Source organism: Cupressus sempervirens, chromosome 11, assembly GCF_028749045.1.
Source record: "Cupressus sempervirens isolate cs-2001-9-10 chromosome 11, ASM2874904v1, whole genome shotgun sequence".
Taxonomy (NCBI): Eukaryota; Viridiplantae; Streptophyta; class Pinopsida; order Cupressales; family Cupressaceae; genus Cupressus; species Cupressus sempervirens.
The window spans coordinates 730,993,031-731,114,452 of record NC_143128.1 but is presented as its reverse complement, the minus strand read 5'-3'; the positions used below and the strand labels follow the sequence as shown (position 1 = coordinate 731,114,452).

The following is a 121,422-nucleotide window of genomic DNA, read 5'->3' as shown; positions in this document are numbered from 1 at the left end:
GTTACAAGATGTCCGCCATACATCACCTACAACCGAATTTTTTTTCCAAAGAATTGTGAAGTATGTACAGTACTTCCCTGACTAGTCACCACAAACTAACAGGGTGGACATGATAGACTGGGATGGGTGACCTACCATGAAGTCCCAGTGCTTCACCTTTGTGAGCATCACCTAGATCCAATGAGTACTAAGTCTTCCATTTATTCTCAGGAGAGATGGATTTATATTGAATCACTACTCATGAAATATGGGTCAATGAGTTTGACTAAAAAACTACACAGTTAAATCCTGGTAGCAATATCACAATTTGACTTGCTATGAAAATTATCTCCTACTTGTCAATTTAGGTTCGAGCATTCTAGTTTGACCATCCACCTTACTAATTGTCCTCATACATATTTTCTTTCATTACACCATCTTTTTCTAACCTTTTACCCAGATCTTAGATAATCATAATCAAAACCATATCATAAAAAAGAAAGAAAAAGAAAGAAGAGAACACTTAAACAAAGTATTTAGCTCTCCTTTAGAACTAACATGTAGAAATGGTGGATGGACAATATCCTAGTTTGCATTGATAAGCTAAAACCCATTTGCACAACATTACAAGTAGTATGTGGCAAGGCATTTGATGTAGTAGTGAGCTTATCGACACTTAGAAAGTGCTAAGTTTAAATCTTTATGATACATAAAAAAATATATTACAAGAAATATTATAAAATAAATGCTACAACACATCACTCACTTATATAATCAACTCCAAAAGGCATACATAGGGGCCAACATTCGTTGGAGACCTAAAAGTATCATTGCACAACTTAGAACCAATTCTCATCAACTACAATGTGAGACTAATCAATGGAAGAGGCCAAAAGAGTCTTGGGAAGAGAGAATTTGAACGTTTTGCAACGTTGGGAAGGTGGAAATGTAACAACACTTTATGTTAGAATGTGATGCGTACAAGGAAATCAAGTTCAAATTTGCAGACATTATATCTAGAAGCTCTTGGCACAATTTATTTAACGAGGAGTAGATTGAGAAGTTAGGGGGGCTCATCATTAGCTTTCACAAAAAAAATCAGAATTACTAAAGCTGGTTTAGTTGGAAGGCTGTCCCATAGGCAAACAAATATCTAGATTACTAAAGCTGGTTTAGTTAGAAGGCTCTCCCATAGACTATTCTTAACCTCGTGGATGTCAAAAATCAATCTTATCTTTATCTTATGTAATTAAATACTTTCTTTATTTTTGTTGACATTCAAAATTAAATTTATTTTAATTAACTGTATATTTCGTATATCCCTTTACTTCTAGACTGTTTTAAACCAGTTCCGTTCCTTTCCACTCATGATATCCATTGATTTTCTTAAATTTGTTGGACACGCATCTGACCCCAATATTATTATTATTTTTGGATTGAAAACATTTGGCTCTTGGCCATGCTCTATCCGACAATTATAAATCGCTAAGACTGTATCTTCGAAGAATCTACCCACGTAAAATGACCTCTTAATAAAAACTCCTCGTCTTATCCATTCTATTCTACAGCATAGACATCATCACCCCAGCTAGTGTGGTTTTCATCAAGCTGTTGTTCAGGGAGATGGCGGCGTCGCATTTGGTTGTACCAACAACCCATTTCAATTTTAAACAAAATGCTCTTACCTCTGCAAGCAGGGTTCCGTCCCTTTCATCACCCATATCCATATCAACAACAACATCGCGGCCAACATACAACTCTCTTCAGCTCTCCCACGTTAGCTCTGCAATTGTTACCTGCAAAAAGGTTTTTAGAGTTTCTTCATTAGCTCAAGATACAGAGCAAAGTACAGAGAAAGTCATCTCAGAAGAGGACAGTCAAGCAGAAGAACGTCCAGAGGAAGGAGAGGCAGAGCAAAACACGGAAGGAAAAATAGCTGCGACCGTCCCCAAAGGAGTGAAACTTTACGTGGGTAATCTTCCCAGGTCCTGTGATAGTGCACAGCTAACTCACATGTTTGGAGAATTTGGGACTGTGGATTCTGTGGAGGTATTTCTTTAATTTCTCTGTTGACATCCCTATTAACAGGATCACCGCACACACATTGTTTTCTATTGGCACAATTACATGGCTTTTTTAATTATCTAGGAGGAAGGATTCATGGAAAGCCATTTCCTCATCATATTGTGAAGGGGTAAGGGTGCAACAAAAAATGAGCATATACTAGCAATTAACTATTGACAAACAATTATTACTTCATTGAAAGCCAAATACTCTACAACATACACCTTGGACTCTCTTAGAAAGATTTGAAAGTAAACTCTTATCAATGCTTTCTTGGAAACAAGGGTTTGGCCAACTCCATTTTCCCTAAGTAACCAATTCGGATGCGGAATCTGGAAGTGGATACGGGATGCAGGAGGGAAAAAAGAAAAGAATATATATATATATATATATATATATATATATATATATATATATATATACAAAGAAATGCAAAAAATATACAAAAACAAATCATTTGATAGTATGACTATGATACTTCACCCTTTATCAAAATTCAAGATATTTCAAAATTCATATGATATATCAATATGTGCTTGTCCAACATTAGAGTTTAGTCTTAAACAATATGTTCAAATAGGTCATGTTCAAGATTTCAACAAAATAAAAACTTAGTTAATGATTGAAGATTCAATAAACTAATATGCATCATAGTCTAAATCATAAAAATTCGCAAGAAAATCCAGAATCTCATCATTATCTCCAATTGCTGAAAGATCATTTGAACCAAACATGGTTCCAAATGTGCTAGAGGCACCACATGCCATGCTATCATCATCACCATCTCTGACTATAGTAAGCTCATGAAGTGTTGCATCCAAATCCACACACTTAGGGGCTACATCCCAAAGCCTTGTTGCACCTTCCTTGTAATGATCATTCTTACGTGACAAAATATGCAAGTTGGTGTGGACAAAGACCAAGTCCTCAGCTTTCTCGGAGCCCAACCGGTTGCGCTTCACTGAATGGATAAATGAGTATGTACTCCAATTCCTTTCAGCAACAGAAGAAGTAGCAACCTAGATAGTTGTCAGAAAACATACAAATCAAAAGAAAATTCATTTTAAAGAATGTGTGAAACACTAAACTCTAGAATGCAAGTGTAAACATAGAAGTTTAAAACAAAACAAAATTAAAATCTTACTTGTGATAGGACCTTGATTGCAAGAGGTTGAAGATGCTTGAAAGGTTGACCATACATGTACCACCATGTGATAGCTCCCATTCTCTTTTGGTCCTTTAGTGCAAATGGAGAATGCTTTAACCCTGAAGCAAATAGTCCAAATTCTTCCCTCACTTCTTCATGCATTTCTTCCAATGGGAAGAATCTTGTAAGATCTTTGTGGCACCCCTTAGCAACCTCCTCATCCGCAAATGGTGCAACTCTACCCGACATACTAAGTACCTCCTCACTATAGTACCTAGGACATTAGGCATATGCAAGGAGGTGCAATGGGGTAGTCATCTTATTCCAACGATGGTGGATGATTGCTTCCACTTGATTGCATAAAGTTTTGCTTTGTGTAGGGTCATTCTCATGTGCTTGTATAGAATGTTTTAACTTCTCAACCATGGTGTCCATGCCATCATACACATCCTCCAAACAAAGTGTATCTATATCAGAAAAGTAGAGCATAGTCATGATGGACTTGGTGAAATCTAATACATATGCCACACGAGCCCACCAACTCTCACTCAAGACCAAATCCCTGACCCTTTGACCTCTTTTTGAATTTGAGGCCTTTCATACACTCCATTGATTACCAATGACCATTTGGCTCAATGCATCTTTTACTTTGAGGAGTCGTCTCATAACAATTGTATGAGATGCAAAACGGGTCTCAACAAGCTATGCAAGTTAACAATATGTCAATTGACAATAAAATTACAAATTTTAATTTTTAACTAAATTACAAATCCATGAAACTTAGTATTTAAAAAAATAATTTACCTTCAGCAACTCCAATTTGGAGTATGTTCTAAAAATGGATTGTAACATGTGGTGGCTTGTCACAAACATTTGTATCTCCTCCCCCTCTTGGTATGTTTTTTTCACCCAATCTATTTCAATGCCAATCTTTTGCATGATCAAGTTAAGGGAGTGAATGGGGCACGGGGTCCAAAAAATATGGTTATACCGACTCTCATCCAAAGCACCCGCACCCTTGTAATTTTTGGCAGTCTGTGACCACTTGTACCACATTCTCACTACCCACTATCTCAATGACCTTGATAAGAATTCTAGAAATAAATTTGGAATCCTTCACTTGCAACTCGCAATCAACAACCTTCAAAAACATTACCCCTTTGGGGGAAACTATAATCACATTAATTAGTGGCCGGTTTCTTGTATCCTTCCAACCATCAGACACAATAGTTAGACTTGAAGCTTTCCAAGATTTTTTGATTGGTTGAAGGTTTTTCTCTATACGTGTCTTCTCTTGTTGCAATAGAGTTGTACACACCTTTTCAACCACGGTCTTGTGTAGTCAGCTGGTGATTCTTTCATTGCTATCACCATTTCCTTCCAATATGGTAATTTCACCAAGTTGAAAGGAAGCCCATTTGCATAGAGGCAACATGCAATAGCTTCATTAGCACAGTCTCTTGCCTCCATTTTAAATGCGGTGTGCAATGGGCCTCTTTTGTGGGTTGAAATTCCCACTTCGTCTCCATCCTCTCCTGGCACATGTACTTGCAAGAATGGGTGTTGGGAGGATACAATTGGTTTAGTGGGTGCATGCATCTTGCTGTTTGAATCTTGATAGTAGCTTTCTTTTGATCTATTGACCAATGCATCATCAACTTCTTGTTCTCTTACAAATGAAAGTATTTCTTACTGTTACCTTGGCGTGGGGGTGCGATGGTGCGGGGGGACATTGGGATGAGTTTTGGGTGCGGGAAAAAAATAGCCTCAATTTGGGGACGACGGGGGGCGAAGGGGGGGTTGGGGGGGGGAGAGGAGTGGGAGTTGGGGGAGGGGGTTGCATAGTATATATATAATATATATGATTGAAAATGCTAATTATGAAATCATACTTTAATATATTATATAACATTAACATACCAAATATAGTTGAATACAATGAATAGAGAAAATTGAAATGCGATTCACAAACCATAAGTTCGAACTTGAAACTTGAAACTTCATAACCATTACTAATGACCATTTAACAAATTAACTTAGTTCAAGATGCAAAATTCAAAATTCATTGTTCAAATATGATTCTATGAATAACATATATCATAAAAATGCTCATGATCACAATGAGCCGAATAGCATGAAATAGTGAAATAATAATAATGTATCATAGCCATATCAAAGTGAGTACAATCAACAAAATGACAAAATGTCAATAATGAGAATGGAATCATCTCAAGTGCTCTCTAATCATCCCCTATGCCGAAATCCTCATCACTGGAACTACTAGACTCTTCATGGGTAAGATCCTGATTCTTTAAAGGAACACCAACTAGTCTTACATTGACTTCTGCATCGGCATCCTCATCAAGCTGAGCTGGATCCTTTGGCTCCACATCCCATTGTGCTGTAGGGCTCTCTTTGTACTTGCGTGTCTTGCGATCTTTGAGCCGCAAGTAACCATGTATAGCGACCAACTTGTCCACTCTCTTAGAGGTAAGTCTGTTCCTCTTAACAGAGTGAATGAAGCTATAGGTGGACCAATTCCTCTTTGCAGCTAAAGAGCTAGACACCTAAGATAACAAAGTTGAAAGTTACAACTTACAAGTTACAAACAAATGTTCATACAATTTGTAACAAATGATAAATGGTAAATCAATGATTAATAATTATTGAATCAATGAATCATAAATTAAAATCAGCAAAGTAAAACTCTTCAAGTTAAGATTATAAAGGGTTGGAATTAGTTATTAGTATTACAAACTTGAGAAAGCAGTCGGATGGCTAGTGAGGTGATCTTTAACTTCTGTGACCCATGACATTTCCACCACAAAATGGGATTCTTTTGTGCCATGGTTTTGAGATCCACCTTTGCAATATCCGAGTATCCTACAAGTTACAAGTTTTAAAGTTTACAACATAATATTAAAATTATAAATAACTTAAATAAAGTTATAACTTATAAGTAAAGTAACAATTAATTATTAAAAGAACTTATAATTATAAAAAGTTTAGAGCATTGAATCAAGATTCAAGGATTACCTGAAAGACTAGCAAATTCGGACCACTCGGTCCAAATCTCACTAGCAGTCTCAATATCATACATTTTGGCAATGCATCGAAAGAACCCATTCGTCACCTCATCATCTCGAAGTGGTGTGACTTTACCAAGCCTAGGTATGTACCACTTCAGGTTCAATGCATAGGCAACCATGTGCAAAGGAGTGTTCAACTTCTCCCACTTACGGTGAATGATAGGCTCAATGTGCTCCATATAGAATGCTAGAGTGGGGTCTCTCTCACGCACAATAGGCCTCATCTGCCCAAGCATGGAATCAATGCACTCATAAACCTCTCCAAGGCTAGGTTAATCTGCATCTCCATATCTGATCACCTAAAACACTAGAGTAATGATGGAGACTATGTATTGTGTCACTCCAAAACTGATCATTCTTCACTGTCTCCTTTACCCTCTTCCCTTGCTCTTTTCTGGACTCAGGCCATCGATTCCATTCTTGTGTCATAACCATGAGTTGCAATGACTCTTGCAACTCAATCATTCTCTTCAAGAGAATATAATATGATGCGTACCTGGTCTCAACTAGTTTTAGGAATTGCTTCTTTGCGAAGCTCCTGAAAAGTGTATGTGATGTATGGTGATTGCAGATAAACATCTGCGCCTCTCTCCCATCATTAACCACCTTTGTAGTCCACTTTATTTTCCCCATGTTTTTGAGTGCATTGTTCATGGCATGCACACAACATGGAGTCCACCAAATATGCCTATAGGTTGCCTCAACAAGCCTCCCAGCAGCTTTGCACACATGTGTTGCATCTGTCACAACTTGGACCACATTTTGTGGCCCAACCTCCTAAATGGCTTCCCTAAGCACATGAAACTGAAAATCAACATCTTTATGATGCCTTGAACAATCAACTGCCTTCAAAAAGTATGGGCCTTTGGTGCATGTAACCATAATGTTGATGAGTGGACGATGACTAATGTCTATCCACCCATCCATGATAATGCTGCAGCCTGACTCCATCCAACATGCTTTTATTTGCTCCATCAAAATCCCAACCTTGTCATAGACTCTATCCAACAGTGTGCTCCTTAGCTTGTGGTGACCTGGTGGCACATATGATGACTCTCCCTCGTTCACTGCCATGGACATCATCCTCACAAAATAGGGAGATCGAGCCACGTGTATAGATGCCATTGGCAAAGAAGAAATCAGCAACAACATCATCCAACCGGTCCCTTGCATGCATGTTAAATAAATGAGCAATGCGGTTACTACCACTACTACTTGTAGTTGCTTTCCGTTTCCCCCTACCGCTGTCCCCTACTGAACTATGTGTAGGTGAGGAAAATGATGGTGTAGGTGACATAGTCCCTGCTCTCTGATGCACGATACGAGTAGATGTATCTCACTGCCCCTGTAACTGCGGTATATTCTATACCTGTTGCCTAGTAGACAAAGATCTAGGCACTGGAACATCACTATCATCAAGAATACCCCATAGTTTGTTCACTTCAATTCTGTATTTGACATTCTTAGGATTTGACAAGAATATGCATGGGTTCACACCATAGCCACTCCAAAAAAGGTGTGAATTAATTCTTGTAATGCTGCCAAATCATTTTGCGCCTCATATGTTGCACTTCCATTTACATGTGCCACCACCTGAAGGTGTAGGGTGTGTAATTTTCGTAGCAAATTGTTTTAGAGGGGACTTTGGATCATAAGGACCCCTAGCATACTTTGTCAAAATCTCTGAAGGGCAATCAATAGAAGACACCCCTGGTGCAACATAAGGATGCTCTTCCTTAGGCTCAGATTGACCACTTACATCAACCTGTGATCACTTCCTTCAGGCTCAGTTTTAGGCTCATAATCAGATGCACTTGCCTCATTAATTTCCATGTCTTCTGCACTTTGGCCAGATCTAGATGCCATTTATAACACTGCATTTCACAAAATAAAAATAAAATTATAAAAATGATCATGATACATTTCAGCCCAAATAAAAATAAGTTAAAACTTAAGACTTTACTATCTAATTTTAGCATTTACTATTTAAAAGTTTAAAATATTAAAAAAGGAAGCCAAATAGTAAATACTAAAAGTAAATACTAAATACGTTTCAACATATGCCATATTGCCATATTTTTATTTTAAGAACAATGAAAAAATTAAAAATAAATATAGATAATAAAAATCATAGAACTAAGAACTATCAACTATCAACAAGATTCAAGAATGAAACATTCAAAATTTTAAGTTGAAATTTGAAAGTAAAACTAAATACTAAATTTAAAAATTATAAATTGATTTTTGTTGTGAGGTTTTCACACCATCGCCCCAAAAATTTTGGAGACCCCCTTTTTTTTGATCGCTTTGGCAATAATTTTTTAAGTTGTCCAAAAATTTCTGGTCTTAGAAAATTTTACTTCTTGGACGCCTTTGAGTCAAGAGGGAGGAGGTTAAATTTATTTTTCAGCCGGTTTTAAGCTTGATTTTCTAGAACGACAAATTTTATCCTTAGGTCGAACAAGTTTCAAAGAACAACACTTGGCAAGATACAATTGTAAATTTTGTACTTAGACAATTTTTTGTTTTTTGAAAATTTGGATATAATTGTATAAACTTGAGTAATTTTCAAAAAATGAAATTTTTGTTAGATTTGGGTTTTTTGGAAAATCTTGAATTTTTTCGGTAAAAAAATTTAATTTTGTGATTGTGAAATCAAATTGCAAAATTGATTTTGGACTTTAGAGAAATGATTTATTTATATTAAAAAATTAAAATTGCATAGCAAAATCGATTTAGGTTAAATTGCAAAAATTGGCATTAAATGGATTAAATTTGCCTTGAAGATTTTAAAATATTTAAGGAAATTAGTAATTTAAAATTGAAAAAATCAATTTTGGCTTGCCAATTTGATTTTTAATGATATATTAATTACTAAATTGTCATTAAATGAAAATGTTTAGCATCTCTAAGGTTTTATTTATTTTATTTTTGCAATTTTAATCTAACCGACAATTTAAAAATACAAATTTCATTTTGGCAAAATTAATTTTTGACTAAACATTTAATTGGGACCAAGTTTGTGCTCTAATTAATATTTTCTTTCTCCTAGGGTCCTAGTTGGCCATCTAAGGAGGGCAAACAAATGGGGTATAAGAGGAAGCCCTTTTCCCTTATCTCCTCATTTCTCATTCCTCCTCTTCATGGTGCTTGGCAATTTAGACTAAAGAGCAGATTTCTTCTTTCTTGGATGATTTTTGCAAGGGCAGATTGGTATTTTCGTTGAATGATTTTTTTGCAAGAGAAAATATGCACTCTTCTTGCATGGCCAATTTTGAGGAGCCGAATTTTGTGGAAGACAAAATTATGATTTTCTAGAGAGGTTGCGATTTTTCTCCTAGAGATTGGATGATTTTGTTGGTGAAGAAAACAAGTGATAAAGTCTGATTTTTTTGGCACATGCATCAGCAATTTCAAGTGGACAAAATTCTGATTTCTTCAGCTAGAGCATCAATATTTGCAAAGGGCTTGAAATTCTTAGGTCTGATCCGAACTTCAAAGAAGACCTAGCCATTGGTAAAGGTAAATTCAATTCATTTAGAGTTGAAAGTGGTCCCTAAGCGGATTTTGCTCTTTTGTTCTTGTTTAGTTTTGTTTCCTTTGGTTCTTCTTGCATTCATCATCCACCACTTCATCATCCCATCCTAAGTTGAAGATTGGAGATTGATAAGGGTATAATCCATGATAGGACATTTGAAGAAGCAGAAATAAGATAGACAATCCTAGATATGAAGTTGGGAGATATAAGTGTAGTACATCCTAAGGCAATGGCGAGGCAGAAATAAGTGATAGTCCCACCCCTAGGTTGAAGATTAGAGATTGATAACTGTAATGATAGGACTTGGGCGAGGCAAAAATAAGTGTAGAATTCATTGATAGAAAGAAGGTTGGAGATCGATAAGTGTAGTCCATATCACTTAGAACGAAGGGGCAGAAATAAGTGTTTAGGATGGTAGATGTTAATGCAAGCAAGAACCTTAAGGGAACAAATACTAAGAAAGACAAAGAGGATATGATGTCCAAAACAACTTTCTTTTAAAAAATGAGGTAAATAACCGATACCAATGTCGGTATAGTAAATATGCTATAAGTAAAGGATAGACTAAAAGAAGGACAATCCCCCTTGGCAAAGAAGATATACAGGAGCGGAATTGTACATGCAATAGCTTTTCCTCCCACATTGCCTTGTCCAGAGTTGGTTATGGAGTGCACATCCAGGTTTGATCTGATCAGTAAATCCATCATTTTTGATGAAGGGAAGAGGGTGTTGGCCAACATTGGCGGACACGCGATCGAAGAAGCATTCAACATTCCCCAGTACAAGAGCATGACAGTGGTGATGATGAATCAGGTAGCCAAATCATTTCAGGATAACCAGGAAGCTTATTTCACACATCTAAAATAGGATTGGCTACACGAGGGAAAGAAAGGCGTAACTAGATCATCAAGGCTTACAGTGGCAGACTTCAAATCAGAATATGGAGATCTCATTGTGCTTCTCAGCCGGATCATGGGTCTAGCTTAAGGTATGCAATTCGAAAATTGGATGTACTTCTTTATTGATGAAATTGAAAAAGGGAAAAGAAGATTTAATTGGGCTAGGATCATAAGCGAGAATCTAGAGTTGCAACTTAGAACTGTACAAAATCATAAACAATTCTACATGGGATCTAATCTGTTTTACCCATAGTAACGAGAATCGCCCAAAAATCGCCTGAATCGGCGATTTCGCGACCCGATTCATCCTGTGCGATTTTTTTTGAATCGTGAATCGGTATCGCCGATTTTTGGGCCATGAATCACCTGAATCGCCGATTCAGGCGATTCATGTAAAAATCGCCAAAATCGCCTTAAAAAATTGGCTATGAATCGCCCACGGCATGTAAAAAGGGAAGTTGAAATTTTTTAAAAAATCACTTGTTTTTTTCACTTTGTTTTTGACCTATTCTCTTTGTTATAACCCTAAAGGGCCTTCTATTTGTGAAGCATGAGTAGAAGAGAGGAAAAGTGAGAGAGAAGAAGAGAAAAGAAAAGCCATAGGTTTCCAACCGGCAAGAAGGAGGAGCACCAAAGAGATCAGCAGGCCATTTGGGGAGCCCATCAATTGCTTTGGGAGCATTAAGGAGCCAATATCAACACTCCTCAACTCATTTGTAAGAGGTAAGTGCTTATTTTTTTCTTGCATATTAGTGTATTATGCATTTTTTGTTAAATTTTTAGTGTATTATGTGTTTTTTGTTAAATTTCTATAATTTTCAAAAATTTTAGTGTAAATCTTGAATGTTCTTTATTTTTACTAAGTTGCAAGCTAGGGTTTGTTGTTTTCTAATTTTTATTAGCTTCAAACTTTGATATTTTACATAAATTTTTTTATTGCAGCAGCCTTTGCTCTCATTTTTCGCAAATTCCAATGTGTAAAAAAGATGAATGTTGGAAATATAATGAAGAGTTTCCTGGAAGAACCAAATATCAAACAAAATGCATGTTTTGTATAAAAAAAATAACTTCCGGGGGTATTTATAGATTGAAATTCCACATTGCTGCTATACCTGGACATGATGTTACAGTTTGCACTCACCAAACTCCTGAGGCAAAACGCACTTGCTTAATGGCATTAGAAAAAGTTGAAAAAGACAAAGCAAATAGGAAAATGCAAGTTGAAGGGTTAAGGGGTATTGGCTCCCATGTTTTCGCATCCGCAGCCGCATCCACATCTGCATCTGCATCAGCTGCCGCATCCGTAGGTTGTGTTGGAGAGGGTTCTTCTAAGCCTCCTTTTTATCCTAGTTCTTCTGCTCGTGCTAGTGCTAGTGCTAGTGCTAGTCGGTCACATACTGAGACAGAGTCCCACACCAACCTATTGCAGCTTAGAGTGCGGAAAAACAGAATGGATAGTTACTTTGTGCCCCGCACTACTCCTGGTTCCCAACCCACGCTTGAGGGCATGGGTTTGAACAAGGAGATTCATGATGCTACCAGAAAGGAGATATGCAAATTTTGGTACTTTTGCAACATTCCATTTATTGCAGCCATGTAATTGATTCTTTTTTTTTTGTTTTCTTTAAAGCTAAAATTAAAAGTAAAAGTAAAACTTTAATTATATCTACTTGTTTTATAATTTGAGTCTTTGACATCTAAACTTTTATTTGTGACAGGGCTCCTTATTGGCAGAATATGATAGATGCGGTTGCTATTTGTGGTCTGAGGTTTAAAGCCCCAACTGAGGTTGAGTTGAGCGGATACCTCCTAGATGAGATGGTAGAGGACATGAGGGTTGACCTTGAGGAGAACTTAAAGGAATGGATTGCAAAGGGTTGCACCATCATGACTGATGGTTGGACCGATAGGAGGAATAAAACACTCCTCAATTTTCTTGTATCCTGTGGAGGTGATTGATCATTCTACTTTCCTACATACATTGTAAATTTTGATTTGTTGAATGCTAATTCGTTAATGATCCATTTAATATTATAATTCGTTGTTTTGTTACTTGTAGGATATACCATGTTCATAAAATCCATCGATGCTTCCGCACATGTGAAAAATGCCACATATTTATGTGAGGCCATTGAGGAAGTTATAGCAGAGGTGGGAGAACAAAATGTGATCCAGGTGGTGACGGATAATGCAACAAATTATGTTGTAGCAAGTAAACTTTTAACTTTGTAAATTTTGAAATTTGAGTTTCTAATTGACTTAAAATTGTTGTAGGTAAACTTTTGATGGAGAGGCACCCCACCATATTTTGGTCCCTTTATGCGGCACACTACATTGACCTCATGTTGGAGGAAATTGACAAACTTGAGTTTGTCAAGTCATGTGTGGAAAGGGCAAAAAACATATGCAAATTCATTTATAATCATGCATTTGTCCTTAGCACAATGAGGAAGTACACAAAAGGCAAGGAGTTAGCTCGCCCAGGTATCACGAGGTTTGCCTTGAATTTCATCACCTTGCAGTCCTTGTTGACATCAAGGGATGGATTGAGGAGCATGTTTGTTGGGCAGGAGTGGATTTGCTCTTCCTATGCTATGACCACTGTAGGGTTAGATGTGGCGGATTGCATATTTGATGAGGATGGTTTTTGGAAACCCGCTAGAGAAATCCTTAAGGTAAATTTATTGCAATTTAACATTTAGTATTTTGCTTTTACTTTAAGTTATATTATTTTATATTTAAGTTTTGACTCAAATTTTTTGTTATACTTTATATGTAGGTCACTGAGCCCCTTGTAGCTTTGCTACGAACTGCTGATGGGGAGAAGCCCTCTATGGGCTACATTTATGAGGGCATGGATAGGGCCAAGGAGGCCATCAGAGCCCAATATGCAGGAGTGCAGGAGAGGTATGGCCCTATTTGGGACATCATCGATAGGAGATGGCAGAATCAACTCCATCGACCTATCCACGCAGCAACTTACTATCTGAATCCGGCATTTCGTTTCCGTCCTGAGTTCAAGGCGGATGCGGAGGTTCTCATTGGCTTATACACAGTGATTAAGAGATTGAGTAGCGATGAAAATAGCATTGCTGCGATTGTTGAGCTAGACCAGTTCAACAATAAGGAGGGGCCACTTTTCTCTGACAGGATGGCCATAAATGCTCAGCCAACACTATAGCCAGGTAAAAATTAAATAATATATTCAATGTTCATGAATCTAGATTCTAAACTTAAAGTTGATTATATAATGCATTGATTTTAGAGTTGTAATCTGTAAATGAGACTAATTGTTTTTGTTTTTTCCTTATTTCAGATAGATGGTGGCAAATGTTTGGGGCCACAACCCCAAACCTTCAAAAAATTGCCATCCGCATTCTGAGTCAGCCAAGCAGCGCTTCTGGATGTGAGAGCACTTGGTCCATGTTCGAGCACATCCACTCGAAGAGGAAAAATAGGTTGACAGTGCAGAGGTTGAATGATCTTGTCTTTGTTCATTATAACCTTCGTCTTAGGATCAGACAGATTTTGGGCGCTGACTCCTCTCCGATCATTTTAGAGGAGATTGATCCAGAATCAGAGTGGATCACAGAGACCGTGGACCCAGTCTTCACTGAGGAAGACCGCGCGTGGGTTGACCAGGTGGATGTAGAGGCTGAGGCTGTGGCCAGGGCGGAGGAGGCAGCTAGAGCACGTTCAGGCATTGGTAGACGCACACGCGCACGCACAGACGCAGGCCCTAGCGACGTTATTCATGAGCCCATTGCCCATGCAGGGGACATGGCTCGGCAGTCCTCTAGGACCTACCTTACATGCCTTTCTCATAGGCAAACTGGATACTTAGAGGCTGAGGTTGAGGCTGCAGCAAAGCTAGAGGATGATGATGAGGATGATGAAGCTTGAGCTGGAGCCTTGTTTTTATATTTTGTTTACACTGTATAGATATTGATAGTGATACTGAATCACTGATAGACATATGTTTCAAACTTTCATGGATCTTCATCTTAGATTTATACATACATGTATGATTTGATGTCTTATAGATCTTCATGATTTCATCTTACTGATTCTATGATTTGAATCATTATGATCATTTGATTTTTATTTACTTCAGCTAGCATACAATTTACATTTTAGTACATAATGATAACATAGTTACGTATGTGATGGATTTTATGTTTCATGTTTATGTATGTTAGATTCTATTTGATGATGTTATAGTGTTTTTAAGTTATATTCAATAAAGGGTGCATGAAATAAGTCTTAAATTGTTAAAATCTTTACATTTAAAGGGTTTTTTCAAATTTGCCGATTCACCGGCGATTCACCCCCGATTCACGATTCGATTCGGCTGTGCTGATTCCGATACGATTCCGATTCACGTTACTTTGGTTTTACCTAATTGCTAGATTGTATAAGAGTCCGGGACTTAAGGCCTTAGGAGAAGTTGGCAATGGGCTGGGGCAATATTTAGTGCATGAATGCTATCTACAGCTTCATTTGCACAACAACAAAGACTATAAGATGTTTTGTGATGCCTTTGCCATGAAGATAGTAAGGGTATTACAAAGGACACCTGCTAAGAGACTCTCACCGGAAGCAGAAGCAAAGATAAAGAAATATAGGAGTTGATTCATTCAATTTTCGCAATTCTCCTACATTAGAATAGTAGGAAGCATGGTTTGTCCCAAGAGGCTTCCAAGATACCCACCCGACAAGGTAGTTTTGATGGAATTGGCTAGGCAACTTGAGCATTATGATGGAATAATGAGAAACGAAGGTAAGACAGGGATTACCTTCTCATTCGGAATTGGCAATGATAGTTGCCCCAATCGGGTCGCCTTTGTAGCTGTGGAGAAGGAATTGGAATGGTATCATCTAGGATGGTACAGAGCAAGGCAAGGATTCGATCCTACTGGTCTTATGAAGGTATCTCATGGAAATGCATTTAAACATGTTCACACTATTGAAGACTTTTGGGCCAATGCCAAGGATGACTTTCATGTGAGAAAGAAAGCTAGCTTTCTCAAGGTTGTTGGTGAACATGATGAGAGATATCAAATGGAGAGGCCTTGATATTCCCGATTAGCTGGAAGACGATGGAAATGTGCTGAGAGGAGATTATGATATAGTAGAAGGAATAGAGTTGAATCCAGTAGATTGGGATGATCATCAGGATCCTTCCTTGAAGGCAGTCACAAGGACAGTTTTTGCATACTGGTGTAAGATAAAACTCCAAGGCTTGTTTTCACACCCTCCAAGAGACTTCACTTGCCTCCTAGTATCCTATTTCTCTATAGGATCTTCCAATAGGCTTAGATCATTAACTAAGACCTATTCAAACTCTTCTATAAGAGTCAATCTCTGAAAACTTCACCTTGAATGATCAACACCCTAGTTTTGATTCACTTCTCCACACTCCCTTAGAAGGCTCTAAGTGCCAAATCTCTATAGACATGCTCCAACATTGCAGGGGTCTTCTCCATCATGTAAAAAATAATAATATTTCCCATTTGAACTATTTTGGAAGGATCTTGAATCATCTTCCAATCAGCTTCAGCAATTCATCATGTAGAGACCTTAAAATAGGTTTATTTCCTTGTAGTCTTCACCAGTCCGTTTTTCCCCTTTTTAGTAAATTTTTTCCAAACAACTCAAAAAACTAAAACTTGATTTGGATACCCTTTTAGAAGTTTTAAAACTTTCATTAAGGGTTTTGGGTCTGAAAGTGATCGTACAGGGGGTTCCTATAAATAAGGACAAGATGCCTAATAGGCCTGATTTCTAGGACTGAACTGTGGTTTTGATAGCAAACTTGCTCAAAGTAAATCCTAAATGACTGGTATGACTCCTATATGCATAGAATGGATAGATATGATTTTTATCTTCATGAAAAATTCCTGGAGCAGTACGGATACGTACAACCATACAATGTTTCTTCACTCTTTTCACCTCTAAACCTCTAACCGGGTTGCACAAACTCGCCTAGGGCCTAGCATAATATATAGTTCTTCATGCTTTCACAACTCCTAACTCCTAAAAATATATACAAAAATGACTCCTCTTCCATTTCCATCTATCATGAATGATTATCCATGGTTAGATTTCATGGAGGAGTCATGACTCTCTAAACTACTCAAAATAAGCTGAAAATAGACTGCCTGAACTAAAACGCCCAAAACCAGTACTTAGATGAACTCAAAATGACCTGATATCCAAATGAAAAAGTTCATAAACAACCTATAGAACACTAATCAAGAATTATATTTAGTCGTTCAGTCCATTAAATATGACTGTCAACACAAACACCAGTAAAAATCTGTTAAAAATGCTTGCAGAGCTCTCTAAACTTTCTCGAAACTATTACAATACTTCCATCATACTTTGTGTTCGAATATTAGGTCTCATTAGATGCCATTTCCTTCATTTTAGGGCCTATTGGATGCAGCATAACCATCCTATAACTTAGGGAATCCAAAGATACCTGAATGGCATGCACTCTTTTGCAATAATTGCAAAATTGAAGACAACTTCTTCTCAACACTTGGCAACTTTGTCATGTGCCTCAATCCTATATTCTAGGACTCATAACCACCTATTTTTCATGGATCCAAACCCAAACCCATTTATGACCTTATGGAATCTTTACAACAACCATTATGTATTTAGAACACATTTAAGACTCCAACTTAAGCTAAGCTCCTAACACTAGGAAATTGAAATAACAACAAACAAAGGTTAATTAGTGACCTTAGTCCTAGTGACTAATTCACCTAACCAACATAAAACAAGACCTTCTAAGGTCCTCAACCAAATTACACTAACTTCTTGACTTGGCTAGAGTCAAGTACAAGCCAAAATTGACTAACTAGTAGAGGTTAGCCTAGGTGCTCCTGCACCACATACTGAGTCGTGGTATAGTGAAAAGTTAAGGAAGCTGCAAAGTCAAAGGATTCCCCTTACTTATGAGAAGTTGGAGCCGAAAGAGGGTCCAACAGAATTAGTTGGACAGAAAGGTGAAGGAAGTAGCCGGCAATAGGAAACACTTAGAAGCAAGAAAAGAAGTTTGAAGGTTGAAAAAAGAAAAGAACATTCGGAACCTCCAGCAAAGAGACAACATACAACACCATCAAGAGAAAGCATAATTGAGGTTAGAAGCCAAGAGGTAAATTCGAGTGATAAAGGGGTTGCAGTAGAGGTAAACTCTGATTCAGAATCAAGTGGTTATAGGAGATGATATGGCAGTAACTAGTGGAGAAGAAGATGGACCGATTGACATTGAGGCAATAAGTCAGGCACTCGAGGCTATTGGTGATGCTTTGTTAGTCAAACCGAATCCAGATTTGGGGAGATGCACCGCACCACTATGGTTAAGGCAAATACTCATGCCAAGAGGCGAGGTGGTAACTACTCGAATAGTGGAAGACATCCAAGGATTAATGGAAAAGGGTGATAGCGAGAACCAAAAACAAATGGCGAAGTCGGTGGCAAAGGTAATTAGGAGCGACAATGATGGACACCGAAAGGTTCAGATTGCTATACCAACAATGAATAAGGCAGTGGATGAGATTGCGGCCCAGGAATATGAGATAGTGGAACACAACATGGGAAGAAACACAGATGATATGGAATGTGAAGAGATCCAGGAGGGTATAGCTTCAATCAAAGAAAAAGGCAAATGAAAGGTTGGAGGTCGAGAAAAAATATTGGAGAGATTGTCAGCCTATCCAACAGTTGCACTAGGTAGCCCTTCCTCAAGACAACAGGAGCAACCTAGAAGAGATATCGACTCAGCTACACGAAGTCAGGGATTGGATCCATGATACAATCCAAGAAGGGCGAAATTTCTTGCCTTCCTTTATCTCGACATTTCGGTCATTAGTGACTGTTAGAAACAAATTTAGAATATTTGAAGAGTGGAAGGATTTCCTTCCAGTCAAGGATTTAGCTATTCCCAGGCTACTGGCATTCATTGGGCTACTAGAGGCATATTTGGAAAGGGCTAGGTTGGTTGATAAAAGAGGATTGAGTATGGTTGAGTCTTGGTTTGTCACCTTGACTACCCGATTGAGAACACTCGAGGAGATACAGAATGCAGTTGCAAAACACAGCCCAAGTGTCGACACTTCCATTTCAACCATGATGAGGGATGTTGGGGTGGCGCTTGATTTTGAAGACATTAGAGAAAAAGACATTGATGAGACAAGACTGGATGAGTTAGGAAAGGTTGCTATCAAGAAGAAACATTTGGGCAGCCTTTCCTCCCTCAATGCCTTTATCAGATATGCAAAAGAGTATGAGGAGGACCATGAGAAGACACTACAGGCAACAAGCAACATGATGAAATCGACTGAGCTCAAGATAAAGCATACACCTTGCTCTCCCATGGAAGAAGTCAACAAAAGGCTAGCTAGGTTCATTGCCTTAGCTAAAAGAATGAAAGAAAAAGGGAGACTTATATTAGAAGATCATTTGATGTAAGCCAAAGTGGCAATTTCTCTTTCTTCTAGGGTAGGACAAGTGCCTAATTCTGATTGGACACCGTTTTGGTGCCTTCTCATTGGTTGCCACTTTTCCACTTTTTTCATTGGTCCATTGAGGAGGTGGCATCTTCTCATTGGCTGATGTGGTGGCAACCCTAATTAGGGTTTCTAGGATTCAATCTGGATTGTTGGTTTAGCCTCTTTATCTCTACCATCAGTTGTACATTTTGGCCTCTATATAAGGCCATTTGCTCTCATTTGTAATGGTCAGAGAAAATTGTTGCAAAGATAATGCCAAAATTCGCTATTTCTTTCTCATTGTTGTGACTTGCATGGTAATTAAGAGCCTTTGGTATTATTGCATAGTTTCTACTTCCAAATAGTTAGAATAAAATTTCTTTTCAAGTTTTTAAAGTTGATTGTATTTCAAGTTGCTAAGTAAGAGTAAAGTAGATGAATAGTTGCATGGTAGCATTGGTAGATGTTTGATAGGGATCAATACTATGCCACTAGCATCCTAGCGGCTTGTTGGGAAGCCTTGTGTGGTAAACTAGTTTACTTTCCTTTGAATCATTGCATCTATGGAGGTGGAGCCGCTGGTTAACTTTCATTAGATTCGATCCCAATCCATTTGCTAATCTTTATTCATTGGAGTAGGAGTAGAACAGCAAGTAGTTTAGGAGTTGGAGTTTTGAAGAAGAAAGTTAGGAAGGCGTAAGTCACAAGAACATTCACCCTCCATCACTATCACCATCACCATCAACACCATTTGGAACTCATACTATCACCACCATCATCCCACCAAAGTTCCAAGTTATCTTCGAATGAATAATGTAAGCTGGCCTACGCGATTACCAACAAATCACATCGATATACTGATTTAGTATCCACAAGTGTAAGGAACATTGGAGTTATTATCATGTCCCATGAGTATTAACTTTTCAAGAGAAAAATTATGTCTTTGATACGCCGTATCAGATATTCAATTGCTAATATGTTATGTGGTATAAAAACTGACATCAACAATTTTTAAAACCAAAAAAAGTAAAATAAAAAAACCCTGCCTTGAACTTGAGGAGACACTTGCCAAATCAAACCTTCTTGCTCGTCTTGCTCCTCTTGATCTTGCAATCCCTTGCAAAACCACCCATTAATCTCTCACAAGCTCCTTCAAACTCTCTTTCTCACTTAGCTCCTTGCTGCTTCAAAAGAATGAAATGAAATGGTGAAATGAAAATGAGGTCTATTGGTTTTATTAAACCTTCAAATAGACCACATGGGACCCACACCCAATTATGGTTAGCATGCCTAAAAAACAAAAACAAAAATAAATACAAAAACACCATTTTTTTTGACTTTTTTCGGCCTCTTTTCAAAGCACCTCGTGAGCACCCGGGAAGCACCTGCGCACCCGAGCAATTGGAAAGCACCTGAGCACCACGTCCCACCCGGGTGCTCGACCTGTGCGATGGCGGAAAAACTCTCAACGGGGGTACTCGGGTGCATGACACACCCGCACTAAGTGCGCTTGGGTTTTGACCCGGGTGTGCGCACCCGAGTTACACTGGTATTTCTGCACTAGTCATCCCATTACCATTTTTGCCTTTACACATTTCAAATCCTTTGCCAGCAGGGCCCATAAAATGAAGCTTCACCTGGGAATATGAGCTATTGAAAGGTTTTCCTTAGTTGTTTTGACAATAATTGCACTTCCAATAGTATGAGTCACTACCTGTAACCTGTGATATCCGTGTTGTTTGTCTCCACAAAGGAGAACCTAAATCAGTTTTGAAATTAACAGTCCCTTGCCCTCCTTGGTGCCCCATTGAACTTTGACTAGCATTACCACTGGCCTCCATTCTTACCTAGTTTTTTGCAATGTATTCTATAAGAAAATAAATAAATTTTAATTAGGTTCTAACAACTATGGACATCATGCATACAAGTGGAAAGAAGTGAAAAAAAACTACTAAAATAGATACCCAAACTTGCTTTTTTATATCTTTTAAAAAAAATTGAGAAAAAACTTGAAAAAATTCATCAAAAACTCAAAAAAATTCATCAAAATACTCAAGAATGGGATTGATCACTTATCTTGAATGATTTAAAGTCCTTTGAGAAAGCTATCTCCCGCCCTTAGATTGATCCTCTTCGAAAATGCTGAACTTGGCTTCACAATGGCAATGCAAACTAGAGACCAAATGAGAAGTGGTTGTAGGTGCAATCAAAGTTCCAAAATAAGTTGTAAATGCTTCAAAATTCACCTTTAGGGTTGTTTTGGGGTTTCCTAGGAAACAATAACCTAAAAAAATCAATTTAGGCACATGCATATTGGGGAACTTAAGTTGTTTTTGGATTTTTTTTTAATGTTATGGGTTGTTGGGCCCGCAAGTGCTGCGTGATACTTCCAGAAGCCCTGTGGAGGCTGGCCAAAAGCCAACTACAGGCTTTTGGATGCTTAGAATCGTGTGGCTGGCTTTTGGAAGTTGGAAACTAGGCCAGTCTGATATGAATGGGTAACCTAGCTTTTTTCCATTGTCATGTGAAAAGGTTTATTGAAATCAAGCTCTTGGTCATGCTCATTCAGAGTAATATAAAAATGATTTGGAGAGTGGTAGTCTAAATGAGTTATTTGATGAATCGAGATTTCACAAAATTGTTTCTTAATCAAGATTCACAATGGAAGAGTTGACATAGAAAAAGAACTTGAAATTTGTTAGGCGTTATGGCTCTTGATCCCTTAAACTGTTGGTGTTATGGATGTTATTAAAATTCCTTCAATTCGATATAATTCACCTTACTGATGTGGAGCATGAATCCATTAAAACCAAGGAAAGTTGGAAATGAGTTACCTTAAGAATGCCAGTGTCTTAGAAATGAAAACCATGTTGGGGATGAAGGGATTGCTGTAAATGTTTTCAATGCATATGCCATTTTGCAAAAATTGGAGGAGATATTTCAAAAAATTGGGGACAACTCTGAGTGTAGGTGGAGAAGGTCGGCTGTCCCTTTCAAGCACAATTTTCAAAATTTGTGAGGGGTTTCGATTCTTGATCCCTTAGACTGCTGGTCTCAAGGATGTTATTAAAGTTCTTTCAATTCAAATTAATTCACCATACTGATATAGAGCATGGATCCATTAAAACTAGGGAACCTGGAAACAAGTTTCCACCAAAATGCCAGCATTCCAAAAATGGTAACCACACTGGGAACGAGGGGATGGTAGGAAATGCTTCCAATGCATTTCCAATTTTGCAAAAAATGTGGTAGACATTTAAGAAACTTGGGGACAACTCTGAGTTTTGGTGTAGAAGGCCATCTATCCCCACCAAAAGTTTGCGATTCTTTTTCAAAAATACTTGCAAGATTGATTCTGCTTCAAAATTAAAAGTATAGACAGCCATACAAATAGATAGGCAGATGTACAACAATTAGGCAGATAGATAGACGCACTCTAAGTGTTTTGCAATGAAATTTGTACCTTACGTATTTGTTATCACTTGTCACCTCTCTATTGTATTTCACTCTATTGCCTATTTGCCAAGCCTAACGCCAACATACGTAAAGTAGTGCACGTGTATGGAATTCATGCTATTGTTGGCTTTAGATTCTTCTTGACATAATCTTGCCGTCCATTGTGGCAGTCTCCATGTAGATCAACTGGGACATCCAGTTGGGTTTGAAGTTATGCTCTCTGGAGTTTTGGGGATAGCAAAGGTAAGGGACACCAAATGTTTTTCCGGTGTGGGTACTCTTTAGGGCCAATTTTTAGGGGATAGTACAAAACCGCTAGTCAAAAAAATAGGGGAATGTTTATAGATATAGAGAGATTCCAAACATGCATATCATAACATTGATAAACCATTTATCATAGTCATTTTAGAAGCTTAATACATAGGAAAGTAATAAAATTCAAATGCTATCATTGTCAATATATGACATAAATATAGCGAATATGCCCAAAGGCTGCAAGTTTGAGGCATGAAATGACATAATATATTAAAATGTGAATAGGAAACATTACTATAAGTCTAATTAAATTACTAAATAGTAAACATAGAAGTTCAACTCCACAATCAACTGTCCATAATAATCTTAATGTCAAGATATAAGCAAATATATGGCTATCCATAAACATCACATGGTAGGTCTAGGAATCTAAATCAAACTAGAACTCAAATTTGAGTCATTGCCAGGATGCCTCAACCAATGGAACCCCTAGCAATTTTAGAGGTGTGTCATCCTCCTTAATCTTCAAAGCATCTTCAGGATTGACATACCGACATAACTTTGTAGTCTAAGAATACTCAATAGTTTGTCAATTCTGTAGCCGCAATGAATAGTGAACAACCACTAACTTCTCTAATTGCCTAGAGCTAAGGCTATTCCTCTTGACTGATTAGATAAAGCTATATATGGACCAATTCCTTTGGGTAGCTGAGGAACTTACAACTTGTGAAAGAAGGCAAATGACAAGTAATTTCAACTCTGTTGCATCCCTACCATGCCACATTTACCATCCAATAGGGTTAGTTTGAGCTAATGTAGCTCTATCCGTCCTCGCCTCTGGTCTACCAAAGGTTGGACCATGCAGATTTGTGAATGCAAGCCATTGATTGCAAAGTTTATTAGCATCATCTTCATTGTACATTCTTGCAAGGGCCTTAAAGAAGTCATCCTTCACATAAGTTGAACAAAAAAAACAATCTTATAAAACAATGAAGAGATAAGAGATCTACTTTGCTATTTGAAATTTAAATTGAAAACTTGAGAATCACCTCTTCATTGCTAGATGGACCCACTCTCCTAGGTCTTGATGCAAACCATTTGGAATTGAGATAATAGGCTGCCATATGAAGCAGGGTGTTTCTAATGTTTCACTCTCATATCATAATGGGCCTAAGATGCTCTTCATAAAATCCCAAATTATGGTCCTTACTATGAATAGCTTGCTTGATCAGCCCAAGAATGCTATCAAAGGTCTCATAAATCTCTCCAAGCTTAAGAGAGTTAGTATCAACATATCTAATGTCCTGCACAATGGGCTCAATTACGGAGCAAGTGTATTTGCAAGTGAAAACTAGCTACTAGTTAGAAACATCTTAAACTTTAAAATTCTTAAATAATAAAATCAACAAATTTCAAAATCATAAATAATTTTATAAAATCAGCTATAACAATTTTCTTACCTCATTTTGGACCACCAATTGTCATCAAGGATTCTTTGCTTCAGACTTCTTCCCTTCTCAGTGTTTGACTCGTGCCATCTACCCCACTCTGCATTGACCACAGTGGATTGCAAATCCTCTTGGATCTCAAGCATCCTCTCCAACAAAATAAAATGGCTAGCTCATCTAGTCTCAACAAGCTTGAGGAATTCCTTTTTGGAAAGTGTCCTAATAAATGCAAGAAAATTGTGATGGTTGCAAATAAACATTTGCACATCTCTAGCCTGTGACACCATTAACTTATCTAATCATTTCTCTCAGTTTCCTTGAAGGGATTGTTCAAGGCATGCATGCAACATGGGGTCCAAAAAATCTGCTTATAAGCACCCTCCACCATCAATCCAACTAGCTTAAACACGTGGGATGAATTAGTGGCTGCTTGCATAACATTACTAGGTCCAATCTCTTCTATACCATCTTTCAAAAACTGAAATTGGAAGGATGCATCCTTCCTTTTTACTAAAGAATCTATAGCTCCAAGAGACTAAGAGTTTGCTGTGCTAGTGACGATAAGATTGATGAGTGATTGATGTTTGATATCAGTCCACCCATCCATGCTTTTATAATACAATATACCCAGATTTTAGTCTTTCTTACCACCTTTTATTCTCAGATTTTGAAAGAAATATGCCCTAATAATCCAAGAATTATTTCCTTTCAAATTTTTTTAATTCTTCCCTTATGTTGAATTGCTGCTCCTCATGTCAATCCACCACCCCTTATGAATCACTTTGCTGCCTTAATAGAGGTGAGTTTGTATTTTGTTTGGTGGTGAAAATGATCTCCCACTTCTCTCTTTATATAGGCAAAGATCCATTTGAAAGAGTATGTCTCTCAAAAGGCTGACTTGACTTGGGGAAAAGAAACAATTTTAATGTACTTCCTTTAAAAACAAAATCATCAATTTTCTTGCTATAAATTCTGAGATTAAAAAGAGGCAATTCTTGAACGCCTGGGTCACAAAAATTTCCAAAGTAGAGTTTTTCAATTTAGAGGAAAATCTTGGGCGGAATTCCTCTAATCAGAGGAACCCCACCAAGATACCTCTTGGCTTCCCATAGTTCCTTTTAACTTAAAATTCCCTTCATCAAATGATAATTGATCAAATTCTGCAAGAGACTTTATGTTGGAAGGAGACAAAGATTTTGGCAATTGAGGAATTCTTGAGGGCAAAATTCCTAGAATCAGAGGAATTCCGCCATTTTCTTTCCATGTTGGTGTCATGTCCCCTCTTTAGTTTGTCTAATAGAGACATGTGAGCCAACCTTTTATGGGGGTCTCATAGGCTAGCAGTGGTGGATAGAGACTCACACTAGATATTCAGTGACCGGATTTGGTGTTTCAGGCAGTTTCTGGGCCAGTTGGGTGCAGTTCCTTGATCTTAGGGGGATTTCCTAATTTTTAGGAGGTTGTGATGGTTTCCAGATTTGAGGCTCCATGAGACCATTCCTTGTTTTCAGTTTCAGGAGGGTAGGGCGTGTTCCCCAGTTTCTAGGATCACCCCTAGTTTGTAGGGATGGGATTGCCAGTTGACCCATCTTGCCTGGTTTTAGTCACAGAAAGGTGACAGGGTTAGTTTCATGCTTGGTTAGTTGTTTTGGGCAATCACAGGCTATATGAGAAATATTTTAATATATTTACATATTTCCTAAGTTAGCTATTAAATATATTATAATAAGGCTATTTATATAGCCATTTCAGAGTAATAAGGGGATAATTGCCTCATTTGGTCAGGTATGTCTATGTGTTATAGCTTGTTGGAAAGGTTTCGAATTATTATAATCCATTTTCACTATCTGGAGACCTTTTGGCACCTTGAGTTATGATATTTGAATAAAGTAATGTTTTTCCTATAGCTGGACGCCTTTATTTGGGAAAATATTATTTTATTATAAAGTGCAAAGTATATTTCTCCTCTAGGGTTCGATTTGCATCTGGGAGGAGATGAGAGCTTAATTGTGGAGGATCTTTTGACATTTCAAGCTTATGATATTTGGAATTGCTCTAGGAGAGCAATTTTGTGGCTCGGGACAAAACCTTCAAGTCTGGATTGTTGGGATGCAAACCTCAACAAGTCCTTGGGTGATTGAATTATGAGATATTGAGAATAGTGAGATAAGAGGAGCAATTGATTTCTTCCTAGACAGCTTTGCATTTGTGGGAGACCCATTTTCAGCTGGGTGACCATTATTTACAGCTGAGGCGTCTGTATTTGAGGCAGGTCGGGTTGTGTTTGGGCATCATTCTACATTATTAGGGCATGTCATTGATTGGAAAGTGCATACAAGGGTTTGAGAACTGCAAAGTATGATCATTTGCAATTGTAAAATCCTTTCTCAATTGGCGTCAACTCCATTTGTGGACAGCAGCAATCAACATTGGCAATCTTTCTATTCGAATGCAGAAATCTGATTATTATGCTTGGTATAGTTTGAGGCATTTCTAGATTGTCAAGTATTTTCAATAATGAATGTTGTTTATTATATATAGTTCAGATTTGTTTGTTAGTTATCTTTTATTTTTGCATATATCTTAAAAAATCCAAAAACAATTGAAAAACCAGCAAGAAAACAAAAAAATTCTGAATTGAGCAAAGTCTTCCAGAGATGCCAAAAGCTAGCCAAAGACTCAAATAGTGAAATGAAAAACAATTTCCAAGACCTGCAGTAATAGGGATCTTTTAGTTGGAGCCACTCAACCTCAAGGTCTTTGCTTAAAACTTACTCTATTGTCATCATTTAGTCTCTTCGTCAATTGTTTCTTTCTCAACACTTCATCATTGAATTTGCATCTAAATTTGTTCTCCTTATAGGGGCAGGATTTTCAAGATTAGAGGAATAGTGATGGGTGAAATTCCTAGGATTAGAGGAATTCTGCCATCCTCTCATGCTCCCTTTTGTCTCAATTCCTTCACATCTTACTTTCATTTTTTGCCACTTATCAACTTAGGTTCGTATCTACATAGAGAAGGCTGATTTTCATAGAGGAGCATTTTGATTTTGAAGATTTATTATGGGTAGAATTCCTCTGATTAGAGGAATTCTAGCCAAATCTCATGTTCTTAGTTTTGCCTCCAAATAATTGCCTTTCTTACAACTTTATTGATTTTGGCATCAATTCTTGTTTCTCAACCCTAGTCATGTTGACTCCGTCAACATTGGGTTCATTTTGTTGGTGGAGTTTCAAGATGAGAGGAATTTTATGCGGTGAAATTCCTAAGATCAAAGGAATTCCGACATGATTTCACCATGCTCAAAATTCTCATTTCGCCCACAAAATCTCATCATTTCCCTTCCTTTGATGATCAATTTTACATCCTCACAACTTGACCACTTAACTTCTTGGAGAAAACTATATTTTTCTTTGGCAGAGATTCTTATAATAGAGGAGTGTTTATGGGTGGAATTCTTGGGCCGAGAGGAATTCCTCCATCTCCTACATGCCTTCAGAATTTCACCATTTTGATCCCTTGATCATCACTTTACTATCCTCATGGCTTAGGTGCTCAATTTACCTCATAGGTTGGGTTTTTACTTGGGCGGAGGTTTTGAAACACGAGGAAAAACATTGGGTGGAATTCATGTGTGAGAGGAATTCTTCCACCTTTAGCTCTCTTCATCCAGACTTAGTCAAATTTTTGGCTCAGAGGGTGAGAGGATTTATATAAATATAATTATAAGAAGTTTCCTTCTTGTACTTTATGTTATGTTTATATAAATGCTGTCAAGATGTTTGAGATAGATTTAAGCTCCCTTCAGCAGTGTTACCTCCCATAGCCTTTCTTGACTTTTTGGGGTCAAATTAAAGCTGGCATGAGGATTTTCTAATGATTATGATTCATTTCCTCCCAAATCACTTGGTTTGAACTCCACCTCCTTGACTAGCTTAGCCCAGCTTTTGCATATATCCCTAATAGTCTTGGCTTGACTTCCTAAATTGCTTAAGCTCACTCTTGAACTTGGAGACTTGAAAATGCTACCAACTAGAAGCACTTAAGACCACTATTCCTGCTGCTAAAGCAGAAAAAGTGGGATCCCCCTTTGCAATGGGATGCTGGTGTGAAAACCTCACTACACTACTCTCCTTGCTCTCACTCCTACTTATGATTTTCAAATCTCAAATAGAGCTGCAAGCTCTAAAATAATAATAATATTCTCACAATACCCTCCATATGTGCTGCAAAACTTGAAAAAGTCTAAAAGAAATATAGACAAAACAAATGAAAAACAGAAAACATACCTCTAATGAAGAAAATTTGTTCCCAAAACCTCCTCTTTTAACTGCCGTCCACTCCTCAAAAGCTGCTGCTGCTTCACCACTTCTTCTAAGCAAATGACAAAATGAACTCTTTTAGTCTCCTTTTAGCATTTTATCATATAAACAATGGTTTGGAATTTTTAATACATTTTCTTAGTCATGTGGGGCTGACCACATGTCTAGAAATTTTGTAAAAAAAATGTATCTTAAGTTTGCGCGCCACTTTTTGTGGCTGGTCTGTTGGGGATGGGAATTCGTCTTGGTGACAATAGAGAGATAGTGTGGCCATTCTTGGTATCGATTTTTGTACATGAGTTCCCTACGATTTTGACTTGCAGTTTCCAATACCATCCCCTTTTCCTAGCAATTCTGAAACTTCATGTGGGGTGAAAAAATGATGTCCCCCGTCCCTATACCATACCGGGGGATAGGAGTGGGTAAAAAAGGCTAAGGGATGCGTCCTCGTGGAGCATAGGTTTGAAGTGAACCTGGATTCAGGGCTCCAAGCAAATGAACCTGTAACATTAGAAGTGGGTATTGAAGCTCGAAGTTCCCTCTCATCAAAAAAAAGGATATAGATCTTCATTCACCATTGCTTATACTTTTCATTTTGTTGGAAGTTGCAGCCTTTGGACATATTAATATTCATACATATTGAGAGTGATTCCAAATTCAGTGAATTACATTTATGAATGCGTGGAAGTGAAATTTGAAATCTCACTTCAACTTAATTGCCATGTATAATGTATACGACTAAGTTGTCGGTACAGGTATGAGAGCCTAGTGTGTAGGCATGGCCAATTGTTTTTTGGGTTTGGATATGTGGGTTTGTGTATGTGTGTCTTTACACCCAAATTTTTTAAAGAAATATAGAGAATCATAAAACTAAATCGTTTGACAATATGATACTTTATCACTGATCAATGCCAAATGCCAAAGATAAATATTAAATACCAATTAACAGTTCAGAATTCAATAATAAGTCATATGCCTTATCGTTTTAGGAAGATTCAAATGAAAATTGTTGCAATTCCAAAATTAGCATTATCGGATTTCCACAATCCATTTGTAAAGTAAGTTGTTTTCTATATTCAATTGTGTGTTTTTTAGTTATTGTCTTCTATTTTCGATGCATATCATAAACAGGATTTTAAAAATTCATCATCAATTGCATTTGCAGCTGCTGCAAGTTCAACATCATTTGAAACCAAAACAGTGCCACTTGCAATTTTTATACAATTTTTATATGTTGTATTGTGATTGATTGAAGATTTAATAGGTGTGCACAACTTATCACACTCTAAAACAAATGGCTGATAATTGTCAAGGAATGTGGCATGGAATTCACAATTAAGATTTCTAGAATGATTGTCTTGAAATCTGTATGGCATAATTGAAAAATGTTCATTTATTATCATACACCACTCATTCCTAGAAGGCCACCCTTGAAGCTGATATATGGTTGAATTTGTAAAAGAAGCAAAGCATTAGTCTACACTTATCACAATTAATACCTAATAGAGTGACAATATATGAATTTACAAAGTTCTTAGAGCTGATAAGACATAATGAAGCATCAATTTTGATGTAAGAAATGAAAGAAAAGTATCAATTGAATTATATAGGCTTACACCATCCTATAGCCCTACAAGTAACCTTAAAAAGATAAAGTTTGGAATCTGGCCAATGATTTATTGCTACAATTAGAGCCAGGAACAAGTAAGAAAGTCTCATAATAAATCATATCTCACCATTGGAATAATCCTATAGTGCATCCATGCACACTGTTTGAAAAATGGTTTGAGTGAAAAAGTGTCCATTTCAAATAACCAGAATATTGTAAACTTCAAATGTCTGAAAGGAAAAGATAATTATAGTTTATAAAAATAAGCAAAAAGATTGTTTTACTAAAAGTATTTATGCATTTTTTGAATGAGCCTAGTGGGTACGCTTGAATGCGCACAGAGTGTGCCCTAGGTGCTTCAAGTGCATACCCACAACACACCCAATGTGCCCAATACACATCTTGTGCGCACCCACAATGTACCAAGGAGCATACATATAGCAGGGTGAACTCGATGTGGGTGTGGAGGTACATTTTTTGTACCCTGCAACTAAGGTATATGATGAATGATTATAGATTTATTAGCATTTTTGATTAAAGGAAAAGCAGGTGTTGAAGGGCCCCCAAAAACCATAACAATTAGATTTTGAGGGGGATCTGGAACCCCACCAACATGAATGGCTGTGATAAATAGAACATTATAAGAATGCAGTCTATAATCAGCAAAGAGACAATGACTTTACACCATAGATAACATAACACATCAGATGCTCCTACGAACCTAATTCAAGGCCAACACTTTACATCAAGGAAATAATCTCCTGAACAAGGAGATCCTTAGGGTTTTTGAAGTAATCCATAACCTTAACCCTGGGTTTTAACATGGATCCCAAAACCATCACTAGGGACAGCCTGAAAAGATTAATCTTCAAAAAACCAGCAGGCACAAAATGATCTTCATCACAACAGTCTCGCTCCTTCCCACATCTGTAGGAAAAGAGGCCACCTCAATAGGAACAATCATGATGAGCAAGCGTAAAGAAATGCCATCCTCTCGATGATACCCGCTTCCGTACTGCTAGCAGCTAGGAAGAAGCACATTGAGCAACAGATAACCTTTTCCAAAAAACATTTCTTCACCTCCATAGAAGAAACCTCCACCTCAGTAGGAGTCATAGGAGAGGAAGGGAAAAGCTTAACAGGCCACAACCCAATCACATAAGAACTAAGAAACCCCACCTTGATAAGGGACACTCCACCTCTAAAGGAATGTTGCACGGGTCCCACCAGGCAACCGCATGGCTAAAAAATCAAAACACAGCATTCCCTTAACCAAAAACAAAAACAAAAACAAGCCAAGCTGTGCCCTTGAAAACTGCCAGCAAACCCCAGGCTAAAAAGCAAAACAAAACCTATCTTCCAAAATGAAAGGGCTACTAAGAGCCATCACAACAAACAAGAAAGGATAAAAAATGACTTAGATGCAACCTGCAGAACCACCACAAAAACCAAACCACCAGAAGTCCACAATAGGGACTATGGAGCAGAAAAAGCCTGATAGATCAAAATCTCACAGCAACTTGGGAAAACGTACCCAAACTCTGAGACCCCTTTGCTACATATGAATATATTTGAATTTTCCCTAGATTTATCAATGTTCTCATATGAATATATTTGAATTTTCCGTGTATTTTAAAACCTCCCTATTTTTTATAGTGTAGTCCCCTAAAATGGCCAAAACAAATCTGTCCTATATACCAAGAGTCCTCACCTCCCTGTCCCAGAAACTTGGGTAACATAGATTAAAACCCTTCTTTTGTTTTTAAATCCACCTTATGGTATCGTCTAGAGCAATGATTCTCTGGAAATGAAGTCCTGAGCCCCATCCACAAAGATCTTAGAGGGAGTTGCTTTTGAACTCAGTCATCATTGTGATAAGTATCCATCCCATAACCTTAACTCAAATTAACAAACTAAATAACACAGACAATTGTGCACACACAATATATCTATTAATTTAAACTCCAGCTTTTAAAACTTAATCTGGTATCTCACTTTGTTAATATCCTCAGGTTATTTGTAATGAAGAAACTGGGATAAGCCGAGGATTTGCCTATGTAACAATGAGGAATGAGGAAGAGGCTTTTGAAGCAATTGATAAACTGCGGAACTATGTAAGTGGGATGATTTTTTTTTGAGATTGTTCATATCCTTGCTTTTCTTTTTAGATTTCTCTAAATGGGTTCTATTGTCATTGTCTTATTTTTATTTGCTTGTTATCTGGCTATGTAGGATTTAGGCGGCCGTGATATAATTGTAAACTTTCCACAAAGAGTACAATCCACGGGAAGTGGATACAGGATATATGTAGGCAACCTTGCCTGGTCAGTAAAGAGAGAATCTGTCAGAGTATTATTTAGTCAATATGGGAATGTATCAGGATTAAGACTTAATTATGATCGTCAAAATGGAGTGCCTCGTGTCTATGGTTTTGTATTTCTATCTGCTAGATCAGAAGTGGAAGCTGCTGTTGCTGCACTGAATGGAAAGGTAATAACTCTCGGTGGTTCTGTGCTACTAGACTTTTGTCAATTACCAGAAGAAAATAACTTGATTAAATTTTTGGTCTGACCTTGGAATGGTCATTCTCATATTACTTCTATAATCATTAAATAATTGGAAATGAATTCAACCCAACAGGGGAAGTGAAAGGCTTTTAAATACCTACATTACAACATCAGCAACATGCTGATGCAATAATAGATTCATAATGTAAACTTGGCCTCAAACCATCAGCACCTGGCTTCAATACCAAACGTTTTTCTTCTTGTTGATTTTTGGGTTTTGATTGTGTTTGTTTTTAAGCATCAACATTTTGGATCATACTTTGTGATCCATCTCCAGGATGTTAGATTCATTTTTCAGATTTCTACTCTCTGAGTTCTCTAACATCCTGATTATGGACGGTAGAGTGTGATCCGAAATGTTGATGCAAAAATAAAACACAATCAAATCCACAAAAGCAACAAGAAGCACTATGGATTGTGGAAACTGGTACTTTGATCAATAAATTATCCATATTAAGTTGTTTTGTGGCCTAATGTTAATTGGATTCCATTATTGGGGTGATTGTTTCACTTTTTTCCGCATTTTATGCCTGTACAAGTTTTAACACTGACAGTTTTTCATTACCAGTTCAATTGAATCAAGTTCATTTGGTGTGTTTTGTTTAGGAATTTCATGGACGGAAAATGGTAGTAAGAGAAGCCAAACCATACAATAAGGTATGCTTGTGCATGTTGATTCCTGGAAACTATTAATTTTTAATCAGATAAAGCTTTTGTAAAGTTTCATATGTAACTAGGATTGATACCAGAAGGTACACACAATTTCTCCTTTGGTCTATGTGATTGCAGTACATGTATTAGGGCTGTACAACTACTATCAAAGGAAGCTCTAGTGTGCATCCTTCTCCCTCTGTATTTACTGGCTCTATATTTTTCTCGTGGTGTCTTTCTTCGTATGCTTGCATAATCTGCTGTAGCCCGAGTTCTAGCAAGTCCTTGCTACATAAAAACAGTCTTTACATGCAAACAGGGTGATAGAATTGTTCTTTACTATTATTGCTTTCTATTAGTTGTCTGGTAGGCCACATACCTTAATGACACTTGTATTTTAAGAGGGAGGGCTTGTTTAGGATTATTGGTACTGCTTGTTTAGAATATTATTTGATTTTCGAGCACAGATAGTATTATTTAGTGATAAGTACTTGTTGATTGTAAATGCACTTATTATTTAGGCTTGGTGCCTTTATTTTATTTCACTTATAGGCTTATAGTCAAGTATACCAAAGGAAATTTGTTTGAACTTTGAAGTGTTTGCTAAACTGATTAATGACAGGCTAGTTCTGCTAGTATTTAATAGCAATGCAGGATTACTTTATTGAAATACATGTGTGAAAGGTAATATCAGTAAAATGCTCAAAATTTTGGAGTATGTAACCAGTGTCCATTGATATATCATTGAGATTAGCTTTCTAAGAGAATTCTTGTGGATATTTTCTAGAAGCACACTGTTTTGCACATTTAGTTGACCACATCTTATATTGACCACATCTTATGTCACAAACATTTAAGGTCAAATGAACATCCAACTGGCTATAGTTTGACTCTTACAGGTTTCTTATCCTCTCAATAATTTTAATTATAACAAATCGTTCAAGGTTGAAGTCTTTGTGGTGTTATGGATATGCCAAACTTCTTAAAGAATCATCTTTCTTTCTTTTGGGAAGTCTTTTATTTTTATTATTTATTAGATGTACAATGTCATTGTGGGTTTCAGTACATTAGTCAAAAGATATAAAACTTGGATATTGTTTAAACAGAATATTATTCTGTTATTCTTCGAAATATTGTTTATCAACATTTTTTATACCTTGTAGTGGTCATTTTGGAAGTACAAGTCATTTAATTAATAAATACAAGGTCTGAAGGACCAAAACAATTGGTATTCTACCAGCCAGGGTGTTTGATTTAAATTATAATACATCATCAAATGATCCTAAGACAAAAAGTTATGATAAGTGATGATCTTCTTGTAGTTCTTCACCATCATGATTTTCCAAATGCTTATTGTAGCTTGCTATCCTTTTTATTTCTTTGATGAATCCAATTGCCACCTTAATTATCTTTTCAACACCTTCCTTTTGTGATGAAATGCATGAAAATTCATGTTCCTCTTGATTTTCTTTGTCATTAAGCTCGACCACTTCCTTTGATGCTTCCTCGTATCACCCCGTTTGGAACCTGACTAGGTTGACGATATCTAGACAAGTCAGACAAGTAGATTTTGAATGAGCCATGTTGTGTAAATAACACCAACAATGACACCATGTACCTTCATATATGTTTCTTGTGAAAAATCAACTATTGCAGTCACTGATTATTAATCTCCTATCGTAAATGATTATTAAACTGCTGAAAACAAATTTCCAGCTAATATTGAAAAATAACACAACTGCAACTTCACTTATATAATATGGAAAGAAATGAACAACACAATGAACACAATATTTTCGAACAAATTGTCCCTGGAAAAACCCCCAAGGGAAAACCAGTTCTACAGATGAGGAATTATATTAAACTTAGCAAATCAAGAGATACAAAAATTCCTTGCCTCTCACTGGCAGAACTCCGACAACCTCCTAATTTCTCCCACTGATATTCCCCACTGCTATCCCCACACTAAAACTGCGCCCTTGCTAACACTGCAAGACAATTTGCTATCACTGCAAAATGCTTCTCCAAAACTTGTATCTCCAAATGACCCAATGACCCCTTTTTATACTACCCTATTGGAAAAACCAGCGACCGAGATTAAATCAAACCAACGGCTGAGATTAAAACAACTCGACAGCCAAAATAGAATTGGTTGCAAGGTGTCCAAAAGGGAATCACTAAAATTAGTAAATAATTATCCTTGCAATAACCATTTACTAATTCTTGGCAAGTGGACAAACAGTTGTCCAAACTACCCATAACTAATGCTGCTATACATAGATAAGGACGAACAGCTGTCCAACTAACAATAATTAACACTCTCTCTTAGCGAGGAAGCTGTTCTGCAGGACACCTAACTTATCTCTGAAGAAGATAAATTTTGCCTTCCCCAATGCCTTAGTCAGAATGTCTGCTACCTGCTCCTCTCTAGGTATGTACTGTAGCTGAACAACTCCCCTTTGTACACAATCTCTGATGAAGTGATATCTGATATCTATATGTTTAGACCTATCATGAAACACTGGATTCTCAGACAACTTGATGCAACTCTGATTGTCACAATGTATCATAGTAGTCTCAACCTTCTAACCAAACAAGGCTACTAACAACTTCCGAAGCCATATAGCTTCACATGTCGCCATGCTAGCTGCTATGTATTTTGCTTCTGCTGAACTTAGAGCTACAGACTTCTGCTTTCTGTTGAACCAAGATACAACTCCTGATCCCAAGCTGAAACAACACCTTGAAGTGCTCCTTTTGTCTGTTGTACTTCCTGCCCAATCTGCGTCAGTATAGCCTATCAACCTGATACCTTCACCTCTAACATATCTGATCCCATACTCGACTGTACCACGCAAAAAACGTAGCACATGCTTAGCCGCTATCCAATGCATTCTCTTTGGTTCAACCATGAACTGATTAAGAGAGTTTACTGCAAATGCTATATCTGGTCTAGTGTTGACCAAATACATAAGCGAACCAATCAACTGTCTATATAAAGTGGGATCTACATCTTTCTCCTTAGTTGTATCTACCTTCCTCCAATTCGTGATCATGGGTGTAGACATGGCTTTGCAATCCTCCATCCCAAATTTTTTCAAGATTTCAATGCAATATTTCCCTTGACCAAGGAAAATCTCCCCATCTGTCTGCCACACTTCCATGCCTAGAAAGTAGTGCATAAGTCCTAAATCCTTCATCTCGAACTCTTCTGCAAGGTTCCTCTTGCAATCCACTATGAGCCCTAGTGAACTTGTAAGAAATAGGTCGTCCACATAAAGAACAAGAATGAGAATCTCACCCCCAACCATCAAGTAGTAGAGGTTAGCATCTACTTCACTCTTCACAAAGCCCATTTTCTGCAAGTATGTATCAATGCGCTCATAACACGCTCTAGGAGCCTGCTTGAGTCCGTACAATGCTTTTTTCAATCTGCACACGTGGGTCTCTTTGCTGTGTGCTACAAAGCCTTCTGGTTGTTCTATGTATACCTCCTCCTTCAACTCACCATTAAGGAATGTTGTCTTGACATCCATTTGATGGATTTGCCATCCCATCTATGCTGCAAGTGAGATTACAGCTCGTATAGAAGTATACCTGGCAACTGGAGCAAATGTCTCCTCATAGTCTATTCCCTCCTTCTAAGAGAACCCCTTTGCCACGAACCTCGCCTTGTATTTCTCGATGCTACCATCTGCACCGTGCTTTATCTTATAGATCCAACATGATCCAACTACAACCCTATTTGTTGGTCTAGGTATTACCTCCCACACATCATTCTGCATTATTGAAGAATATTCCTCAACCATAGCATCTCGCCATACCTGATGTTCTGTAGCTTCCTGATAGCTAGAAGGCTCACTTTCTACCAACTGACTAACTAATGCCACATAGTCATTGAACTTGGCTGGTTGTCTTCGCTGTCTAGTACTCTTCCTAGGAGCTCCCACAAACTCTTGAGTATCCCTTTGTGTATCTGGAACCACATGGTTCCCGCTGCCAACTGTAGAAGATGAAATGTCAACCTCTAAGTCTTCTAGATGCATTTCCTGTTGCACCTGTTGCTCCATACTCTGTGAATCTTCACTAATTGAGTCTACACTCGTATTGGTAATTGTACTTGAGCTTTGTTGCTCTTGACTTGGTCTTGGAGCTTCTGTTGGCTGCTCACTCTGATCATCTGCTGGCAAATCTCTGGATCTCCTGAATGCCTTGTCCTCCATGAACTTGACATCCCGTTTGACAATAATTCTTTGTCTCCGGAATGAAAATCCTGTATGCCTTTGAGGTCTCACTGTACCCAACAAAGTACCCCCTCTCTGCAGTTTGATCTAACTTTGTACGTGTATCTCCAGGAATATGGCAATATGCCAAACTCCCGAATATCCTGAAGTGACTAACATCTGGCTTCTTCCCTGTGAAAGCCTCCTCTGGTGTCATCTTCCCTAGCACCTTGTGTGGAACTCTATTCTGAATGTAGACTGCTGTATTACACGCCTCTGCCCATAAGTAACGGGGCATGTCCTGGTCATGTAGCATAGCTCTTGTTGCCTCCGATATAGAACGGTTCTTCCTCTTAGCAACTCCATTCTGCTGTGGATTGTAAGCAATAGTCCATTCTCTCTTGATTCCTTCTCTGGTGCAGAACTCCTGGAAGACATTTCCTTTGTACTCGCCTCCATTGTCTGACCGAAGAACCTTTATCTTCTTTCCTGTCGAGTTCTCCACAAGAGCCTTGAACTCTTGGAATCGACTGAAAACCTCATACTTAGTCTTCAAGAAGTATATCCAAGTCTTTTTAGAGAAATCATCAATAAAAGTAACATAGTACTCATATCCTCTGAGAGATTTCGTTGACATCGGTCCACAAACATCTGAATGTACTAGATCAAGAACACCCTTGGATCTGGTGTCACTCCTTGGAAAAGATGCTTTCGCAAACTTCCCCAACACACATCCCTTACATACATCGTCATGCTCTGTGCTCACCTCTGGAACACCTGTCACCGTCTCATGAAGCAATCTAAGTGCTCCATGATGAATATGGCCCATCCTCCTATGCCATAGCTCTCCAAGATCTCTAGGATTACTATTGCTCATAAGTGCCTTAGGAGTATCAAACTGCAATCTATAAAGGCGACCACTCTTAACTCCAATAGTTATGGGTGATTTCCAATCCTTGTGCTTAATCAACCCATTTGTCCCTCTAAAGAGTACATTATACCCCCTATCCTGAAGAACAGATACAGAAATCAAATTCATACCTAAGCTTGGCACATATAACACATCATGAAGTGGGATTATCTTTCCATTCTCCCTCTGAAACTGAACAATCCCTTTCCCAACAGGGTTGAGTTTGGACAAGTTTCCCATAGAAATCTGGATGTTGGTGTCCTCCTCCTTGTAACTGGAGAAGTACTCTCTAACTCCTGTCATATGAAATGACGCCCCACTATCTATATACCAAACACACTGTGAGGTTGAGCTAACCATACAAGCTATGAGTGCAAACTCATCTTCTATTCTACTGGAGAGTTCTTCCACACTTGCTGAAGCTGCCACCTGCTTCTTACCCTTCTTCCTCTCTGGGCAATCACTGACATAGTGGCCAAACTCATGACATCCAAAGCACTTGACCTTAGAAAGGTCCTTCTTCTTCTCACTTTGTGAATTTGATCCTTTGCTAGATCCCTTCTTTGCTTTCGCTTTACTCGCTAGGGCAATGTTCTCTTGTTCCACCTCATTTTTCTGACTCTTGTTGGCCCCATTGACAAGACTTAGTCTAAACTCTTCCTGAGTGAAATCAGTCCATAGTCGATCCCAACTCGGTAAAGTATCTCGTCCACTGACAACTTGAACAAAGACACTCCATTGTTTAGTAAACCCATTTAGGGCTATTCTCACTAGCTCGTCATCACTAGGGCTATCTCCAACAGCTGCTAACTCATCCTTGACAAGTCTGAGCCTGGTGAAGTAACTTGTGACGTCTTCTCCCTGATTCATCCAGGTATTCTTTAGTTTCTCTCTGAGAATCAACTTCCTATTGGTGGTAGCATTCTGGTACATATTCAAAATGGCATCCCACATCTTCTTCTCTGTATCTAGCTCTGAGATATGTGGAACAATATGATCCTTGACACCATCAAGGATTATCCTCCTCGCCTTGGCATCGTCCTTCCTATATGTTGCAAGCTGTGTTGCATCTGTTGTTACAGGTACAACACTGGTAGCATAATCCTTGATACCATTCTCTTCAAACAATAAAGAAATTCTAGCCTTCCAGATACCAAAATTTGAGGCACCATCCAATCTATCCTGATCTCTCAAACCAGCTGAAGCCATCTCAAGGGTTTAAAGCAATAATAAATCTAAAGAGATCAAAATTTCTTTCCTAGGGCAAAACTCTTCTACCCTTAACAATGCTCTGATACCATGTGAAAAATCAACTATTGCAGTCACTGATTATTAATCTCCTATCATAAACGATTATTAAACTGCTGAAAACAAATTTCCAGCTAATATTGAAAAATAACACAATTGCAACTTCACTTATGTAATATGGAAAGAAATGAACAACACAATGAACACAATATTTTCAGACAAATTGTCCTTGGAAAAACCCCTAAGGGAAAACCGGTTCTACAGATGAGGAATTATATTAAACTTCAGCAAATCAAGAGATACAAAAATTCCTTGCCTCTCACTGGCAGAACTCCGACAACTTCCTAATTTCTCCCACTGATATTCCCCATTGCTATCCCCACACTAACACTGCGCCCTTGCTAACACTGCAAGACAATTTGCTATCACTACAAAATGCTTCTCCAAAACTTGTATCTCCAAATGACCCAATGACCCCTTTTTATACTACCCTATTGGAAAAACCAATGACCGAGATTAAATCAAACCAACGGCTGAGATTAAGACAACTCGACAACCAATAATAGAATTGGTTGCAAGGTGTCCAAAAGGGAATCACTAAAATTAGTAAATAATTATCCTTGCAATAACCATTTACTAATTCTTGGCAAGTGGACAAACAGCTGTCCAAACTACCCATAACTAATGCTGCTATACATAGATAAGGACGAACAGTTGTCCAAGCTACCCATAAATACTATTGCTATTTCCGGGTCAAAAATAACAGCTGTCCAACTAACAATAATTAACATTTCTTTCCAAACTTTCTGCCTTCTTGATCTTTTCCTCGTATGCATGAAATTTTGATCTTGATCTCACAAGTACTATTGGTTTACATACATCTGAAAAATAAATTCTTCATTGCAATGCTAACTCCACCCTTAAAAGAACTACCAAACAAAACTTCTCCTCATGGTCAGTGGTGCCATGTATTCTACATTGTCCTAAAGATGTAAGTTGAGACAATTCTTGGAATGTATTGATCGATCAAATCATAACAAATTGGAAGGCCATCAACTTGACAATCAAAAGAATACTGCCTATCCATTGAGAAACCTGTTTTTTTTTTTTTTTAGAATTTTGATTTTATATTTTTTTTGTTTTCGCCTTTTGGATTTTTCAAATTTAAGAGAGATCTTCTATCTAAAATATAACTTTGAAAAGTCATTCTTGTTGATATCCTCACGAATGAACTTTGCTCAGACCCTCTTAGCACCATTTTCTATGGATGTGAGTTCTATGCCACTGCAACATGCAAAATTGAATACTTAATGTTATGAACGAAATACCAAATCTTCAACCTTCTCTTGAATAAAGACGCTTTATATGCTAAAGATTGCAAAGGAAAATCATTAAGGGAACTCCAAGGTTCCTTCAAATGGTGGAGACTCATCCAATTGTAATGACGTAACATGTTGGTTATCACAAAAGAACTTACGCTATTCATTCAAAAGATGTCAACTTGATTCTAACTTCTTTTAACTAAATAAACTACAAAGGGTAAATGTTGAGAAAACTAATCTAACTCTAAGAATATAAATGGGTTGAGCCTCTAACCAATCCTTGCTTCGCAGCTTCGCAATGACAACTAGGCATAGGAGGGCTATCTTCTAAGAACGCAGGGATGGTTTTCACATTGCCAATGCTCATTCAAATACCTTATGAAGGCACAATCTAAATGAAAATTTCTGATAGAAGTTAAACACTTGCAATTTAGGCCTAGACTAACCTTACACCGTTAATTACAAATATACAATTAGCAAGTACCAAAAGGTATGCACACTAGCTAAACTTAGAACTATTAATCACTATTCAACAATATCCTCCATCCATCTATATCTACTTTTCTCAATATGAAATGAAATCTAATCTAAATGAGGAAGTGAAGAAGCCATTTGATAGTCCAAACGTCACAAGCATTCACCTTGAAAACCAACAATGAAAGAAGGAATAGTTTTGGTAGTTTTATGACAACAATTTCCCCAAGTCTCCCCCTTAGCTATTCTAATCTAATTCTTATCTCATATCTAATCTCTAATCTCATGCATTACGAATGAGGAGGCCTTGGCTTTTATAGTTCAATCGCAATGAAGGACCAATATCAATTCAAGATCAAGGGCCAAGATTTATCCACCAAAGCCCCAATCCACCTAATAGCTACAAGCATTAAATGCTAGACAATTACAACTAAATACCACCTTGTGGGCTAGTTAGAAAATTACATCACTTTCATGGGCCAATAAGAAAATAGATTAGGTAGAAGCTTGCAAGAGAATACATCTATCAATGGGCCAATGATAAAATGCCACATGGGCTCATAACAAATCTGCCCCTCCATTAGGACACTTGGCATGTTTTGATTGGTTGAAGAAATAGGCCGCACTTCAACATGCTCATGTCATAGACTTGATAAATACTCTTAGTCCTCTTCATAAATTCCTACTCTTGGAAATCTTCCCATTGCCTTGGCTTGTTTTTGCATTCTTGACCTCTTCTTGATGTATAGTCCTCGATCTTGGGTTTGTAGGCTTCTTGTTTGTACTTGACCCTCAAACATTCACCTTTAGTAGCTCCCTTCCATTTCTTATCTAAAAAGATAAACCACCACTTGTAAATAATCGTGGAAATTTACACAATAATACCAACATATCAAGCTAGCTAGACTTAGAAAATCGACACAAACTTGTATCTTTTAGTTCATCTCTTGAAATGAGAGGAAACTAATGGATATGAAATAAAATCTGCAATTCAATTTTCTAATCCTAGGTTCCCTAATTTCCAATAACAAAATTTGATTGGTTAGTGCAAAATTGGAATCTCATCTCTCATCTTCAAATTAATTTACAAACATAGTAATCATCACCATTTATGACATCGTTATTTTCCTTGTTTAAGATTTGACTTCTTGACTAAATCTTTGAATTGGTCCCCCTCTGGTTGAAATTGTGTATATTTGCAAAATTGAGAACCTTGGAATAATTCATTTAAATTACGACCCTTTACAACTACAAGCTGATTGGAAAATATTTAATCCATTGCCTTTTATGATTAATTTTTCCATTAATTTCAATTTCCCATTTGTTAAAATCAATGCCACTTGTATAAATTTGATGCCACAATGGATGAATCAATTAATTCAACTTTAAAATTGATCCATATTTTGCAAAATCAAGGTACATTTAATCTCATCTCAATTTAAAATCCATTTTCATTTTGCAAAATTGAAGCAAATTTGGTTTCTTCTCAATTTAAAATTGATCTTCATATTTCAAAATAAAAGTAAATTGGGGTGTCTTCGTTTCAAATCTATTTCCATCCTTGTAAAATTGATGCAACTTGGGTCTTACCTCAATTTGAAATTAATATTCATCCCAATTAATGCCATTAAACTTGATCTCCGCTTGTTTAGTATTATTAAATATTTAATCCAAAGCTCAATGCAAGGTTTAACTATATTAAATGATTACCTTCTAGCAAATTTGAATTCAATCTCCTTGCAAAAATTGATCTCTTCAGTTAATTACATTTTTCTCTCTTCATGTAATTCACATTGTTGGCATTTGATTGTAACCCTATTTACAAAGTTGATTCTTTAGTTAACTTCGCAATTTCGAAACATGTTGGTAAAACTCGTGGCTAGCTAAGTTGAAATCAATGTTTAAAGGAGTGGAAACTGTCACTTAGGAAAAACCATTAATAACTAATTGCTAAGTTGTCGATTTGGGTTTGGGGACGAATTCAGGTTTGGGGACGGATTCAGGTTTGAGTTTGGGTTCATGGGTTTGAGCAATTTTTTTTGCCCTTTTGGGTTTGTGGGTGGGTTTGTGAGTATATATATATATATATATATATATACAAAAAAAAAGAAGAGAAGTGTGCATAATTACAAAACTAAGTCACTTCATAGTATGAACATATGTTGCTTGATCATTGATTAATGCCAAATGTCAAAGATAAACATTAAATACTCGCTCATTAATCTATGTTCACGACTGTAAAGAAAATCATACATTGAATTACTAAATTGCAAAATGAGATTTTGAAACATAGACTAAGTTCATTAGATAATAAACTTTGAAACATAATGATAAGTGACAAATGTTCAATAATTTATCAATGATCAATGATCATAGTATCAAATGCCCTTCAAGGGTCAAATGGGTCATAAAAAAATGAGGGATCAATGGCTTCATCCCTGGATGCAACTATATCTAAATCCACATCATAGGAACCCAAGCCGGCTCCACTAGCCCCAGAAGCTACTATATCCTCCTCTTCAACATCTAGCAAGGTAATTCTAGCTAGATCCTAGGCGGTCATATCCAAGTCAGTAGACTCGGGTAATACATCCCACAACTTCTCTAGCCCCTTCTTGTATTTTGGATCCTTGCATGATAGGAGGTGCAAGTTGTTGTGAATATATACAAGTCCTCTGCTTTTTTGGAACCCAATCGATTACTCTTCACTGAGTGGATAAAGGAGTATGTTTTTCAATTCTGCTTAGTAGTAAAAGAGCTTGCAACCTAGAGAGACAGCCAACAAAATTTTAAAAATTAGAAATTGTAAATTGTAATGCAATAGGAATTTAAGAGTGCTAATTCTACAAGCTAAGTGGCCATAAAAAAAGCAAAACAAAACTTGAAAACTTGCTTGTGACAGGATCTTAATGGCAAGAGGTTGGAGGTACATATAATTTTGCCTATGTCAGTACCACCATCCAATGGCATCCATTTTACTTTGAACATTGATTGCATTAGGGTCTACATTTTTTCTTGAGACAAACTTTGCAAACTCTCTCCTAACATTCGATGCCACCTTATGAGTGCTAAAGAGCTTGCTCAATGCCTTTGTATACCCACTAGCAACCCCAGGATCTCTGTATGGTGACACTCTACTAGGAATAGAAATTATCTCACCGCCATAATACCTGGGAGAAAGTGCATATGCTAGGAGGCGTAAAGGTGTAGTCATATTGTTCCAACTATGTAGAACAATTGTATCTACCTTTTTGTACAAGGTGTCTTCAAGATTCTACTCTCTCCTATGAATGATCTGGGATGTCAAATGATGTTCATGTAAGTTATCTTGATGTAGTGTTAATTAAAATTAAAAATCAAAATCTCTCAATACACAAGTATAAACATTTGTATAAAATTTTTAACTTACCATTTTCACTCTCTCCAGCATGGAGTCCATGGCATCATATATGCCCCCCAAACAAGGCTCATTAGTTTCGACAAACCGAAGCATAGACATGATGGGCCTAGTGAATTCTAATACATAATCCACCCTACCCCACCAATCATCATCCAAGATTATAGCCTTTACCCTTGTTGTATTAGATTGCTTCCATACACTCCACTGGTTGCTAATAACCATTTGGGACAATGCATCTTTCACCCTCACAAGTTGTCTAAGGACGATTGTTTGTGAAGCAAACCTTGTTTGAGCAACTTATTACCATGTTAATTGTAAGTTAATAACACATTTCAAAAATGTAAACAATACAAAAAACATTTTATTCAATCATGTAAAGTATGACACAAAATGATAAATGACACTAAATAAAGTAAAAAATTTACCTTCAATTATTCCAAGTGAGAGAAAGTTCTGAAAATTTCTTGTGACATATGGTGGTTTGTCACAAACATTTGGATCTCCTCACCCTCCTCATACACTTTTTTCATCCATTCAATTTTCTCGCCAATTGCTTTCATCACCAAGTTCAAGGAGTGTGTTGGTTCCCAAAACTGCTGATTGAAAATCCAAGAGCCTGCCACTTCCTCGATAGGATTCCACAATCAATTCTGGCCAGTGAACGAGAATCACTTTGATTCCCCTGCACTTTATGCTACGCTACACCTAGGCAGGTAGACCTTCACCTGAAACGTCGATTGCTTAGTTCAAGGCTTTTCTATAGCGAATATAAGCTTTGTGATTCTTCAGTTGCCAAGGTCCTCAAACTCAATCAAAATGAAACTGAATGCTAAGTGTTTGGATTAAGTGAATTGTATAAGGTTTTAACAAAGGATTTGAGGTTTGTAAGAAGGAAGTTATAGATTTCATGACTTCAAATATAAATCCAATACTTCAATGATAAAAAGACCAGTGCTTTAGCTTATTCGAGCAACAGAGTCAACTACAATGAAGATTGTAACTTACAACTCTATAATGTTCCATGCACATAAATTATAAACAATTCAATAATCAAGATGCAACGGATCAAATATATATACACAATTCTGAACTTGTCCAAATTGCACTTTAACTCTTAAGGTCGGGGAGACAGGTTGGACACAGATTCAGAAACAATAAAATATTTTACAATATTTGCAATGATCAAGTTAAAAATGCCATAGATGACCTCGCTCACTTATGTGACATAAATTGCTTACAAAATGATTATAAAGGACGAATCAACGGAAGTTTAAATCTCCATGTCTTCAATATAAACAAAAAGCATAAAAGACTTTTATTTATTCATTAAAATATAATAAATAAATTTATTTTACAAAGTCATAGTTAAGCTCCTTATTCCTCCTTATATAAATATATCTTTTATAAATGTTTCTCAATGTAGAATATGTCTTGTTGTTTTTATAAAACTTCTTCTATTTATATCTTTTTACTTAAGGAAGTGACTTTTCTAAAAAATCACCTTCTTTGAATTAATAATAATTAGACCTTTCTAGATATTAAACAAGTATTATTAGTTCCTGCCTTTGGCAGGAAAGTATTGGAATCATTCAATTCAATTGACCAATCAACTCATAGGATTTAAAAGATTAAAAGAAACTCAAATATTTACATCTTTTTCTATTTTTTCATTATTCTCTAAATCACATTTTTCATTCATTCTGTTGGACTATACTATTTTTGATAGGGGGAAAATTCAATTTTCTCCAACAAAAATACAAATATTTTCTAACAAGTCTATCATGCATTGATTACAATTTTATCTTTTCCACATTTGTGACAAGTGGATTAACTTTTCAAATTTTACATTGATGTTTATTTTTGTCATTTGTAAGAAAATACAAATATTTTCTAACAAGTCTATCATGCACTAATAAATGCATTAGTTACAACTTTACCTTTTCCACATTTGTGACAAGTGGATTAACTTTTCAAAAAAATAATCATTTTTATCTTCCACCTCACAAATGAATGTCTAATCAGTATTAATTATCACTATCTATTTTGATAAATACAGAGTTAAATGTTTTATATTTCTTATTTTAAAAATATTTATTAGTTTTACATTTATGTTTATTTTTGTCATTTGTAAAATGTTATTTCTTTACGTTTACACTATATTTTACTAGCTACTATTTTACAATCTTATTCTAATTTTTTTTAATACCATTTTACAAATTTAAAACTAATACTACCCATCAAACTAATTAGATATTTTGGTAGTTTGAATTAAGTAATCAACAATTTATTTTTTAAATCAAATATTTCAACTTATAACTGAATTGGTAGAAATGACTAATTCATTCATATAATATAATTTCTATTGTTATTTATATATTTTTTAAAATAATATAATTATTAATATTTTTAAAATTCTCTTCAACTCTCTCTATCATTCTACTTTACTTGTCCATATAATAACATATCATTCTCTCTTTAGCTCTCTCTCTTCATATCCTTCCTTTCTACCTATAAATCTCCATTTTCCTTCAATTCCAATTATTGGCAGGAACTTTGACGCATTGCGACTCTTGTTCTTAATTGCACTCTTTTGTTTTGGTATGATACTTCATATTTTCCAAATTGATGTCTTAATCGGGCTTCTTATTTTATGCCACCCAGCAACCAGGAACATCATGTATCGATGGAAATAAAGAACTGTATCACAAATTTCTACTGCGGAAACTTGATCCTGATATCTGTTCACATTGACGTGGGATACAAATCGATGGTAGTCATTAGTGGCAAGTTGTTTCAGTCTATTCATGTCTTCAATGTGTGAGACCAGGAGATGGAATTCATGAACACGGCAAAGCACAGGCATCACTGCTTGAACATATGCGAACTCCCGTCTATGTTTGTTGTATCTGATGGTTTAGTGGATACATGCATCGGGTTCCTTCCTTGCTAATGGATTAATGATTATTGCTTTACATATATCACTGATCAAGTCTCAACTGGTTCCCGCAGTCATAAACGATTCACAATCTGCAATATAATTCAGGCAATGAGTGGTGCTTAGTGCCTCCACCTTGGCTTATCTAACAATCTCAGGTGAAGATGTCAGAAGGCCTATTCATTTTACTTCTTGTGTTGTACTTCCTTCCTACGCACATATGCTCATAGACTTCCACGATTCTTGATGCTGTAGATGAATATGTTCTTGTCTTTGTATTTATCGCTGTTCATGGTTTATGAAGTTTCTCTTCCTCATGACCTTTCCCACAGATTATTGTTTTTATTTTTGTTGAGCTCTATCTTTCATTAGGCTCATGCTATTTATGTCTTCTAATGGTCACTGCAAATACTATATACTGATGTATATAAATATTTTATTGATCACTATTAAATTTAAAGTTGTTGTAATAAGATGTAGCTCTTTCCTGTGTGGTTGCTGTGTAACATTTATTTTGTCTGTATATTGTTTTGTTCATTCTCCCTGATGGAATAGAGTCATAGACAAACATTTATAAATCATATCATCAACTTCAAGGACAATGAAGTATATATTCCATATAGGTGCATCTCCATATCTTTTAACTTTGCTGCCGGTATAGATTCATCATTATGAGCATTTTCATTTACTCCTTAGTGGATGGGAAGCCTCTCCAAGCAATTACTACCTATGTATTTCAGGAGAGAGGTTTATTGTGTACTTTAAAAAGAGAGAGACTTTCAATGAACTCTGAAGAAACATGTTAAGAAGAACTGCATGTTGCTCATTAGTCTGGGCTGTCTCAGTCTTATCTTTATTAGTTTAATTAGTAAGAATGATCTCCTTTACTAATCTAGAGAATGGCTCTGATATCACATGTTAACACAAAGCGAAAATGCTTGATTTGACATTCATTGGTCCAGACAAAATGCTTAGATGTTATACTGATACATGAATATGGTCACAACCACAAGACAAGATGCTTCTTGTCGTCACAACCGCTTAGCCCATCTTTAATATTCCTGTCTTCTCATTAGAGAAGCAATGCATTTTGCTTTGCCTTCAGCTGCAGCTGTCATATCCAGTGCTAGCACTTTCTTCTTGTTGATGCCTTAGTCTCTATACTATGTTATTAAAGGGTGCTCAAAGGAGGCCTTCATTTTTGCCAAAATTTGGGCTTCATCAGAGTGGACAGTGCATGGTGTCCAAAAGATTTGATTATATCATGCTTCTACCAAAGCACCCGCATACCTACAAACTTTAGCATTGTCTGTTTTTACTTGGACAACATTGCCAACTCCTACAAACTCTGGATTCAATGAGAATCTGGGCAATAAAACCTGCACCCTTTGCCTGCCCTTCACAATCAACCGCCTTCAAAAATGTTGCCCCCTTGGGGGAGACGAAAATCACATTTATTAATGGACAGCTTTTGCAATCTTTCCATCTATAATTCTGTTCTTTCTCTTTTCAGTTTCATGTGCATGTGCTTCTAACAAATGGATAATGCAACATTGTAATTTGATGTATATTGAGTCAAGTGAAGTACACCTCTATGATTTGTGTGTTTTGTACCCTTGATGAGGGTAGATGTGTATTTATGCCTCATGTTTTAATTGGCAATTTTTTTGGTTAAAATTTCTAAGCGTTTCGGCTAGAGCTTTTGGATTGACATTTTTGCCTGCATTCTCCACCTATGTTGATCAACATCTGATCCTGTTACATGTTGCGTCTATCCCATTAATCTGAATGTTTTGTCTCAGAACCGGGTTTCCTTCCCAACTGATGTCAGCATTTGGAGACCAGTGTCTGCACATTGGAGTTTTCGCTTGCAGAGTGGCGTCTCTGCCTCTCTAGACTAAGATAGGGTGTAGTGTGAAGGTAATTCCTACAGATCGACATCTGCGCTTGGAGAGTCTTATCTGCGTTGTTTAACATCTCTTTCTACCTATCATTATATTCATCTTCCTATCAGTGTATCTGCCTAGTTTGTTCTTGAAGCTTGGTTCTTGTTTTGTCTTTAGAAGCTAGGTGGTTTTGACTTATGCTTTTGGATGTTTCCTAGTTGGTTTATGATCTTGGTTTAATCGTTAAATGAATTATTTCATGTGGTTATCAGAGGAACATTGAACCTAAATGGTTAGCTAAGAATCAGAGGATTTATCTAGTCTCTTCTACTTGTAGCCATGTGTTCTTGACTATCTTGTCTTTTGTGTAGATATTTGGACCTTGTCTAAGTTCTTGAGGCAACTAGAGGAACATTGGATCTTGTTCTGGTTGCGTAGTTGGTTGCTGTGGAACCCTTCAAAGTGTGTGAAGACTTCCACTTGTACATGGTCATTATGCGATCGTTGTCTTTATCTTGTTGTTGTATGCAATGTTTTCTTATTTTATGCATGTGTTAATGTAATTGTTTCAAAAGATAAGTGTCTATGCATGTTTTACCCTTAGTTTTAAGGGCTCCTTGGTAGGTCGTTATAGCTATTCTATTAATTACTAATTTGCAATTACTTTTATTAAGTCTTATCACATCCGTTTTTGAGCAACATGATTGTTGTCACCAAAGACTCTTCGTATCTAGATCATGAATTTCATAGAGGATTAAGGATGCCTTCATTTATACTAGAATTTCTTTGCATAGTGCATGGCCATCTTGAAATTAGAGGATAAGACCTTTCACTTTGATGAAATCAACTTGGGAGATATGGTTGATGTGTGCCTATAGCAACTTTACAATATGGTGTACAACGATCTAATTGATTGGGTTGTTTCCAGCTTCTTTTTTAGCTACTAATAACATTTTAAGGGATATTCCAACAAGACCTAGCTAACCTTATGAGGAACTCTTTCCAAGTGAATAATAACCTTCCTTCAAGTTCCCAATATCTATAATGACTTTCTCGGTCTATAACAATATCTTCATAGACAAGGTTTGTAATCACTAAGATTGCATCAACTTGTATGAATTTTTTATGGAAAAATTGTTACTTTAAGTTTCATTGTTACAATAATTTCTATTAAATAAGTAATTTTAAGTCTATGTTGTTGGTACAAGTACAGGTATGAGAATTGGGTACACAAATATGGACCTTTTTTTTCCTTTGCCCTTGGGTGCATGGATTTGGTTGTGTGTATATATATATTTATATGTATATATACTCAAAAAATTAAAGAATATACAAAATTGTAAAAGTTAATACGTTTAATAGTATTATACTTTATCATTTATCAATGCCAAATATCAAAATGGCATTGATAAGATTAATTTTAAATTGCAATTGATAGTCAAATATTTAGCATTTATCTTTATCAATTGACATTTGATAGTGATGAGTTGTCTAAGTTCTTGATTCTATTCTCCACTCCTAAACCCCCTCACTATAATGAAATTTCTTACGTGACAAGAAGTCCCACTAACTAGTGAGAGAGTTTGTGAGTGGAGACCCTAATGGTTTTGAAGGGCAGCAATGATAAACTGTAAAATGTGTTAGATGTAAGAATAACCCAACGAGAACGAGAAAGGAGAGAGTGAAGAGAGCAAACTGATCTTTGTATTGGGATAATGATGTTTTTAGGGGCATTTTAGGCTTCTTGGATGCCAAGAAAGTCATATGTTTTTTTGGTTATTTATAGGTGCTCAGCACCTTTGGGTACATACCTGTGCATACCCAAGTGACTGGGTACATATCCAAGGATGTGAGTGGAGACCCTAATGGTTTTGAAGTGCAGCAATGATAAACTGTAACATGTGTTAGAACTTAGATGTGAGAATAACCCAATGAAAATGAGAAAGGAGAGAGTGAAGAGAGAAAACTGATCTTTGTATTGGGACAATGATGTTTTTAGGGGCATTTTAGGTTTCTTTGATGCCAAAAAATCACATGGTTTTTTGGTTATTTGTAGGTGCTCAACACCTTTGGGTAGATACCTGGGCATACCCAAATGACTGGGTACATATCCAAGGAACACCCAAGTGAACCCATACCTAAACTTACCAAATACAAGCATGGGACGACTTTTAGCGTGTACTGGAAACTTGTGTAGGAAGCACAAGATCTCGCCTTGCAATATAATTTTACAATTCATGGAAATAAGGTGAGAAATTTTGATTTCATTGGTGATGATAATAGCTTGACTTCTAATAAGAGTTAAATAGATGGTTGGAATCATCTGGAAACAAGGGGTATATTCCAACAAGAGGTGCCTTAAAATGAAGCATTTTCTTGCGAAATTCATGTCATGCATTTGAGTTATTCTATTAGTAACCAACAGTTACATGAGGATACTACACAGGAAGATTTGGAATGGATTGGAAAGGTTAGTTTTCATTTGATGCAGTTATTACTTCATATATTTCTCAAGGACTTTCTGTATAGTTTGATGCTTCAGGAAAGGATGTTATTTGGATTCCAAAGCAAAGAGGACTTGTGATTTAACAACATGAAATTCATAGGTTTGTAAAAAAGATTAGGTGTGATGAGATACTTTTCAAATGCAAATATCCTTTGATTTATAGGATTAGATTGGAGTGATAATATTTTTTATTGACCTTGAGACACTAATATGGGAATTAGGGAATGCAGATATTGATGTAATTTTCAGTATATCATATATTTTGTTTAGAAATTGGAGTTTTACCCATTATGATGAGTTGTGTCAGTGATATCTTCACTAATGAGACCCTATATGGAAAGGTTAGAGGTGTCAAGAATGTGTTCATGAATGCTTTGAACAAGTACATTGTCTCACCATGGAGTAATTTGTTCTTAAGCCTGGTTCACAAAGTATTGCGTAATGAAAGTTTCTGTTGTATCTTCACTTTACTACTACATTATGGATCCCATAGATTAGCCCATGAGACTGAAAAAGATTTCTCTCTAGTGGAGGTAACATTTGGATCTTTTGTTATGCATTTTCATGTTATGAATCTTGACAGTGTGCATTTGAATGGAAGATTTTTCCAAAAAAATTATTCTGTGGTATATGATTGCAAAGGCTGATATAACAGTCCTAATAGCAGCGAAAATGAGGATCATAACATCATCAACAGAAGACTTAGATACAAGTTGCCCAATGACTCTGTATTTTCAGCTAGAAAATCAAGACACTTTTTGTCTTGCAAAGGGATCTTGTCTTCGAAGAGTTTCAAGGAGGATGCTGTCAGGCATAACATTAAGTTTCCTAACATGATAGAACATGTCATAGAGTTATTTTGCATTTTAATGAATTTGGTGAAGGCTTTGAGGGTTTCAGCATTGGAAATTTGTAGAGGACTGATTTCTCCATTTGGGTTGCACTCTGAGCTGGTAAAGGATCTAGTGAATTGTGCCTAAGGTCTGAATTCAACTTGTAATTACATTAGTTCTGTTGTATACTAATTTGATTAACATTGATCTGCATTTTGGAAGCTGAGAAAGAAGGGTTCACGGAGAATTGTTACTGCTGCAAATTTAAGAAGGAAGCACCTGGCTGTTTGGTGTTGAAATTTTGCATTCTCCTTTGCAACCAATGTCACTTTTTCTGAGTCCTGAATAAGGCTGCGATCAACCTGGCCGAGGAAGCATTTGGTTACAGATACCAATGTGGGTTTGCTGGTACCTGCATGTAACATTCTGGGAGGGGTGGGGGTGCTGTTTTGCTGCAGACAGGCCAATCTTGCTTGGCATTAACTCCTACAGCAGCGCCTTAAAGTACTGGTTTGAAATTTATGTGGCGTGGGAATATCAATTGATTCTGCTGCAACATATCAAACTCCATAGACATCACAGGTTCCTTAATTAATTGCTTGCTTTTTATGATTACGGTTGTAATAATTGCATTCATCACAGTTGCAGTTAAAGATTATGCTGGCAAGATATAGTAGTCTCAACAATTGTTTCCTCAAGCATTTCTATATATTCTCGAAAAAAATTATATACATTCAAAAACAAAAAAATTGCAAAGAAATTCAAAAGCAAAAACATCTATTCAGCACATTTCTAGAGTGAGCCAGCATGGCTCTTACAAAACATCTACTTAACTCCAAGGTAAAATAGGTGATAATTTCCAAGTTGAGTATTCACTTTAATGAAGATTTAATTAATGGTTTCAACCATTCTATTATGTGTAAAAATCAGATTTATATATTTGAGAAAGATAGCAAGAGCTTTTGGTTTATCTTCCTTGGTGGCAGTGCATGTACTCAATTGTGGAAAGCTGTTGAAAATAGCAGGTTATTGTTTGGAAAAGATGAAAGGAATGATATAAAACCTCAGGTAATATGGAATAATACTTTTCATTTTGAACATCATTTCCTCAATATTTCAGAGAACAGGGACTCTTCCCAAGGGAAAATTCAGGATGCTTGAGAGGAAGATGCAACGTCAAGTAGGTTTAGGATCATCATTTGTTTTGCAGTTGGGAATGATTGGATGTTTTGGGTATCATGGATTTGGATCATCATGGTTGCAATTGGTTGAGGAAAAATGTTTTTTGAGAGGGGGATTTGTCATGTTCTTTTTTCAAAATTTTCTAAAAATAGCCATTTACTAAAACAGTATGTCAACAATCCTAGAATAGTAGATCTGGACTAGTTGACAGTTTTGGAAAGACCAAACATATATAATATTAATACTAGAATATTATTTAAGCATCAAGCATATTTAATATTAATTGTATTTGAAACATTGGTGTGGGATTTCGTTTAGCCTATTATGAACGTTAGTGGTTATGACAAGCCACTTAATAGGCATTTGGAGTGAAATAAATTAATGGACTCTTGGCACCAGGAGTTGCATACACTTCATACAAGAGAATATCCTCCATTGGTTGTGGCTTTTGGTTCCCAAATTTGGTTTAACTTTTGACCTGTTGTTTGCATTTAGTGGCCTCTGACAAGCTGGGAGAAGTGGCAGTTTGCATTGGAAGTGGAAGAAGATAGATGACACATGGTTGTGATGGTTGCATGTATGTAATGGAGTGGGAATTTCTCCTTGGGCGTGGGATTTGGTTTCCCAATTTGGAAATCGAAGTGGCTTCATATATATGCATGTTTTGGCTTCTTTTTGCATCATTTATCTTATTATTTTATAAAAAGAAGTTTCTTTCTCTTCAGAAGCTAGTAAAGATGTGAAGGCCAATCTTCAAGGCTCATAAACCATTGAGATTAGAGGCTCAAGGGTAGTTGTTCTAAGGGTCTCCAAGACCAATCTCATTTAGTGGTCATCATTGTGTTGAAGCCTTTCCATTTGCAGTATTTTCCGTAGTAGTTTGTGTAATGTCCTCGTCATTGAATAAATTAAATAATAATTTTTGTATTTTGGGGGTCTTGATTGATTTATATATATCTTGGGCCCATTTTTATTTTTTGGTCATTGGTGTTTGTTATTGTGTCAACACTTCTTGTGCACCTTTGGAGTTTTCCTCCGATGGGATATAATTTATGACCAATGTGTAGGATGTTTTTTGCATGCAACTTGAATTAATAATTGTATTGCTAATCTAGTTGGAGTTTTGCTTTGTTTTGCCATTTCGGAAGTGAAAGATCTTCCTTATTTGGTTGGCGCGGTTTTGGTACTACTAATCCCCTCACCCACCCTAGTTTTCTTTGTTGGTTGGTTTCGGATTTGGCAAATCTGAAATGCTACCTTTGTATGTATTTGTGAAATCTATTTGCATCTTTGGCATTAATATAACCTTGTTGACTCTTGGTACTTGACATTCATCTCTCTGGTAATGTGTGCAATATTATTTCCTATCACCACATAATATGTCTATACCATCTTAAAATGGACGCTCTTGCCTTTTAAGAGCTTTTAGCTCCTTCTTCATAATGCCCTCTTCGGACCATGGATATGCCTATGCTCGACCCCTCCTCTTCTTCCTCTTTCCACTTTATTCCTTTTGGTATCTGCCCCTTCTCTCTGTGGCTTCCCAAACTTGATCTGCAGGACTAGGTTGACTCAGGTCAATCTGTTGTGGACTGGGTCGACCCAAGTTGACTTAGTCTCCGGAGGTTTTGGGGCCATGGGCCTGAAATGCTTGGTGGGTTTAATTAGTTATTTTTCCATTCTCTAGTTCGCTTGTATTGTTTTCCCACTTGAAAACTCATATATAAGGAGACTTGGAGGCTTCATTTTCATATCTCATTCATTCAAGTAATCCAAGCTCCTGCTCTCAAGTGAAGATTTTTGCCTTTTGCATTCAAGAAGTTCAAGTATTCAAGATTTTCAAGCATTTAAGTAAGGAGATTTCTCTCTAGTGTTTAAGGATCCTTTGTGAGCATTTGCTCTTCAAGTTCTAGCTTATTGTTGGCCATCAAGGGAGGAGATTTACTTTGAAGCATTCATCTTCTTCATTGATGCACTTTTATAGCCATGGCACCATGATGGGATTATGGTGCATCCATTGCAAAGAGTGGAGATACTCTACATTTCTAATTCAAGATCTACAATATATTTACATACAAAATCCTTATAAACAAAGGTTTCAAGCAAGGCGAATCCTAACATTTATCTTGTCTTTCAGTCATTTACATTTACATTTCTCAATTACGATTAATTCCTTAACCTAAGGCTTGACCAAGACAAGCCCTCATTAAACCCCAACCACAAAACCTCTCTTTTTTGTGTTGATTTGTAGGATATCAGAAAAAGGTTTGCGCATTTAAAACCTACTTTTTGGGAGTTCTCTGGAGAAGTCTGTTTCAAGTTGTTGGACTACATCAACCTGGTTGTAGGACATCTTCCCAAGTTGACCTAGTCCTTCAGTCTTTGTTTTCGGGGAGAATTTTGGGGTTTGATCCTTTCGTCATATTATCCGAAGATCCTTAGGCGAATATTCCAAAACAATTCAGATTTGCGAGTTTTGGAGCTAAAATACATCTTGTGCTATGCATTTCAAGGTGAGTCTTTTATATATTATTTCCTTGAATCATATATTTATCCTAGATCTTTATCTTAATTGGGCTCATTGTACTCACATAGCATCTAGACTTAAATTATTAACGCAATTAGTTCAATTTCATATTCACATTATCCTATCAAGGGCCAAAGAGTACATTTCCTTGTACTGCAATCCTCTTTATAATTCAAATTTAGTATTAGCACCCTTTTTCTTTTGGGTTTTAGCTAATCTAATTTGGATCATAAGTGGAATCATATTTGGAAATTCCCCTCTTTCCCCCACACACATATCTCCCTCGGAATCGGAAGATCTACAACCCCATTTAAAGGTGTCTCCCTTTTCCCCCTAAACATTTTGGGGAACCAAACTTGTGCCCCTTTCTTTTTGGAGTTAGATCGTTTATTTTTAGGTGTTGTACCACCCTTCATAGAGTTAGAGATGACAATCTTGTGTGTGGTTAGATCTCTCTTTTATGCTCTTTATTACATTTGCATGGTTAGATCTCATTAGGGTCCTTTTGTGATCTCTTGTTTATGAGCTTAATTACACAAAGTCCAACCTATAGCATTGCCGTTAGGCGAAGCCGTAGACTTATGGACTCCTTTGATCATGATTCCTCTTTTCTTCATAGGACTCATGATGACACTAACATCTTTACTCATGATCTTAATCCTATAATGGAGCATAACTCTTCTCACTCATCCCATGATGAAGATGATGGTTTAAGAGTTCCGCCTTTGCAAGTTGATAAGTTTTTTAATGAATTTGATAAATTGGAAACTTGGCTTACTCAAGAAAATCAGAATCCCGATAGCATTTCTGCTATTGAAGCTCTTAAGAAGCTTGTTAATAATGATGATAATAATCTTTCTATCTTGCGTGTTGTATCTCACCTTATTAATACTCATGCTAAGTCTTTGATGGAATGTGCTCAATAGATAGGATATTGTTCTCCTTCCACAACTGTTGAACCTTCCATCCCGATTTCTACCACTCTTTCTAGCATACCTACATATGCTCTGCCTCTTATGACTATTGTACACAAGTGGCCACTCCTTTAAGTGTTGGTCTTCCTAGCCTTTCACTTCCCGTGAGTGTTCCTCCTACTTCCATTCCTTCGTCATTATCTTCGTATAATGCGGTTCCTTTTACTTATTTGAACCCTTTACCTGTTCCTTCTCATCCTCTGCCGACATCCTTACGTATTTCGTTTGCTTCTTATAACTTTCCTAATCCATCTAGCATACCTATACCTACTAGTGTTTCTTCCGATCCTATCGTTAGTCCATTGGTTCAAACCGTCACCGATTTACAACAACAACTTGCTCAATTAACTCAATCTAGGTACAATATTCCTATGCGTGATGTTGCTAATCCCCTTTCCTTAGATATCCTTTGTGCTGTTATCCCGCAACATGTTGAGGTACCTCATCTTGAGACTTATAATGCTAAAAAAGATCCTGTAATTCATGTCAATACTTTCCAAACTATATGTAATGATTTTGCTCATGACTATAGGCTTATGGCTAAGTTGTTCCTATGTACTTTTAGGGATAGAAACTTGCAACGACATTGCTCTCTACCTCCTTACTCTATTGATTCTTTTCAAACGATTGCTAATGCTTTCATTCAACAGCATCAGAATAATATTGGTCCACAAATTTCTTAATTGATTTAATGCATTGTAAGTAGAATGTTAAAGAGAAAGTTACTGAATTTATTGGTAGATTTAAACATTGTATGCTCATATTTCTTATCTTGTTCCTAATCATGATATTCAACGTATCTTTATTTCTAATTTACAAAAAGACATTAGGGATAAGGTTCTCCTTACTGAGTATACCTCATTTTCACATCTATGTGTAGTGCTTCATCATTACCAGTTACAAGTGAGTCAACTCGAGAGCTCTACTCTGATGGCTTCTATTTCTAGTGATAAGAGTGATGTCACTAGAAATTCAAACAAGTTTTCTAAACCTAACAATTTCATCAAAATCAAGTCTACAAATACAGTTGATGATCAAGTGGCTACTACATCTTAAGGTAAGGTTACTTTTTCCTTTGTATTTCATCCTAATCGTTAGTATACTCTATTATCTGATTCATGCTTGTGTTCTTAACCTTCCTCCTATTCATCCTATTGATCGTAGTAAACCATTGCCTAATTCTTTTGATTCAAATGCTTTCTGTCAATATCATCGTCAACCAAGTCATGTTTCTCAAAAGTGTTATGGTTTGAAGAATGCTATTCAGGATGTTATTGATTCTAAGGCTATATCTATTGATGCTCAAGTTAATAACACAAATAAGTCTTTTGTTCCACCTAATCAGAATTTGAAGATTTATACTAATCCTTTACCTTCTCACTCAATGAATGTTATTAATCAACCTTCTTCCAATCACCATATTGATTATGATGTGATGATAAAAGAAGCGAATCATGTGGTTAATCATGTTGAGTTAGCACCTCAACCTTTGATTTCTTCTCCACTTGAACTTGAATAGACACCTATTATTAGCTTTAGTCAGTTTGATATGTAAGGCACCTAGTGGTCCTCTTTACATTACTACTAGAGTTGCTCATATTCCTTCTCATGGTACTTAGGTTGATCCTTCCTCTACTATGAATGTTATCATTGAAGAACACCTTTTTAACAAAGGTTTGCATAGAGATACTTACGATACTACTCCTGTGTGGATTCAAACTTGTAATGGTTTTCTTTAATGTCCTCAAGGTTCTATCACTTTAATTGTTACTTTACTAGGGAAAGCTATTTTTACTAACTTTGTTGTTATTCCTACTTATGATCATTTCAAGTTAAGCTTGGTATTCCATGGATTTCTTCCAAGCCATAGCTTCTCCTATTCATAAATGCCTTAAATTCCCTTGTGATGGAAACACTATTACTATTAATCATTCTCTTTATAAACCATCATGTCCTAGAGATTGTGCTGAGATTGATTTTTATTGGCCATCTCGTCATGAAAAACCACCTACTCGTCCCGATCATCTCTATAGAAACTATCAACAATATAAAGTAGCCAAGATCATGGAACTGAGTCTTCCAAAGGGTTGTCCACTTGCACCTATCTTGCTTACTGCTCCTATCTATGAACTTGTTTTTCCCTCTACATCTACCAAACCTATTGATGTTCCTTCTTCGGGACCTATGGTAGTTGATCCTAATCTTTCTACTGTATCTCGTAAGACTATTTGTAATCAACATGCTCGTCAACGTTGCAAGAACCATCAAGCTAAATCTAAGGCTACAACTCGTTCTCTTGCTTCTCAACCTACATCTTCATCTCAACCTTTACTTTTGTTTGATGAAAACACACATGAGTCTTTGGAGGAAGTTAAACAAGGTAACATTTTGCATTTTGATAAACATGATGATTCTGTTCGTATTTTATATTCTATTAATCAAGATATGGAGGATACTTTAGATAGTAGTGATAGAAGAATTAATTGATATGGATAGTGATTTGCCTAAGATGCTTTCTATGTAGCTTACAATCACTCCTAGTAATGCGCACAGTGACTTTCAAAGCCCTTGCTTAGAACTTCTTGTGATTCTTACTATAATGAATATTGTTCCTCTTGCGAGTCGCCATCCTTCCCCTAGCATTTTGGACCAAGATGGGGGGGCACACGGAATACTTAATTTGGACTTTATTTATCATAGTAGTCTTTGTGTTCTTGTGTTCTGTTTTCCACCGTGTTGTGTTTTTGTTTTATGTTTTGTCTTTTGATTGCTTTAGACGATCCTTGTTGCTTCGTTCAGCATAAGAGGATAAGTAATCAGCTTGTCATACACATTCTTCTTTTTGTATCTCTTTTCTTCTATTTGTTGTTGCGTGTTATGTTGTACTTATTCTATTCTTTGTACCAGTGATCTTGTATAGTCTTCTTGGTTGCTTATAATATGGTAGCACTGATTCTTTTTGGTCTTCATGTTATTGGCCCAAAAAGACTCTTCTTTGTAGCTCTTCTGTGTCTTTTCCTCCATTCTGTCATAGTTCTACCTCCTTTGGGGAATGATGACATTTTCATACTTGATATTGTTGATGTATAGCATCAGTAGAAGTAATGATAAATAATGATATGTGAATTTTGTTCATCAGACGTATGCTTACATATCTCTCTCTCTCTCTCTCTATATATATATATATATATATATATATATATATATATACACGTTTGGATGATTGTCACAACACTCCATATTATTATTGGCAGACATTGTGATATGTATATTATTGAGGGGCCTCCTATTTTGCCGCCGATCACATAAATTGTTGTATTGTTTATTGTTTACTCAAAGTAACATATGGTTAGTTATGCCTCACTCTACGGGGGCATGGCCTTTCACATATATATAATTATCCATGCAGATCGTTGGGAACATAATCAATATACGACATTACAGTCCCAACAATCTGCATATTCTACTTGCATAATAACAAGCAACATTCTTCATTGGAGGATGAACAACATATTCCCTCTATAGAATAAATCCTTAGCAATCTTCATTGAAGTATATTATATCTACATTGGAAGAATAAACTCTGCATCTTTGGTTCAGTGATTATTCAAGTAAGAATATCCATTATTGTTTATATCTGCTGTAATAGTTTTGTTTATCAGAGATCACTAAAACTAACATGGTATTAGAGCCATTTTGATATGAAACTCTATTACTCAGAATTAAAAATCTAAAGTCTTAGATTTATAAAATTTAAATTATATCTTTAAATCAAAATGGTGAATCATGTAAGGCTAGAGGATAGACTTGAGGGAGCATCAAATTTTTCATTGTGGAAAATTCGAGTCATGATAATATTGAGGGAAATGGAATTAGAGGAGTATATAGAAACAAACAAATCCATGCCTGAAAATGATCCAGATAAAATGACATGGAAAATACACAATAACAAGGCAATGATAATTATAATAGATTCTGTAAAAGATCAAATTCTTCCATCCATATCCAGTCTCAAGACTGCATTTGAAATGTTCTTCACTATCAAAGATACATTTGAAATCAACAATACTAGTAGATTGTTAACTCTAAAACAAGATCTACTATATATAAAGATGAAAAATGGAGAATCTATTACATCCTACTTTCTAAGGATTTCTAAATTGAAAGATCAACTTGCAACAATTGAAAATCGAGTTGATGACAAAGAACTTAGCATGCTAGCATTAAGAGGACTTCCTCTATCTTGGGAGACATTTATTCGAGGCCTAAGCTCTCGATTCAAGCTTCCTAAATTTGAATTACTAAAAAATGAATGCACACAAGAAGAATCGAGATTAGTATCAAGAGGACTAATTATAAATCAAGAGGGAGACATTCAAGCTCTTCATGCAAATTCAAACAAGAAAAAAAAATTCAAACATAATAGGAGGGAAACTAACAAATCATATAAGAAACATGACTGGTCCAAAGTTAGATGTTTCAAATGTGACAAAATTGGTCACTCTCATAACTTCTACCTTGAACGAAAGAGAATTCAAGCACCTCTAGCAGAAATCATGGTAGAGTAAATAATTAATTATTAATTATTTATTCTATTTACTTAAGCTTACTTAGGTAAATGCATTTATTTAATATTTTGTATTTAATGCATGTAGTGGTTAGTTGTTGACAACACGGGAGTTTGTTCCCTTCTAGCATGTTCCACCTTTTGTGGATGTGTGCTAAGTTGTCATCCTTATCTTCTACCACCTTCTAGCTTGTTCTACAAGCTTCCATGAGCTCTTTATAAGCGGGCTCCCTCATTGTATTTTCAACATATCACATTATCACTTCCCATTGTAAATACATATTCTTCTTGTGTTTGCATATGTGGTCTCTCATGTCCGTTTATGGTTTTTCGCTTGCTCCATGCTCTTCTTCTCCTTGGCTTCTCTTTGACAGGTTTTCGCATGCAGGTGATCTTGGGCGTCTTCGGAGTTGGCTTTCATCAACTCCAACATGGTATCAGAGCCTTCCTGTTGCTGCTTGGTTGAAGATTTTTGAAGTCATGATTTGAAGTCACAAACCCTAGTTTGTTTGTGCATTTTTTCTTCAAATCAAGGGATCAGCGAATTTTCGGAGCACATTGGAGCCAAATGGACATCACCATTGGATCCGGAAGGTCGTTTGCAGTTAGGATTCATATAAAGCTTTTCGATTTTGGAGACAGAGCTCCGGGAGGCAAAGTTTTTTTAGTTTGAGGGCTTCTCCATACGGATCGTATGGTCGCAAGTTTAAAAAAATAAAAAATAAAATTTTTCTGGCCGCGCCGCCACGACACCGCCCAATGGCCATCGCGGGGCCACTAGCCCTCTTCCTACGCTTCGCCGTGGACGACATCTTAGCCTGAGCTCCTCTCGTTCCCCGCTCTGCTGCTGACCGTGCCCTCGCCAAAGATCTGCCACCTCGGTGCCACCTCCTCCCGGCGGCGACACCCGTTTGTGCCGCTGCGCCGCTCCGCTCCTCTACCTACGGCCACCGCTGCCGATGTCTCCACCCTGGTCCTCCGTCGCCGCCTTGCTTCGTGTAGACTCAGCGCCAGCGGGGACACACATTCAGCATCTCACCGACAGACGTGGCACGGGTGCCACGTGGCACCTTGCCACGTGGCCCTTGCCATGTCTGCCGTACCGCCACGTGGCACTGCCATGTGGCAGCCACGTGGCCTCTTTTTTTGCGGTGACGGCCACATGGCCGTTAAATTTAAGCGTGTGAAGTGCTGACGTTAGCATGACGTCAGCACTGCATCAGCCTTGCTTGCACTCTCCTTCTAGGTCCTTTTTGACCTACCTTTGGTTTTTTGGCCATAACTTGAGCATACGGAGGTATTATTCCGATCCAAAAGAAGTGTCAGAAAGCTGGTTCAGAGACAGAGACATTGGTGTAGGTATTTTTAGGTTTTGATGCTTTTTTATTATCCGTTTTTTAAGTTGAAGTCCGAAGTCTTATTTTTGACTCTGGCAAGCATATCTTTTGCATCCCATGCCTGTTTTTTGAAAACTTTATATTTTTGGAAAGCTGGTTCTGTCACCTTTTTAGAAATGTGGTCCTTTTCTTGAGTTTTTGGCCCATGCTCTTTCTATCATAGTTTTGGTGTTTTTGCTATATGGTGGATATCTTGAGTGTTTTAGGCCCGAGGATCATTTTCTTGGCATGGATTCTCTTGTTTTAGGCTGTACTATGTTTTGTTGCAGCTTGTTTTCAGTTTTGATCATTGTAGCTATCATTTTGAAGCACTTTTATATATCGCACTGAGATAAAGTGCCACTCTTGCATTCTGAGGATCATGAACATTGTTTTGAGTCAGTTGTACATGCACTATTTTCATAAAGCACCATGGGGGGGATAGTTGTTTGCTGTTTTAGGCATTCTCCCTTTATCAAGTGAGTGTCCGTTCCACGACATTAGCCCATGCAACGTCAGTGTCACCGTGTTTTTATAGGTGTTTGTACCTCTTCCCTCTCTCGTCGTTCTTAGTTCATTTGCAGGAGACTTTGGCCCACCTTCTCAGTTACCTGTCATCACACCTCGTCTGCATTAAGGGGGGGTTATGCTGTTGTTCTAATGCATCCGTGGTTCGATGATTCGATAGTGTGAATTATGTATTCAGTGGTTGATCATATGTACAAGGCGATTGCAGTGGTTGGCTACTTATGCATTTCGGTGAGATGGATCATCTACCATATAGACATGCTCGGTTCGTGCCTTCTTCTTCCGTGGAGGTTCTTCAGATCAGCAGTTTGGCAGATTTTGCGACTTCTTCATGCTTCAGTGATGCTTCTTCATGATCACTCCTTGTTCCTGTTTTATGAAACATTTCCTTAGTTGGAAGCTTTTTCAATTCTTCACTAGGTTCTTACCTCTTTGTGGGGGAGGATTTTTCCCATGTAGTTTTCTCTCTTTCCTTGTTTTCAGAGGTTGCATTTTGTTGCATTGTACTTGGGTGCCTAAAATGGCCTTGTTGTCGGGACCCATTCTGCATTCATCTTAGTTTTGTGAGCTTAAGGCATTTCCCTAAGTTGCACTTAAGGGGGGGTGTTAGAGTAAATAATTAATTATTAATTATTTATTCTATTTACTTAAGCTTACTTAGGTAAATGCATTTATTTAATATTTTGTATTTAATGCATGTAGTGGTTAGTTGTTGACAACACGGGAGTTTGTTCCCTTCTAGCATGTTCCACCTTTTGTGAATGTGTGTTGAGTTGTCATCCTTATCTTCTACCACCTTCTAGCTTGTTCTACAAGCTTCCATGAGCTCTTTATAAGCGGGCTCCCTCATTGTATTTTCAACATATCACATTATCACTTCTCATTGTAAATACATATTCTTCTTGTGTTTGCATATGTGGTCTCTCATGTCCGTTTAAGGTTTTTCCCTTGCTCCATGCTCTTCCTCTCCTTGGCTTCTCTTTGACAGGTTTTCGCATGCAAGTGATCTTGGGCGTCTTCGGAGTTGGCTTTCATCAACTCCAACAAATCAAAGGAGAGGAAGTAGAGAAAGAAGAAAAAGAAAACTATGCATTTTATTTAGTTCTTTCAAGTGAATTAAACTCAAACAACAATACTTGGATCATAGACAGTGGAGCATCTTGACACATAATCAGTTTTAGAGACAAATTTGAAACCTTCTCAGAGTACTCCTCAGAAGAAGTTACCATTAGAGACAACTCCACTCATTCTATCAAAGGTATTGGTTCCTGTTCAATCTATTTAAATTCAAGAAGTATTCTCCAACTCAACAATGTTTTATATTTACCTGGAATAAAAATAAATCTAGTCTCTATTTCTGCTCTTGCTGATCAAGGATTCAGAATCACTTTTCAAGAGGACAAAAGAACTCTAATATCAAGAAAGCCATTTCTATTGGATTTAGAGACGAAAGTTTGTATAAACTGTGTAACAATCAAAACTTAGCTCTAAGCCTTGAAACATCAAACTCTATCGAAATTTGGCATAGGAGGCTAGGTCACCTTTACTATCGTGCATTATCATCTATAGGAAAAATTGTAAAAGGTTTACCAAGTCTAAAACTGATCACTAAAGCATTTGCAAAAGGATGTGCCCCAGGCAAAAACTCAAAGCAATCATTTCCTAAAAGTGTTCACAAATCAAAATCCATTCTTGAACTGATTCACACTAACCTTTGTGGTCCTATGTCTGTACCTTCTCTTAATGGGTGCCTCTTTTATATAATTCTTATTCATGATTACTCTAGAAGAACTTAGATCTACTTTCTAAAACAGAAAGAATCAGCTGAAGTATTATCAAAATTCAAAGAATTCAAAGCCCTAGTTAAAAATTAGTTAGGATAGAAAATAAAAATAGAAAGGTTAGACAATGGAGGTGAATACATCTTTGAAATTTTTAAAAACTTTTGCATTGCTATTGGGATTAAGAGAGATTTTTCTGTACCATATAATCCTCAACAAAATGGAGTTGTAGAACGTAAAAAAATATCAATTGTTGAATCAGCTAGAGTAATGATGTACGGTCAAAATCTTTATGACCTAGAACAAAAACTCTGTAGCCTTTGGAGAAAAATCAACTAGAGAAGTGAAATTTGAAGATATCGCCGTTAATATTTCTAGAAACAGTGATGAATCTATTACTTAACCTATTCCTGAAGTAGATGAAAATCACCAAGCAGAAATTGAGAGGGAGAATGATATTGAACCATCTTCTACCACTACATCTAATCATGAAGATTTTGAAAATATCAACAATAAAAAAAGGCCGCTTTGGGCTAGGAAAATGATAGAAGAAAATCAAGTTGAACCTAATGAAGTGATTCGAGAAAGTAAAAGAATGAGAAATCAGTCATGTTATCTTGCATTATTAACTGAACTTATAAAAACAAAACTTTCAAATGTTAAAGAAGCACTATCAAGTCAACCTTAGAAATTAAAGAAGCAATGATTGAAGAATATAATTCCATACTAAAAAAGGATGTATGGGATGTTGTTCCCAAGCCTAAAAATAAATCAGTTGTTTCTTCTAAATGGTTGTTTAAAATTAAGCATGCATTTGATGACAGCATTGAAAAAAACAAAGCCAGATTTGTAGCATGAGATTTCTCACAGAAAGAAGATATTGATTATGAAGAAACATTTGTGCCAGTTGCTAGATACACTCCAGTTAGAACCATCTTGGCTATCGCAGCATCCAAATGATGGAAAGTTCATCAAATAGATGTCAAAATAACATTCCTAAATGGAAAAATTGAAGAAGTTTATATTGAGCAAATAGAAGGATTCTGCACTCATGACAGCAAAACTCATGTTTGTAAATTAAAGAAAGCACTATATGGGATCAAAAAGGCTCTCAGAGTGTGGTATGAATGGATAGACAACTATCTAATGAAGTTAGGATATTCTAAAAATGAAGCTGATCCTAACTTATACTTAAAAATAGATGGCAATGATATGATTATTCTTGTGTTATATGTTGATGATTTATTGATAACAAGTAATGAACATCTCATAAATAAATGCACACAAGAACTCACAGTAGAGTTTGATATGAAGGATATAGCTCTTCTACACTACTTCCTTGGATTGGGAGTCTGACAAAAGTGTAACTACATTTTTTTGAATCAAGGAAAATATATAGTTGATATTTTAACAAAATTTGGAATGATGGAATGCAAACTAGCTTCTTCTCCTATAGAAGTCAATCTACACAAGTTGAAGGATGATATGATCAAATTAGAATCTACAGATTCTACTTACTACAGGTAGATCATTGGATCTTTAATGTATTTGGTGAATTCTCGCTCTAACATATGTTATGCAACAAACACCTTGAGTTAGTTTATGTGTGCACCAAAAAAGATACATCTACATGTAGCTAAATACATTTTGAGATATCTAAAAGGTACTATTGGCATGGGAATCAAATATGATCAAGTCAGCATCAACCTTCTTGGCTATTCTGATTCCGATTGGGCAGGTAGCCCTACTAAACGTAAGAGTACTTCTAGATGTTGCTTCAGTCTAGGATTTGGAATGGTTTCTTGGTTCAACAGAAAACAATCTTCAGTTACATTAAGTTCTATCGAAGCAGAATATATTGCCTCTTTCTTGGGTGCTAGAGAAGCTGTATGGCTACGAAGGTTGTTATTAGATTTGTTCAAAAGACCTTTGAAGCCCACTGTGATTCATTGTAATAGTCAAAGTTGCATCAAGCTTTCAGCTAATCCAATTTTCCACAATCGTTCCAAACATATTGTAATTCTTTACCACTAAATTAAAGATATGGTGGATCAAGGAGTCATTCAACAGAGTACATCAATACTAATGAGTGAACATTAGATATCTTTACTAAGCCTCTTGCTAAAGTAAAGTTGGATTACTTAAGAGTAAAACTCGGTATGTTTAAATTGTAATATTGAATATTGAATTTAAGTTCTCAATTCATGTGAGTTTATGCTTCTATTGTTGTTTAGTTCCATCAGATATGTAATGAAAGGTGACGATCTTTCATGGACATATATATTCAGAAGTTAATTGTTTGTAAGATGACGATCTTGCAAATGATAGGCTTGTTATCATGGAAAACTCTAGATATTGTTTTGGACAATTAAAGGTCATTGATAACGAATCCATTATGATTACTCTAGATATTGTTTCAGACAATTAGAGATTATAATATATATTATGATAGCATTCATAGCATGGTGATTTTAATTATTTGACTAGTCATTGTTTTAGAGTGTTAAGATCAGATAATGGATTCAGATATTCTATTTTGAAATCTATTAAAAGGTGTATTACTTCTCCCTTGCTAAGAGGGATTGTTCATGTATATCATTAGTAGAAGTAATGATAAATTATGATATGTGAATTCTATTCATCAAACGTATGCTTATATATATGTGTGTGTGTATATATATATACACACACACATTTGGATGATCATCATAACACTCCATATTATTATTGGCAGACATTGTGATATGTATATTATCGAGGGGTCTTGTGTTTTGCCACTGATCACGTAAATTGTTGTATTGTTTATTGTTTACTCAAACTAACATATGGTTAGTTATGCCTCCGTAGAGGCATGACCCTACGTGGCCAAAGGCCACATAGAGTCATGACTCTACAGGGGCATGGCCTTTCACACACACACGCATAATTATCCATGCAGATCGTTGGGAACATAATCAATATACGACATTATAGTCCCAACGATCTGCATATTCTACTTGCAGAATAACAAGCAACATTCTTCATTGGAGGACGAACAACATATTCCCTCCGCAGAATAAATCCTTAGCAATCTTCATTGAAGTATATAATATCTACATTGGAAGAACAAACTCTGCATCTCTTGTTCAACGATTATTCAAGTAAGGATATCCATTATTGTTTATATCTGCTATAATAGTTTTGTCTATCAAAGATCACTAAAACTAATAGATATAATATTACATATTATCATATGATCTTATTGATCCCAAAGTTAGTAGATCCCTTCATGCTTTTTCTTTTTGTTATGTGTTCATTTCCCTTGATACGTTTCTCTTCTTGGGGGCATGTCATAGTGGAAATATTATTTTGTGGATGCATGTATGCTTCCATTAAAACCATTGCTCCTGTTAAGGTGTTTGCAATCCCTTTAACGTGGAGGAATACACTCCGCTCATCCTTTGTTGATGGAATACTAATATGGATTTTGTGTATGTAACATCCGGATTTTTCGGGTCTAAATTAACATCAAACATACTCAAGGAATACAGTTACTTCTTCGTTTCATAGGAAGACAGTTATATCATTCATGTTCATGTGAATAAGATTTACCGTTAAAAACAGTTATACAAAATTTTCTTAACTAAAAACTTGAATTACCATCAAATGAAATTACTACAAAAAATGAAAACCACATACCTTGTAATATTGAGTTCGAATCAAACTAGGGATGCTTCTGCAACCACTCAGGTTAGTCCACAAATACACTATAACAATTTCATAGGATGAATATCATCTACAAACTGCTATCTTAAACTCAAATAATAATTTTAAATAAATACCACTATATTTTAAATTAGGGCATCACATACCACTGTATCAATTAGGGCATCATTTACCTTCGGTTCATTTAGGGCTTTTGATACCGCTATCTCACTTAGGGCTTCCGCTACCATAGATTCATCTAGGGCTTCCGATACCACGGATTCAATTAGGGCTTTCGATACCACTAATTCAAATAGGGCTTCCAATACCATGGCTTCAATTAGGGTTCCGATACCACTGTATCATTTAGGGTTCCAGTCATCTCTCAAATCATTTAGGGCTTTAGATTCCTTTTCCTTTGATTACTTAACTGTGACAGTATCTCAGGATTAGAAAATATACTTATATTCGTTATTCATATATATGAAAGTAAAATGATGATAACAATGAAATACTTCAATTTAATCTTACCTCTTCATAAATAAAAATGATATTACCTGTTTCCGATAAACAATTAAATGCATGGCTTATCTTTGTCTAACGCATATCCAACATCTTGAGAGGTGAAGCATTGTCAGGGGCTTAACCACCCAACCTCGGACCACAATATATCCCCACACAATCTCTAACGAGAAAGGCCCTCCCTACCCAGAATTGACAGGGAACATCATTCCATCCACTGGGCATTATGATATATAACACGCCATACGACTTGGCAGTAGGAGATCACCATAACAGGAATATACATGAGCTAATATATATTAGTTTGTTTATGTATGAATATATATGTTATTGATTTCATTCTTGCATTTCTTTTTCACAGGTTCATCTACACCTCACCATAATCAGGCTATCAGGCCAGTGATTCCTTGGTGCTTGAACAATTAACTTTTACTGATATGTATTGTACCTTGTTCACCTTATTTTGGCTCACAGCTTGGTGAATTCCTTGGTACTCTGTTTTATGATCTCATCTCTATTTTGGTTGCTATTTCCAAATCTTATAGTAAATGCTGTCAAGAAATAAAATCCTCCTTAAGAAAATTCAGAGTGATTGTCCATTCAGATATCAATCCAATTATCTGATTTGAATAGCAATTAAGACTAAAGAGATTGATTGATCTACAACAGTTTATAATGATTTTGTTATAGGAAAAGAATTACTACGGATATCTTCTTTTGATTTTTGGTCACAACAAGAATCAAGTCATTCTACAAATGATTAGACAAATTTGGAAATGAAAAGACCAACTGGTAATGAAATACGATGGGTCATATATACAGTTTGATGATTTAAAAAGACATAATAATTCCCAAGACGTGTATAAAATTCTGTACATTTGCCTACAAGAAAGACTGCATATTTAAATCCAAAATAAAGAGAAGGAATGAAATCGGTTCTTTTGTGGGATTCTAAAAGCTGGCTTACGTGACTTATCCCTATGAAGGTGTAGCTCGGGTTCTTGGGAGATCTCTCAACCGGCAACAATATCCTAGCCGTATAATCCTTAATCACTTGCTGCTTCCTCTGCGAGTGACTCCTTTGTCATTGCATGATGAAGAGCCAACACTTGAGAAAGCCGCTTATCTAGCACTGAAAAATACGTCTGAGATCCTTGGTAAAAGATTATGGAATGGAGTTCGTTTTCAAGAGGTTTTTCCTAAAAGAATTTAAAAGGGAAGTAATCCGACCAGAGATATATGGAAATAGCCGTGTTCTGAGATATGACAAGGTTTGCATAAAATAGTATTGAGCTGACTATATGGCTACCCAACAGTTACAAGAAAACCATCTGAATACCAATCAAATCAAATTATAAAAAGAAGGAAAATAATTAAATGATTAGAAAAGTTGAAAGATTAAACAATCCAAATCACCAAATATTAAATTGATTTGCTATGCCAAGTGTTGTCATTTAAGAGCAAAGAATATTAAATTGAAAGGGAATAAGTTATAATAATTCTAAAGTTATTATAATTTGAATACTATTAAAATCTTATATGCACTTATAAACATCACTTAATTGATTATTAAATTATAATGGTGCTAAATGATTTTATATTTAAATGTATGTTTATAAATATTTATTAAAAACAATATAATGAAAAAATAAATTAGAGTCTTTAAGATACGTATTATATTTTAACTCAATTATTTTATTTAAATTATTTATTTAAATAACTCATGCAACTCCACAGATGTATCCTGTTTCAAATCGCTAGGTCCTCTGCCTGTCTATCCAATGATGGTAATGCCTTACCTAATTCTTTTCTGACAATGCTTACACCCCTTCGACATGCACCCTGCAAGGAATTTCTCTGTATTTAATTCATAAATTATATAATCTTAAATAATCATAATGATCAACCTTTCATCTTAATTCCCTGAATTTGTGATTAACGATCAACTAACATGTCATCCACACTTGAAATCATAACGACCAACTATCTTACCATCTCGCTAGATTATATCAAATTAAACTGCCAACTGACTTCATATGAACCTCAACGGCTGTATTTCAAGCTAGGTCAAAACTTGGGATGTAACAATGTATAACTTGAAGTACTTCAGCCTTTAGTGCTTGGCATGATTTATAAGGTATACCCAAATCTATGCATTGTTATTTCATGTTTATCCACTCTTGCTTTTTCCTTCTAGTTTCTAGGAACCATTCTAGGGGGCTTGGTCTCTTTTTTGGATCTCTCTCTAAACTATTGATAGTTTGGGAGGCTCGATCCTCATTTTGACTCTTCTTTTGACAACTAAGCCTGGTCTTGTTTCGATCGCTTAAGGACACACATCCTTATGCCTAGGTCATTTTCAATTCTTCTTTTCTTGCTTGAAGTTGAATCCCTCGATGGATTGACTAGCATGCCACATACACTTGCTAGACCATTTGGTTCATTCTCGATGGGTTGACTAGCATGCCACATACACTTGTTAGACTATTCAGTGCCATCCCCCTTTTTTCGCAGAGACCTTTCCCCCTTTTCTTTTTCTTGTGTGGTTGACAAGTAGGCACACAAAACTTATTGGGCAAGTAACTACACCCCTTTTTGTAGCGCTTAGCCCTCTTATTATGATTGTGGATGTGACAAAGACTCAAGTTTGTTGGGGGCTTGATGATTTCCTTTCCTCCTAAATCATGATAAAATTTTCTCTTTTTCTCTTGACCTACTTTACCGAGGAAACTCATACTCCCCCTAAAGTGGGGGGGCTAAATGTACCGTCTTAAAATTGATGCACTCTCCTTTTAAGACCTTATAGCTCCCTCTTCATAATGTCCTCTTCGGACCATGGATATGCCTATGCTTGATCTCCTTTTCCCTCTTCTTCCTCTTTCCACTTTATTCCTTCTGGTATTTGCCTCTTCTCTTTGTGGCTTCTTGAACTTGATCTCTAGGACTAGGTCGACTCAGGCCGACCTATTCTGGACTAGGCCAAGCCAGGTCGACCTAGTCCCTGGAGGTTTCAGGGCTTGGGGCTTGAAAGGCCTTGGGGGTTTAATTAGTTTTTTTCCATCCTCAAGTCAGCTTGTACTGTTTTCCACCCAAAAATGCATATGTAAGGAGACTTGGAGGCTTTATTTTCACATCTCATTCATTCAAGCTCTCAAGTAATCCAAGCTCTTGCTTAAAGTGAAGATTTCTGCTTCTTGCATTCAAGAAGTTCAAGTATTCAAGATTTTCAAGCATTTAAGCAAGGAGACTTCTATCAAGCATTTAAGAATCCTTTGTGAACATTTCCTCTTCAAGATCTAGCTTATTGTTGGCCATCAAGGTAGGAGATCTACATTGAAGCATTCATCATCTTCTTCATTGATGCACTTTTATATCAATGGCACCATGATGGGATTATGGTACATCCGTTGCAAAGAGTGGAGATACCCTATATTCCTAATTCAAGATCTACAATACATTTACATATAAAATCCTTACAAACAAGGTTTTCAAGCAAGGTGAATACTAACATTTATCTTGTCTTTTAGTCATTTACATTTGCATTTCTGAATTATGGTTAATACCTTAACGTAGAGCTTGACCAAGGCCCTCATCAAACCCCAACTACAAAACCTCTCTTTACTGTGTTGATTTGTAGGATATCAACGAAAGGTTTGTGGATCTAGAACCTACTTTTTCGGACTAGTCAATTTCAGGTTGTCGAGCTACATCAACCTGGTTGGAGGCCATCTTCCCAAGTTGACCTAGTCCTTCTGTCTCTGTTTTCGGGGGGATTTCTGGGTTTTGTTCCTTTCGTTATTTTATTCCAAGATCCGTAGGTAGATATTTAGAAATAGTTCAGATCTGTGAGTTTTGGAGCTAAAATACATCTTCCTCTATGCATTTCAAGGTGAGTCTTTTATACATTATTTCCTTTCCTATATTTATCCTAGATCTTTATCTTAATTGGGCTAATTGGACTCACATAGCATCTAAATTTACATTATTCAAGCAATTAGTTCAATTTCATATTCACATTATTCTATCAAGGGCCAAAGAGTACATTTCCTTGTATTGCATTCCTCTTTATAATTCAAATTTAGTGTTAGCACTCTTCCTACTTTGGGTTCTAGCTAATCTAATTTGGATCATAAGTGGAATCATATTTGGAAATTCCCCTATTTCCCTCACACACATATTTGAATGGCTCAGTGGACCTCGAAATTGAGAGATTTACAACCCTATTTAAAGTGTCTCTTGTTTCCCCCTAAACAATGTCTATGAACGAAAGCTTTGAAGTTTGAAAGGTCTAGCATAGACCATATGCTCCAAGCCTCTTCCATACTCTGTCATATTCATACTATCTTACGACAACCTTACTTAATCTGCCACCATTCACTAACCCATCTGGCTTTGGCCTTTAGCCCTATATGCCTTCCTCATACCGTATGTTCTCTCCACCATACAACATCACTACGCTATCGTATGATGCCTTCAAAGTGTTGTGCGATCCTTGCTTTCCTGAGTCCTCAATCGTATGCCTGGTGTTTTTTGCCACCGTACACACTAGTTCATCATTGCTCGTACAATCACCCTGTACTGTATGGACTATCATTAGTGTACAAACCTATTTGCCTCAGTATACTCAGAGCTATGATAATCTCCCTAGGTCAGGACATTATAGTGGTATCAAAGATGGTGATCCCGCCAACATGGGGAAAGTGAATGCAATTTTATACCAGTAAAAGAAGGTGGTATCACTTGGTAGAATGGGGGAGCCCAAAAGGCCTTATTACAAAAGTCATGACTTTGCTAAGAGAGCTCATTAGAAATCAAGTTCAGAGCAATGACACTCAGCGACTCATTGAGGAAACATTGCACAAATTGGTTGAAGGAAAAATATCTGAAGAACATAATGGGCATAGCGAAATTTCAGTTAAGAGGAGGACAAATCCTCAACCTTCACCTCCTCGACCCTCGATGCCAACTTTCCCTTGAGGAATTGAAATACTGTACAAGGAACCTAACTTCCAATAATTGCAAGAACAATTACAGGAAGATTGAAGGAATGCAAATATGGAGTGAGATATATCTTACAAAGATTATGCAGAATTAAGAGCAACATACTTCGACAGTGGCAACCATGGCCACTTCAATAATGACCTCAAAAGACATATAGGCAAGGTGAAACTATCTCCATTTGATGGATTCAAATCACTCTTTGCACAAGCATGAGTGATTAAGGTAGACGCATACTTCAAACTCAACTTGATGCCAAAAGAGAAGGCAATCAAATTTGCAGCACTTCACCTAGGAGTTGCTCATGAATGGTAGCATCATAGTTTGGTTACTCTTCTCCATGATCAAGTAACTTCTTATGTCGATTTTACGGAAAGACTTATAGATCATTTTGATGGTAAGGATCTAGAATTTAATTTCAAGGAGTTGATGCAATTGAAGCAAATTGGATCAATTGACAATTATATTACTAAGTACTAAAGACTGTCTATGTTGGTGACGGACATCTTGGAGAGATGACAAATTGTGTTGCTCATGGACAGTCTAATGGAACCATTGAAGGGATCAATGCCAGTACTCTCTTCGAAGCAATCAAGAGGGCACATAACATGGCAGCATCTTCTTTCCCCAAGAGATATTCTCACACAAGCTACCCTTGGCTTCAAAGGAGAAAGACAATGGACCCTATCCAAAGAAGCCATCGTTGGATGAGGCCACTGGAAAAAAACTTAGTACGAAACTTTGTTTTAATTGTATGAAGATGTGGGTACCAGGTTACAAATTGTAACAACCTCTTTTCTCAGGTCTTAACTAACAACTAGTATATCAAAGAAATATAGTTATTACTTCATATTCATAGGAAGACAGTTATATCAGTTATGTTCATGTGAATGAGATTAATGGTTACAATCAGTTAAGTGGAAATTTCATTACTAACAATTGAAGACACCATCAATGAATTTAATAATGAATTTAAAATCTTCATACCGTAGTATTCAAAACCGAAATCCGTCTAAGGATGCTTCTGCAAAACCTAGGTTAGACTATACATACCACTTGGGGAACAAATAGCTATACCACTTTATCATAATAACAAATACCATTGTATCATTTAGGGCGTCAAATACTACTGTATCATTTAGGGCGTCAAATACCACTGTATCATTTAGGAAATCAAATACCGTTGTATCATTTAGGGCATCAAATACTACTGTATCATTCCCTTTCTTTCTATTGCTAACTATGGCAATAACATACAATTAGAAGATACGTTCATTTTCATAATTCACATAAATGAAAAACAAAAATAACAATCCATCAGATAAACCTATCTTTTGCATATAGATATACTTCATGTTTAGTTGGAAGATCAACTGATCTAACTTTTTACCAATTACATCAACGAGAAAAAATGCTTTCATCAAAGGAATTAACTGATTCAATGATATAAATCAATCCATCATATCTTCTACTTGCAAAAACATCATAAAAGTAAAATACTTGTTACCAACAAATGTTTGAATGCATAACTCATCTTTTTCTAGTGCATGTCTTGGCATCTTGTGGAGAGGGGAAACATTGTTAGGGGCTTAACCTCCCAACCGCAGACCCTCAAAATATCTCCACATAATCTCATCCAAGAAAGACCCTCCCTACCCAGAATAGACATGGAGCACCTTGACCATCCACTGAGCATCCTGGTGCTTGATTCCACCACTTGATTTGACAACCAAGTATATGAATTGGACAACATGAGCATAATTATATATATTTTATCATGCTTTAATAGTTCTAATTTGTGTTCTTTCCTTTGCAAGGATTTCCTCCACCTCTTCACCCCTTTCATGGCCATCCAGCCGAGGTGAGTCCTAGGAATTTGATCATTTATGGAAATCTTCCATTTGCAATTCATGGCTGTTACTCAACTGATACACAAAAGAAAATTAATTATTGGCATTTAGCCGTCTTGAGACTCAAGACATAGATTTGTATCATTAGATTAAAGCAAAGAATTATTGTTCAAAATATGAGACATACTTCTTTGGATCGATTTGTATCAGTTCGCCATAGACATTGGTTAAAGAAAATAAAAAAACTCGGCAGACATGCTTTGTCATTATAAATTAGTTTGCATCACAGATATGCTTGAGGAAAAACAATGGCATAATTTAAGAAACCAAATATTTGCATCATGGTTCTAGTATCTAAATGACAAGAACATAAGTATTTACATAGCTTGACAATTGCAAATTAAATACTGGGTAGTCCTGACTAGTAGGCTTCCAAGGTCTGAACTGTGATCTCTGTATAATCGCAATGCTTGGTGTAACACTTTGTGATGGAGGTGAATGGAAAAAGGTGCCGATTGGAAAGAACAAAGCCGTATGGAAAGAATTGTAGTTCATAAGGAAAGGTAAAGAAAAGACGAGTCCTGACTTGGTGAAATAGACATATAAAGCTTGAAGCCATGGACCAAGGTGGCAGTTTAAAACAAGACCATCGGTTTCTTGGTTTATCAATTCATTAAGACAAGGAGCGCCAAGTGTATTCGACGCCTCACATAGAGAGTTACAAATTTGAAATATTAAAGCGCTCCTTGGAAAGTTTATTAAAACAAATATCTATAAATAAATATATATATATATATATATATATATATATATATAATTTTCAAAATGATGTCATCACGCTATCATTATGTCCAAGGTTATGCTTATTAAAATACGTATATCTACATATGTGTGTAATTTGAAAAATTATGATTTATCTTAACCTCACATTCTCTCGATATATATATGCATGTATATATTTATACATATGTTAACAGAGACAAGCTTGGAGATTTAACATCATGGTGGCATCATACCTTTATACATATATGCGTATATATATAATGATGAAGAAACCGAAGACAACAACATAGAACAACAAAGGTAATGGTTCTGAACATGAATTTTGTTAAGGATGGGTATATATTTTTATATGTTTGACCAAGTAGCTCATGGTATTTGTCCAATGTACACTCTTGCTTGCCTATTCGTTTACCCTTAGCCATGGTGACTGAAGATTCATACCTATTTATCCAGTGATGGTGGTACCCCTGTGCCCAATTCTTTTCTGACAATGCTTCCACCCCTTTGACGTGCTCCCTACAAGGAGATTCTCCACAATTAAATCATATTACCATAACAAGTTATTAATCATAAACAATCATAACGGCTAACTGCCTTTTTGATTCTTGTGAATTCATGACAAATAACCAACTTTCCAAAATAGCATTAAAATATCATCATAACAGTTAACTAGCATGCCAAATTCATAAGAGATTATAATGATTAACCATCTTACTATTTCACATGATTGTAGCTATTTCACCTATCAACAGACTTCACATGATACCTCAGTGGTTATATGAACATTTCGAATGGAGCCAAAAATTGGGATGAAACATACCCTCCCCCTTGTGATTCATCATTGATGAATTTTGAAATTTTAATGAACACTATAAAGGAGCATTTAAAATTGGGAATTAACATACCCTCCCCCTTGTGTTTCATTGATGGTCTCTGCAATTTTAGACACTAAAAAAAATTCCAAATACAAGGTGTATATATAGCATCACGAATCATTTCATTTTCAAAATTGAATCAAAATCTAAGTCATGACCAAAAATCAAGGTCCATTATTCCTTTACCTCAATGCCCCCCCAAAAAAAAAATGCTTGCATGATATCAAAAATGAAACACACTGACCTGAGTTTACTTTACCATACTTGTGGTCACCTCAGCATCACTTGAGTTGATCATGTTTTAGGATATTTTATGTCATATTCCTGTCATATTCATGTAGACACTCACAATATTTTTAGTCCAATTCACATATTGATATCTCTTATAAGAGAATTTTACAGTGTTCTATAATTGAGAGTAAGATAAACATTCAAAATTGTAATTTCTTGACTAACATGTTTTAGATCATAACTTGATCACATAATTTAAATCACTCATACATATCATCTGGCATATGGTACTCATTAATGACTAGATCATCCTTATAAACTCGCATATCACCTGAAAAAGTTTAGTGAATCCATGTTTTCCATTTATGTAACCTCGCCCTTCATGCCCATTTTATCACAATAACATTTCATTAGAATAATCATGTTACATCCTAATTTTTGACCTAGTTTGAAATATAGCCATTGAGGTTCGCATGAAGTCAGTTGGCAGTTTAATTTGATATAATCTAGTGAAATGGTAAGATAGTTCGTCGTTATGATTTCAAGTGAAGAAGACATGTTAGTTGATCGTTAATCGCGAATTCATGGAATTAAGAGGAAAGGTTAACTGTTATGATTATTTATGATTTTTAATTTAATTACGGAGAAATTCCTTGTAGGAAGCATGTCGAAGGGGTGGAAGCATTGTCAGAAAAGAATTAGGCAGGGCATCACCATCACTGGGCAGACAGGTAGAGGACCTAGCGATTTGAAACAGGATACATCTGTGGAACCGCATGAGTTATTTAAATAAATAATTTAATTAAAGTAATTAAGTTAAAATATATAAACATATTTCAAAGGATGTTAATATATCTTTCATCATATTATTTTAATTAATATTTATAAATGTTCATATATGTATAAATGATTTAGCACCATTATAATTTAATAATTAATTAAGTGATGTTGCTTATTAGATTTTAATAATTATAAATTTTTTAAAAAAACCTTTCATCTTCTTTCTTTCTTTCTTTCTTTTCCTCCTTTCTTTTTATTCTTTAAGTTGATTTGATAGCATTTGAATTGAATCTTGTAATTGTAGGAATCCACAGAGACAGGCTCCTTCTATATCATAGAAATTCTTAAGTCGTCTATGGCATTCCAATTACCTATAATGTTCAAGCTTTGCTGGAAATTTATTCTATCCCAATTTGAATCAATACCATCTTACCGCGGGTCACAGAGCCGGACTGGGAGATTTATTGAAGCACAAGATTACCCTCAGTCATTTAGTGGTGGAGTCATGCAGGACCTCTGATCTGTTTATTTGCAAATTGAAATCGTTTCTTATTCCATCGGTTCAGGTCATAATCTTTAAGTGTGTGATAAAATGATACTGTTTTATGCATAAGTCAATCGTTTTTCCTATACAAGTTTGCCGTTTCCTTAGACAGTGATTAATGTATAAAGTATGTTGTCTTTCTCGTAAAGTCTAACATATTCCTTATTAAGTTTGTCGTCTTCAAAAAAAAAAATATGCTGACTGCTATTTATGATATTTAATGCACATATAGTCTGTCGATTTCTTTTTCTATATATTCGATTATGTTACATCCCAATTTTTGCCCTAATTTCTTTTTAAAAGATAGTCGTTGTGATCATGTGAAATGAATATAGTTTATAGTCATTGTGTTTATGTGAAATGAATATAGTTTATAGCCGTTGTGTTCATGTGAAATGAATATAGTTTATAGCCGTTGTGTTCATGTGAAATGAATATAGTTTATAGCCATTGTGCTCATGCGAAATGAATGTAGTTTATAGCCGTTGAGTTCATGTGAAATGAATAAAGGTTATAGCTGAAATGAATATAATTTTTCTTTAACCATTGTTCAATCAGTTATTATGTATGATGAAATTCCTAACGATATTATTTAATTATGAAATTGATATTTTGGCGAGAATGATTGTTTTGAAGGTTGCAGGATAAAGACTCGAAAAGGAGGGGAAGCATTACGAAATGAGGTCATACGAAAATGGAATGATCATATGATAAAGTTATCAGGAATATCAGGGTTGATCAAAAGTCGCCATGGTAGGATTGTTAAAGCTTGACAACAAACAACAAAGTGGGAAGTTACATGAGCTAAAAATAATATAAGATTTTAAAAAAAACTAAATAAGAAAATTCTTACCTTTATTTAATAGTAATTTCATTTAATAATATATCATTATTTTGATTAAAATCATAATTAAATATTTGTAAAGTGGCACTATTATATTAGATCTATAATACAATAATGTCACCTTATTTATACTTAATTATAATTTAACCAAAATAATAATACAACATTAAAATTTATATTAGTAAAACCTTTATCCACCTCTTGTTCCAACTATTCGTATTCCAATCAATGAAATTTCAAACCGTAATGTATTCTTGTAACGGCGGAAGATGTAAAGCCGTGCATATCAATTTATATGTTGTCTTGTCATTTTCGGGAGACAAGAAGAAGTAGATATCCGCCTATTCATCTTCTTGCCTTGGTCTAAGTTTTCGTTTCTCTGTAACCCGAACTAGTGCATGAAGAAGTCTCTCTCTGTTGTGTGTAATTGGCCCTGAGTCTTCCATCCAAATATCCATCGACCTCTCTGTTCAGCCTCTAGCGTAATGCTTTAAATTCTGGTTCCATTACAAATCATTCAACGGTATTTACGTGAAGCCATCCTTGCATACAGTCTGAGCTACGAACTTCAGTGTGGATTATAGACTTCTTCAATCAGGACGCACAGTATACTACAGACAAGTAAGGGTGAACTGGAAATGTTTACATTTTCTTGCGTACATTTCATTTCCATCTCTTTTCCTGTCCACTTTTCTGAGCCGAGTTGAATCATTGTGAATAAGATGAATATATAGATTGAGACATATTTCATCACTTGTGCTTATCACGTTAGTTGTTCAGCAATAACAGTAGCAGTGTCTAAAACTGAGTTGGTAAAGAAATTAATAAGACCTCTGATCTCTTTGTTTGTCTGATTTTATCTCAATGATATTTCTTTCTTGTGTGAAATTATACCAATATCAATCCATGACATAAACCTTTGAAGTTATGTTTTAAACTGTTCTGTATAAATCCATAAAAACCAGTAATAAAGATCAAGTCCGAATACTAAGAAAGATTTGAGTAGGTAGAACCAAAATCTTATGATTAAGATGTAATGGATTCAAGCACCGAGGAATCACCGATCTAACGATCTGCTGATGGTGAAAAGTGTAGATGAATCTGTCACAAGAAAAATAAGAAAGGTTATCAGTAATTGTTAATAAATATATATAATTTGATTAGCTCATGTAAACCCACTTTGAAGAATTAATTGTCAAGCTGAGCGGTGGAGATTGGGTTATAAAAACCCACCTCTGAAATCCCTGTCCAGGGCGATAAAAGGGCGAACATGCCACAACAAAATGATCATGTTGTTGTCCTGATACTTCAACTATTCAATCAAATAGTTGTTGGGACCTCAACCCACCTGAGTACTTCGATGATTGGATCGATGAACATCCCAAGCTTGACTTGAGGGTAGGGAGGGCCGTTCTATTTATTTAGAACTTGTGGAGGATAAGTAAAAGGTCCGCGGTTGGGAGGTTAAGCCTACGTTAATGCTTCTCCTCTCACCAAAGTCAGAGCTTGGTCAATTAATTGGAAAGGTCTTTCAAGTAAATCAGTACGTATCTTTGTTTCATTTTTCTTTATTTCTATAACTGGTAGATTCTTCCCTGTAATTAGATGTATCATAAATTGATTCCTAAAGTAGAATAGATACAGTTTTTCTGTCAATAATTTAGAATAAATTTGATAATCAGAAATGAAAATAGATTTAGAGTTTTTAGATTAAACTTCAGTATTAGTTTAGATATATCATATCAGCTGAATTGTAATTGTAGAATAACCTGATGTTCATAAAGAGGTAGAATAATCTGATGTTACAGATTATATGAGAGTAGTGTGTGCAAGAGTGATCAGGTATTAAATACAGAGCTTTAGCATATCAGATTTTATATAATCAGTAGAGCTATATATATTTGTTTTGTAGAAAAAATATTGGTATCTTTTTTATAGCCTATTAGTGCTGTGGTAGGGAATATATTGTGTGCCTTCAAGATGGATCGTGAGTGCATTAAGTTGTTCATTTTTAGTTTGCAAAGTTGTATATGATATTGAGCCAAAAGTTTATTGGAGAGTATAGTCAATTATGAAAGTCGTATTCTTGTTTTACAATGATAAATCATTATTTGATCTCCTGCATACTTTATTTGATACTTTTATTAAAAATCTTCTTAGATGGTTAAGACTGAAGTGTTAAGGTTAATCTTTTATGCCATCTGCTGAAATATTAAGTATGTATGATTTCTTTTCAACTTAACAATAATACTTTGAGACCTCCTTAATAAATCAACCTTTGGAAACAGAGATAATCATGTATATTGGAAAGTATCCAAATGTTGCAAGGTTTAAAACATATTACCCAGCATGAATTAGAACATTTTGGACACCGAGGCAATTCATCGGAAAGAATGCCAACAATGGTGAATAGGTGGAGTTAAAGAGAAATCGGTTATGATTAATTTAATTAAGTAAACATTCAATTTGAAATCTTTTAATCATAGATTGTGAGATGCTGGATGCATGTAATCTTCTTGAATAATTGATAGAACTAGTTGTCTGAGAATTCCTAACACCTGTAACTCACCCTAGCTGTGTAGCCAAGAAAAAGGGAAACGAGGTGAAAAGAGGAATCTATAGTAACATGAATCAATGATTAGTTATTGTTGGTGTAAATACGTACTTTACTATTTACACTTAAGTTTACTTAGGTTAATGCATTATTTAGTTATATTGCATTATTTTATTATTTTTATTTATGAGACACTTAGGAGTTTGCACACCTTGTGATTTGTCATGTTGACAACACAGGAGTATGCAACTCTATTTTAGCACATGGTGTCTACAACACTGTTTTGCGTGTCCCACCCTTGTAGGCTTATCCTCTCATCACCGCACTTACTTTCGTGCTTAATGGAGGATAATCCATATCTGGTGGACATATGCTTGGTTGTGTGACACTTTATGGTGCTAACTTCTATGCATTCTAGAAGCTCTCCTGTAGCCTTTATATTCAGGCACTCCTAGTGTACTCTTAAGCATCAAGTATTGAATACATTGTTATTCTGATCATACTCTCTCCATTTTTTGGTCTACAGTTGTGCTTGTGTTTGAGTTCTTAGTTCTTGGGTGAATTTTGCCCTTAGGCAAATTCTTACAGTTATGACAACTCAATTTTTATCATTTTAATATGAATTAAATAATAACTCATGCACAATCCTACTAATTTAATCTCCTACTGCCAAGTCATATGGTGAGTTAAATACCAAGACACCTAGTGGATGGCAAGATGACCCATGTTTGTTCTGGGTAGGGAGGGCCTTTCTCATTAGAGATCGTGTGGGGATAAGATTTTGGTCTGAGGTTGGGTGGTTAAGCCCCTGACAATAATTCACCTCTCCTTAAGTACCAGACGTGCAATGGACAAAGATAAGTCATACATCCAATTGTTTAATAGAAAACAGGTATTATCACTCTGATATAGAAGGTAAGATTAAATTGAGTTATTTCATTGTTACCGTCACTTTACTTTCATGAATAATGAATATAAATATATTTTCTAATCTTGAGTTATTGTCATAGTTAAGTAATTGGAAGGAAAGGAATCTAAAGTCCTAATTGATTGAGAGATGACTGGAACCCTAAATGATACAGTGGTATCAGAAACCTTGAATGAAACCGTGGTATTGGAAGCCCTAATTGAACCCGTGGTATTGAAAGCCCTAATTGAATCCGTGGTATTGGAAGCCCTAGTTGAATCCATGGTATAAGAAGCCTTAAGTGAGATAGCGGTATTAGAAGCCCTAAATGAACCGAAGGTAAACAATGCCCTAATTGATACAATGGTATGTGATGCCCTAATTTTATATAATGGTATTTAATGATGATCATCATTTAATTTTGGTTTAACAATATTGGATAGAAGTCGTTTTGTGGTATTGTTATAGAGGTATTTTTGAACTAACTCGGGTGGTCGCAGAACCATCCTTAGTTGATTTCGATCTCAGTTTTCCAAGGTATGTAGTTTTTCAATTTCTATAGTAATTTCATTTGATGGTATTTCTAACTGATTTTAACAGTAAATCTTATTTACATGAAGATGAATGTTATAATTGTCTTCCCATGAAACAAAGTAATGACTGTATTCATTGAGTATGGTATTTGTTAATTTAGACCCGGGGAAAGCCGGATGTTACATATGGTATTAGAGCACTGGGTTCAACACCGAAACCTTGGGTCCAGCATTGCTTCTGAGAAACTGAAAATATGAATGTTGAAAATGATTTATTTGCATAACTGGATATTGCAATAAAAAATTGGAAAATCATTCAAAATAGCCGGGAAGGCTGAAATGATATGAAATGGACAAGTGTATAAACTATGATATCATAAAGGCGAAACCTAATTAAAAAGATAAAAAGGATTGGCAAGTTGAGAGGTGAAGATCGGGTTTGTCTACCCACATTTTGAAATCCTTGGCCAGGGTGGAATTAGGCAGATTTGCCGGAACAATTGATCTTTGTTGATTGTCTAGACGCTTCAGTTATTTTGTCGAATAATTGTTGGGACTTCAACCCACCTGAATACTCAGATGGCAGGATCAGAATGGTACATAAGCCTTATCCCTGGAGGGAGGGCCATTCTTTGTCGAGAATAAAAAGGTTAAAATGGGTCCAGATACTGAGGCTTGCGCAATCCAAACACAGTTTATATAATTTTGATAAAATGTTATCTAAATCCATCATGATTGGGTTTGTCGCCCCAAATTTATGACAGAAATAAATTGTTACCTATTTGAACTTGAACTAAATAAAAAAAAAACTGTGAACCATGATCCTCTCTAATGTTGGTTAAATGACAAGATCATTATGTGCTCCAGTAAGGAGTAAACACACTTGCATAATTGGAACTATCAATGCTTGTTTATAGATGTAAACTTTGGCAAAATGGGCATGGAAACCTGAATCATAGAAATGGAAAAGATGAATTTCCAAGTATTTACAAATGAATGATGAGAATCCTATGAATTGTTTCAGATGCTTATGATCTTGATTTGATGTATGATGATCTTGCATAGTATATCATGTTTTTACCCTTTGACACACTACTATAATACACATGCAATGTTGACCTTACATATTCAACTATTGTATATTGCTTTGGAGATGAAGTGTATATTCTATCATGAAATGATTGTTATAATGAAATGCTTTTGCGATAAGATAGGCAAAGAGGCCGAAATTACATAAATGGAAAAAGCTGGATCTAATAATCTTTCTCAGGTGATCTGTAAGTTTATCATGACGCTCTACCCATTAATAAGTGCCTTATGCCAAATGTTATGTATAAATGATTTAAATTAAGATCAAGAACTTGCTAGTTGAAGAATTTCAATCTTGAATGCTTATCTTACTTTCAGTCCTTGAACCTTGAAAATCCTCTTAAATGAACATATCAATATGGAATCGAACTAATGATATGGTGAGTGTCTACACGAGTATAATAGGAATACGGAATAGAATCAACTAAAATGATACCTAGAAAACCATAGGTATGGTAAAGAGAACTTAGGTGAGTACGTGTTTAATTTTATGTTACCATGCAAGTATCTTTTTGGAAACTTTAAAGTAAAAATGGATCTTGAGTTTCGATTATGATTTTCATTCTGACCCAATTGAGAAATGATATCACAATGTTATATATATATATATATGAGAAATATTCTTTTAGTGTCTAAATTGCAGAGGTCATTGAGGACGATGAACCACAAGGAGAATGGTACGTTACATTCCAATTTAAAAATACTCCTTTATAATGTTTGTTGCAATTTCAAGTTCATCGAGGACGATGAACCACAAGGGGAATGGTATGTTACATCCCAATTTTTGACTTAGTTTGAAATATAGCCATTGAGGTTCGCATGAAGTTAGTTGGCAGTTTAATTTGATATAATCTAGCGAAATGGTAAGATAGTCAGTCGTTATGATTTCAAGTGAAGAAGACATGTTAGTTGATCATTAATTGCGAATTCATGGAATTAAGATGAAAGGTTGACTGTTATGATTATTTATGATTTATAATTTAATTACGGAGAAATTCCTTGTAGGAAGCATGTTGAAGGGGTGGAAGCATTGTCAGAAAAGAATTAAGCAGGGCATCACCATCACTAGGCAGACAGGTAGAGGACCTAGTGATTTGAAACAAGATACATCTGTGGAACTGCATGAGTTATTTAAATAAATAATTTAATTAAAGTAATTAAGTTAAAATATATAAACATATTTCAAAATATTTTAATATATCTTTCATCATATTATTTTAATTAATATTTATAAATGTTCATATATGTATAAATGATTTAGCACCATTATAATTTAATAATTAATTAAGTGATGTTGCTTATTAGATTTTAATAATTATAATAATTTAAAAAAAACCTATCCTCTTCTTTCTTTCTTTCTTTCTTTTCCTCCTTTCTTTTTATTCTTTAAGTCGATTTGAGGGCATTTGAATTGAATCTTGTAATTATAGGAAGCCGTAGAGACAGGCTCCTTCTATATCATAGAAATTCTTAAGTCGTCTATGGCATTCCAATTACCTATAACATTCGAGCCTTGCTGGAAATTTATTCTGTCCCAATTCGAATCAATACCATCTTACCACGGGTAACAGAGCCAGACTGACAGATTTCTTGAAGCACAAGATTACCCTCAGTGATTTAGTGGAGTCATGTAAGACCTTTGATCAGTTTATTTGCAAATCGAAATCGTTTCTAATTCCATCGGTTCAGGTTGTAATCTTTAAGCATGTGATAAAATGATACTGTTTTATGCATAAGTCAGTCGTTTTTCCTATACAAGTTTGCCGTTTCCTTAGACAGTGATTAATGTATAAAGTATGTTGTCTTTCTTGTAAAGTCTAACATTTCCTTATTAAGTTTGTCGTCTTCCAGAAAAAAATCTGCCGACTGCTATTTATGATATCTAATGCACATAAAGTCTATCAACTTCTTTTTCTATATATCCAATTATATGAGAGTGGTGTATGCAAGAGTGATCAGGTATTAAATATAGAGCTTCAGCACAGCAGATTTTATATAATCAGTAGAGCTATATATATTTGTTTTGTAGAAAAAATATTGGTATCTTTTGTACAGCCTATTAGTGCTGTGGCAGGGAATTTGTTGTGTGCCTTCAAGATTGATTGTGAGTGCATTAAGTTGTTCATTTCTAGTTTGCAAAGTTGTATATGATATTGAGCCGGAAGTTTATTGGAGAGTATAGTCAATTACGAAAGTCGTATTCATGTTTTACAATGATAAATCATTATCTGATCTCTTGAATATTTTATTTGATACTTTTATTAAAAATCTTCTTAGATGGTTAAGACTGAAGTGTTAAGGTTAATCTTTTATGCCATCTGTTGAAATATGAAGTATGTATGATTTCTTTTCAACTTAACAATAATACTTTGAGACCTCATTAATAAATCAACTTTTGGAAATAGAGATAATCATGTATATTGGAAAGTATCCAAATGTTGCAAGGTTTAAAACATATTACCCAGCATGAATTAGAACATTTTGGACACTGAGGAAATTCACCGGCAAGAATGCCAACAATGGTGAATAGGTGGAGTTAAAGAGAAATTGGCTATGATTAATTTAATTAAGTAAACATTCAATTTGAAATCTTTTAATCACAAATTGTGAGATGCTGGATGCATGTAATCTTCTTGAATAATTGACAGAACTGGTTGTCTAAGAATTCCTAACACCTGTAACTCACCCTGGTTGTGTAGCCAAGAAAAAGGGAAATGAGGTGAAAAGAGGAATTTGTAGTAACATGAATCAATGATCAATTATGACAGATCAATGTTTATCATTTTAATATGAATTAAATAATAACTCATGCATAATCTTGCTAATGTAATCTCTTACTGCCAAGTCGTATGGTGAGTTAAATATCAAGACACCCAGTGGATGGCAAGATGACCCCTGCTTGTTCTGGGTAGGGAGGGCCTTTGTCATTAGAGATCGTGTGGGGATAAGATTTTGGTTTGAGGTTGGGTGGTTAAGCCCTCGACAATGATTGACCTCTCCTGAAGTACCAGACGTGCAATGGACAAAGATAAGTCATACATCTGATTGTTTAATAGAAAACAAGTATTATCACTCTTATATACAAGGAGGTAGGATTAAATTGAGTTATTTCATTGTTACCGTCACTTTACTTTCATGAATAATGTATATAAGTATATTTTCTAATCTTGAGTTATTGTCACAGTTAAGTAATTGGAAGGAAAGGAATATGAAGCCCTAATTGATTGAGAGATGACTGGAACCCTAAATGATATAGTGGTATCATATGCCCTGAATGAAACCGTGGTATTGGAAGACCTAATTGAACTCGTGGTATCAAAAGCTCTACTTGAATTCGTGGTATCTGAAGCCCTAAGTGAGATAGCGATATTAGAAGCCCTAAATGAACCAAAGGTAAACAATGCCCTAATTGATACAGTGGTATGTGATGCCCTAATTTTATATAATGGTATTTAATGATAATTGTCATTTGATTTTGGTTTAACAATATTGGATAGAAGTCGTTTTGTGGTATTGTTATAGAGGTATTTGTGAACTAACTTGGGTGGTTGCATAAGCATCCTTAGTTGATTTTGGTCTCAGTTTTCCGAGGTATGTAGTTTTTCAATTTTTGTAGTAATTTCATTTGATGGTATTTCAAATTTTTAGTTAAGAAATTTTGTGTAACTGATTTTAACAGTAAATCTTATTCACATTAACATGAATGTTATAATTGTCTTCCCATCAAACGAAGTAATAATTGTATTCTTTGAGTATGGTATTTGTTAATTTAGACCCGGGGAAAGCTAGATGTTACAAATCATCTCATGATAGAAATATACTTCATCTCTAAAACTATATAAAGCAGCTTAGTATGTCTTGTTATTTCATTACCATATAAAATCAATATCACATGTGTATCATACATGTATAACAATGTGGCAAAAGGTAAAAACATGATATACTATGAAAGATCATCATACATCCAATCAAGATCATAGATGTATTGTTTAAAATGGTACCACACTATATGTATCCCAATCTCCTAGCACTTGGACTACATGCCCACACACAATTGCTGAGATAGGGTGCAACCTCGATGCTTGTATCTTTTGTCCACCATATTTTGATTGTGGCTTAGACTCTAAGTCCACAAAACTCTTACATTTTCATGGAACTCTACCTTTCATGCTGAAATTTCTTAGCTCAACCCATCATGGGGTCATGGATTGATCATAAGCATCTGAAACAAATTTATACAGGGTTCTTATCGAGTAGCTCATCTGAGCGTGCTCACCAATTGCTTGTAAATATTTGAAAATTTATCTTTCTCAACTATGTGACCTAGGCTTTCATGTCCATCTTGTCGTTGTGCTGTTTCAAGGAAAAACTTGACCGAAACAGAAGTTACATCTATAAATAAGCATTGATAGTTTCAATTATGCAAGTGTGCTAACTCCATACTGGAGCACAAAATGACCACCTTGTCATTTAATCAACATCAGAAATAATTATCATTTTCAAGTTAAAGAATTCTCAAAATTGTGGTTCACAATTTTATTTTCCCTTTAGTTCAAGTCCAAAAATGGATAACAAAATATTAACTACCATTTCATATGAATAGGAATGTAATTGCCTACAGTATAATGCTGAAAACATGCAATTGAAAAAGAAATATCTAGTCACCATCAAGGTTTAGATAACACTACATCAAGGTTGTAGTAACTGCTTTGTATTGTGCAAGCCTCAGCATTTGGACGTAGTTAAATCTTCTCATTCTCTATTGAGAATGGCCCTGCCTCTTGGGATAAGACACATATACAATTTTGGTCCTGCCATCCGAGCATCTTGGTTTTAGAGTGTCTGCTTAGTAGCAAACAAGGTTGGGGACACACCTCCACCAACCTTTTCCTTGTCAGCTGGCACCACCGACCTCTTAGTAATTCATTTAGGCAAGCATGTCTTTAATCTACCTTGGCCGAGGATTTAGATGGGTTTCTAATACCCGATCACCACCGCTCGACTTTCCAATCATGTTATTTTCCTTAGTTCCGATTCATTTTTATGATTTTGCAAATTTATTCATCTGTCCATTTCATATGGACTACACCATCATCTTAGCCCTTCCCGACTATTCTAGATGATTCCCTAGTGTGATTTTTCCAGCTTACAATTGTAAAATATTCAGTTATGCGATATATATCTCATTCAGCATTACATTATCTGTTCCTCTAAAGCAATATTGGGCCCAAGGTTCAGTGTCGAACCCAAAGCTCTAATACCATATGTAACAACCTCTTTTTCCAGGTCTTACCTAACAACTAGTATATCAAAGAAATACAGTTATTACTTCATATTCATAGGAAGATAGTTATATTCAGTTATGTTCATGTGAATAAGATTAATGGTTACAATCAATTAAATGGAAATTTCATAACTAACAATTGAAGACACCATCAATGAATTTAATAATGAATTTAAAATCTTCATACCGTAGTATTCAAAACCGAAATCCATCCAGGGATGCTTCTACAAAACCTAGGTTAGACCATACATACCAATTGGGGAACAAATAGCTATATCACTTTATCATAATAACAAATATCACAGTATCATTTAAGGTGTCAAATATTAATGTATCATTTAAGGCGTAAAATACCACTGTATCATTTAGGGCATCAAATACCATTGTATCATTTAGGGCATCAAATACTACACTATCATTCCCTTTCTTTCTATTGCTAACTATGGCAATAACGTACAATTAGAAGATACATTCATTTTCTTAATTCACATAAATGAAACGCAGTAATCACAATCCATCAGATAAACCTATCTCTTGTATATAGATATACTTCATGTTCAGTTGGAAGATCAACCGATCTAATTGGTTACCAATTGCATCGACAAGAAAAAATGCTTTCATCAAAGGATTTAACTAATTCAATGATATAAATCAATCCATCATATCTTCTACTTGCAAAAACATCATAAAAGTAAAATAACTATTACCAACAAATGTTTGAATGCATAACTCATCTCTGTCTTGTGCATGTCTTGGCATCTTGTGTAGAGGGGAAACATTGTCAGGGGCTTAACCTCCCAACTGTGGACCCTCAAAATATCCCCACATAATCTCATCCGAGAAATGCCGTCCCTACCCAGAATAGACATAGAGAGCCTTGACCATCCACTGAGCATCCTAGTACATAATTCCACCACTCGACTTGACAACTGAGTATATGAATTGGACAACATGAGCTTACTTGGACATTCTTAGAGTTTAATTATATATTTTATCATGCTTTAATAATTCTGATTTGTGTTCTTCCCTTAGTAGGGATTTCCTCCACCTCTTCACCCCTTTCATGGCCATCCAGCCGAGGTGAGTCCTAGGCATTTGATCATTTATGGAAATCTTCCATTTGCCATACACAGAAGAAAATTAATTACTGGCATTTAGCCGTCTTGAGACTCATGACATAGATTTGTATCATCGGATTAAAGGAAAGAATTATTGTTCAAAATATGAGACATACTTCTCTAGATCAATTTGTATCAGTTCGCCATAGACATCGGTTAAAGAAAATAAAGAAACTCGACAAACATGCTCTGTCATTATAAATCAGTTTGCATCGTAGATATGCTTGAGGAAAAACAATGGCATAATTTAAGAAACCAAATACTTGCGTTGTGGTTATGGTATCTAAATGACAAGAACATAAGTATTTACATAGCCTGATTATTGCAAATCAAATATTGGGTAGTCCCAACTGGCAGGCTTCCAAGGTCTGAATTGTGATCTCTGTATAATCACAATGCTTGGTGTAACACTTTGTGATGGAGACGAATGGAAAAAGGTGCCGATTGGAAAGAACCGAGCCGTATGGAAAGAATTGCAGTTCATAAGGGAAGGTAAAGAAAAGACAGGTCCCGACTTGGCAAAATAGACATATAAAGCTTGAAGTCGTGGCCCAAGGTGGTAGTTTAAAAAAAGACCATCAATTTCTTGGTTTGTCGATTCAATAATACAAGGAGCGCCAAGTGTATTTGATGCCTCACATAGAGAGTTACAAATTTGAAATATTAAAGAGCTCCTTGGAAAGTTTATTAAAACAAATATATATATATATATATGTATATATATATATATATATATATATATATATATATATATATATATATATATATATATATATATATATATATGTTATTTTCAAAATGATATCATTGCACTATCATTATGTCCAAGGTCGTGCTTATTAAAATACGTATATCTATATACGTGCATAATTTGGAGAATTATGATTTATCTTAACCTCATATCCTCTCTCTATATATATGCATGTATATATTTATACATATGTTAATAGAGATGAGCTTGAAGATTTTATATCATGGTGGCATCATACCTTTATACATATATGCATATATATATGTATATGTATGTATATATATAATGATGAAGAAATTGAAGACACCAACATAGAACAACAAAGGTAATGGTTTCGAACATGAATTTTGTTAAAGATAGCTATATATTTTTATATGTTTGACCATGTAGCTCATGGTATTTGCCTAACGTAAACTCTTTCTTGCCTAGTCATTTACCCTTAGCCATGGTGATTCAAGATTCATACCTATTTGCCCAGTGATGGTGGTACCCTTGTGCTCAATTCTTTTCTAACAATGCTTCCACCCCTTTGATGTGCTCCCTACAAGGAGATTCTCCATAATTAAATCATATTACCGTAACAAGTTATTAATCATAAACAATTATAATGGCTAACTGCCTTTTTGATTCTCGTGAATTCATGATAAATAACTAACTTTTCAAAATAGCATTAAAATATCATCATAACGGTTAACTAGCATGCCAACTTCATAAGAGATTATAACAATCAACCATCTTACCATTTTACATGATTGTAACTAATTTTACTTGTCAACAAACTTCACATGATACCTTAGCGGTTATATGAACATTTCAAATGGAGCCGAAAATTGGGATGTAACACAAATGCTTAGGCAAGAGAAAAATCCATGACGTTGAGGTGATGTCAAACAACGAGGAGGAGCACGAGGAATTGGGATCCAAAGGTCGAAGGAGACATTCAATAAGTTTCCAAGAAGGTTAACGTAAATCGTACAGAGAGGATTGCTGCATTGGTATGACGTGGGGCACCATCGGTCTTGCTAGTAGTTCGAGATATACTATTTTAGGTACAAGGAAGTCTCCAAGGATGAGGAGTTATAGTCATGCTCAATAGTGGGTCCATACTTAATTTCATTAACTCATCACTTGTGAAATGAAGAAGTTTGCCAATAGTGGCACATATAGGATTCCAAGTCAAGGTGGCAGGAAGAACTCTCTTGTCATGTACCCATTTGGTTCCACAACTGGGCATTACCATAAGGAACCGTACAATGACAAACAATTTTTTTGTAATAGATCTATATGACATAGAGGTAATATGGGGCATCCAATGGATGAAGACTCTTGACAAGTACACTTAGAGCTTCAAACGAATGCAGTTCTCATTTGATGTTGATTGCAAAAGGTTGTTTTGAGGGGAATGTCAAATGATGGCCCAAAGGAGATCTCGACACAACGGAAGGAGGCCATCTTCAACATGATGACCTTGTCTGGGCAGCACATTGCTTGATCTCAACAAAACCAATAAAGGGCAACGAACTTATTACCAAGATGATGAGCTTCAAGCTATATTTGATAAGCATGAGATGGTCTTCGTTGACATCTCACCTGGCATTCCTCTACATTGAGGCTTTGACCATACTATTGAGTTGGAGGCTAGTGCTAAGCTCATCATCATCACATCATACCATCATCCCAAGAAGCTTAAGGATGAAATCAAAAAGATGATCCAGGAGCTTCTCGACAAGTTATGGATTTGACCTAGTTCTAGCCCCTTCATGTTATTGCTAGTATGGGTAAAAAAGGATGGAACCCTACAGATGCATGTGGACTACCATGCGCTAAATAAGAAGACTATCAAGAACAAGTATCTGATTCCCAGGACCGATGAGTTGCAAATGAGTTACGTGGTGCAATATATTTTTCCATGATAGACCTCATCAAATCGACATGAGGGAGAAGGATGTGAAGAAAACCGCCTTCCGCTCCCACTATGGACATTAGGAGTTATAATAAAGATTCTAGATTTTGGTAGTTTTCAAAAAAGTCCAGACTTGGCTACATTTCAGGATTTGGTAGACCTTCAACAATGTTACCTCCCATAACCTTTCCCGACTTTCTAAGGTCAAATTGAAGCTAGAACAAGAATTTTCAAAAGGTTTGAACTCATTTCATCACAAATTACTTGGTTTCAACTCCAATACCTCAACAGACATGCCCAAATCTCACTCACACCCTAGACAATATTGACTTCTTAGTAGTTCAAAATTGCCCAAACTTATCTCTTGGACTTGGAGACTTGAAAGATACTAACTAAGACTACTATTCCTATGCCCAAGCCAAAAGAGGGGGTCCCCTTTTGCAATGAGGCGATGGTGTGACTACATCACAACACTATCATTTTCTTGATATGACATGTTGAGACTGTTTTGTGTTCATTATTGTATGCTGGACTCCATGGATGGATTCTTTTCTCCCTGAACTGCTCCTATGAATGATTATGCGAGTGAATCAAATAGCAGTGGCATTGCATAAAAAATATACATTACTGAGTCAGCAATAAAAACACTCCAGTGTAAGGAGATTGATGCATAAATGGACCAACTACACTATGGCTGACTATGCATAGATATCTTATTTTGGACATGCTTATTTGTATGGACATAATTCTTTGAAAAACACAACGTAGCTTGTAACCATATACATGTAACAGTGTAAATGTGGCACGGGTAAATGTTGTATATAAGTTTGAGCATATCTAGATTACCTATCATCACATTGGACATTCACTATGATTAATATTGAAGGTTCAAATTTCCAGTTTTGATATTTCTAGGCCTTGCTTCAGTATGAGACTGGTAATTCAGTCCACAGTTAATAAGGGTATGGGTTCTCTTGCCATGCTTGAGAAACAGTGTTTTAGACACCACTTTCAGGATACCTCGTCCAAACTTTGCCTCTTGCACTCCCTTGTTCAGCCGATGTTTCTTTATGGCTCTATGGTTTGGGGCCCGTCTCTTCTTGGTTTTGATTGGGCATCGACTCAATAGGTTCAAACTTTTCTCTTATGACGCATCATCAGATGTCACAAGTTCACTCCTCATTGTATCATTCTTGCTGAGTTTGGCATCCATCCCTTCAGTCTTGTAGCTATATTTGATCGGGTTTGGTTTCTTCATCGTTTGCGTGGTTTTGTAGATTTGGTTGGTGAGCGGGAACGATATTCCTAATTGGCATATTGTTCTTTAGTTTCTATTGTGAGTTCTGATATGTGTTCTCGAGCTTGTTGGTAGTATGCCCAGGCTTCTTTGCTAAGATCGATTGGGATTGATATTGACCACCTCCCCCCTTACTAGTTCTCATTGAATGCCCTGATCACCTCCTTCCCTCTCGGCAGGAGTTGAATGAACATGTTTTTCTAGATATTTACAGACAGTATATCATCACTACTTGGACTAACTCACTTGATGGGCTGCGTCCTAGGATGACCTTTTATGTAGAGCACTTTTTGGAGATTTGTGATGGCATTATTGTTCATCCTAGTTACTTATCTCGGCAGTGGTCTCATGCCCTGTGTATCTCCCTAGGATCCTTTAGGGTTGGTTCTCACCGTCTTCGAGCTCTTACTGACCATCATATTGATAGTGGAGAGTGGATTTGTTAGTTGTGTACTTTACAGGAGGTCGAGACTAAGATTCATTTTATTTTTCGTTGCCCTATCTATTATGAGATCAGAGGGAGATTTTACTGCTTGTTTCGGAATTGTTCTTCTCTTTCAGATTTCTTTAGCTACTGTGATAAGAGATGTCTTGCACTTTATCTCCAAGAGGCCACCTTGCTTCGAGATAGTACTTAACAATAACTACTTCCTCACTGCATTCATCTACTTAGCTCATTACTGCTTTTTTCACACCCTTATCTCCGTTACGTGGTGCGAAGAGGTTGTCTAGTTCTACCAGATCCTATGGTCACTCTAGACCTGTCAGACCCCGGACACAGTCTTCCACGAGATCACAAAAGCAGACTAGAGGTTCTATCCATCCGCAGTCTTCTCCTTCGGTGGGTGACTTCTTTTTGCCTAGAAAGGACTCCTAGTCCTTGTTGCTACTCCTCTCGGTATCTTTCTTCTTCTTGTTTTTGCTGCTCACTTTTTTTGGACATCATTTGGTGGTCCTATTGTTCTCTGATGTCTTTCTGTAATCTTTCAGTCACATAGACCTTTTGATAGTCCTTTGTTGGACATTAATATATTTATCTTATCTTATCTTATTGTCAATTTATTAATTACGTTCTTATGGTTCTGATAGTTGTTTGTAGGAATCTTTTAAGTTGCTTAGTACTATGTAGAAACTAAAAGAATTTTAGGGGCAGCATCTAAAGATGCCTGCAAGTAAAGGTTCTATTGAGTTAGAATCTCCTTAAAAAATTGCACAACTTAATCTCTTTTAAGGCATGACACCTTTAGAGTTAGAAACTTCAAAAGAGCATTGCAAGGCATTATGAGTTTAGAATGACTGTATGTGTCACATCCCAAATTTTGCTTAATTTAAAAATGCTCTTATAGCCGTTGAGATTTCATGTGAAGTCGGTTGACTGGTAAATTAGTTAAGCATTATGGTTTCATGTAAAATGAAAAAGTTGGTTATTCGTTATAATTTCATGGAAGGTGAAATGGTGGTTAATCATAATGATGTTTTATGAAAATGATTACTTGTGTGACAAATAGATTTTCATATCTAATTCAAGATGCTTTATACTAAAACCTTATATAAACAACTGGATCCTTTTCACATGACAATGACTACTTTTAACAATTAACAGAAAATAATTGTAATCATATTCAAGATCGACTATTAACTATTCATAACTATACTTCATGGTCAGCTGAAATAGATAGAACAACGACTATCTTTCATAACTATAATCATGATCGACTGAAAATAAACATAATCATATTCAATTGAAATAACAATTAACTATTCCTAATTGTAATCATGTTCAACTGAAATAAAATGACTCACACATACATTCATGATAAATAATTAACAAATAAAGTAAATGCTTAACAAGAAAGAAGGAACATAGAAGCATCATCAGCGGATCTTTTATCTAGTCGTGCAAGCCTCGGCATTGTTGAGAGAAGAAGCATTGTCATAGGCTTAACCTCTCAACCTCGGACCATACTTATCCCACACATTCTATTATATTAGAAAGACCCTCCCTACCTCGAGATTGGGTTTGGGATGTTCTTCAGTCCAACCATTTGAGCTTCTAGGTGTTTTGAGTGCCCAGTTAGTTATACCTATATAACTGACGTTACGGACATCAAGTGATCATTAGATGACACATATGCCTATAAACTAACTTGGCCAAAGATTTCCGATGGGATCATTGACCCGATCACCACTGCTCGACTTGACAACAGGTACCATTACAGGGATAAGCATGAGCTATTAAGTATATTTCTTTTAAGTGATTCATGTCTGATTTTCTTTTCTGTTTTCTATTCTTGCAGATTCAGTTCACCTCTTCACCATGTATGGCTACATAGCCGGGTGATTCCGAGGTGCTTAAATGATTTACGAGCACTCTGCCCTATTTACTCCTCTTCACCCTTCAGGCTACATCGCTGGGGAATCCCAGGTGTTTTGGAAATGATGAGCATTCTGCCCTTATTATCTTTTAATACAGTTGTGACAACATGACCCATATTCTTAAGATTGACATTACTCATTGGATAGTATTTCCAATTCAGATATTAATATACTTTAAAGCACTTTCATATGGGTTGTATCTAATTGACTTGTGAAAGTTTAAGGAAAAGGGACTATTAAAGAGGACATTGAATTAAGTAACAACTGATATTGAATCTTGATAATAAATTTAATATGATAATTATCTAAGACGCCTAACTGGCTGCTTGGAAAATAAAATAATATGGTAATGTCATCACAAGACCTGATATAAACTTAGGATATTCTTGAATCCCCTACAAATCCAAATTGGAAGCTGTTCCTCTTTTGCTGCAAACTTCTCCAAGGTCTGAGTCCTCATGGAAGAATTTCTATGATAGTTGGGAGCATAAATTGGAAGTCGATATAGTGAACTTCGACTCACGGGATTATGTGGGCTTGAATGTTAAAGATATTGGAGGGACAAGGAACACAATAGTATGAAGATGGTTGAGATGTGCGGAAATACATTCAAGGTTGAGTCTGAATGCAAAGGCAATTGAGCATAAATTAGTGCCAGTCCTTATGTGTGGCTTAAGTTTTAAGGAAGGCCGCGCCTTCTTGGCTTCAGCCAATTTTTAAAAGATTTAAAACCATTCGAATTCCAAGTATTAAATCGAATAAGAAAAAGAGAGGGAAGAATAAAAGGTTGAAGAGAAAGTTGGAAAAAAACTATAATTCAAATATTTATTATTATAATATATACTTATGCACATTTATGTAAGTATATAAATGGGGTGACATCATTAGGTTAGGTTATTATAATTTATTGGTGTCAATTCATTTGTATATTTATATGTGCGTATATAAGTATTTATTATAATAATATGACGAAGATCATTTTAAATTTAAAAAAAAATCTCTTGAGGTATGTTTTATATTTTAAATTAGATTATTTTATGTTTTCCCTAGATTATTTTCTTACTAACTCATGCAAGTCCCATAAATGTATCCTATGGTCAAATCATTGCATCCCTTCCAAGGAAGTTTAAGGTCATACCTGTCGATCTTGGTGACTGAACTAAGCAAACATCCCATTCTGATGATCCCGTTTAGCAATGCTTCTCCCCTCTTCATCTTCTCTTGCAATCGCCCATGAAAAACACTTTTGCCATAATAATAATTCCATAGTAATTCATAAAAACATATTAATCATTATTTTAAATTAAACAATTGCTAATCATCTAATAATAGTTATGGGTTACCGACCATTTCATCAATAGATAGCACAACGCATATAAATAACTATTTCACATGATCATGAAAGAATAATTCGTTAAATCCAACAGTTATGAACAAATTTAAAATTAGGGCAAAATTTGGGATGTAATATCTTGTTATAGTATTTTTGATTTTATAATGAGGAATATGTTATTATCGTGGTAATTCTCTTTTTGTAGGAGCTTGACAAAAGGGGGGAAGCACTGCTAGAGAGGGAATTGGGTAAGGTACACAAATCCGCCTAGGGACTGACAGGTATGAATTCTAACCGCAAAGGCTAAGGGGTAAACAACTAGGCAAGAAAGAGTATACTATGGATTACCATGAGCTAACCTGGTCAATAAATATGTATTATTAAAGAAAAAATCAGCATTAAATTAAAAACTAAAAACTAATGTGTTACCTTATAAATTGGAATGATCTCAGAGATTCCTGCGATATTTGTCATGTCTTAATATAACAATGCCATAGTATCTACATATGGTCGCATATGTATATGCACATATATGTATGTATGCGTAAACTCAAATGAGATGTGTATATACGCCCACTTAATATATGACGTATACACTAGATACGTTGCTGGAATATCATGCATATGTGTGTGTGTGTGTGTGTGTGTACATACATACACAAGTGTAGGTAGGTACATGATGATATTTTTATATTAAGACATTAGTATGAAATTATTTTTCCTTGAGTTTTATTATTTTATCATGAGCAGCCATATTTCTATATTCTTCATCAGGCCTTTATATTGTTTGCTGGCCATTTTAATAATATTGCCACATATGTTGCCGATGGTTTTTTTGTTGCAACTCCTTTCCCCCTTCATACTTTCTTGCTTGTAACTAGGCATGCAGCTGAGTAAGTCAAAGATCTTGTTTTGTGCAATGGTTCATATTGAGTAGCATTCAAAACATCATGGTAGAGTTATCACAACTTCATACTGCCTGCATTGCATTTTTATATTGTTTTCACAATCTCAATTTCCCTACAAATCCTTCATACTTCCTTGCAATCACATACAGTTGCTATTTTTATTTTCCTTGGATTAATCATTTGCCTTGAATATTGAATCGGGCGACACCATGGTGGGACCAATCCACTGAGAAATCTCTTGCACATATCTTGCCATACAGTGTTAGACTTTTTGCTGGACGACACAAGCACGGAAGTGTTGTAACATGCATTAGAGACTATTTTCAATACTTCTCTATGTTTTTAACCTTTGTTTTGCTTTCACCAGCAACTGCTTAGAGACCAATTGAGCTTTTGAAAGAAGTGACATTACAGTCAGGTCATGAAATACTTTTGCTTATTTATGTTGTTTAAAATTGATATAAAAGGCTCGTAAATATTAGCTTGGAAATAAGAAGGCAACGTTAGCATAGAGCCTTGATCTGAAATGAACTATTTGTTTTCATTTGTATAAGATTTGTAAATATGCTCCAAATTGAGCAAAATTGTGGCAACCTGTAATAGCATCTTGTTTTCAGAATTATTGCTTAACTTGGAGTAAGATCCAACAGTGCAAGCTTATACAAAGGTATTTTCTATATACTCTAAGATAAGAGACAACACTCTTATGAAAAGTCGGGAATAAATTACATGTATTATGAATCTTTTGTCAAGCCATAAACCTAGGTCGAGCAAAATGTATTGGCTGTGATTATACAATGTTTAGAGAATCACCCAGAAATTCATCTAGGAAGACCAGCATAGTCGAGATGTAGAGTGTGTATTGATAACGATTGAACCAAGGGTTATCCCTACATGATAAGAGAATGAACAATTAATAACAAATAAGCACATAATAAAAGTGTTTTAAACTGAGTCATCTTATCGTAGTCCATTGTATAGGTCTTGTTGTTGAGTCTAGAGGTGGGTGATCAGACACATAGTGCCCACACAAATCCTTGGCCAAGGTAGGTTAGTGGAATGCTTGCTGCTGTGATCACTAGAGGTTAAGGTTGCTAGTAGTTGGCAGATAGGTGCATGGAAGGTATCCAAAGCCTGGTTGGTTGTCTAACTGACACTCTAACACCAGGATGCCTAGTGACTGGACAGTGGTGTCCCAGGCCTAATCCTACGGTAGGAAGGGCCTTTCTTAGTAAGGGTTGTGTGGGGATGCTTAAGGGTCCATGGTTGGGAGGTTAAGCCCTTGGCAATGCTTATCTCTTCTAGATACCACAACTTGCACAACTCGAGGATAAGATTTATATGTAAGATAGCCACCTTTAAGGTATTTTACTTTTATATTTCCGCATTCTAATCTATGTATTATTTAGATGGTTATTATAGTTAAATTAGCTTCTCTTTCATTGGATTAAGAATCTGTTAAATTTGTTGCTCCTAGCACTTGAATATATAAGTTGAGGATGAAATTGTATTTCATGTGTAAATGATATGATAGTCATTATAACTGTCTTTCTTGTGTATTTCGGAAAAGAAATATTATTTTGTTATTTAAATCAATTAAAGTAGGAATAGAAATTTTAGCATGTTACATATGGTATCGGAGCGCTGGGTTTGGTGTTGAACCTTGGGCTCATCGCTATCTTAACTAGAAAAATTAAAAAATGTAGTGTTAAATGAAAAACATGATGTACACCCGAATTACTCCTCGAAAGAAACCTTGCAACCCCATATCCTTCTATCTGATTTAGAATATGCCAAAGTACTACTCTCACTATTTCGAACCCAAGGATGATGAAACTTTAGCCCATGCTTTGCTTCGGATTAAGGAGAGAGTCAAATGGACTCTTGCCAAGATGACAATCTTAATAACCAAACTCATTGAGGCTTGGAATGTCAAACAAACAAATCCACTCATGATCTATCATACACCTGGTAAAGGGTAGGATACACCCAAGGAAGGAAACAAACATAATACCTAGGAATAGTGTGTCCAATTCTTTTTAAAAGATTATGTTAAGCTATTTTGTAATATCCTCAGAAGAGGAAATTGTGTAAATAAGTTTGGTTGTAGTTGTAACAAGAGAAATATCTCTATTTTTGAATGATAATGAGAAAAAATGGAACTTTGTATTTAATTTATTTTGAGCAAACAATTGTATCTCTCTCTCTTCTTGAGCATATGTATGAAAACATAATATTGGCAAAGGAACCAATTGTATATTTTAGGAAAAAATACCATTGGAAACAACGGGAACAATGTAAAGAATCAGATGTCCAGTGGGACCATTCCTTAGAATTCTGTTCGTCAGATACCCATTAACCTGTTGGTCCAAGTCTTGCAGGACACCCAAAATAGGATGGAAAACATGGAGAAAAGAATGAATGCCTTGGTGGCTCAACTTGGGCAAGCGCAGGAGGATATCCACTCCCCTCCTAGAACTGGGCAAGAGTTATTTGCTCATAGTGTACATGAAACCAGGCCTCCTAAAACACCATTCGAAAATAAAAATAAAAATAAAGCAAGAGATAGTCAGTGATCTGACACCAGACATTAAGAAAATAAAATCCCCTAGATTTTCCAGATTTGAATTTGGTGAAGCCACTGAAGCTTGGTTAACTGAGATGGAACAATACTTCGAGATCAAAAACTTTTCCAAAACCTCCAAAGCAGTTTGGGGAATTCATCTCATTTCAAAAGCAGCCACATGTTGGAGAAACACCAAGATAGAACTGAATACTAAGACTACTGTTGTTATCTGGGACAGGTTTGTCTCCATTTTTAAGAACCGATGGCTACCCCAAATTTTTTATGATCAGAAGTTGTTGGACTTCTAGAACCTTAAAACAAGGAGATTTGATAGTACACGAGTACTAGGAGAAGTTCATTTGTCTACTAAAGTATGCCCCTCCATATCAACAAGATAGGAACCTAAAGGTTAGGAAATTTGTCATGGGGTTAAACAAAAGGATCGGGGGAGCAGTTGATGTTCTCGCCCCATGAACCATGGAGGAGGCTTTTGAAAAGGCCATTTGATAGGAACACAAATTTAAAAGGGATGATTCCATCCGAGATAACAAAAGGAAAACAAATTGGAGCACCAACAATTCTGACTCAGGGACACATAAAAAGAGTTTTAAAAAATTTAAGCCCAACAAGACATAATACAAGAGGAATAACAATAAGGAGTTTAAAGGTAATTCCAGTAGTGGTAGTGGCAACAAGGGAAGTGATAGGAAAGGACCGCCTAAGGGTTGTTTCACATGTGGCAGAGATCACTACACCAACCAGTTTCCTAATAAAGGCATCTCTAACCAGCAACCCCGACCTCCTTTACCTCCTCTTTAGGTCGTCTTTTAGTAGAAGATTCATGTAACCTTGAATAACCATCAGGCAAAGCAACGGTTGGGCCCTATAGAAACCCCAAGTAAGATGTATGGAAATCCCATCTCTATATTAATTGATACTAGAGCCACAAAATGTTTTATCTCCCCAAAATTATTAAGCAGTTTTCCCAAAAGAACAAAATTTATGGTAAAACCCCGGACTGTCGAATATGTAAACCAGTCAAAGACTCGAGTAGATCGATGTCTATTTGAGTCTCAGGTAGACTTCTCGAATTTCTCTATTAAGGTTAATTTGTACGTAGCACCTCTAGGGTCCTACAATATTATCAAGGGGATAAATTAACTTAGTGAGCACAAAGTGAAGGTAAATTGTCTTGCAAAGACAATAGAATGCCTAGCTGGCTAGGGAAACCTTATGAGCGTTTGGGGAATAATGCATGAAGTAAAACGTCGTTAGATCTCAGCTATGCAACTTAAGAGATGTAGGAGAAAAGGGTGTGAAATCTTTGCAGTAAAGATAGAAGACCTGAGGGAATCATTAGAGACCACCTATCAAGATGATTACATTTTCAAAGATATGAAGATTAGAGAGATTGAAAGAATCCTTCAAAGAAAAGTATCCATATGTTAAGAATTATCGAAATGTATGTCCAGAGGAACTGCATGGCATACCCCCTTCTAGGATATTTGATTTTACCATAGACTTGGTACCTGGGGCAGAGCCCATATCAAGAGTGTCGTACCAAACGACCACTACTGAATTAATGGAATTATAGGTGCAGTTACAAGATCTGTTAGACAAGAAACTCATCCAACTGAGTGTTTTGCATTGGGAGCCTCAATGACATTTGTAAATAAAAAGGATGGAACTATGAGACTATGCATAGATTATAAAATGCTTAACAAAGTCACCATCAAGAATAGATATCCAATCCCTAGGATTGATTATGTATTCAACCAAATGAGGGGAGCAATGGTATTTTCTAAAATTGATCTGAGATTAGGTTATCACCAGCTTCGGATTAAGGAAGAAGATATTCACAAAACTGCTTTCAGAACCCACTATGGGCACCATGAGTTCACAGTGACACCCATGAAACTTTTATGAATCTCATGAATAGCATATTCCATGATTGTTTAGACAAGTTTGGCTAGTTTTTAGCGATGATATTCTCATCTATTCTCAGAATGAGGAAGAACATGAAAAACATCTTGAGATAGTGTTGCAAAGATTGTGTGAACATAAGCTGTATGGAAAGTTATCTAAGTTTTCTTTTTACTAGAAGGAAATCTAGTATTTAGGGCATATTATATCAGCCAAGAGAATAGCAGTAGACCCTGCCAAGATCAAGACAATCAAAGAATGGCTGGTGCCTAGGAATGTGTCAGGTGTTAGAAGCTTAATGGGTTTGGTAGGATTTTACAGGGAATTTGTTAGAGATTTCTCTAGGATAGCACATCCCATCACCACCCTGCAAAGGAAAGGGAAGAAGTTTATGTGGTCTAAAAAATTGTCAAGCAACCTTTGAATACTTAAAGGATAAGTTAATCTCCGCACCAATACTTTACTAGATCCTAAGGGTCATTTTGCGGTTATAACAAATGCATAGGGAGAAGGATTGGGGGGGTTTCTTGATGCAAGAAGACCAGGTCATTGCTTATGAATCTAGGAAGTTGAAAAATTATGAACAAAATTATGCACTACTTGACTTGGAGCTAGCTGCCACTGTCCATGCTCTATAGATGTGGAGACATTATCTAATTGGGAAACCATTTGAACTCATATTCGACCATGATGGATTGAAGTACATATTCACCCAACCCAACCTTAACGCTTGCTAGAGAAGGTGGGTAGAATTCTTAGCAAATTATGATTTTGAGATCAGTTATATCAAGCGTAAAGAGAATAGAGTAGCTGACGCCTTAAGCCGACAAAGACATATTTCAGCCATGGTAGCAATAAATGCTGGGCTTAGGGAGCAAGTACTGTAGTGTCTGCCAAGAGATGAGTTTTATGAGGCTCATCAAGCACTCCATAGGGATCCTCAAGATCCTAGGTACAAAGGATACTAGTTGGATAGAGAGGAACTCTTAAGATATAAAGGTAGGATGTACATATCTAAGGATTTAGAGATCTGGAAGATGATTTTGGGAGAGGCCCATGCCGCCCCTTACTCAGGGCACTCTGGAGTAAAAAAGATGTTGATTGACATAAAACCTTTGTATTTTTGGAAAGGCACGAAAAAGGAAATAGTTGAATATGTGGCAAGATGCCTTGAGTGTCAGAGGGTTAAGGTTGAGCATCGATACCGACCAAATTGTTACATTCGAATGAGGTTCCCAAATGGAAATGGAAAATAATCACTATGGATTTTATCCAAGGGTTGCCCATGACTCAAAACAAGCATAATACCATCCTGGTGGTTGTGGATCGACTAAGGTAGCACATTTCATCTCTGGAAATTTAATACATGGGGTGCTAGAAATAGCCTATAAGTTTGTGAGAGATTTTCCAACTTCACGGTGTCCTAGAAAAGATCATATCTGAGAGAGATGCTAGGATAACATCCAGATTTTGGCTAACTTTATTCTTAGATTTAGGAACAAAGCTAAACATCTGTTCAGCTTACCATCTAGAGACTGATGGTCAGACAGAAAGGGTAAACCGAGTGCTCGAAGATCTCTCAAGAGTATATTTCATGGATTGAGAGTATCAGTGGGAGATGTATCTTTCCCTAGTTGAATTTGCCTATAACAACTCATATCAGTGTGGTATTAAAATGACACCTTTTGAGGCTCTATATGGGCGCAAGGGTAGAATCCTTGTAAGTTGGAATAGAATTGAGGACTAAATCATTGTCGGACCTGAGATGCTTCTGGAGATGGAGGAACAAGTAGTTCAAATCTGTTAGAGGCTAAAGGAGGCAAACAACCAAGATAAAAGTTATACAGATGTAAAGAGGTTTCCTAGGGAATTCTTAGTTAGAGAAAAGGTTTTCCTGAAAGTTGAACCACAAGAAAGTACTAGCAAGTTTTCTAGGAATGCCAAATTAGCCCCAAGACATGTGGGACCCTTTGAGGTGTTGGAAGTCATAAACCCCGTCGCTACATAATTTTCCTACCTTCAACCTTTGCTAGAATGCATAATGTATTTCACATTTCTTAGCTTAAAAAATATGTAACCAACCATGAACATGTCGTTGATTGGAATCTCTTGTAGGTGCGAGATCTAGGGGTTGTGGAAATAGAGTCACTCATAATGCTCGAGTTGTGTAACCTTCGGTTGCGGAATTGAGATATCACTTAGTGCAAGGTCCTATGGGACTAGTATACTAAAGAGAATGCTACTTGGGAAGATCATGATGAAATCTTCCAGAAATTTCCACATCTTTTTCCAAAAACTTGAACTATGAATAATTATGATTCAATTTGATATAATGATATGTATGTTGTTATTGGACTATTTTTGTTGTTCGAAAAGTTTATCAAGGATGATGAAACACAAGGGGGAGGGTATGTTATATGCCAAGTTTTGCTTAATTTAAAAATGTTCTTATAGCCGTTGAGATTTCATGTGAAGTCAGTTGATTGGTACATTAGCTAAACATTATGGTTTCATGTGAAATGGAAAAGTTGGTTATTCATTATAATTTCATGAAAAGTAAAATGGTGGTCAATCATTATGATGCTTTATGAAAATGATTTCTTGTTTTAGTAACCTTGATTTTATAATGAGGAATATGTTATTACCATGGTAATTCTCCTTTTGTAGGAGTTTGACGAAGGTGGGAAGCATTGGCAGAGAGCGAATTGGGTAAGGGATACCAATAGATCTATGGGCCAAGAGGTATGAATTCTAACCACCAAGGCTAAGGGGTAAATGACTAGGCAAGCTAGAGCATACTATGGATTACCACGAGCTAACCGAGTCAATAAATATATATTATTAAAGAAAAGATCACTAAGCATTAAATTAAAAACTAAAAAGTAATGTGTTACCTTATAAATTGGAATGATCTCCTAGCTTCCTATGATATTTTTGTTATGTCCTAATATAACAATACCATAGTATCTACATATGCTCGCATATTTATATACACATGTATGTATGCGTAAATTCAAAAAAGAGGTATGTATACGCCTACTTAAAATATGACGTATACACTAGAGATAATGTTGGAATATCAGGCACATATATGTGTGTGTGTACGCACATACACAAGTGTAGGCTATGTCATAGGGTTATGCAAATTTTCAGCTTGAGATTCAAAATTCGGTGACCCCTAAAAAATAAAAAGTAAAATGTTAAAATTAGCCCTAAATCTGAACGAGATAGGAAAATGTTGTTGTTTTGCAGAAGCAATATTTTTTTGCTAGTTATTTTAGGGTTTTCACCCAATAATATAATAAATAAATGCACTTCATTCATTACTTAGGGATTTTTGAGGGTCATTGCCTATTGCATATCCTGTAGGCTACAGTGATTGTTTTGGTTGAAGTTTCAGCTAAGTTTGACGACGACTCAACGATCGTATTTTATTTTCAATATCATTCTTGCAGGCTGTTTGGACTTCTGCTTAAGTTTCATTGGAGTTCTTCAGCATGCAGCGACTTTTTTTTGCTATCGATGTCCTCCCGCTGAATCTTGACGTTCACTATTCCTTAGACTAGTCTGTTGAAACTAGCTGCCAACGGATATCAATTAGTCGTCATTCATTTCAACTTTTTATATTGTTATTTTGATTTTGTATTGTTTTTAGGTTAATATTAATAAAATTTAATGCGTCTTATTCTGTATTAATAAAATTTCTGTATTGTTTTGAGACTTCATTTTAATATAAGTTTTTTTTGTTTGTTTATTATTAAAATATTATGCTTTTTTATTTCGATATAAGTTCTCTTTCTCTATATATATATTTATTTTGTAAACAAAAAAGTAAAATCTCATAAGTGTAAGTAAAATAGTAGTAAATTAAATCAATAAATATTATAATAACTTTAATATAAAAATTAATAATAAAGTTAAATAATAAGATTATAAATAGTAATAGAATAATATTTTAATATAGATATAAATAGTAAAATAGTAATAAATAGTGAGATTTTATTTTATTTTAAATCATTAGGTATTTATTTATATTATAATATTATATTTATTTTTGTGAACTTCTAATATTTTTTGTTGTTACTATTTAGTTTTGTATGTATTATTATTATTCTTTTAGTAAACTGCAAAACTGTTAGACTTAATATTTTTATTTATTATTAATATCATTAATCAATTTATAATATATTATTTTTAATTTGTATATAAAATTATAACTAATGTATATAAAAACATAGAAAATTAAGACGAATTTGATGTCGAATTTTTTTTCCATTTTTTTTGGCTTGCTAAACTTCATCCGAACTTCATAGTTCTCGAACTCGTACTCGAACCTTGTGACTTAAGAGTGTAAGTAGGTATAGTATGATATTTTTATATTAAGACATTAGTATGAAATTATTTTTCCTTGGCAGTAGTTTAATCATGAGCGGCAATATTTCTATATTCTTCATCGGGCCTGTTGGTGTTTCAAAACTACCAAGCAACAAAGTACTTGATACCAAGATTTTGAGGATAAGTCTTGGTCTAAGGGTTAGTTACCTCCTATATTCAACTAAGAAATCTTCAGATCTGGATGCAACTTTAACAGAATCACAGGGATTCTTTACTCTTTAAGCTCTACAAAGCTTAGGTGGGTGCACCTTAGGGATAAAAGGCTTGATACTTGATATTGTCTTCACATTTCACTCATTCACTCATATTCTTTCATCACACTTATCACCTATAGCAGATATTGGTCATAATTCTTCTTGGTTTCACAAATAATTCTTGGCTACAACAGCTAACCATAACACAGAGATTTATTGCAAACAAGTGCTGACCAATAGTTAAATTCTTCATACAACAAAATAAAAATTGATTTGATTTTAAAGTTTTGCTTCATGCAACTCTATGATTTCTTCAACATGCAACTAAATAAATGATTAGTGCCTTATCCATTGGCATTCAGAGTCTACCCAACAAATTTGACCTAATTAATTGCCTTACAATCAATTATATCAGCAATTAACCCTAAGCCCCTTTTTTATGAATATCCTTCTTATATAATTGAAAATCCTATCAATTTAATGAAGCATTTACTTAATTCTTTGAATTAAAAGCAATAGCAAATTGATATACAACCTATCCTAATTGCATTAAATTGCATGAACCTTACTCGCACAATCTCAACATAACCAACACATAACAATGGAGACAAAATTCAGAGAAAACAGATATGGTAGAACATTCCCTTTGTATTAATTCTCCTTGACAATTATACAACACTAATGTAAACTCAGAAATACTTCAAGGTATGACAACTTCTCATTCAATATGTTCCTGTATTCTCAGATATGCAGATGAACACATCACAAAATTGTACCTAAAGACTTATTGGACCGAATGAAAGGCTAGCATAACACTAAAAATCACAGAAAATTCAGACCCTTTCTCTAGCCTTGGGATCTCATTTATATATTATGAGATGCAACAAGCTTCAAGATTCTGAGAAAAAGGATAGTCGTCCTTGAGACAAAAAGTTTTTACAAACAAAAGGTCGCTGTCACAAAAAGATTTGGCTTATGCATTCTTACTTTACAACATAATGTCTTTATCAATGATCCTTTTGGGGTGGGACCACTTCTGTTGTAGCTTCTTGTTGCTAAGGAGCTTCATTTGATGATTGATCCATTTGTATTTGTTGTCCTTCCAATTGTGGGACAATCTGATTTGCACATGAAGTGTCAAGTTCTAATACCTAGAAATTGATTACAATTCATTGCTCTCCCTCTAGATCATCATGGATTGTCATGTCCATAGTTACAATTGGTTGTTATTTTTTTGAATCATCCGTTTGAATAACTCTCTTTTTTTACAGTTAGTTGCTCTTCTTTCCTTTCTTCTGGTGTATCAATTAACTCTAACTCATCCAGGTCCACACCATGTTCATCAGTTTCTTCAGATATCAACTGATTTGCTTGAGCAAGATCTGACATCCACTTGTTGAAAAGTGAATCATTTGGCCAATTGGAGTTCAATATCTCCTGCTATTTCGTTAGGATGTCTTCTCCTAATTTCTCAATTTCATCAAAATTCCTTTTGAAAGAATCAAAGAAAATTTGAACCTGCACAACTTCCTCAGTTGTCTTGGTGAACCATATGTGATCTTTTTCATTTATGAGTTTATTTAATCTAATGCATATCAAATCATCCAACTCAGCCCATTCTTGCAAACTGTGATTTTCTAGTAGGAATGCTCTGAAACTGGCTTCAAAAACTGACACAAACCGACAACTGGGCCTTGGGATCTGACATGCTGATTCTTTGTTCCACATTCTTGCACCCTATAGAATTTCGCCTCATGATGATCACTCAGTCAAAAGATATTCACTGTCAAAGTTGCCTTCGTAAAATTGCTTGCAAGCAAACATGTCAGAAAACCATAAAATTTATTCGATTTTTGGCTTCGAAAATAGGTCAAACGGACACATGGGGGCATAAAAAATTGGGGCATTAGTTCATTGTCATGAGGAGAGTATAAATATGGGATTTGGGCTTATGACGAATAACTGGGCGCACTTGGCAAGCGTTCAAAGTGGGGCACTTGGATTTTCAGAACTGTAAACAGTGACAAAAAAGTGATTTTTGCAAACGGAATGGACTTGGGAAAGTGTGCAGACGGATTCGTCAAAACTTGCAAACTAACACACTTAAAGAATTTTCAGAGTAGAAAACAATGGTACAATCTATTTGGTTCAGATAATCACGGTTTCAGAGTTATGACATCCTGAACAAGGCTACCAATCAATCTGCACCTTAAAACACCAATAAAGCATCACAAATTGCATTCGGAATTGTGTTTGAAAACTGATCAAATGGATTCGTCATAGGCTCAAATCTGGAACATGGAAAGTGTTTGACCCCTAGAATGCAATGCCGAAGGAATTATCTCATTTTGGTCAACTGGGTCAAAGTTACAACTGGTCAAATAGGGCCTCCCAGAATTCTGAACAATTTACATCAGCATGACAATAGTAAACAACCGACTTTGAGGGATTTAAAACCTAGTCAAAACATATCGAAACGACTTGAAAATAGAAAAATAGGTTCTCTGATATGCGTACTAAACATTCCCAAAGCGGTGAGTCATGAAACATTACTGGGTGTGAGATATTCAAATGTAAACTAGGCTTCCTGTCGCCGTTTGACACTTAAACAAAAATGCAAATTTGAACATTGCTCAAAATGAAACTTCAGGGAATGACTCGGAATGACAATTTATCTTTATGGGATGCATGGATATGCTGAATGCAAGGTGTTAGAAACATCAAACACCTCTTAGGTTTCAAAAGGACAGCCGGGTACACATTGCATTAAATGTGCTTATAGGGGCTCAAAATGATTCAAAAGCTTACAAAAGTACTCAAATCAGGAATGCAAATTTGAGTCCCAACAAGGCCCTTATATTGTTCGGTGGCCATTTTATATTGCCACATATGTTGCCGATGGCTTTTTGATTGTAACTCCTTGCCACCTTCATACTTTCTTGCTCATAATCAGGCATGCAGCCAAGTAAGGGATAGATCTTATTTTGTGTGATGGTTCATATTGAGTAGCATTCAAAACATCACGATAGAGTTATCACAACTTCATACTGCTTGCATTGCTTTTTTGTATTATTTTCACTATCTCAATTCGCCTACAAATCCTTCATAATTCCTCGCAGTCACATACAATTGCTATTTTCACTTGCCTTGAATATTGAATCAGGCATCACCATGATGTGACCAATCCACCAAGAAATCTCTTGCACATCTAGCCATACAGTGTTGAGCCTTTTGCTGGAAGACACAAGCACGAAAGTGTCGTAAGATGCTTTAGAGATTGTTTTCAAGACTTCCTTGCTCTACATTTGTAACCTTGGTCTTTCTTTCACCAACAACTGCTTAGAGACAGATTGAGCTTTCAAAGAAGTGACATTATAGTCAGGTCATTATATACTTCTGCTTATTTACGCTCTTTAAAATTGATATAAGAGGCTTGTAAATATTAGCTTGGAATTAAGAAGGCAACGTTAGCATAGATAGAGCCTTGATCTGAAATGAACTATTTGTTTTCATTTGTATAAGATTTGTAAATATGCTCCAGATCGAGCAAAACTATGGCAACCTGTAATAACATTTTGTTTTCAGAATCAAATGCTCTTTAATATTGATATAAGAGGCTTGTAAATATTAGCTTGGAATTAAGAAGGAAACTTTAGCATAGATAGAGTCTTGATCTGAAATGAACTATTTGTTTTCATTTGTATAAGATTTGTAAACATGCTCTAGATCGAGCAAATCTGTGGCTACTTGTAATAACATTTTATTTTCAGAATCATTTCTTAACTTGGAGTAAGATCCAATAGTGCAAGCTTATACAGAGGTATCTACTATATACACTTTGAGGTAAGAGACAACACTCTTATGAAAAGTAAGGAATAAATTACATGTATCATGATTCTTTTGTTAAGCCATAAGCCCAAGTCGAGCAGAATGCATTGGCTGTAATTATACAGTGTTTAGACAATCACCCAGAAACTCATCCAGGAAGACTTGCATGGTTGAGATGAAGGGTGTGTATTGGTAACCATTGAAGAAAGGGTTATCCTTGCATGATAAGAGAAAGAACAACTAGTAACAAATAAGCAAGTAATAAAAGTGTTTTAAACTGAGTCAATCCATCATAGTCCATTGTATAAGTCTTGTTTTCAAGTCAAGTGTTGGGTGATCGGGTACATAGTGCCGATACAAATTCTTGACCAGGATAGGTTAACGGCATGCTTGTTGCTATGATCACTAGAGCTAAGGGTTGCTAGTAGTTAGCAGATAGGTGCATAGAAGGTATCCAAAGCCTAGCTGGCTATCTAGTTGACACTTTAACACCAGGATGCTCAGTGGTTTGATACTGGTGTCCCAAGCTTAATCCTTTTGTAGGGGGTGCCTTTTTCAGTAGAGATTGTGTGGGGATACTAAAGGGTCTGCGGTTGGGAGGTTAAGCCCTTGGCGATGCTTCTCCTCTCTTCCGGATGCCAAGGCTTGCACAACTCAAGGATAAGATTTGCATTCAAGATAACTACCTTGTGGGATTTTACTTTTTTTCTTCCGCTTTCAAATCTATGTATTGTTTAGATGGTTATTATAGTTAAGTTAGTTTCTCTTTCATTGTTTTAGAATTTGTTAAATCTATTGCTCCAATCACTTGAATAAATAAGTTGAGGATGAAACTGTATTTCATGTGTAAATGATATGATAGCCGTTATAACTGTCTTTCTTGTGTTTTTCAGAAAAGAAATGTTATTTTGTTATTTAAATCAATTAAAGTAGGAATAGAAATTTTAGCATGTTATAGTATGATTCTCCCCTTGGTATCTATACCACTTAAAGAAAGAAGTTTTCTCTAAAACTTTTGATAGCACGCTTGATGCTAATTTTATAGGTCATCATCTCTTTTGACAAATCAGACTGCTGGATTGCATTTGCAATACAAGTAGTTCAATTTAGTAGCTAGGTTTGGTCCTACTATTGCTTCTGTTGTCTTCATCTAAAATAAGCCCAGGGAAGTTCTCTCATAGACAACATAGAATAAACATCTTTTTTCTACATACATGGGTTAACCTTTCTATTTTATTTTCTCTTTATATCTCTATGTTTGGAAATATCCTTAAATTCATCAAAAAAAGTGGTTTTTGCCACGTTTTGTACAATTTTTTACGTTTCTTTTCAAATCCAACTTTTCCCTTTTTTTTTTTCATAAAATCTCGCACTTTCAGTTTGTCAATTTTTTCCCCTAACATTTTTTTCTGCTAGTCTAACATAATTGAAACTAGCATAAATTTTATGGATTCTGATTAATTTTTCAGTTGTCTGTATACATGATTCTAGTAAAAAAAGAAAGATTCCTGTAAAAAAAGAAAGATTCCTAGTATTCTAGACTCTAGATAGAGTTCAGTATACATCTTGATGAGGCACACGTGAATCTTAATTTTTCCTTTGTGTGTGTATATCCATGAGAATTTGGAATTTTAAAATTTTTCGAAGTTTAAAGACAGTAAATCTCCATAGTCCATAGTATAATTTCTATGTTTGATTGCACAAATTCTATTTCCATCAACATTTCTCTTCTTTTGTTCTTAAAATCATGAAGTGTGATCTGAAAGTCAAAATATTGGTGGAAAAAGGTTTAAGCTGTCAAACAAACATTCAAGATCAAATATCTCAATATTGTAAGTCACTATATTCTATTTATCTAAGTTTTGAGCATATTCCCTATGATTGTCTCACACATAGTAGTTTTTAACCTCTTCACTGTTCAAAAATATACCTTTTTGTTTCGCTAATGGTACAGTTGGCCTTTTTTGGAAACTGAATCATTCAGAGTGAATCAAAGGAATCGACAATCCTCCCTATAGATCTTGAGCACAATCTTGTATAACTAACTATACAGAAACTAGTATAAATTATATGGACTCTTTTTTGGCAGTTCTTTCCGTGGCAAGATTAATGATTCTAAAAAGAAAGAAAGATTATATAGAGCCTAAACATCTGAATTAGATCTTTGAATTGAAAAAATATCATAAGATTGTTTGACCTAATCCCGTATTTCCCTAAGGTATGGTTAGATTCCATGAGATTGTCTGATACACACTTCAGTAGTTTTGACTTTTCCATTTGCTCGGAAAAAAAACTTTTTCTTTGGCTAATTGGATGTTAAACATTGTTTGAGAATTTAATCAATTGCATGCATGAAGGCTTTTAGAGTATAGAAAAATTGTAAGCATGCTATAAAACCAGGGCCCACTTAAATTTTTCTTATGATCTCGGAGACATGTCCGTGTGACATATTTTTGAATTTCTGGATTGCAGAATATCAGGGGACATGATGAAAACCAGGACATTCTAATAAGACCAAAATATGTGCAGGACATTCTAATAAAACCTGCATCTGTGGAGGAAGATAATATATCTGAGACATCAAGGATGCTTCTTTCACAAACTCCTTATCGAGTATTTGTGGGTAATCTTTCCAAGTCAGCCAATGCTAAATCTCTTGAAGAATTGTTTGGTCAATATGGAAATGTGTTGGATGCAAGAGTTATTTTTGAACGCAAACAAGGAAGCCCTCGTGTTTTTGGATTTGTTTTCTATTCATCACAAACAGAAGTTGAATCTGCAATTGCTGCTTTAAACGGGAAGGTAGTTTTCCATCCCCCTTATGTGGACTCATCACTCATGGATAAGAAAGGAAAAAATTCTTTCATATTTCACAGAAACAGAATGATGTTGAAGGCACTCAAATATATAATTTTCTGTTTTACTGTGAGTTTGTTGATTGTTGTTGCCTTAGATTGTGCACTTCCAATTCTGTCATTGATTTGTCTTTTCCTAAATGTTTATATTGTTCAAGTTGTGATAAAATATGAATTTTTTTCTTATCCAAATATCCTGTTTGTGTATTCTAGGAATTTCTTAAGAGAGAACTAGTGGTGCAAGAAGCCAAAGAGAAGAATCAAGCATGAGCATCTGAACAGAATCACAAAAACCAGAATGTTCGAACATAAATGCTTTTTGTTATAAGGAATGTCACTAACCAGGATCGATACAAAATGGCCTTATTTCAGTTGTCAGTTTTCTGTCCTTGTAACTGTTGTAATTTTTCTACAATGTATCAAGCATGACTATAGTGTGTCAAAAATCTTCTTTTGTTTACAATTTCCCCTCAGGAATTTCCATAGCAAGGGTAAACTGCCTTATAACATAAGGTGACAAAAACAAATTTTGGTGAATCCAGTGGTAAAATATTTTTTGCAGCCTAACAGGTGAATCCACCAGAGCTCATGCAAGTTGGCTCTTTCATAGTTCAACTAGTGCTATTTATAATTTATATTCTTTCAAATTCTTGATTTGGCCAAATGAATTTTATAAGCTAACCCAATTCAACTTTCTTGTAGGATTTAAGTTCTTGAAGGTTCCCATTATGAACTAATCAAGTTTAATGGCTGCCTTTCCACATGATTGTATTCCCTGGCTTGCAGTGTAAGGTAAAGAATGCAAAGCTTGGTGAATACTGTAGATAATAATTTCAGTAGCCTACTAGGGGGATCCATCAGAGGTCTTGAAAGTTATCTGAACTCCATTTAGCTTGTGCCATCTATCTTTTCATTTGTTGCTATGGCCCTGTGAAGTTGATCAGCTATCCAATTTCAAATTGGTTTTGTGGTAAAGTATCAAAAGGTTATAAAACAGTAGCTCCTCATGACTTCTTTTCTTCATGATTGTATTCCATGGTTTGGGCCATTGATTTTGCTTGATACTTGCAGATTCTGTCAACAATGCAAAAGGAGATTATTATTGTTTATAGATAAATCATTTTTCTTTGAGACACTATTAAGATGTTGATGCAAGACCATCATTTATGTTTATGCAGGTTTGCATTAAATGTTGTGCTAGTAGCTTAATTATATGTTGGGAGGTATCTATAATTAGGTTTGAAAAACTAATGTCATCAATTACAATTTTGTTCAACTCCAAGAATGTAATCAAGGTATTTAATGCATAGTGAGTGAGCTGGGGTTTGTAAGGGCATGGGGGTAGCTAGAAAGGGATGATATATAGCTGTCAAAAAAATGGAATAAGTTAATTGTGATGATCTTTGAAGAGAGTCAAGTTTTTTCGCACCCTCTTTTTTCCCCAAAATAATTGAGATGTGAAACATTTTTGGGTAATTTTCTTGGATAAGGTGCATTAATAGTTGTTTTTCTGTCTTTCTCTAGGTCAGGTAAATTTATTTCCATTATTAATTAAAAAATATCAGTCATTCCTTCAAAACAGATCTGTTCTAATGCATTGTCACTACTTTTTGATTGATAAGCTATGAATTTTAGGCATTTTATGGAATTTCTAGAACTCCAATTGGTACTTGAAGATGCCAAAGACAAATATAGACTTAACACACTTTGATAAAGATCTTGGAAAATGAAAATAAACTTTTAACCTTCATCGTCAAATAAGAACTCTCCGGAGGATTTTGGTGAGAAATTTGGAGTTTTGGCGGTCAAAAACTTCAAGAATTGATGAATTTGGGTTTGTTGGTGTTTGTTAGCATACTCTACTTGTTCAAGTAGGCTTTGCACCATGTTGGCATGTGTGAGTGTTTTGTCTCTCAAAACTCAATTCTGAAGGCTTAGAGGGCTAATTAGGATTAATATTTGTCCATTTTGAAGGGCTTACATTTCAAAATGGAGGTTGGTGTTGTAGTATAGAGCAGAATGAGTTGAGTTGGATATTGTGGTGGATTAGCATGGTTTTTTGGTTTGGTTGTCATTGATGTCAACACATTGTTGCATTGATGTCAATTTAACCAAGATCCAATATTTACTCCTAGGTTGTAGACTTCTTTACAACATGCCCTAGGGACATAGTTGAACTTTAGTTTGCCTTACCATCCAAAGACTGATGGACAAACTAAGATGGTGAACCAGGTGGTAGAGGATACACTTAGGAGTTATGTGATGGATATGAAGAGTCACTAGGAGGACTACTTATATTTAGTGGAGTTTGCATATAATAAGGGGTATGACATCTCTATCACCATGTGACCATTCTAGGTTCTATATGCTCAATCTTGCAACACACCTCTAAGTTGGGACTTTCTAGAGCACAAAGTACTTTTGGGGCTAGAGATGTTACGAGACATGGAGTAGCATTTGGAGTGGATTAACTAGCATCTTGTAGCAACACATATAAGTAGAAAAAGAATGTAGATGCTCTCATGATTGAAAGACAATTCTTTGTTAAGGATAGAGTATGCTTGAGGATTTGCTTGAGAAAGAGTCAACTCCACTATGGAAATGGCTCTAAGTTGGCACCTTAGTTTGTTCGTCCATTCAATATCTTTGAGAGGATAGGGCCAGTTTCTTATTGACTTGCCTTGCCAATCCTTTCTTGTGTCCATGATGTGTTTCATGTTTTAGTTCTTAGAAGGTATGTTCTTGATTTTACTTGTATATTGGATTGAAATGTTGATGCAAAGGTTGGGGTATCAAAACAAGGTTCCCAATAGGGCTTCTCAAATGGATCAAACTCCTTAGATTTCTAAGTGTATCCAAATGCACCAATATGCCTTCAAAGGCTCCATACTCATCCACCCTTGACTATGGATTGCAATGCTTCCTAACACTTTCTCCAACCAAAACGAATGTGGTTTGATGGTTCCCAAACTTCTAAGTTACCAATTGTTATGCAAACCCAACTTAAGCCTTCAATCTAGGCCTAATGGCCAATTAGGTCTCAACTTGTTGATATCTTCAATTTTCTCCTAAACACTCCTAAACACTTTCCAATTAAATAACTGATCTAGATACCCATTTCAAAGTACTACACCATATTAGGAACTCAGGTATGGTCACTTTGGATTGGTTGTACAGAAATAAGCAATTTGGTTGTTTCCAAGGGCTAATTAGCCCACTTTTACAAAGCTAACAAGACTCAACCCCAAACCTCCAAATTGTAAACAATATCCTATATTGTTGCCAATCAAAGGATTTGTAACCCATTTTCCCAAATGACACCATTTGATAGTTTGAACAAAAAACCTTTACCAATTCATGGCCAAAACTAGGGCTTTCTCAACGAACCCTCAATACTCACTTTAAGAACTTATCAGTGGACTTTTCACCATTCATTTGACATAACATCTCCAATCATAAAATAATCCCTTGTTAAAGAAGATGTGGTACTGCTATACCCTTGGCATCAAATCCATGCACCTTCCTCCCACAATATCATGGTGTACACCCTTCAAATCAATCTTCCTGCAATATAACTTGATAGTAACATTACATACATGTTACAAGGTGACCATTCTTTGAGAAACAATAAGTGGCATTCATAGAAAGACTCCAAAATCCATAAAAACCTTCAAAATGAGCAAACCCCTAAAACTGTCATGTGATCAGTCATCAATGTAATGAAAATAAGATTGTTTGTGACTTCAAAATCACTTGTTAGATCATAAAACACATAGAACTCAATACCTAACCCGAGCTCGCAAGTCACCAAGCAATCTATTTCCTAAGCCCACACTCTACTGCTAGCTCAGCTAAACTTTGCTACTCTCAGCAAATCTTGCTCAACTCTATCGTGAATGAATGACTCTAGACATCACAAGACCCTCTACTTATACTAAACCAAGCCACAAGTTAGCCTAGCAAGTTGCATTAAATAAACACTCACAATAAATAACCACTCAAACCACAAGTTGGCTTGGTAGATTACATAATACTTATGACAAACCCCAAGCTTACAATCATAACTAACTCATAAGATAAAATAACATTATGCAGCCTTATCCATAGACCCACACACCACCCAATGATCCACATCTAAGATTGCATAAGCCAACTCCCACAGATCGAAGCTCGTGGAAACAATCTCCAAAGTCTGCCCAAGAAATAGGAACATATTACCAGCAACCACCAAAAGAGATTTAACTCCAATGCAATCACTCTAATCCTTATGTGCACATGGGACAAGGTCCACTAATATGC

At 35.8% G+C, this 121,422-nt stretch overlaps 2 protein-coding genes across 8 annotated transcripts; both read left to right on the top strand.

Annotated features, from left to right (window-relative positions):
- Positions 1-1,321: 1,321 nt before the first annotated feature.
- On the top strand, positions 1,322-118,261 carry LOC149531710 (polyadenylate-binding protein, cytoplasmic and nuclear-like). 6 transcript variants are annotated; one of them, XR_016358667.1, is made up of 8 exons: positions 1,340-2,028; positions 32,321-32,422; positions 32,541-32,798; positions 33,482-33,532; positions 79,801-79,872; positions 116,741-117,070; positions 117,337-117,693; positions 117,826-118,261. XR_016358667.1 is itself a non-coding variant. In XM_089809708.1 (7 exons), exons 1-7 carry the CDS (start codon positions 1,603-1,605, stop codon positions 117,391-117,393), a joined length of 1,296 nt encoding a protein of 431 aa, XP_089665834.1. In that variant the 5' UTR covers positions 1,340-1,602; the 3' UTR covers positions 117,394-117,770. The 6 variants fall into 6 exon arrangements, 3 of the variants coding, with proteins under 3 accessions (XP_089665834.1, XP_089665836.1, XP_089665835.1); XR_016358668.1 differs by lacking the exon at positions 79,801-79,872 and having other exon boundaries at positions 1,322-2,028; XM_089809708.1 differs by lacking the exon at positions 117,826-118,261 and having other exon boundaries at positions 117,337-117,770.
- On the top strand, positions 12,774-14,772 carry LOC149531711 (uncharacterized). 2 transcript variants are annotated; one of them, XM_089809711.1, is made up of 4 exons: positions 12,774-12,891; positions 12,991-13,391; positions 13,496-13,901; positions 14,033-14,168. In XM_089809711.1, the coding sequence occupies exons 2-3, from the start codon at positions 13,002-13,004 to the stop codon at positions 13,895-13,897; spliced, it is 792 nt and encodes a 263-aa protein (XP_089665837.1). In that variant the 5' UTR covers positions 12,774-12,891; positions 12,991-13,001; the 3' UTR covers positions 13,898-13,901; positions 14,033-14,168. The 2 variants fall into 2 exon arrangements, with proteins under 2 accessions (XP_089665837.1, XP_089665838.1); XM_089809712.1 differs by lacking the exons at positions 12,774-12,891; positions 12,991-13,391 and having other exon boundaries at positions 13,780-13,901; positions 14,033-14,772.
- Positions 118,262-121,422: the final 3,161 nt, after the last annotated feature.

Bases quoted from the DNA above. Each gene is read 5' to 3' on its own strand.
- LOC149531710 (XM_089809708.1), top strand. From the start codon at position 1,603: ATGGCGGCGTCGCATTTGGTTGTACCAACAACCCATTTCAATTTTAAA. The intron at 2,029-32,320 runs GTATTTCTTTAA...TAATATCCTCAG, and splicing joins GGACTGTGGATTCTGTGGAG to GTTATTTGTAATGAAGAAAC. The intron at 32,423-32,540 runs GTAAGTGGGATG...CTGGCTATGTAG, and splicing joins TTGATAAACTGCGGAACTAT to GATTTAGGCGGCCGTGATAT.
- LOC149531711 (XM_089809711.1), top strand. From the start codon at position 13,002: ATGGAGAGGCACCCCACCATATTTTGGTCCCTTTATGCGGCACACTAC. The intron at 13,392-13,495 runs GTAAATTTATTG...CTTTATATGTAG, and splicing joins CCGCTAGAGAAATCCTTAAG to GTCACTGAGCCCCTTGTAGC.